At 43.6% G+C, this 125839-nt stretch overlaps 2 protein-coding genes, 1 long non-coding RNA gene and 1 pseudogene across 6 annotated transcripts; 2 read left to right on the top strand and 2 right to left on the bottom strand.

Annotated features, from left to right (window-relative positions):
* The first annotated feature begins 44004 nt into the window (after positions 1–44004).
* Positions 44005–70434, top strand: PLAT (plasminogen activator, tissue type). Its single transcript, XM_077849348.1, has 14 exons — positions 44005–44173; positions 56703–56800; positions 57878–57920; positions 61224–61361; positions 61622–61732; positions 62051–62225; positions 62880–62971; positions 64182–64356; positions 65044–65129; positions 66466–66661; positions 66761–66897; positions 67044–67184; positions 68029–68195; positions 69544–70434. The coding sequence occupies exons 2-14, from the start codon at positions 56726–56728 to the stop codon at positions 69700–69702; spliced, it is 1695 nt and encodes a 564-aa protein (XP_077705474.1). The 5' UTR covers positions 44005–44173; positions 56703–56725; the 3' UTR covers positions 69703–70434.
* LOC144284018 (ATP synthase F(0) complex subunit g, mitochondrial pseudogene) lies at positions 50630–51009 on the bottom strand (annotated as a pseudogene).
* Positions 59417–100962, bottom strand: AP3M2 (adaptor related protein complex 3 subunit mu 2). 4 transcript variants are annotated; one of them, XM_077849352.1, is made up of 11 exons: positions 100838–100962; positions 97785–97835; positions 96714–96883; positions 90472–90815; positions 87039–87210; positions 83215–83352; positions 80190–80275; positions 79211–79344; positions 77654–77861; positions 77030–77174; positions 59417–59641 (listed from the first exon to the last, which is right to left on the bottom strand). In XM_077849352.1, exons 4-11 carry the CDS (start codon positions 90742–90744, stop codon positions 59448–59450), a joined length of 1350 nt encoding a protein of 449 aa, XP_077705478.1. In that variant the 5' UTR covers positions 90745–90815; positions 96714–96883; positions 97785–97835; positions 100838–100962; the 3' UTR covers positions 59417–59447. The 4 variants fall into 4 exon arrangements, with proteins under 4 accessions (XP_077705478.1, XP_077705477.1, XP_077705476.1 ...); XM_077849351.1 differs by lacking the exon at positions 100838–100962 and adding an exon at positions 98077–98360; XM_077849350.1 differs by lacking the exons at positions 96714–96883; positions 97785–97835; positions 100838–100962 and adding an exon at positions 92166–92299.
* Positions 90206–99327, top strand: LOC144284614 (uncharacterized). Its single transcript, XR_013353079.1, has 3 exons — positions 90206–92622; positions 94474–94526; positions 96764–99327. It is a non-coding gene; the product is annotated as an uncharacterized LOC144284614 (long non-coding RNA).
* Positions 100963–125839: the final 24877 nt, after the last annotated feature.

The raw sequence follows: 125839 nt of genomic DNA, 5'->3' as shown, positions 1-125839 counted from the left end.
AGGAGGTACAGTATTGGTGATAAGGTTACATTTTCTAAAGGGTTTATTTTAGGATAAAATCTTCTGAGGATAAATCAAAGATAACTATCTCCTTACGCAGTCTTTTGTGTAATCAGTTGGGAAAACTCTGCTCTTTCACCTAATAGCAGCCAGGCAAAGCAGCACTAAGCTCTTTTGAATGAAGAAAGAATTGTTTTCTGAACAATCTGGGAGCTGAGTCATACATAGTAAGAGAGGCCAGATTAACAGATAGGAAGGCAATGAAATAGACCACTCAGAATAGGAAGGATTTGCCCAGCCCCCCAAGCCCCCAGGAAACCAGCTCTGGTTCAGTGATTTCAGCAACTCATTATCTTTCCAATTTGGTCTTATTCCAGCCCTGCAGAGAGAAGACTGCAAGTCAGGACTTGCTCCCTCAACAAACAAAAATTCTTCGGCCAGAAAAGTTGAAAAACTTGTTAGCTGCAAGACAGGAAAAAACCGCTTTTCTTCTAGGGGAGCTGGTAGGTGATGCAGGAGGGCTGGTGGAGACTGAGGGTGAGCCAGAACATCTAGGGGATCAGCGCAGAACTAGCTGTAAAAGGAGAGAAAAGACAGCTAACTTCCACCTCTGCGAATGAGGTGTGGGCCAAGAGTGAAACTTTAGAGAAGCAGAGCCTGCTAGGCCACTGTGCCTCAAATCTTGCACAAAATACTGAAAGCTGAGGATTTAGGGCACTTGAGTCACCCTTACTGGAGGAAGATAGATTGGGGGAGGAAATCTCTTGGCATGCTCCACATGCCACACATTTTTACACACACGTTTCTATTCCAGTAAATCCAATGAAAGAGGAAGAAGTAACTGAAGGACAGCTGGCCAACCCTTGGCAGTGCTGGCAGTGCTGGCAGGGAAAAATTGACTACAGGCTGGGTGTACATGTTTATACTGCCTGGCAGGTGTGTTTCTTCACTTACTTTCATTCTGAGCTTTTACTCCATGGAAGCAGAGATTTTGTTCACTGCTGCATTCCCAATTCCTGGAACATGCTAGAGATATAACTCAATGTAAATTTACTGGATGAATGAATAAGTCGCCAACGCAAAGCTACTGGGTTCCTTAGCACTTGGTTATACTGGAGTCTGAGAGACATGAATTCTAATCCTGACTTTGAGATCTCGGGCAATTTACTAAACCTCACTAAGCCTCAGTTTTCTCATCTGTAAAATGGGGGCTAATGAAAACTATCCTTAAGGTTCTAAGGTATAGATGAGGGCAGCCCGGGTGGCTCAGTGGTTTAGCGCCGCCTTCAGTCCAGGGCCTGATCCTGGAGACCTGGGATTAAGTCCCATGTCAGGCTCCCTGCATGAAGCCTACTTGTCCCTCTGCCTCCCTCTCTCTCTCTCATGAATAAGTAAATAAAATCTTAAAAAAAAAAAAAAAAAGATTTTATTTTAAGTAGTCCCTACATCCAACGTGAGGCTCGAACTCATGACCCCAAGATCGAGAGTAATATGCTCTACTTGACCGAGCCAGCCAGGTGCCCCCACAAAATTTCTAATTTCCCTTTTTATTTTTTTTTAATTTTTATTTATTTATGATAGTCACACACAGAGAGAGAGAGGCAGAGACACAGGCAGAGGGAGAAGCAGGCTCCGTGCACTGGGAGCCCGACGTGGGATTCGATCCCAGGTCTCCAGGATCGCGCCCTGGGCCAAAGGCAGGGGCCAAACCGCTGCACCACCCAGGGATCCTTCTAATCTCCCTTTTTAAATGGGTCCTCTTCTCTACCATCCCTGAGCATTTTGTCTCTACACTTCTAGTCCAGTTCTTCAGAGCACTACTCATTGTTTTTAGAGAGTTCAGCTTTTTATGGAACATGTTACAAAAGAGGTCAAGAACAAAGCCTTCATCATCATTCAGGTGCTTCTTTCTTGGCTTCCAATCTCTTCTCTTGTGTTGAGGCAGCAGTAGTGGAGGTGACAGGACCTCCTGGGCACGGCACCAGCCCCTACACTGCAGCTCTGGTTCCCGATCTTGACATGGGCCAGGGTGAGACACAGGACAAAAAGAAGATCAGATGTTTGGTAATAAGACATTTACCCTGCCATCCAGATGGGTCATTCATATAAAAGTTTTCTCTGGCAAAAGCTCTCTCTCTCTTTCTCTCTTTCCCTCTCTCTCTCTGAGCCAGACTTCCTATTCAAATTTTTTTAGGCGGTTAAGGGGGAAGTAAAAGTTTTCTTGAGTCTGCTAGGTCATGATTGCCTTCAGCTCAAAATAATCCAAAAGCCAAAGTGGCATATTTTGAGGTCACATATTCTGGTCCCATTCAAGGGTTGAGGAGATGCAGGTGAGCTCAGAGTGAGGCCACAGTGCCAAGCATGAAGGCAGGGTCTTACTCCAACCTGGCCTTCCTCAGAAGGACTGAGCACCTTGGCACAGCTGCAGAAAGGGGTGCTCACGAATTTCCACACAATATTAGTTTATTGTTTATTGCCTGCCTTCTCCAATACTGTCAGCTGCAGGCTTGCCTATTCGGTGCCCCACGTCACCCAGTACAGACCACCATATAATAATAATAATAATAATAACAAGCATTTATGACTGCAGAGCAGGTGCTCTATAATTCTTCCTGTATTGGAAGAATGTAATCTATCTCTGGATCATTTTGCCATCCTGGCCTGTGGGGCCTGTTCTTTGCCCAGGCATAGGAGTCAGTCCTTTCCTTCAAATTCATCCAAATGATTCTTGGTATTTCACAGAGATCACCAGAAGTCTGGAGAGATGGAAGAATGTGCATCACAGTGCCACAGCAATTTGAAATTAAACTCCAGACAACTTCCCTTTAGAAGTTCCCATTTCTACCACCCGGCTTTTAGTCCCACCAGCCCTTCCCCCAGCTTCTCAGACCTCCCACTCCTGAACAAAGAACAGATCACTCTTGGTTGTTCCTGCAGAGCCCAGCTCTGCTCATCTACAACCCCCAGTCTCAGCTCTGTCCTGAAGAGGAGCTTGCAACCAGGGGCTGTGAGAGGCTCCGCACAGCCTCTAACTTCTACTCTGATTCCCAGTGCCTAGCCTGTCCCGTGTCCCTGCTGATGCCACGTTGACCAGCTTCTCAGGCCGACATGACCTACTCTAGATTCTCTGCAACCCCTGGAAGGCTTCCCCTTGGCATGAGCAAGTTCTGAGCTAAATGGGCCATCTATGCTGTGTCTAATTTCTTTCTCTCTCCCTGCCCAGCCACCACTTTCTATAAGAAAAAAGCACCTATAGTGATTTGCTATGAATTATGCCTCCCCTAGAAGGTAGAAACACCAATCTGAGTCAATTCACACTGTCCGGTGGGCAAAATGGCATGACCCAGGGACGCCTGGCTGGCTCAGCGGTTGAGCATCTATGCCTTTGGCTCAGGGCATGATCCCGGGGTCCTGGGATGGAGTCCCTGCATGGAGCCTGCTTCTCCCTCTGCCTGTGTCTCTGCCTCTGTCTCTGTGTCTCTCATGAATAAATAAATACAATCTTAAAAAAAAATGGCATGACCCAGAAAGATAGTTCCTTGGAGAGAAAGAAATATAGATCCCTATTCATTGTATTATCAGAAGATACCAGATAACTTAAATATACAGATAATCTCTCTACTTTACTTTGATCCTTTTAAAAAATCAGGTTTATGGAGCTATAACTCTATAAATTCTATATAATAAAATTTACCAATTTTAAGTGTACAATTTATTTTTTTCTTGTTTTTATTTATTGGAGAGAGAGAGAGAGTGCATAAGTAGGGAGGAAGAGCAGAGGGAGGGGAGAGGGAGAAGCAGACTCTGCTGAGCAGGGAGCCCGACATGGGGCTCAATCTCAGGACCTCGAGATCATGACCTGAGCCAAAGGCAGATGCTTAACTGACTAAGCCACCCAGGTGCCCCTTAACTGTACAGTTTAATGAGTTATTTTACGATTGTATATAGCCTAGTAACTGTCACGAGAATCACTCTATAGAACATGTCTATCACCCCAAAAGATACCCCCATACTCCTTTCCTTGCCATTGACCCCTCCCCTGGCTCCTGACCCCCAGCTCCTGGCAGCCACTGATGTAGTTGGTATAGTTTTACAGCTTGGCCCATTTTCTTTTCTTTTCTTTTCTTTTCTTTTCTTTTCTTTTCTTTTCTTTTCTTTTCTTTTCTTTTCTTTCTTTTCTTTTCTTTTCTCTCTTCTCTTCTCTTCTCTTCTCTTCTCTTTTCTTTTCTTTTTTTTTTTCTTTTCCATTTCCATTTAACTTCTTAGCAGTCATTTCTAGAAAACTGCTAAGGTGTGGTCAGACTGCTGGGTTGAGCTGGATTTCTCATGCCAGAGAGTCAGAGGCCAGAGATGACCAAACAACTGACCCAGCAGGGACGGTCTCCAGAATAACACAGGGTTGAGCTAGCAGAGGCAGGGAAGGATTGCTATCACTGAGCCTGCAGAGCCTGTGCCAAGAATGAGGAACAGAGAGGAAAGGAAAAGCCAGTGCGCAGTCTGGGTTGGGGTGGGGAGGTAGGAAGGCCACACCGCCCTCCAAGATGGGAACTTTAATCACAGGCCTGGGCTGTGTGGCAATTCAACTGTCAGACCTAAATCCATCCTGAGCCAGGCTGTCCTCAGCACTTCCCCTTGTCAGGGCCCTGTCCCACCTACCTGCCAGTTCCAACTTCTCCTTTCTGCAGGAGGCTGACCATTCTCAAGGCTCCCAGACCACCAACTAGGTCAACCAGGTCTTGGTCCCTGGGCCACCCCCCTTCCTGGCTCAGGAGCCAGGGGCAGTGTGCGGGGTGGCGGGTGGGGGGGGGGTGTTCTATCTGAGTGCATCGCCCCGCCCCAACTTCTCTCTCTTCTCTCCCTTGGGTCTCCATCTCCAAGTTAAGGCCGTTTTCTCTGAGTGCTCAGGGCTCTTTCTTGGAGCATTTGAGTGGAAAGAAGGAAAGGAAGGCAATTAACATGTATTGAACATCTTTCACCAGAGGGAAGGAAAAATTCAAACAAGAAGAAAGGTGCTAAATGAAAAGTAAAAACCTCCCTCCGTGTTTTGATTCCTGGCCTGTCCCCCAAGAGCCAACACTGTCAAACATTTCTTGTAGCTCCTTTGCCCAGGGGTAGGGTTGGGAGGATATCGTGTCAAAGCAACATGATATTCACATAACTCTGCACCGCCCCTTTATCACCCCAGAATTCACCTTGGAGTGCTTTCATTCTAGCATATATATTAATTTTGATATGATTTCAAGCTTACAGAAAACCTGTGAGAATAATAGAAAGAACTCGTGACCCAGATTCACTAATTATTTGCACTTCACCCCTTTTACTTAACCGTTTTCTCTGTATCTACCTCATCTGCATATTATTTTTCCTCAGCCATTTTATTTATTTATTTTTTAAAGATTTTATTTATTTATTGAGATACAGAGAGAGAGGGGCAGAGTGTGTCACACAGGCAGAGGGAGAAGCAGGCTCCATGCAGAGAGCCTGATGTGGGACTCGATCCCAGGTCTCCAGGATCACACCCCGGGGTGCAGGCGGCGCTAAACCGCTGCGCCACGGGGGCTGCCCTCCTCAGCCATTTTAAAGTACGTTGGGGACACTATACCCCCACCCCTAATTTCCGCAGTGTGGATTTACTAAAAATAGGACCTTCTCTTACATAACCATGGTTCAATTTTTACGATCAGGACACTTAACATTGATACTATTACCTGATTCACAGTACGTGCTTAAGTTCTGTCAGTTATTCCAGTGATATTCTTTTTATCTAGTCCAAGATCACACATTGTACTTAATTTTCCTAGCCCTTTTTCTTCTCTGGAGACATTCCCCAGCTTTTCTTTGTATTCCTTGAGGTTAGCATTTTTAAGGAGCACATGCTAGTATAGAATATGGGTTTGTCTGTCATGATGATGTGTCTGTTTCACAGTAGCATCTCAGAGGGCACATGATGTCACTGTATCCCACTCACTACTGGTGCTCTTGATTTTGGTCACTTGGCTAAAGGGAGGTCTGTCAGATTTCTACCCCTGTAAAGTTGCTCTTTTCCATTTGTAATTAAGGAGATTCTTGTAAATGTCCAATTCCTCATCAAACTTTCATCCATTCAATTCAGCATCCATTGATAACTTTCCTTCTATCATTCTTATAGTTGGAATTCTATTCTAGAGAAGTTGGGTTTTTTTGTTGGTGTTCTACTATAAAAAAAGAGCTTTCCTTTCTCTGCCATTTAATTATTTGTGTGTTTGTTTATATTAGTGATCTTAGATACTTATATTATTCAATGAGTTATAATCCAATGGCCAGTGAAAGCCACTTCAAATTTAAGTGTCCTTTTGATATGTCTCCATCATCCTTTGAGCACTTCCTTACATTTTGCTGCAAAAAGATGTCTTTTAAGATCATCTCACAGTTTTTTTCTTTTTTTTTAAGGACTTAATTATTTATTTGAGAGAGAGGGAGGGAGTGTGAGAGAGAGCATGAGCTGGGGGAGAGGCAAACGGAGAGGGAGAAGCAGACCCTCGCTAAGTGGGGAACCCAATGCGATGTGGGGCTTGATCCTAGGACCCCAGGATCATGACCTGAGCAGAAGGCAGACCCTTATTCAGCACCTTATTCAGGTGCCCCCATCTCACATTTTCTATGCTGTCGCAGCCACCCTGGAATCAGCCTTTTCTCCCAGGAGTCCGGGCTCCTTTTAGTGGAGAATGATATTTGGAAACCAAGATTAAGCTGCTGGCAGCTCAGACATCTTCACCTGATTGATTTATCAGCTGAGTATTATTCTATGGTATGTATGCAACATAATTTATATAACCAGTCACTTCTAATGGACATTTGGACTGTTATTAGATTTTTGCTAATACAAAAGTGTGCTGCTATGAATATTCTTGCACATATATCTTGGCTGACGTTTGGAAATGTCTGTAGGGCAGATTTCTAGCAATGAAATGCTAGAATTATACATTCAAAAACATGATACATTTCCAATTATTCCTTGAAAAGACTAGAAAATTATACTGATTCCCATATATTCCCATCAATGAGGTACGGAAATGTCTGTTAAACCATATCTTACTAACTCTGAAGACTAACAAAATTTTAAAATTTTGTCAATTTGGGCAGCCTGGGTGGCTCAGCGGTTTAGTGCCGCCTTTGGCCCAGGATGTGATCCTGGAGACCCGGGATCGAGTTCCACATCGGGCTCCCTGCATGGAGCCTGCTTCTCCCTCTGCCTGTGTCTCTGCCTCTCTCTCTGTGTCTCTCATGAATAAATAAAGTCTTTAAGAAATTTAGCCTTTTGACAAAATTTTTCTCAACCTATTTTCTGGCACTGCTTAGTGTTATTTTTTTGTTATTGTGAAAAACTTTTAAACATTCATGATAGCCAATTTACTGATGTTTTCTGGCTTCTGGGCTTTATATTCTGTTTAGATAAGCCTTCCTTACTGCAAGATTATTTTTAAAAATCTGATTTTCTCTTTGTACATTTGTAGTTTCTTTCTTTCTTTCTTTCTTTTTTCTTTCTTTCTTTCTTTCTTTCTTTCTTTCTTTCTTTCTTTCTTTCTTTCTTTTTTTAGAGTTAGTGATCCATTTAGAATTTCTTTTTGTATGAGGAATAAAGTAGTAATTCAGCACTACGTTTCCCCCAAGGAGCTAGCTTATCATGCTAGCCACTTATTTAATAATCCATCTTATTGGGGTCCCCGGGTGGCTCAGTCGATTATGCATCTGCCTTTGGATCAGGTCATGATCCCAGAGTCCTGGGATGGAGCCCTGAGTGTGAGGGTCAGGCTCCCTGCTCAGTGGGGAGTCTGCTTCTCCCTCTGTCCCTCCCCTCCTTGTGCTCTCTCTTTCTCAGATAAATAAATAAAATCTTTTTAAAAATCCATCTTATTTCTTACTTCATTGAAACATCACCTTTCTCAGAAATGTCATTCTCATTTGATTTGAATCTATTTCTGAATTGTGTTTTGTTCAGTTTTCTCTTACTCCCTGGAGGTGGGGGGACTATTTTAATTACTGCAGCTTCATAATATGTTTTAATATCTGGAAGATAATACATGAAAAATTTTCTCCATCATTGCTAATGAAGAAAAGGAGAGGAGATAAAGCAACTTGTGCCAGACTACAGAGAAGTTAATAGAATGGGGGACCCACACCAGCCTCTTCATTTCTTTTCAGGGCTTATTTGAAAGGCAGACAATCATCATATGGTTTCACTCATACATGGAATATAAGAAATAGTGAAAGGGATTATAAGGAAAAGGAGGAGAACTGAGTGGGAAAAATTTGAGAAGAAGACAAATCATGAGAGACTCCTGACTCTGGGAAACAAAGGGTTGCTGGAGGGGAGGAGGGTGGGGAATGGGGTGACTGGGTGACAGGCATTAAGGAGGGCACTTGATGGGATGAGCACTGGGTGTTATACTATATATTGGCAAGCTAAATTTATATAAAATATCTTTAAAAATAAAATTTAAAAAAAGAAACAAAAGAAAGGTATTGCCTTACAGTGGGATCTAGCAGGTTCTGATGTCTTACTAGGATTCAGAAGAGTCATGAGCGCTGCCGCCTTCACTGCACCCTAACAATAAAGGTCTTGCAGATAATCTTAGACAGTCCTAGTTAATGGGAGTATTCTTTGCTTTATGTAATAGATACTTCTGAAAGGTTGTATTAACCAACTTTTATAAAGTGAATCCTTTTTCATCAGAATTAGAAAGAGTCCCTGTTTAAAAGAATGCTTTAAAGATCTTCTAGGAAAACAGTCTTTTTGCTATTGTAAAATTTCCTCCTTCATGTGGGGGTCTCCCAATAGGATGGGGGCCACCAAATGCAGGGTGACCAGATCGGGTGGAGGTCTGCAGTGTAGTGTGGGTGCTGAGAGAACTCACCGGAGGCAGAACAAAAGGATAGAAGTTTATTGAATGCACTGCAAGGGAGCAGTGGGCAGGACAGCAAGGGGGACTGTCTGCCAGGAGGTGTGGGATGGGGGCGGTGGGGGTGGTAGTTAAAGGGGGAAGGGGAGGAGGTATGGGAATGTAGGGAATTCTCCTTTTTTTGGGACCTGTGTCTAGGGGTAAGTAACCCATTGGTCAGCTAGAGCCTATGGCGATTTTGAGGTAAGTGGTCTGGTGGGCCTGTCCATACTCAGCCAGGGGCTTGTGGGTCCCTGTGGGCCTTTTACCTTACTCAGCTTTCCATGGTTCAATTTGGTTGCCTCAAAGCGGCCTCTACAGTTCACTTATCTGTTTTGTGATTCATATTTGGAGAGGATATCGGAGTCTCTTAAAAAGAGGCAAACCCACCCTATTAGAGTCCAATCACGTTATGCCCAGTGTACAATGAAACCAAAGATATCTGTGAAAGAAGCAATAAGGTAGAGATCAGAGCCTCCTGGGGAGCATCCTTCTTACTTCACCAGCATCTGCTATTCACTTAGCACTTGTCTGGCAAAAATGACCAGCCAGGGCAGCCCCAGTGGCTCAGCGGTTTAGTGCCGCCTTCAGCCTAGGGCGTGATCCTGGAGACCTGGGACGGAGTCCCTTGTCAGGCTTCCTGCATGGAGCCTGTTTCTCCCTCTGCCTGTGTCTCTGCCTCTCTCTCTCTGTGTCTCTCATGAATAAATAAAAAAAATCTTAAAAAAAAAATGACCAGCCAGACAAATGATGGTATCAACAGTCTAAAGAATCAGTTCATCTTCCTTACTCAGGAAGCTTAAAATTGCAGCATAGGGACAGTACAAAGGCTGGAAAACTGCTGGAGAAACTGACTCTCCTCACTAGGAGGCTGTGGTTTTCTGCAACAAGATCAAGAGAGTATCTCTTGCACCTAGATGTTTACTGATACAGCAGACCTCGGATTTAGTGAGCATCACTCTGTGGCTGATCTGTGCTAGGGGCTTCATATAAATCTATAAATTTATAAACTGGATCCTCATACATAAGTCTTATGACATACACTTTTCCTATTTAAATGCATTTCAAGGGATGTCTGGGTGGCTCAGTGGCTGAGTGTCTGCCTTTGGCTCAGGTCGTGATACCAGGGTGTGCTGAGATTGAGTCCCCACATTGGGTTCCCTGCAAGGAGTCTGCTTCTCCCCTGCCTGTGTCTCTGACTCTCTCTGTGTATCTCTTGTGAATAAATAAATAAAATCTTAAGAAAAAAGAAAGAAAGTACTGAGTGGATCAGGTGTCTTTATCTGTTTTGCTGCTTTCCTCAGATCAGGAGTGTCATCCGATCACAATGCTTTCAGTTCTTTGGGGAGCCCAAGCAGAAAACAGAAAGTTATTCCTCACATGCAGAGAATTGTACAAAGTATGATTTCTAAACAAAGGCTTAACAGCCCCTTTAGGCTTGGGCTTTCCTGATGTCCTTTGCTCTCCCCCCTTGGTTGCAGATTACCCTCTGTCTAGGAAAAGGCACACAGATCTTGGTGCAATTGCATTAGGAAAACAGACAAAGCACAGCCTATGTATACCACTGACTCCCATTCAGATGGCAAGTTCATTTGTAGGAGATTTTCTTGAGGATTTCCTATATATTGCTGGAGCAGTCAGTATGGCAGTCAGTATCTGAACCCAGGTTTTACGGATTCAAAAGCCTGTGCTAAGGAACAGATTTGAAAAATCGGATGTCCACACAAAAAAGAATGAAATTGGACCTTACTGTATATCATGCAAAAAATTAACTGAAAGTGGATCACATACAACTGGATGGTGGAAAACCCAAATAATCAAATTTAAAAATGGGCAAAAGGGGGTGTCTGGCTAGCTCATTCGGTGGAACACACAACTCTTGATCTCTGGGTGATGAGTTCAAGTTCCACATTGGGTAGAGATTAACTCAAAAATAAAAATCTTTTAGGAGCGCCTGAGTGGCTCAGTTGGTTAAGTGTCTGCCTTCGGCTCAGGTCATGATTTCAGGGTCCTTGGATCAAGCCCTCACGTTGGGCTCCTTGCTCAGTGGGGGGTCTGCTTCTCCCTCTTCCTCTGGCCCTCTCTCTGCTCCTGCTCTCTTTTTTTCTCTCTCAAATAAATAAATAACATCTATTAAAAAAATAAAAATCTTTATTTTAAAAAATGGACAATGGACCTGAACAGACATTTTTTTAAAGAAAACATGCAAATGACCAATAGGTACTTTAAAAGGTGCCCAACATCACTCATCATCAGGAAATGCAAATCAAAACCACAATCAGATATCATCTTACATCCATCAGGATGGCTATAAAAAAAAAAGCAAAAACAGGAAATAAATGTTGGTGAGGATGTGGAGAAATTAGAACGTTGTACACGGTTGGTGAGAATGTAAAACAGTAGAGCATCTGTGGAGAACAGTATGGCAGTTCCTCAAAAATTTAAAAATAGAATTACCATGCAGTCAAGCAATCCTACTTCCGGATACATACCCCAAATAACTGAAAGCAGAGACTTGAAGAATATTTATACAACTTTGTTCATAATAGCATTGTTGCAATATGCAAAAAGTGGAAGCAACCCATGTGTCCATTGATAAATGAATGGATGAACAAAAGTGGTACATAAACACAACAGAAAATTATTCACCCTTGGGCAGCCCCGGTGGCCCAGTGGTTTAACCCCACCTTGCCCCTTAACCCCATTTTGGCAATAGCACACTCTCAGATCAGTCTCTTGAATGCAACAGAAGACCTTCCTATATAGGGTATAGGGTATAGGGTATATAGGGAGTCCCACGTCGGGATCCCTGCATGGAGCCTGCTTCTTCCTCTGCCTATGTCTCTGCCTCTCTCTTTCTCTCTGTGTCTGTCATGAATAAATAAATAAAATCTTAAAAAAAAAGAAAATTATTCACCCTTAAAAAAGGAAGGACAGTATGACACATGCTATGACATGGATGAAGCTTGAGGACATTATGCTAAGTGAAATAAACCAGTCACAAAAAGACAAAGATTACATGATTCCACTTCTATGAGGTACCTAGAGTGATTAAACGCATAGAAACAGAGTAGAATGGTGGTTGCCCGGGGCAGTGGAGAGTCACTTAATTAGTACAGAGTTTTCATTTTGCAAGATGAAGAGTCCTGGAGATGTGTGTTGGTGATGGTCGCCCAGCAACGTGAATATACATAATGCCACTGAATGGTACACTTAGAAATGGCTGAGATAGCAAATTTTACATTATGTATATTTCTTTTTTTCCTTTTTTCATTATGTGTATTTCAACACAATTAAAAAAATTTTTTGAATAGTCCATGCTAGTTCTCCAATGTAGAACCTACATTGTTTCTCCAAAGTGTGCCCCACAGACCATTAATTTCTTAAAAGTTCAGATTCTTGGGCTTCACCCCCACACTGTGAGATAGTACCCTAGAAGGAAAAGCCCAGGAATCTGCCTCTTGCCAAGTTCAGATGATTCCTAACCCCACCAGTTTGAGAACCATTGTGTCACAACCAAGTGGCCAACTTGGGGAACATAGGCAGCTTTCTTACACATACATAGCTCTCTGCCTGGGAACAGTGAAGACAGACTTTGAAAATCAAAATGAACCACAAGGGGCACCTGGCTGGCTTAGGGGAGCATGCCTCTCTGGATCTCCGGGTTGTGAATTCAACTAGCCCCACGTTGGATATAGAGATTACTTAAAAATAAAAAATCTTTTAAAAAGTGAGGAGAGGGGGATGCCTGGGTGGCTCAGCAATTGAGCATCTGCCTTCAGCCCAGGGCATAGGATCTAGTCCCACATCGGACTCCCTGCTTGGAGCCTGCTTCTCCCTCTGCCTGTGTCTCTGCCTCTCTCTGTGTCTCTCATGAGTAAACAAATAAAATCTTTAAAAAAAAAAAAAGTGGGGAGAGGGTGCTGGATGGCTTGGTCGGTTGAGCAACCAACTCATGGTTTTGGCTGGGTCATGGTGTTGGGGTCCTGAGATTAAGCCCTGCACCAGGTTCCACACAGTGCAGTCTGCTTCTCCCCCTCCCTCTCACTCTGCTATTCCCCCTGCTCCTCTTTCTCTCTCTCCCTAAAATAAATAAATAAAAATGTTTTTAAAAACCAAAAAGAACCACAAAGTCATCTTGTTTTTGCAGCATGGGCATAGTCAGCATCTCACTCCCGGTCCTCACCACCCTCACCTGGAGGTTCAGGGATGCTGCCTTACAGCTGGGCCTCGTGCATGGCTGACCTGAGTCAGGTCTGGTTCAGACATGAGGTTGACCTCCCTAACCTCATAAAGTGGGAAAATAATAACTGTCCCACTACATTGGCATGAAGATGAAATGAGAAATACATACAAACTGATTTAAAGTAGTAAGTAAATATAAATCATTATTATCGTAAAACTCTGAAAACAAATCATTTTGGCAATAGCACACTCAGATCAGTCTCTTGAATGCAACAGAAGACCTTCCTCTATAGGGTATAAAATAGAGTACAGGGTTAGAGCTGATGTGCAGTTGTCCTTGTACAGTTTAGGAAATAGTCCTCACTGTCTTCCCATCTCTGGCTTGATTACAGAGCAGCTCCATGTGGCTGGATAATCCATTCATAGGTCACAATTTAATATATATAATTAATTATAAATTCCTTTTTTTGAATAATTATTCCAATGCAGGAGTACAGTAAAAAAGATTAAAAGAAGCAAAAGGGGGGCACCTGGCTGGCTCAGTTAGTGGCGCATGTTACTCTTGGTCTTGGTGTTGCAAGTTTGAGAACCACATTTGAGTATAGAGATTACTTAAAAATAAGATCTTAAAAAAATAAAAGTAAAAATAGATAAAAGAAGTAAAAGAAACTTGGCACACTTAAATCATGTCTGTTTGCTCAAAACATAATTTGTAGCACCATATGTGTCCAGTCAAGTATCCAACTGCCCCAATCCTAGGGCAATAGGTATTCTCTCTCATTCTCCAGGTGGGAAACCCAGAATGGACTGTTTTACTATCTTATTCTCCCAATCAGGGTAATTAATCACTTCATGTTTAGTGAAGATCAGATGAGAAAACTGTGAGGCTTTAAGTAATCATAAAATCACCCACCCATGTGACAAATGGATGGGCCTGGATTTCCACATTGTATTTGGGTGACCTCAAAGCATGACAAAACTCCCAAATAAAATCACTAATATTATTTAACGAAAAGTGTTCATATATCATCCATGAAACCAAAACCTGATTACTAGAAGTAGTTAACCCCCCATATAATAAGAAACCTGTTTTGGAGTTTACATAAGACAACATAGCCTTGAAGTCAGATCAGAATACCCTCATGGGGTAACTGCTAATAAACCAAGGTATGCTCAATGATTAAAGTCCTATATCATCTGAGTTCAGCCCAGTTTATATATATATATATATATATATATCTCCTAATTTTTCCAATATAAACAAAATTCTAGGCCATGCTATTCTAAAAGTTCAAATATTATGCAACTACAGGTGCTCTTAAAATTATTTACTGCAGCAGCTGGGCAGTTTATTCTTATTTTAATGTTCTGAACACCAGTCCCTCACTGTAGTCCCTTGCACTTACAAACTTTGGGTTCTTTTTTTTTTTTTAAGATTTTATTTATTTATTCATGAGAGACACAGGGAGAGAGGCAGAGACATAGGGAGAGAGAAGCAGGCTCCATGCAGGGAGACCGACGCGGGACCCAATCCCAGGTCTCCAGGATCATGCCATGAGCTGAAGGCAGCACTAAACCGCTGAGCCACCCGGGCTGCCCCAAACTTTGGGTTCTCATCACTATTGTCTCACTTACACACAATCCTCTGACCAAACTGCCTCACACCAAAGTGGCCTCAGGCAGCACGACAGCAGTAGCGCAGGAGAATCCGTGTGGAGTTCTGCTAGTTGACATTCTGATGTTCTGCTGTCTATCATGTTGATTAAGTTATTATTGTTATTAATCCTCATCACAACCTCTGAGTTGTGGTTAGGATTAGAAAGGCCTTTGGGCTCCAAGAACAGAGAAGACACAGACCTGTGTCCTGAGTGACCTACCTGTCGTCAGCAAGCCGGTTCCACAGCAGGCACATGGAAGTGGTGATGTGGCGTCTCCAGTCCCCGGTGTCCCCTAGCCCTCCTGGAGAGGATCAGACATATCAGAAGTAGCCGGGAGAGCCTCTGAGGACCAGCGAGGAGAGGGGGACACCATTAGCAGATGTGGCGCTCATTGGCTGTATAGAGCAGAGGCCGTGGAAGGACTGTGGTCAGCAGTGGCAGACCCGGCGGAATGAGGGCAGTGACCGAGGACCAGTCGACACCTTTGTGGGGGGCAGCAGAGAATAGCATGGGCTTCAGAGTGCCCCCACCTCTACAAATCCAACCACTATTCAAAAAAATTCTTTTATTAAAGATCGTATTTCTTTATTGGAGAGAGAGAGCACGAGAGAGGGAGCAGAGGGAGAGGGAGAAGCAGACTCCCCGCTGATCAGGGACCTCCCCCCCAAAACGTGGGGCTGGATCCCAGGACCCGGGGGTCAACCTGAGCTGAAGACAGATGCCTGACAGAGCCCTCAGGTACCCTCAAACTCAACCACTATTAATTAACCAACCACATGTAGCGAGTTTTTATCTTATGTTTGTTATTGCTTATAGGGGCCCTACCTCCCTTATATACTCTTCTGGCAACATCTATCTTAATATTTCTAATTTTCCTATTACTTTCAGTGCCCAGTGCTACTGTGAGGGGAGGCTGTCTAATCAGAGCACCTGACACCTGCAACATTGGGCCTGTCCAAAACCTTAACCATTTTCCAACAGAAGAATTTTTCTCCCAACCATAGGGTTGATTCTCTTAACTGTCCTTACTTTGAATTGAGGCTCTTTATTTTGCCGTATTAGAGAGCCTCTCTCCCTAAGTAAATCAGCTATCAGAACTAAGCCTGAGTCCCACCCATTCTTTCTCTTCCGCCAGATTTAACAACACGGCTCTTACCACCACTACTCATAAGGAGATGACCTTACTTTTCCATGTTAACTCCACCACATTCTACTACAAATGGCTAAAACTCTCCGTATTTTTTGTTTCTGGTGTGTTTCCACCTGCTCACTGAAGCCGCTTTAAAATCTTTGACAGACAGGGCTCTCTGCTCAGCCAGGAGCCTGCTTCTCCCTCTGCTTGATGCTCAGCCTACTTGTGCTCTCTGTCTCTCTCTCAAATAAATAAATAAAATCAGGGAAAAAAAAATAAAATCTTTGACAGATAATTTAACCATCTCTATCATCTCAATCTTTGCATTTATTCATGATAGTCATTTTTCATTGAGTTTAAGGTTTTCCTGATACTTGATTTGATGAGTGATTTTTTTTAAAGTTTTATTTATTTATTCATGATAGCCAGAGAGAGAGAGAGACAGAGAGAGAGAGAGAGGCAGAATCAGAAACAGGGTCCATGCTGGGAGCCCGATGCGGGACTCGATCCTGGGACTCCAGGATCGCGCCCTGGGCCAAAGTCAGGCACCAAACCACTGAGCAACCCAGAGATCACCCGATTTTTTTTTTTTTTTTTTTTTTTATTGAAACTTGGAAGGGCAGCCGGTTGGCTCAGCGGTTTAGTGCTGCCTTCAACCCAGGGTGTGATCCTGGAGACCCGGGATCGAATCCCACGGCAGGCTCCCTGCATGGAGCCTGCTTCTCCCTCTGCCTGTGTCTCTGCCTCTCTCTCTCTCTCTCTCATGAATAAATAAATAAAATCTTTTTAAAAAGAGAGAAAGAAAGTAACTTGGGCATTTGGGGTGTTACATTAAGAGCTCTGGATCTTTTTAATCTTGTATTTTAGAGTAGCATCTGACTCTACTCCCACAGGGGAACTTGGAGTCTGCATGTGTGGGGGTACTACCTCATTATAAGCAGGAAGGGGTTGAAGTCCAGGTTTCCTATTCAGTAGACTTGTTGGTTTTGTTTCTGTTTTTTGTAAAACAAACAAACAAAAACAAGAGTACTTTATGGTAATTTTCAAACATACACAGAGGCAGAGAAAATGATGTAATATGCATACATCCATCACCCAGCTTTAGCGCTATGAACACCTGGCCATTCTTCGTTCATCTGCTCCCCACCCCTCTCCTTTTTTTTTTTTTTTTATTTTATTTGTTTATTCATGAGAGACAGAGAGAGAGAGGCAGAGACACAGGCCGAGAGAGAAGTAGGCTCCATGCAGGGAGCCCGACGTGGGACTAGATCCTGGATCTCCAGGATCACGCCCTAGGCTGCAAGCGGCGCTAAACCGCTGAGCCATCCGGGCTGCCCCCCTCTCTCTACCCCCTCTCCTTTTTTTTAGAAAAAAAAAAAAACTTGGGGCAAGTGAGTGGCTCCATTGGTTGAGCATCTGACTCTTGATTTCAGTTCTGGTCATGATCTCAGGGTCCTGAGATTGAGCCATGAGTGGGGCTCTGCACTCAATGTGGAGTCTGCTTGTCCCTCTCCCTCCCTCCAATTCTCATACTCTCCTTCTCTCTCTCTTTCAAATAAATAAATCTTTAAAAATTAATTAAAAACTTAAAAAGCTGGATTATTTTAAAACAACTCCAAAATATCATTTAATTTTACCCATAAGTATGTCAGAATGTATCTATATAGATAAAGCCTTAAAAAATAAAATCACAAAAAAATAAATAAAATCACAATACCATTATAACACATATAACAAAATTAACAATAATTCCTTAATATCCCCTAAAGCTTAACCTGTGTTTAATATTGCTCAATTTCCCTTGAAATTATTTTTTACAGTTGGTTTGTTTAAATCCAGATCCAAAAAAAAAAAAAAAAAATCCAGATCCAAACAAGGTTCACAGATTGCATCTGGTTGATAGGTCTCTTAAGTTTTTTTAAAAATTGATAACATGTTCCTATTTCCTTCTTTTCCCACAGGCCATGAATTTATTGAATACAACAGGTTATTAGATACAGATTTTCTTATTTTACAGATTTGACTGATTGACTCCTTGGGTCATTTAGCATGTTCCTCTGTCTTATTTTTCTTTAATTGAAATATATTTGACATGTAACATGCTAGTTTCAGGTATTCAACATAATGGTTGCATATATGTATATACTGTGAAATGATCACCACGGTAAGTGTATGGTTGATCCTTGAACAACATGCATTTGAACGGCATGGGTTCATTTATATGTAGATTTTTAAAAACAAATACAGTACAGTACCGCAAATGTATTTTCTCTTATGGTTTTCTTAGTAACATTTTCTTTTTTCTAGCTTACTTTCTAGCTTACAGGCTTTTCTAGCTTACTGTAAGAATATAGCATGTAATACATATGACATACAGAACATGTGTTAATTGACTATGTTATTAGTAAGGCTTCTGGTCAACAGTAGGCTGTTATGTTTGGGGGGAGTCAAAAGTTATACATGGATTTTCGACTACGTGGGGCTCAGCGTCCATAACCTAATGTTGTTCAAGGGCCAGTTGTAGTTAACATTCATCATCATACATAGTTACAAACTTTTCCAACTGAGCCAATGCCAATCTGGGAGGGTGGGGCTCCTCTTTACTGCTGGGAACTGTCAGAGTCCCAGCTCCCCATGTGGTCTCCGCTGACCCCTGGTTGGGGGTGGGAGGAGTGACCTTGTTAACCACTGAGTAGTGGAGAAAGTCCTTGTTCTTCATGAGGCTCCAGGAGGGAGAGTAGTAGGAACACATCATTCCAGGTAGGGGAGAGAGGAGATCTGGGCTCCCTGCTCAGCCTTTCCAGTATGGATGAGTGTGGTCTATCTCCTCTCCACCTTTCTGAGTCATCTTAAGTTTGTTTTATATACAATGTCCAGGGTTTCTAGTTGTACTTAGCAGGAGGAATAGGGAAAAGGGTATCTACATCATCTTCCTGGAAGCAGAAGAACCTGTTTTTTTTTTTTAAGTCTTATTTATTTGAGTGAGAGAGAAAGAGAGTGCACAGAGAGAGAGTCAGAGGGAGAAGCAGACCCTCTGCTGAGCAGGGAGCCTAATGTAGGACTCAATCCCAGGACCCTGGGATCGTGACCTGAGCTGGAGGCAGACACTTAACTGACTGAGCCACCCAGTTGCCCCAAACTTATCCATTTTCACTATTGACTCTAAGGGATATATCTGTAACAAGACTTAAAATCACAAATGACTTTTCCATCAGCAATAATAGCTACAGCACTAATTCAAGCATATGAAAGTTTATAGAAGCAAAAACCCTTATAATCTCTAATGGTTAAACTTTTGTATTACTTATTTAATAATTCAAATCATGAAACAATTCAATGGAGTACTATTTGTTTGAGGACTATGAACATTACTATCAGTGGAGTTAACAAGCTAGCTTTTTTCCTCCTGTTAGTCTAATTGGGGCAAACCTGGGGGCACCTGGCTGGCTTAGTTAGAAGATCATATGACTTTTGATCTCAGGGTTGTGAGTTCGAGCTCCACATTGGGTATGGAGATTACTTAAATATTTTTATTTTTATTTTTTTAAATATTTTATTTCTTTATTCATGAGAGACACAGAGAGAGAAAGAGGCAGAGACACAGGCAGAGGGAGAAGCAGGCTCCATGCAGGGAGCCCGACATGGGACTCCATGCCAGGTCTCCAGGATCACACCCCAGGCTGCAGGCATCACTAAACCACTGTGCCACCAGGGCTGCCCTACTTAAATATTTTTAAAAATAATAATAATTGGGGCAAACTTGTAATTAATGCTTCTTTTTAAAAAATCTAGCATTCCTCACTTATTAATAGGTCCAAATTTAGTTATTAATGCTCTTTGTAATTATACAGTCATTATAATGGAATATAGCACATATATACACCATTTCAATTATACTAACCCATCTTTTGTATAAACATACATAAACTTATGTGTAATCTCTCTTGTACTCTTATAACCTAACCCTAAAATTATTCTTGGATTCAAGTACTATAAATACAATTTAAATTAGACCTTGGATTGTGATGTTACCTTAGTAGAAGTTTATTACTTCTTAATTTCTAAGAAAGATTTTAATAATTTCTAGTTCCTGTTACTTATATAACAGTGGTTTTTTTTTCAGGTTTTAGATACTGGTAGTTATTTTTTGGTTTTAGGTGATACTCCAAGTTTAAAAGCATTATTATATTTAATATTTTAATAGTAATAACCTGATGACGGCTCTTGCTACCTTATCCACACGTTTGAACAAGTTATATCAATAGTCACATTACCTTAAAATAGCTATTCCCAGCACCTAGGTGGCTCAGTCAGTTGGGCATCTGACTCTTGATTTCAGCTTGGGTTGAGATCTTGAGGTTGTAGATCGAGCCCTGAGTTGGGCTCCATGCTCAGCAGGGAGCCCGTTTGAGATTCTCTTTCTTTCTCCCTCTGCCTATCCTCCTCTGCTCTCTTTCTCTCTGTCTCTTTCAAACAAATAATAAATAAATAAATCTTTAAAGAAATAGTTATTCCTAATGCCTTTATAACCAGTCTTGTCCCTATAGGACAGATGATTACTATTTTAAACCTGCATTGATCAATAATCCAAGTATTTAGACTAGTCAAAAGTGTTAAATTTATATTATATAAATATAAATGTTATATTTCAACAATCTTTATTTCCTACATGCCCTTTTAATGACATGGTACATTCTGAAATTTTCAAAAATGAGTACATACTTACTTAAATATTAATCAATTACTTTAAACATTTACCCTCATTTATAAACACTATAATTAATTACTCTTAACAATATTATCAAACTTTTTCTGAAGTAAGAAGACATAGAAATCATGTCATGTTATTAATTAGTTAATGATATGTTTAAATAGATGCAAACACAGCCTCTCCTCCAAGTAGTTCCCTCTAAACATGTTGAAAAAGTCAGCTTTGAATCATGTTTTGAAAAATTTATAATTAGTTCTATTCCATAAGCTTTTTTTTAGGGGGGAGGGGGCAGAGAGAGAGAATCTTAAGCAGACTCCATACCCTATGCAGAGCCCAACATAGGGCTTAATCTCACAACCCTAAGATCACAACCTGAGCTGAAATCAAGAGCTAGACACTTAACTGATTAAGCCAACCAGGCACCCCTGCTTCATATGCTTTTAGCTAATTTTTATATTCAATTGTACTTGGCTACGCGTTTAGATACTTGAAGCACCTAAGAAATCTCCCCAGCGTGGCCTCTGGTCATGACTGCCATATCCTGTAGAAGTCTTCCACCACTAACAGCCTTACCTCATACCAGAAAGAGCAGGACTAGGGTCTGTTTACACTACCTAAATCTAATATCCCCTAGAGAAAATAAAATAAAAGGAAAAAAGTCAAAACAAAACGTTTGAATCATAAACCTCTGTTTATGAGCCTAGACAACACTGCTTATAACTATCCATGAAAAAATTACATTTTAAAAATAGTTTCTTTTCCAACAAAAGTTGAAAAGGTCAAAAGACCTACTAGGAGTAATAATAATGCCAACTGAAATTAATCAAGCCTACTAAAAAGAAGATATATAGGGGCACCTGGGTGACTCCCTTTCCCTGTGTTCCTCCTCCTGCTCTCTCTCAAATAAATAAATAAAATCTTTTTTAAAAATGCAGAGATGGCAAATAAGCATATGAAAAGATGCTCCTCATCATATGTCATTAAGGAATTACAAATAAAAACAACAGGATACCACTAGACACTTATTAGAATGGCCAAAATCCAAAACACTGGCAATACCAAATGCTGGCAAAGATGTGGGGCAACAGGAAATCTCTCCTTCATTGCTGGGGGGAATGCAAAGGTACAGCCATTTTAGAAGACAGTCTGTCAGTTTATTACAAAACTAAACATACTCTCCTGCTCCTTGATATTTACCCAAATGAGTTGTAAACTTATGTCCACACAAAAATCCACACCCGGATGTTTATAGCAGCTTTATTTATAATTGCCAAAGCTTTGAAGCAACCAAGATGTCCTTCAGTAGGTGAAGGGACTGAGGTACATCCAAACAATGGAAATTTATTTAACTGTTAGTTTGCAACCATCCTGGAAGCATCCTGGCTATTATCTGAAACTGGCCCCTGGAGGCAAAGGGCAGGGAGAGGACAAAGAAAGAAGCAGGCCACTCCTGGTTGGTAGGTGACAGTTTTTATAAGAGAGGGACTTACATATGAGACTTATCTTGGGTGGCAGCAAGATAGATGGATCCCCACCCCCACCACATCATAAAAGTTCATGTCTTTATGTAACTGGGTTCAGTCATGTACACTGTGCAGATGTTTTCAACATCACATCACTATCCCAATGTTATGTCTTTGGAGCAGCTTCTGAGAGCAAGAAAGGCAAGAGGAGCCCACATTTCAAGGACAGGGAAGCGGGTGAGGAACTTCTGATAACCCACCTCCAGCTCACAGGTCAATTGGCAGTCGTGTCTTTTTGATGGCCTTCCCCAATGCCAGCACCAAAAAGCTATGAGCTATCAAGCCATGATATGACATGGAGAAACTTAAAATGTCTATTATGAAGTGAAAGAAGGCAATCTGAAAATGCTATATACTGTATGATCCCAACTATATGACATTCTGGAAAAGGCAAAACTATGGAGAGAATAAAAAGATCTGGGGATCCCTGGGTGGCTCAGCAGTTCAGCGCCTGCCTTTGGCTCAGGTCGTGATCCTGGGGTCCTAGGATCGAGTCCCGTGTGCCTGTGTCTCTGCCTCTGTGTGTGTGTGTGTGTGTGTGTGTGTGTATGTGTCTATCATGAATAAAAAAAAATCTAAAAAGATCAGCGGCTGCCAGGAGTTAGGGGGCAAGGAGGCATGAACAGGTGGAGCACATAGGATTTTATAGAGTAGTGAAACTATTCTGTGTATTATAATGATGGGCACATTTGTACAACATCAGGAGTGAGGCCTAATGAAAACAATGGACTTTGGGCAATAATGATGTGTCAATGTACTTTCATCAGCTACATCAGTTATAACAAACAAACTACTCCAGTAGTGGGATGTTGATGGAGGGAGGCTGTACCAATGGGGGGAGCCAGGGGTTTATAGGACTTTCCTATACCTTCCTTTCAATTTTACTATGAACCTAAAACTTCTCTAAAAATAAAGTCTATTTTTAAAGATTTATTTATTTATTTTAGAGAGAGAGAGCTCACAAGGGGAGAGGCAGAGGGAGAGGAAGAGAGAAACTGAAGTAGACTCCACACTGAGTATAGATCCCAACACTGGGATCCCCATGACTCTGAGATCATAACCTGAGCCAAAACCAAGAGTCATACATTCACCCACTTCACCACCAAGTGCCCCTGAAGTCTATTTTTAAAAAAATTGTTGCTTTTTTCACTTTCTGTCTACTGGAAGTAATAATACCAACTGGAATTAAGCTGGTGTACTTAAAAATCCTTTACATCTTAAACATGTTTTTGATAAAGCAATTTTATTCACTCATTGGAGCTTAATTAATCACAGTTTTAATGATTATTGAGACATTTGCAAGGTAGGAGGCCTAGTCACATCTTTCCTTTTTACTGTGTTATCTTTAGGACCTCACTTTAATGGAATGCTTTTTCCAATATAGTTTTTAAACTATAGATTGTAAAATATATCAACCTTTAGAAAGTAGAGAAAATAATATGACAGGCATATACCCACTACTGATTTAAAAATAAATGTTAACATTTTGCCATATTTACTTCTTTAGCATTTTTAATTATTTTTTTTATATTTTTTAAAGATTTTATTTATTTGAGAGAGAGGGAGGGGGGTGGGGGGAGAGGGACAGGCAGATTTCATGCTGAACACAAAGCCTGATGTGGGGCTTCCACAACCCTGGGATCATGACCTAAGCAGAAATCAAGAGTCAGATGCTTACCCAACTGAGCCACCCAGGTGCCCCTTCATTAGCATTTTTTAAAGACAAAGTATGTTACTCTTCCAATGGGTCTTATCACATAGGATTTGGAAGCTTTATTACCATGTATATCATCTCTACTTTCTTTCTTTGACCAATAAACTTATAAAAAAGCCAGCAACCCTGTTAGAGAAGATCTTTCTTCTTGGTTCCAGCCCCTTATTCAAAGCAATTTCTTTCTTTTTTTTTTTTTTTTTTCTTTTTTTAAAGTAATCTCTACACTCAATGTGGGGCTGGAACTTCTAACCCTGAGATCAAGTGTTATATGCTCCATCAACTGAGCCAGCCAGGCACCTCTCAACACCATGGATTTTTCTGAAGTTATATCAAATATAGTTAATTTCTTTCTTCCTCTTCTTTTTTTTAAAGTGAGCTCTCTGCCCAACATGGGCAATGGAAATGCCCAGATAGGCTTTTATAGGCTTATAAACATAGAGGCCAGGCCTACCCTCATTGGTAGTTGTTAACTGTCATGTGCAAGCCCTAGCACACCAATGAGAAGTGTGTCTACTTCACTGGACCCTGAAAGGCCCTAGCACCAAGAACACCATGGACAGCTCATCATATTTCTTTTGACCAAGGCCCCCGAGGAATCAGCAGTGATTTTTTTTTTTAATCAAACCATAGGGTACCTGGGTGGCTCTGTGGTTGAGCATCTGCCTTCGGCTTAGGTTATGATCCCAGAGTCCTGGGGTCAAGCCTCACTGCTCAGTGGAGGATCAGCTTCTCCCGCTCCCTCTGTTCCCTCCCCCACCCTTGTGCGCTCTCTCTCTCTCTCTCAAATAAATAAATAAATAAAATCTTTTAAAAAATTAAAAATCAAACAACAAATGAAGGTCTGAGAGGTGCCTGGGTGGCACAGTCAGTTAAATGTCTGACTCTTGGTTTCAGCTGGGATCATGATCTTGGGGTTGTGGGATAGAGCCCAGCATTGGGCTCAGTGCTCAGTGTAGAGTCTGCAGGAGGGTTCTCTCTCCCTCTGCCCCTCTTGCTCATGCTCTCTCTGTGTAAAAAACAAATTAATAAATATTATTTAAAAAAATTTTATTCCCCAGGCTCCCCATTTACCTCAGAGACGTCTATTTTTCTGTCTTTTTAATCGGGGAGGGGGGAGGTGGTGGTTGTAGCTCCCATTATTTTTTTTATTAAGAAGTACCCCTCCACCCGGAGGCTCCCCGGTCTCCCAGCCCCATGTACAGAGCCCCCCGGGCCCTGCCCGTGTAGCCCCCAGGCCCTCCGCAATCTCACTTTTTGTGAATAAATTTATTAAGAAAAAATAAATAAATAAAATAAAAGATTTTATTTATTTATTCATGAGAGACACAGAAAGGGAGAGGCAGCGACACAGGCAGAGGGAGAAGCAGGTTCTGCAGGAACCCAATGACTCCAGGACTCCAGGATCATGCCCTGAGCCAAGGGCAGACACTCAACCTCTGAGCCACCCAGGCATCCCTCAAGAATGTCTTGATAGCTTTTGTTGCCTTGTACTTGTTATGCTCTTCAGTCTTTCTCAATCCAGCAGTTCTCCCATCCCTTTTCGTTCTCACTGACCTTGACCTTTTGATGAGTCCAGGACAATTGTCTTGTGGAATGTTCCATAGTCTGGATTTGCCTAGAGTTATCTAACTGGCTTCTTGATATATATATATATATACACACATATATATATATATATATGTATATATATATTTTTTTGCTTCTTGATTTTTTTTAACTTTTCCCCTCCCCCCCTGGACTTCTTATTCCAGGGAATATTTTGTGGGTGATTTTGCATGCTTTTTGCATTACAGTAGGAGGTCCATACCGAGATTGTCACACAATGTGTGAGGCTGATGTTGATCATTCTTAAAGTGGTGATCACCAGGGATGTCAGTCTGGCTCAGTCTGTAGAGCATGTGATCTCGGTTGATCTCGGTGTTGTACATTTGAGCCTCATGTTGGTATAGAGATTACTTAAAATAAAATCTTTAAAAATCTTTAAAAGTGGTGACTCCAAAGCTCTCCATTATAAAAGTACATTTTCTCTTTGAGATTCACAATTATTCTATGGCTGGGACTTTGGTGCCACAAAAATATTCTGTTCACTAATCATCTTTCACCTAATGGTTTTAGCATCTATTGATGATCATAGTTTGAATAAATAATTACACCTGGGGGTACAAATTGTGACCTTAGGAAAATGACTTTATTTTTTTTCTTTTTTTTTTTAATTTTTATTTATTTATGATAGTCACAGAGAGAGAGAGAGAGGCAGAGACACAGGCAGAGGGAGAAGCAGGCTCCATGCACCAGGACCCCAATGTGGGATTCGATCCCGGGTCTCCAGGATCGCGCCCTGGGCCAAAGGCAGGTGCCAAACCACTGCGCCACCCAGGGATCCGGAAAATGACTTTAATATTAGAGAATACATAAGTCAAGACCCTGATTAGAATTAGATATTTTACCATGCTTTATCCTAAACTAACACAGACACAGCATTTTTTGCTGAAGAACTGCTAGCAATGGCTTAAAACTCAAACGTGTGCTTCTTGTATCTCTCTGAGAGTCTGTTCTGTAACGTATAGTCTCCTACACCTCAGCTTCCTTACCCCTATGTCAGCAAAGTTTTCATTCAGCAGAAGAGTAAGCACGAGTACAACCATAAAACCACCAGGAAAAGGTGCAGCTTTTGGATTAAGAATAAATGACTATGTTCTCTAGAGCATGTACTTAGGAAAGTCTCTGTGGTTCCATAGTCCAAAGGAAGATTTAATCATTAAGAAAAACTGTAAAAAGTGCTCATACACCACTTCACTCTCTCCTCAATGAAAAATATGTACAAATCTGATTGTCTTATTTCTAATGTGTCCAATTGTTTGTTAAAGAGTACTGGTCGATTATCAGAATTAAGCCACTTAATTGATGCCTGCTGTTATGTCTTCTAGGAATTTTTGGCAATACAAATACAAATCATGTTGGGGAGCCTGGGTTGAGGTAGCCTGGGGAGCCTCAGTTGGTTAAGCGTCTGCCTTCAGCTCTTCAGTTCGGGTCATGATCCCAGGGTCTTGGGATTGAGCCCCACATCAGGCTCCCTGCTGAGCAAGGAGTCTGCTTCTCCCTCTCTCTCTGCCCCTCCCCCTGCTCACGTACCTGTCTGCTCTCTCTCTCAAATAAATAAAATCTTTTAAAAACTAAACAAAACAAAACAAACAAATACAAATCATGTATTCGATTGGGACTTGTAGTAGAGATGCATCAGAGCATGGTAACTAGTACACTCGAATGAGCCCAGTTATAGCTTATTTATTTGGGGGAACTCTATTGACTCTGGACTCACCCCAATCCTTTCCTAAGTCTCATTAAAGTGTGCTTCACATTCATCTTCAATTATAGAAGTGAAAAAAACATTGAGGATTTTAAGAAAGTACTATAAGAAAATGACAAAGGAATTGTGAAAGTTAGCAAAGGCTAAAACTTGCATCTCTGGCATAAAAAATTAACCAGAACCATACACCCCAAATCTTACCATTTTGAAATCCCGTAACTAAATGAACAACTCATGAACAGTTAATACCGTGAAGTCATCTATGTCGCAATATAGTGAGAGGGGTTATTAGTAAGGGGGAGAGGCCAGCTCCGCCTAGAGATAGTCAACTGTCTAAAATGGGATTCAGGTTAAACTTTGAATGCACTTTCAGCAATAATAACCTCAAGTCTCATTTAACAGGAAAAGAAAGTACAGTTCTTTTGAAATAGGAAATATTCTTTTTTAATAAAAAAACTGCCAAAAATTCCTGGTAGACTTAACAGCAGGCATCAATTAAGTGGCTTAGTTCTGATAATCAACAAGTAATCTTTAACAAGCAATTGGACACATTTGTAGAAGAAATAATACTTATGTAGGTTATAAAGAAGAAAATCAGATTTGTAAGTATACCTTCATTTAAAGGAAAGTAGGATAGGAGGCTGGAAAGGCGAGCTGGAAAAAAATAAAATAAAAATAAAAATAAAAAAAAAAAAAAAAAAAGGAAAGGCGAGCTGGGGACCAGGTGGCAGGTTGGGGAGGGGTGGGGGGGGCTTGAGCACATTCTCCCAGAGGTAGCAGGGAGCTGACGAATGTTCTGGGGCAAGGTGACAATCTGAAGAAGGCATTGTTGGGAGATGAGCAGGAACAACGCTCTGGGAATGATAACAACTAATCTGGGGCATCCTGGGTGTGCTAGACTCTGTGCAGGCCTGGTGGATATTCTTTCTCTGAGCCTCACAGCCATTCTGCAAAGTGAATATTGTCCCTGTTTTACAAACAAGGAACAGGCTCAGAGAGCATGTATCTCACTAAAGGCAACACTGCTGGCAAATTGTGAGACTTAGGTTCAGACAAGTGTGTTGACTCTAAAGATGGCCTTCTTTCCTCTACCCCAGGCAGTGGCCATGAGGAAACCCTGCCTTCTGTTCTTAGGTCCCTGAGATGAGGACCAAGGGCCATAGGATTTCTGCTGTCTTTCCAGGGATAGTGGTGCACCTAGAGAACTGTCTTCCCCCTGCCCAGCCTTTGCCACTTTACTAGCTGTGTGAACTCAGAAGAGTCACCTCCCCTTCACTCTGAACCTCTCAAGGCTTGGCAAAGGAATGAAGAAACAGGACACAGGATATACATAACCTATGTAAGATGGGAATTTCAGGGGTGACGTATTTGGCTGTGATCCTCAAATGTGTCACTTAAAAATTTTTCTACTCTCACTTCCTTCTTACCTAGCCACCTATCATTGCCACTTGAAGCAGGAGGAGACAGATGCATGCAAGGGAAAACATCGTGAAGAGGGAGGAATTATTGGGGGCTGGTAATGTCTTCTGGACTTAGACTAGAGTTGGATTCAGAATAGCTAAAGAATATTGGTTTCCAGGTTGAAGTATGGGGCTAGGAACTTTTTTTTTTTTTTGAGGATTTTATTTATTTATTCAACAGAAAGAGAGAGAGAGAGAGAGCACAAGCAGGGGGAGTAGCAGAGGGAAAGGGAGAAGCAGGTTCCCTGCGGAGCAGGGAGCCTAATGGGGGCTGGACCCTGGGATCATGACCTGAGCCGAAGGCAGACACTTAACCCACTGAGCCACCCAGGTGCCCCAAGACCATTTTTAAGTACAGTTGCAAAATCATGTACTGTTGTTTCTCACACTCACATGTGCATACAAATCACACAAGGATCTTATTAGAATAAAGATTCTGATTTACTAGGTCTGCAGAGAGGCCTGAGATCCTCCCAGTTGGTGTGGATGCCTCTTGGAATAGCAAGAAGCCAGGCTTCTAGAAAGGACAAACCCCGGTGAAGGGCTTTAGAAGGTCTTGGAGTGGAGCGAGCGTGGAACACCTAAATAAAAGACATTTGTATAAATGATATACTTTAATATTCATTACGTAATTCAACAAATATTAATTGAACACCTACTGGTTAAATGCCTGGCATATATGGCAGAGGAAAAAAGAGACATGTTCTGGTGAACTACCCTCACTTTCAGAGGGTAGAATTAAAGAACCAAAATGTTCAGGAACTAAGCAACCAAAGTCAGCACAGGATGATGAGCCAGGGGTGATGCCTCAGCAGGAATCTCTGGAATGCTTCTCACTTCGTGACCTCAGGCAATAGAGAGCACAGCTGCGCCCCTTTAGGGCTCAAAGGCTGCATTGAGGGGCTCCTTTCTCCCCCCAGGGACCCGGGCTCTGGCTCCCCCCAGGGAGCTACTGGGGCTGCCCGCCCCCCACCTGATTTTGAAAATAAAGTTTTATCAGCTGACAGTTTTAGTGCAGCTAACTCAGGTGCCCCCTTAGTGTCTGGGGCACTTTCACACTGCAATGATCAGAGGGCCTGTCAAGCCGAGAATTTTTGTCATCTGTCCCTTTACAACAAAACTCTGTGGAATTCTCTAGTATATTGTATAACTATACTGGTATAGTGAGTATAGTTAGGGCTCTCCTATAGTTAGTGGTGTTCACCTCTTGTGCAATTGAAAATCTGAGTATAGAGGCGCCTGGTGGCTCAGTGGTTGAACATCTGCCTTTGGCTCAGGTCATGATCCTGGGGTCCTGGGATTGAGTCCCGCATAGGGCTCCCTGCAGGGAGCCTGCTTCTCCCTCTGCCTGTGTCTCTGCCTCTCTGTGTGTCTCTCACAAATAAATAAATAAAATCTTAAAAAAAAACAACTGAGTATAATGTTTTGACTCTCCAAAAACTTAATTACTAATAGTCTACAATTGACTAGAAGCTTTACCTATAACATTTGATTAATACATATTTTGTATATTATTATATCTTGTGTTCCTACAATAAAGTTTGGTAGAAAAAAGAAAACATTATTAAGAAAATCATAAGAAATAGAAAGTACATTTACAGTACTGTATGTATTTATAAAAAGAAACAACCCTGAGTCTAAATGGACTCACACAGTTGAGCAAGGTCAACTGTACAACCTTATCTCCCCTTACTAGACTGCTAGTTACCTGACGGCAGAGTGAGTGTAACTTGCCTCTATGATCCCAGTGTGTAGCACACTGCCCAACACATAGCAAAGGATCCAGTAAATGTCTGCTAAGTGAGACACTGAGCACATAAATCAATGAATGCCTGTGTCTTCTTCTGTCTCCCTGATCCCTAGGTGGAGTGAGGACCCACCCTATGGCTTGAATTTAGAGACATGGGATTTGTTTGATGGAGATGAAGCTTCCTGGATCTCAGTTCAGGTATCAGAATGAAATGGTGGAATAAAGCAGCTTTATTTATCTAGATCATGAAAAGATCAATCACATAAAAAGTCTCACTCTCTCTGCAAAGTGCTCCTGAGGATGGCTCCCAGGATACCCCAGAAGTATAAAGACAGAACAATGGAAAACCAGGACCTGGAGCTGTGTGCACCTATCTCTTCTGTCTGAGGAAGAGTTATACAGTCAGGTTTTATAAAGAAGGAAAGCGACTAATCAAATCAGCTGGTCATGAAGTGATAATGACTTTGTGCATTAAACTGGCTGGGACTTTTTAGACCTTTTTTTGTGGAGGGTCATAACTGGGCCTTTTCTCAGATAGACAGCATCTCTTACCCTGTAGCCATATTTAACTTTGTTTAATTTCATTTCTTTGTGGCAGGAAGGTTTATTTCATGATGTTTTGGGGAGAGATAGAGAGAGAGAGAGAGAGACCCTGGCATCCTGATTCTAATACCAGTGTTTGGGGGGGCGGGGCGCTTGGGGGGAGGGAAGGGGAAGGCAGAGGGAGAGGGAGAAGCAGACTCCCTGCTGAGCTGGGAGCCGATTCCAGGGCTTCCAGGACCCCAGGATCATGACCCAAGCCCCAAAAGCAGACCCTCAATCATCTGAGCCACCCAGGCACCCCCCCTCCTTTGTCTTCTTGCCCCCCTTTCTGCTTTGTTTGCTAACACGCCATGCCCCAAGCCACAGAGCTAGACATAGGCCCCAGGCCGTGCCAGCCCCCAGAATCTTTCTTGGGTGGTGGCTGTAAGAATTTGAGCCGGAGCTACGGTGTCTGTCCCCCCAGGCCTGAAGCCCGGCCTGAGAGGACAGGAGAGGTGGTGAGCAGAGGCCCGGGCCGCAGGTGACGGCTTACTGGTTGCCCCCGCCAGGGGGCTCGGTGCTCAGGGCGGCTCAAGGGGCCATTCGCAGCAGCACGGGTGCCAGGCAGCTGGCCCCCGCAGGCCCCAAGGGTCGCCTTCCTAACGGCCCTTCCGCGTCTCAGGGACAGTGTTGGGGAGCACTTGTCCCTCCTGGGCGGTGTTGCCTGTGCTGCACAGCGAACTCTGGAGTCAGGCTGCATTAAATCCTGTCACTCATGAGTTGTAGGACATTGGGCGAGTGACTGTCACTCTCTCCGTGCTTTGGTTTTCTCATCTGCAAATGGGACGGTCACAGCACCAGCCCCCCAGGATTAACTCCGTAGGGGGAGCAGCGGCCAACAGCCTGCATGGGAACCTGGGCCTCCTTTGAATAAACCTATAGAAAGCAGTGCTTTGAAATCACAGCCAGATCAAGGGAGCCAGAGCGGCCAAGCGTCTGACTCCTTGGCGACAGGAGTGCGGGTGGTGACTCTGTTGGTTCCAGCACGAGGCTGGCCAGCGGGGCAGCCATCCACCCCCACCCCCACCCCCAGCCCCCACAGCCCCCCACAGCCCCCCACAGCCCCCCACAGCCCCCGCCGGCAACGCGGGAGGGCGGAGACCAGGCCACTGAATGCGTGGGGACCTTCGGGAAGATGATCGATGAGGTGTGGGTGCCCCGCTGGACAGAACCACTTCAGATGTATTTTTGTTGAGTGCTTCGCCTCTAGTTATTTATAGGAATCCAGCCTTCAGGCAGCACTTCCAGTTTAGGACAAGCAGAGTGCCTAAAGGAAATGATGCTGCTTCGCCCTCCTGGCCCTTTGCTTCCGGCCCTGTTGGCCCCCCCAGGCCCTCAACCGCACCTGCGGGGCTGCCTGACACCAGGGTGGCCCCAACAGAGTCCCTCGCAGCCCGGTTGCCAGGCCGAGTGTACAAGGGTAGGTGCACGTCCTTCCCCACCTCGCCTGCCCCTTAACCCCTCGGTTTTGGCCTGTACCCTTCATGAAGATTCTTCATAGCGAATAATGATTTGATTTCTCTGGGTACCTGGCTGACTCAGTCGGTAGAGCATAGGACTCCTGATCCCGGAGTCCTGAGTTCAAGCCCCATATTGGGCATAGAGTTTACTTAAGAAAAAGGAATTGACTAATTTTTACGTAGCCATGTCTTGCCAATGATCAATTTACCCTCTCCAAAACTCCTCTGAAGGTTGGCAGTGTTGGGTTTCATTCCCATTTTACAGATGAGGCTTCAGGAGCTCAGGATGCTTGACCTCTGGACCGCATCTGTGCTATTACAGGCAGTCAGCCTCTGGGTGGATGTGTTCCAGATGTGAGCCTGTTTGTCCCACTTGTTTCCTGTTGCGTCTCTCAGCTGGAAAGTGGCTTCCCCAGTCTGGCCCCAGGGCAGCAGGCAGGGCTGCTCCTCCAGACAGAACACAGCATCCTCTGGCTTCCCCAGTCTGGCTGCTCGCTGAGCACAGGCCAAAAGGACGTGCCACCATGGTGAGGCTTATGTCCAGTGGGAGTTCACGACTACAGGGACAACTTTACTTACTCTGGAAAGGACATGCCTTTGGCATCTCTAGGGATGGAAAAAGAGTGATCTGTTCCAGGCTCGACAGGGTGGAGGCAGGTGGGAAGGGCCAAGCACCACTGCAGCTGCAGCTTCTGGGTGTTGATGCTCTCCCCCTGTCCTGGAGGCTACAGCGAGGTAAGATCAGTGGTTCTGGGGTGCTCACATAGGGGGTGCGAGCTGAGATGCCCAGGAGGAGATGTGGGACTAGTCACAGGACTAGTCCCATTAGTGAGGGAGACAAGCAGGAGAAAATGTCATATGCAGCCTCAGGAACATTCCATGGGAGACCAAGAGCCTGCTACACGGCTCTGCCTTGAGGGAAAAGTTCAGGGGTGGCATGTACCACAGGAAGCCACTTGGCATGTGAGCCTACCACAACAGGATCCCTCTGGCCAAAATGCCATGAGAGTCTGTTTCTGATGTGGTGTGGATTCTCCTGGTTGCAGGACAGACAAAAACATAACGAACTCCATCATCATTTGAGTTGCCTCCTATGGGAGGCCGACGTTGGGTTCTCTGGCCGCTGACAGGTGGCCGAAAGGAGGACAGAAGCTCTGCTGCATGGCATCAGGGCTGGAGTCCAGATTTTATTTTGGTTGGCCTTATTGGGCTCCCTCATTATAAGAGAGCAGTTCTGTGGCCAAAGGCAAGACCTCTCTGGGCCTTAGTTTCTTGTCCTGTAAATTGGGTACGACACCTTCTCTGTCCCCCTCATAGGGTATCGTGTGTATGAAGAATAGATGTGAGAGTGTATATGAAAGAGCTTTGTAAAAGACAAAGCACTTTGCAAAATCAGTTATTAGTCATGACCACATGGTGGTTCAATTCAGGTTCCCAAGGGAGATTTTGGCTTCTCCTTATTTAAAGTCTCCTTCCTCTCTCTATCTTCTCTCCAAATAGGTACCTCCGTGGGTATCAGAGCTGTGGTATGGTGACATGGAGGGCCACAAATTACCGCCACCTGTTGGAAATAATTTCTACTTTCCTTTATGACTCAGATTACCTTCCACTTCCCCAAAGACTACTTTCCTTCTCTTTGTGTTACCTGCCCCCATAGCCACAAGGTTCCCCACCTCCTGGTCCTTGGATCCTCTGCCCTTTAGCACCTGCCCTCCCGATCTCTGACCCCTTTGCCTTTTTCCAGCCTGGACACAGAGACCCATTGTCCAGGGTCCACAACATGCTAGAAATTCTCACACTAGAAAATCATATTCTAAATTCACAGTGTGGACCCTGGCCCTCTCAACACTCTCTACCGAGAGGCTTACTCACTCCCTTAGTTTCCAACACTATTTCAGAAGAGTTGCTCTTCAGATCTTTAGCTATAACCTCTCTTGTGCTGTTAACTCTCTGGGGAGTGTGTTTTTTTTTTATAAGTGGGCACCTGGGTGACTCAGTCAGGTAAGCGTCCGACTCCTGATTTCAGCTCAAATTATGACCTTGGAGTTATGAGATGGAGCCCCGAGTCAGGCTCCTTGCTCAGTGCTGGAGTCTGCTTAGGATTTCCTCCCTTGTCCTCTGTCCCTCCCTCCACCCACTTGCCCACGCATGCGCACTCTCTCTAAAATCAATCTTAGAAAAAAAAATTGGCCTCATAGTGTTTTGTAACCTGATGTAGTTCTTGTACCAACGTCATCTCTACAGTAGCCCAAACACATCAAATAGTAACCTAGGAATGGGTGGGTCTGTGACCTTGACCTGTTAAAACTGATGGTCATGACAGGTAGGTAAGTAGTCACAAAGTTGTTTTTTTTTTTTAAGACTTATCTATTTATTTTGGAGAGAGAGAGAGAGAGAGCAAGCGCACAAGCAGGAGGGGCAGAAAGAGATGGAGACAGAGCCCAAAGCAGACTCTGTGTTGAGCACAGAGCCCAATGCGGGGTAATTCCACAATCTTGAGATCATGACCTGAGCCAAAACCAAGAGTTGGAGGCTCAACTGACTATGCCACCCAGACACCCCCACACAGTCTTTCTTTTAAATAGGAGGTCAGGTCAGAATATTCAGATCAACAAGAACTCATTCAGTGCTCTGAGTTCTGGCAACTTCTCTCAGTTTCTAATAAAAGCTGGACTGAGCCACCCCACCCCTGAACCAACACAATGAGATAGGACAAGTGACATTTGGAATGTGATTAAAGTCATCAATCTAAAATCAAGCAGGAAACTTTGTGCCTCATAGATAAAGGAAGGCTAGGGGAAAATTTTGATCTCAGGTTCACTCAGATTGGTGCAAACTGCTCACAGGGGAAAAAATGTACATTTCAGTCAGGATGAGTTATAAAGAATCTTGTAAGATATGCATCATTTCCCTGAGGTGGAGTTTGGAGAAACAGGGAGCTGTGGAAAGCTACACCAGAACTTTATTCACTGGGCAAAAATGCTTGACTCAGGAAGAAGGCCACGGGAGCAGAGTCCTGTGATGCCTGCCACAGGAGGAAGGTGGGTCCAGTGTAAACAGTATGTTCCTGTCACCCTGAACATGTGCTGTTCCCCAGCTGGTGACCAGAACTGATGCAGAGCCTACCCTGCGTAAGTCATCATGCCTCCCCTATCAGGGATGATCTCATCACAGAGGTGAGGAGGGCTTGGCGACTCTCTCCAAAGAGCCTGTCCCCGACACACAGCAAGGACTAGCACTGTGGGGTCAGACTGAGTGATCTGTGCCCATTTGGGTTATCACTGCTGTCATTCTAAAACAAAAAGAAATTACCAGAAAGGCTGAAAGGAGACAAATCAAAGACTGCAAGGAGACAACCTACCAGGTTTGGTGGCACTAGGTACCTTAGGGCGTACAGCAGCAGAGGAGACCAGCATTCCAGCACTGGCCCAGCAGCACACACCTGTGACCTCGGAAGTCACTTCTCAGGGTCGTCAAGTATAAAGTAAGGGATTAAGGGATCCCTGGGTGGCTCAGCAGTTTAGCGCCTGCCTTTGGCCCAGGGCGCTGTCCTGGGGTCCTTGGATCAGGTCCCGTGTCGGGCTCCCAGTATGGAGCCTGCTTCTCCCTCTGCCTGTGTCTCTGCCTCTCTCTCTCTCTGTATGACTATCATAAATACATTTTTTAAAAAAATTAAAAAAAAATAAGATGTTGATAGAATACTTATAGCTACTGATTAAATAAGATATGCCTAGATATAAGCAGGTGGCAGTGGTTGATTTCATGGACCAATGAATCTCTGCAAAAAAAGCCCCCAAAAACTAGATTCTTGGGTATAAATAAGTATAAGATTAAATATAATTTTAAAATATCAGGAAGGGCTGTATTTTGCATTTTCAAATAAATATTTTATTTTATTTTAAAGATTTATTTATTTATTCATGATAGACACATAGAGAGAGAGGTGGAGACTCAGGCAGAGGGAGAAGCAGGCTCCACGCAGAGAGCCCGACGTGGGACTCCATCCCGGGACTCCAGGATCGTGCCCTGGGCCGAAGGCAGGCGCTAAACCGCTGAGCCACCCAGGGATCCCCCTCAAATAAATATTTTAATTAATAGACTTTTTTTTTTTAGAGAAGTTTTAGATTTACAGAAAAATTGAACAGGAAGTACATAGTTGTCCTATATACCCCTCTCTTCCCTGACATCCCTGACACAGTTTCCTTCATCATTAATTTGTGTTGAGTGTGGTTAATTTTGGCGGAGGGGGTGGGGCGAGACAAGAGGGAGCAAAGGGAGAGGGAGAGAGAAGCTTAGACAGGCTCCACACTGGGCATGGAGCCTGAGGCAGGGGCTGATCTTACAACCCTGAGTCAAAATCAAGAGTCGGGCACTCGGGGCAGCCCGGGAGGCTCAGCGTTTTAGCGCCTGCCATCGGCCCAGGGTCTGATCCTGGAGACTGGGGATCGAGTCCCACGTCAGGCTCCCAGCATGGAGCCTGCTTCTCCCTCTGCCTGTGTCTCTGCCTCTCTCTCTCCTCTCTGTGTATTCTCAGAAATAAATAAATAAAATCTTAAAAAAAAAAAGGTCCCTCTAGGCATGGCCAAAAAGAGTGAGAGGTTTTCCCTACAAAGTGCTTTCCCTTTGAAGAAAGACCTAGGAAAGGTACAGAGCTGCAAAATATGTTTACGAAACAGCTTATTAGGGGCACCTGGTGGCTCGATTGGACGTCTACCTTCAGCTCAGGTCCTGATCCCAGAGTCCTGGGATGGAGCCTCAAGTCCAGCTTCCTGCTTCTCTCTCTCTCTCTCCCTCTGCCCCTCCCCACCGCTCATTTTCTCTCCCCCTCTCTTCCTCTCTCTCAAATAAATAAATGAAATCTTTAATTTAAAAAACCCAGCTTATTAAATCACCAATTGCATGTCACTTGCCTCAGAGTGTTTTCTTTCCTGTGTTATCCTACTTGAGCCAAATAATAATGCTGTGAGTTTATTGCTCTCAAGGAAGCTACAGCGCAAGGCAAACTGGGCCAGAGTTATCCAACTAATTTCAGAGAAAAAAAGACAAACTTCCTGATTTAGAGCCCCAGGCTCTCTCCAGCAGCCAGCCCTCTCACCAGGGAGCAAGCACAGGTAGACAGGTGCCTGTTTACTCATTCTAGAAATTTGAAACTGGAGGTCACGTCTCAGAGGCCAAAGGGGTCATCTAGAACTAAGGACAGAGTCATTTTAGAGAATCGGAGGTGAGTGTGGGGGGGGGACTCAGTTCCCTTAAAGAAGGAATTGATGGAAAGTGAGATGTATTCGAGAAGGGTTTGAATAGATGCATGGATAACTTTATAACAGGTTAAAGAAAATTCCTAATCTTTCAACGCATTGTCGTAGACAAGACTGTCCTTCCGGTGCCTTGTCAGAGACTGCTGGACATGTTCATACTAGTCTGGATCCACGGTGGAGTCGGTACGTCTCTTTTTACTAAAACAATTTAAAAGTATCATGAAAGGAATTGCAAAACACGATCATCAAAAAATCTGACACTTGATTTTTCTCTCCCAATCTTTTTTAGTGCATATATATGATGTTTACATGGCTTATATTACAGCACATATACATATTGGGGTTTTGCCTCTTTTGGGTGAGGTGATTTATGATCAGTTTTGACTTTCTGTATAATTATATTATCAATCATTATAATGGCTATGTAATATTGCATTATACTAACATACTATTCCCCCATTTTTGGACATAAGTTATTCTCAATTTTTAGATAGCCAAAATAATGTTTTATACCTACATTTTCTTGTATAGGAATTTTAAAAATTGTTTTCATTGATCTACATACAGTTGACCCTTAGACAACATGGATTTGAACTGCCTGCATCCACCTATAGGTGGATTTTTTAAAAAATCTAGTACAGAGCTGTAAATGTTTTTTCTCTTCCTTATGATTTTCTTAATAACATTTCTTTTCTCTGGCCTACTTTTTTGTAAGAACGCAGTATATAATACACAGAACACACAAAATACGTGTTAATCAACTGTTTATGTTATCGGTAAGGCTTACAGTCAACAGTGAGCTATTAGTTATATTTGGGGGGAGTCAAAGGTATACAAGGATTTTCAACAGTGGGGGGGGGGTTGGCACCCCTATGCAGGAGTAGAATTACTTCTTCAAGAGGATAATCCAATTTTTTGCCTTTTTATTTTGAAATAATTTCAAACTTATAGAAGAGTTGCAAGAAGAGTACAGAGAACTCCAGTACCGTCTCGTGAATGATTTTCTCTCTTTTTAAAAATATTTTATTTATTTATTTATTCATGAGAGACACACAGAGAGAGAGGACGAGACACAGGCAGAGGGAGAAGTAGGCTCCATGCCGGGAGCCCCATGCGGGACTCAATCCCGGGAGCCCAGGATCAAGCCCTGGGCCGAAGGTGGCGCCAAACTGCTGAGCCACCCGGGCTGCCCTCATGAATGACTCTTAACAAAACAACCACCTTTAAAGGCACTTCTCAAGAGTTTAGCTTATTTGATGTTTCTTGGTGTTTATGTGGAATTCAGGTCACTGATACAGCTGAGCAATTTGAGGGGCTGTAGTTGGGATGAAGGCGTAGGCAGTGCAGGCCATATACCACATCACTTTTGTTATGATATCTACTTGATTCCTTAAAAACCCTGATGGCCTGGATGTCTGAGTGGCTCAGTCAATTAAGTGTCCACCTTTGGCTCAGGTCATGATCCCGGGGTCCTGGGCTGGAGCCCCGTGTCGGGTTCCCTGCTCAGCCGGGAGTCTGCTTCTCCTTTTCCCTCTGCCTCTGCTTTGTGCTCTCTCTCAAATACATTTTTAAAATAAAATATTAAAAAAAAAACTACCCTGATGGCTAACAATTAGGTTGTACACAAAATTTCTGTCTTTTGGCCCAAACCATCTTATCCTAAGGTTCTTGTCCATTTCTCTTTTCTTGGAGTTTCCACAGACATCACGTCATTTCTTAGTCAGCTGACTGGGGTCTTAGTGCAGTTTTCGCTTTCATGCACCATCCCTGCGCCCACTCCAGTGAAAAGGGGTCCCCGCTGCTGGTGACTCACACATTCTGCAAGGGACAGTCATCCCCACAGAGTGCCAGGCTGAGCAAGCTCTGTGGGAATACTTCCTTGCGGTTTCTCTGAGCCCATTTTGTTTTCATGTTATCTGGGCCTGGGGGGTTTTATTTCTCTTCCTTGAAAGCAAAGGGTTTTGATACAATTTTCCCCAGGAGATGACTTCACCAGGACTTCTTTTTTCTCTTTCCCTCCTCCGCAGCAATGCCTTGACTAGAATCAAGGTCCCCATTGTCACTGTATCAGCTTCTCTGCACCTACCTCCTCCTTCTCAGGCTTCCCTGAAGAAAAACAATCTCATATTTAATAGGAACACAAAGGCCCCAGTTCCCATGTTCCTAACAGGGTATAATCTGGTCTGAGTCATTTGGGTGTATTTCAGCAAAGCTCAGGGGTACCTGTTGGTGACCGGAAACTCCTCCTCTCAATCTCCTGCTCTTGGCCCAGCCCTCTCTCCCTCAAGACCCCAGGCCTACAGTTGGCTAGGGGCCCACAGGCAGCTTCTCCTCACTGGAGACTACTTTGAAGGTTGTGATTGAATTTGCATTTTAACTGGTGGCTAAAACCTAAGGGGTTGCATTTCTAAAGGTGGAATTGTAGGAATCCCAACAAGTAGTGGGAAGGGCTCTCCCTCCCCACTCCCAGATCACACCTGGTATATAGACCCTGGCATCCAGATCCTACCCCCCTGCTCAGGCTTTAGGAGCCTTACCCAGACTCCAATGTCTGTGTGATCTAAGGATTAAACATAATTGTTTGGGACAAATCATCCTCTACAGGAGTTCAGATTAAAGACTCTTCATATTTTTAACTCTTTGAAGAACCTCCACACAGTTTTCCAGAGTGGCTGTACCAGTTCACATTTCCACCAACAGTGCAAGAGGGTTCCCCTTTCTCCACATCCTCTCCAACATTTGTTGTTTCCTGTCTTTTAATTTTCCCCATTCTCACTGGTGTGAGGTGGTATCTCATTGTGGTTTTGATTTATATTTCCCTGATGGCCAGTGATGCGGGGCATTTTCTCATGTGCTTGTTGGCCATGTCTGTGTCTTCCTCTGTGAAATTTCTGTTCATGTCTTTGCCCATTTCAGGATTGGATTGTTTCTTTTCTTTCTTTTCTTTTTTTTTTTAGAAAGTTCTTTTTTTTTAATTTTTTAAAAATTTTTATTTATTTATGATAGTCACACACACAGAGAGAGAGAGAGAGAGGCAGAGACATAGGCAGAGGGAGAAGCAGTCTCCATGCACCGGGAGCCCGACTGTGGGATTCGATCCCGAGTCTCCAGGATCACGCCCTGGGCCAAAGGCAGGCGCTAAACCGCAGCGCCACCCAGGGTTCCCTGTTTGTTTCTTTGCTGTTGAGTTTAATAAGTTCTTTATAGATCTTGGATACTAGCCCTTTATCTGATAGGTCATTTGCAAATATCTTCTCCCATTCTCTAGGTTTTCTTTGAGTTTTGGTGACTGTTTCTTTGGCTGTGCAGAAGCTCTTTATCTTGATGAAGTCCCAATAATTCATTTTTGCTTTTGTTTCTCTTGCCTTCATGGATGTATCTTGCAAGAAGTTGCTGTGGCCAAGTTCAAAAAGGGTGTTGCCTGTGTTCTTCTCTAGGATTTTGATGGATTCTTGTCTCACATTTAGATTTTTCATCCATTTTGAGTTTATCTTTGTGTATGGTGTAAGAGAGTGGTCTAGTTTCATTCTTCTGCATGTGGATGTCCAATTTTCCCAGCACCATTTATTGAAGAGACTGTCCTTTTTCCAGTGGGGATAGTCTTTCCTGCTTTGTCAAATATTAGTTGACCATAGAGTTGAGGGTCCACTTCTGGATTCTCTCTTCTGTTCCATTGATCTATGTGTCTGGTTTTGTGCCAGTACCACACTGTCTTGATGACCACAGCTTTGTAGTAGAACCTGAAATCTGGCATTGTGATGCCTCCAGATATGGTTTTCTTTTTTAATATTCCCCTTGCTATTTGGGGTCTTTTCTGATTCCACACAAATCCTTTTTTTAAAAAATTTATTTGTTCATGATAGACATAGAGAGAGAGAGAGAGAGAGAGGCAGAGACACAGGCAGAGGGAGAAGCAGGCTCTATGCAGGAAGCCTGACATGGGACTTGATCCCAGGACTCCAGGATAGCGCCCTGGGCCAAAGGCAGGCGCCAAACCACTCAGCCACCCAGGGATCCCCTGATTCCACACAAATCTTAAGATGATTTGTTCCAACTCTCTGAAGAAAGTCCATGGTATTTTGATAAGGATTGCATTAAACGTATAAATTGCCCGGGGTAACATTGACATTTTAACAATATTAATTCTGCCAATCCATGAGCATGGAATGTTTTTCCATCTCTTTGTGTCGTCCTCAATTTCTTTCAGAAGTGTTCTGTAGTTTTTCAGCTATAGATACTTTACCTCTTCGGTTAGGTTTATTCCTAGGTATCTTATGCTTTTGGGTGCAATTGTAAATGGGATTGACTCCTTAATTTCTCTTTCTTCAGTCTCATTGTTAGTGTATAGAAATGCCACTGATTTCTGGGCATTGATTTTGTATCCTGCCACACTGCCAAATTGCTGTATCTGTTCTAGCAATCTTGGGGTGGAGTCTCTGCCCTATGACCCAGCAATTGCACTGCTGGGGATTTACCCAAAGATACAGATGCAGTGAAATGCTGGAACACTTGTACCCTAATGTTTATAGCAGCAATGTCTACAATAGCCAAACTGTGGAAGGAGCCTCGATTGTCCACCAAAAGATGAATGGATAAAGAAGATGTGATCTATATATACAATGGAATATTACTCCGCCATTAGAAACGACAAATACCCACCATTTGCTTCGACGTGGATGGAACTGGAGGGTATTATGCTGAGTGAAATAAGTCAATCAGAGAAGGACAAACATTATATGGTCTCATTCATTTGGGGAGTATAAAAAATAGTGAAAGGGAATAAAGAGGAAAGGAGAGAAAATGAGTGAAAATATTAGTGAGGGTGATAAACCATGAGAGACATCTAACTCTGGGAAACGAACAAGGGGTGGTGGAAAGGGAGGTGGGTGGGGGGTTGGGGTGACTGGGTGACGGGCATTAAGGGGGGCACTCGGCGGGATGAGTACTGGGTGTTATGCTATATGTTGGCAAATTGAACTCCAATAAAAAAAAATATATATATATATTAAAGAAAGAAAGAAAGAAAGATTTCAATAAAAATAAATAAATAAAAAATAAAGACTTTTTATACCACCTCTCCATCCCCGCTGAACCAAATTGCCATGAAAAGCATGTCCTGGCTCCATGCTCTGTACCTAACTTGGCCCTGCACTTCTCCTTTTTTATAATAGCCATTGGCAGAGCTACTGTTCCAAAAAAAAATAGAAACACCCTTTGACTTTGGGCCCAACTACCTGATTTTCCCACCTCAAAATCAGCCCTCATTGCTTGAGTACATTCAGGATCAGAATATACGGAATCTGGCCTCCCCTAGAAGAGCCCTCTCTTGTTCTCTCTTTTCCCACTGCCTTGTCTCAGCCACACACCGACCAATGATACAGATGCCATGTATGGAGCCCTGCGATTAGACATCGTTGCTCTAATCCATGCCCGTGACCTCAGCAGTGGGAGCTCAGCACGACTACAAACCCTGGCTGAGGTCACATCCCTCATTACTGGTACGGCTGGCTCAAGCCTAAGCCTCTCCCTATACTTGCAGCTTATCAGTCATTGGTAGGTGTTAACAGGTCAAACAGGTTGCCCCGTTTCCAGGAGCGGTTACATTTAAGAGCAGACTCCAGAACGGGGGGAAAGCTTCCCTCAGTTTAAGGGATGGATAGCCAAGGAGAGGATTCAGGTGAGGCGGTGCAGAAAAAAGGTTTAGACAGAGCGTTGGCTCAACAGCCCCATCCCCACCTTTATTCCATATCCCACACGGGGAATGCTGGAGCTGAAGACCTCAGTCATCACTTTGCAGAGAAGTGCAATGATTATCTCCATGATCGTGGGGCTGAGGAGTGGCAGGGCAGGTGCCTGGTGCAGATTCCAGGCTGGGGTACTTTCCACTGCCCTGCCTGCCTTTGCTTACCGCTGCCCGCCAAGCCCGCACCCCAGGTGCTCCAACCCTGGCACTTCTGCTCCTGGAGGGAACCAGTCAACCTGTCCAGTTCTTCCAACCTCTTGTGCCCAGAGGCTCAGAATTCCTGGGGGAGATTCCTTCCGGAAGAACCCCTGGGGCCTCCTCCGTGTGTATTTGTTTCAAATCGTAAATTCTTGCTTCCAAGATAGGCTTACAGCCAGCTGATCCAGAGGGTCCCATTTAGGTCATAGTCTAGGGCTTTGAAGGAAAATGATTGTTAAGGTTCCGTCTAACTCCCAAATTCCTGTGATTCGATGACATCAGGATTGTGAATAATCCCGCTGGCCCTGAGCCAGGTTAGGCTGTGCTGCTTCCATCACAAACTTCCTCCCCCTCTTTAGGAAAACAGGCCGGCCCCATCGGGCACCCTGCTGGCCCTGTCCACTGGGCATCCTCCAGCCGCAGAGAAACCCGCCCACCCAGGGCCCCTGACCCCACCCCCTGCCTTGAAATGTAGGCAGCCCGGAGCTGCGCGGGGGCACTGGAGCCGAGGCCTGCGGGAGCCGCGGAGGAGGCTGCCAGGGGCGAGGAAGGACGGCGAGGAAGGCGAGCGGCGGCGGTAAGCTGAGTTCTCTGCCTCTCTGCCCGCCCGGCTCCTCTTGTCTCTCTCAAAAGTCTTTCTGGCAAACGGAGCCAAATAGAGGAATGCCTTCACGAGGGACTGACTTTGTAATTCAGGCAAAAAGCGGATTAGCTGGAATCCGAGCCCATAGGGATCCTTCTTTTTGCATCTGCATTTCATTGGGTTAGGCTGAAGCGTTTTGGAGGAGCGAGGGCGGTCAGGGGAGAGACAGGGGGAGGGTTCATTTCTTTGAAGAAGAAATCTCTGCTTGCAGGGTCAAAGGAAAAGTGAAAAGAATCAGAGAAATGCTCTGAAGAGACAATGGGAGCCCTTCATGACTAAGGGGCAAGAAAGTGGAGTCAGCTGCCCTGGCTACTGGTGGCTCTGCGAGCCCGGAGGGTCCAAGGGGGGTGTCGGGCTGCCTCCCTCCCCCAGTGAGCCCAGTAAGAAGCCCAGGCTGGGGATGGTGGGGGTTGCGCGGCGGGTCACTTGCCTTGGAGCTTGGTTACCTAGGTGGGAAGTGCTGGTGATCAAAGGACAAAAGACAGATGGGACTGTCAGAGAAAGGCCCCCAATCCCCAACCCTCCTCCCCCCTTCCCCACGTCCCCCTCATTTCAACTGGTCAGCTTGTTCCCAGGCGTTTTGCGCAGTGTGCAAGTGTGAGGTCCTCTGTAAGGACTTTTCAATTACAAGGAGGAACAGAACATCAATGCTCTTCTTCCTAAGGCACTCTGCAGGGAGCATATTAGGGCTTTCCAAATTTTCAGTTATTATCTGTATTTTCTTAACCTCCCTGGGAGGGAGGGCTGGAGGGAGCCAGGAAAGGAGGAAAACCCACTGAGCTCCCAGGTAACTAGCGAGAAACTTAAATGCAAAGAAGTGTGGAAATGATGATTTTTCTGGAGCTGAAGTTGGATTAATAATAGTGATCTCCGGTGGTGGATTGATGATGGAAAAAAATTAGATTGTGTGTGTGTGTGTGTGTGTGTGCATTTGCAACTCCATGAAGAGATCCTGCAAATACAACTCTGAAGTGGAGTCCCCTCAAAGGTGACTTCCTAGCAGTTCTTGCCCATGGGCAGGAAGACTCATCCTGGGATCTAGACACTGACTTGTCCAGAATCAATATATGACAGCGTGAGCCAGACTAGGTACCTGCAGAGATTTGTGAATATTGAAATAGAAATAGCTCCACACAACCCATCAATTTATTCTACCTGAAGTGTTCTCAGAGACACCAACCTCAAAGCTCTGCATCTCCTCAAGAATAAGTGGTAGCTTCTCTCCGACCAGTGGCTCAGTCTCTGTCCAGACTCCCTTAGACCAACCTAATTTATTTTGTGATGCCTCCTATCAGATACTCCTGGTGTCTGTGCTACTGTCAGTGGCTTCCTCACACGCTGGCACAGTTCATGCAGCCAGGGAGGAGCTGAGGGACAGCAGTGCTTTGTGCTCACTGAGGAGGAGCTCTGGGACTCGGCTTCATTTCCCTGGGTCATAACATGTTGAGCAGAACCGTGCTCAGTACATTTCAAATTACTGTAACCAGCAGCCCAGCCATACCCAGTGACCATATTGATCTAAGGTTTTTGTAAGTGACTGGCTGGGACTGCAGAACATTTGGGGAAACTTACTGTCCAGGGGAGGCCTGTTACTAATCTGCAAATGGCAGCTTTTCTGGTTATGGGGTTTTATACCAACTGAAGGGCCCCTTTGATGAAGATCATCATTTGGAAGGAGCAGCACCAGCTTCAGGACTTCTGAAGCTTCTAAAATGTGGGCAGGTTATTTTCTATCAGAGAGCCAAGGGGGCAATATTGTTCACAGCAGTGGTGGTGAACTTAGCTCCAGTCGAAATTCAAAGTCCATACACTTCTCAGAGATACTGAGTGCCTGATGGTGAGGAAGGATTTAGGTTTTGAGTTGAAATGTTCAATTTTACTTGGTTATTTGGCATTGTGCATCTGCAGTCTCAGAATAAAATTTCTACTACTGTGAGTGAATTTCAGCTCTGCTCTGATAAGATGGCTAGGATGGACAATGAGTGACCAGAATATTCTATTCATTCATTTTTTTGGTTATTTACTTTGCATGGAAAAATTCTTTTTTTGTTGTTTTTTTTGTTTAAAGATTTTATTTATTTGAGAGAGAGAGAGAGAGAGAATGAGTGGGGAGGAGAGGAAGAAGCAGGCTCCCCATTGAGCAGGGACCCCAATGCAGGGCTCAATCCTAGGACCCCAGGATCATGACCTGAGCCAAAGGCAGATGCTCAAGTGACTGAGCCACCCAGGTGCCCTGAAAATTTCTGTCCATACTTTCAGGCTATAAGCCTCATCTTAGCCAGCCAGCTCACAAAACTGCACGGTAGTCTCAAATCAAACCGGATAAAGGAATGAAGACAAATTTAGACTCATAGAAAGTCAGAATTAGAACCTTAGAGATCATTTGCTCTGGTCCAACCCCAAGTTCAGCCACACGGCCTCCGAATACTGGCTTAGTAGTCTACTTCCATATATAAGAATAGCATATATTCTTGGTGATCTTTTGTTACATTCTCCTGCCCGAGAAATAGATTTTTGGAGAAGAGGGTAAAGCAACAGACAAGCCTCTTGATACCTGAAAAATAACATGTACGACAGAAGGGAAAAGGAAACACATGCAGGCATGCAGCAGGCATTTCATAAACATTTTTTAAAAGATTTTATTCATTTCTTCATGAGAGACACAGAAAGAGGCAGAGACACAGGCAGAGGGAGACACAGGCTCCTCACAGGGAGCCCCATGTGGGACTTGATCCCTGGACTGGGATCATGCCCTGAGCCGAAGGCATCCCTCATAAACATTTTTTAAAGAGATGACTTGGGCAAGTTCTGGTGCCTAGTATGGTTACCCAGACAATACTAACTAACTGTTCTTCCTATAAAACTAATACAATTGTGTGTCTTTAGCAGCTGCCTAACACCATCTGTACCAACAGCCATGATTCTGAGGGTGACTCTCGGCCAGCAGGCCCAGTTTGGCTACATGATCCTCCTGACAACATGTATCAGTGGTTTGGAGAGGTTGGTTGGACTGATCTATAAAACCTGATTCCACCCTGAACCTTGGAAGTAACCCACTTCAAGGTCAGGCTGAACCTAGATATGAGGCTATCTTTGTATTCAAAGCCTTTTCTGTTTATTATATGGTCACAAATATTCCATTTATAACCAGACATTAGGGAATCAAAACTGAACTCGTGCCCCAGAGGCTCTTATATCCCTTGGAACTCTTGGGCTTTCCAAACCATACTTCCTCCTAGAGATGCCCTGGGAGGGAGGGCCTGGGATGTGTGAATCATATTCCTTTAGCCAATGGACGGTGTTTGTGCTGAAGAGTAAGGGGCTCTGGCTGCTTGCTGCTATCACCCTGCACCCCAAGCAACGGTCACCTCTTGGCAATATGCTCTGTCAGGAGCACCTCTTCATTTTGTTCAACAAGCAACTTATATAACATCAGTTCCAGGAAGCCTACATTGACCAGCACCTTACCTCAACAAGAGGGAGCTAGATCTCTGTCCTCCACATTCTACTAAACCCCTTCTTCTGCTGCATTTCACCTTCTATCCCTACCTCCCTGCATACCACAGCACTGATTACATTGTACTGTGATTGCCTAATTACTTGTCTGTCTTGTTCCTAAACTATGAGTTTTTGAGGGTAGAGCATATTTGTCTTTATACCATAGGGCCTGTGCCTAGTACAGGGTTGGCGCTCAATGAATGTCTGATATTGAATACATAGAGTTGTTAAATATTCACCCATGAATTCAAGAAAGGAGGAAATTAGATTGAGGTGGGGCTTGAGGGAGAGGTGGGTGCGGGGAGGATCTGATAGGTGGCATCCAAGGAGGACACTCAAAGAGGCCCTCAAGCCCCTTTGTTAGAGACCTTTGCATGAACACCTTGATGTCAGCTGAGGTCTTTGCAGGTAGGGAACAGGACACTCAGTAGGGAAGGGAAGCTAAGCCCAGTAACCTGCACTGAGTGATCTAAAAGAGAAAGACTACCAGTCTACTGGATCTCTTCTGGCTATTTACATTTTGTAAATGGAAAAGAGAAACTTGTCTTATTTTGCCTTGCCATAGCAAAGAGCCAGTGTCTGCCACCTGGGCTGCAGAGAAAAAAGGAAGTTGTTTTTTTTTTTCTTTTTCTGGGAAGCTCCAGTTTCCTAATTTTTCTCACACAATGTCTCTGGTTTTTAAACATCCATGTGGTCTGCATCAGACAGGTCTTATCAGTAGCAACGGTCTGATCTTCCAGCTGTCTTGGGTGCTAATTCCAGTTTCCTCTGAGAGTTCAGAGTAGCCTTGATATAAGTAGGTCCAGGAAAGGCAAATTAAAAAAAAAAAAAAAGATTAAAAATAGGATAAAAGGGATACCTGGGTGGCCCAGTGGTTGAGCGTTAGCCTTTGGCTCAGGGCATGACCTCGGGGTCCTAAGATCAAGTCCCACATCAAGCTCCCCATGGGGAGCCTGCTTCTGCCTCTTTCTGTGTCTCTGCCTCTCTCTGTGTGTCTCTCATGAATAAATAAATAAAATCTTTTTTAAAAAATAGGATAAAAGACATGACCTAATATCCAGGAAAGAATGGCTCCTATTAATACCGTTCTGTGCATGTAGATAAAAGGTGAGAACTTTTATATCAGTTGTGAAGAATCTGGTTGCAGGTTATCACAACATGTCGACAGGATTTAGGGAACAGTATTTGGTTACTAATGCATGACCACAATGGGGACCCCATAGAGATTAGCATCTTTCTGTCTTGGTAGCTTTTGGTTATTTTTCCAGGGAGAAGCTGTGGACTTTGGTGCTCCCATTGTTGAAGGACACTCATGACAGTCAGTACAGTTGACCTTGCTGTGCACTGGCCATTGCGTAGGGCTTTTGCCTGCTTCTTCTCTAATTGCTATAAAAATTCAGCAAGGTGGGAATGATTGGCCCATTAGAAAATCCAGAAAACCACACATAACTTGTGTGTCATGGAATTTGAAGTTGAGACTCCAGAGGTTACACTCCTTGCACTGTGACGTGCTCCCCTTTTCAAATAGCAACTCTGAGCTCACTGAAAACATTGCAGTCCCACATCAGGACACAGGAAGTAGTGGTGGAAAGAGCATCAGGTTTGAGTCCTGACACTACCTCTCACTAAGTGTCCTGCCTAAGGGCCAAGGCCCTTATGCTTTTTTGAAGTTCAGTTCTCTCATCTGTAAAAACAAGGTAATAACATTGCCTTAAATGATTCAATGGTTGTAAAAGGGTTTCATAAACTAGGCCTGGTACTCAAAGCCCATTGAGCGAGTGGCATTAATCCACAGACAGTTCTCAAAAATACACTGCAACATTGCTTTCCTGTGAGCCCAGGAAAACGTGGACAGATTCAGTCATGATACAGTGAGAGCTGCTGATCAGTTTTCTGATTCATGTGTGTTGCAATCTGGAGGTAAACTGATGAATTATCAAAGTATTTCGTATTTAATTGCCTCACGGTGATGTTTGCTCTAGGGAGTGGGAGGAACATGAGAAACTACCTTTATGCTTAAGTGAGACACTGTTTTAGATTAACATCAGATTGCAGGGTTTGTTTAGATTCAGGCTTTGGGGTTAACATTTTATTGCATTGACTAATTGAGTTAGCTTTTGCCAGCTGAACCTTGTGTTTTCTTCTCAGGGTTATAAGTTCATTCGGAAAGGGCTTCTTTTGTTCTTATCCTGAAAGGAGGCAGGATGGACTTCTATTTTCTTAGACCTACAGCCAACACTCCCTTATTTCCTCCAAATAACCAGGATTACCTGGCAGAGGGTGGACATGGAGTAGATGACACTGCTCGGTGTAGATTTTTCTGAGTAGCCAGGTTAAATTCATGTAACTTAGACACAAATTACACACCTATATTCTGAAGCTGTTTTGGAGAGTGTTCGGCCCTGAGTAACTAGTGAGATGGGTGGGAGATATTCTATTCACCTCATTGGAATGGATCAATTTATATAAGAAACAGACTCTTTCACTTGGCCCCTAGTTATAAAAGCAGTTGATTAAAGAAGAGAGAAACTAAATTTTGACACACAGAAAATTAAGTATTGAAAAGTTAAGAACTGTTTACATGAGAGTTTTTGAAAATGGTTTTTATTCTGAGATCATGGCCTTTGGAAAAAGCAGAACCTGGATAGGCAAGACCAAGGCTACGGGGCTAGTGGCTCCTGTCCTGGCTCCACTGGGAGCCAGCAAAGGTGAGTTTCGGTGGGGACCAGCCACCTTTCTTTCTTTCTTTCTTCTTTCTTTCTTTCTTTCTTTCTTTCTTTCTTTCTTTCTTTCTTTCTTTCTTTCTCTTTCTTTCTTTCTTTCTTTCTTTCTTTCTTTCTTTCTTTCTTTCTTTTTTATACATTATCTTATTTTATTCAAATACCAGTCTGATCACATATGGTCCAAGAACACTCAAATAATAAGCCACATAGAAAGAGATGTTAAAGATTGGTCTTCAAACATTATAGCCAATGATGCCACGCTTGCCTATGATCTCGCCGACATAAAACCATATCCACACCTCGGTGGCCACCAAACCATTCAGCAGAGCTTCCTTAACTGTGAGCTGTTTGAAGCTACCAGTTTGAGCACTCTTGACTATTTTTTTCAAGCTCTGAATAGCTGTAGGGATCTCAGCAGGGGTTGGAGGAACCAGCTCAACCCTGGCATAGTGCCAAAATGTGACCAATCCAGACTTCGAGTAAGTCACAGGAGCGTTCACTAGCGCCGGACGGAGCCTTCTCGGTGAGGTTATGGACAAACTGGGCCATGGTTCCAGGAGGGACATTCCACCAGCCACCTTTCTAATGCCCGGGTCCTCCTGCCATCTCACCCCCTCCCTTGCCCTGACTCTAGAGACATGCCTTTGGTCTTCCAAGAAGTTATTCTTTTGACCACTTCTTTTCTAATTTGTTGGCATCCATTCTGGGCCATAGTGGTTGAGGGGTGGAAGGAGGGTGTTGTTTGTTTTAAAGCCATGAGTCACTTTAGAGTATTGGTATTCTTGGAGACTGACTCTCTCTTACTCAGATTTCCAGAGAGAAGCTTTGCAAAGTAATAATAAATGGAGGATCTCCTTTACCAAAGATTAGGGTAGCAAACCTTGCACACGGTGTAAAATTTGATCATAGTATCAACTTACTTTTGTCTTTCTCTTGCAATGTCCCTCCTCCTCTAGCTTGCTCATATTTCTGCCTTTTTCTTTCTGGCAAGAGTAAAAACTAGAGTGCTCGAGTTCTTTTTTTTTTTTTTTAAAGATTTTATTTATTTGTTCATGAGAGTCACACAGAAAGAGAGGCAGAGACACAGGCAGAGGGAGAAGCAGGCTCCATGCAGGGAGCCCGATGCGGGCCTGATCCCGGGACTCCAGGATCACACCCTGGGCCGAAGGCAGGCTCCAAACTGCTAAGCCACCTGGGGATCCCAAGTGCTTGAGTTCTATACCAGCTGGGGCAATTGCATGGTTTGTACCTAGAACCACAGAACTTGACTGAGGGACCATATGTGTATAGTTCTTTTATTGCAGATTACTTTCACATCTGTGGTTGTGTGTAAATCAAAGTACTTATATGCATTTATAAGTGTTTCACAGTTTACATCTATTATATCATTTGTTCCCACAACAGCAGAAACCACAGAATGTCAGCCCTGGAGTAAACCTCATGAATCTAGCCCACTCGGTCCTGCATTCCTGGGAACTGATTTTATGTCTCAAAATATAGATGCTTTGAGAAGAGCAGTGTATCAATTTTTATTCAGTCATTCTAACCTTATGTGAATGAGCATGTCAGTCCCTTTTCAGAGGGTAGATTTTTAAGGGGAAAGATGGAGAAGGTAGGATAGTAGAGGGAAAGGGTAATGCAGAGGGACATGGTGGGCTCCTGGAGGGGCTCAGTCAGTTAAATGTTCGTCTCTTGATTTCAACTCAGGTCATGATCTCAGGGTTGTGAGATTGAGCCCTGAGTCCAGGCTTGAGGTTCTCTCTCTCCCCCCTCACTCCCTCCCACCCCAACTTGCACATGCAGGCACATGTGCTGCACTCTCTCAAACAAATACATTTTTATTATTTTTTTAATTAATTAATTAATTTATTTATTTATTTATGATAGTCATACAGAGAGAGAGAGAGAGAGGCAGAGACACAGGCAGAGGGAGAAGCAGGCTCCATGCACCGGGAGCCCGACGTGGGATTTGATCCCGGGTCTCCAGGATCGCGCCCTGGGCCAAAGGCAGGCGCCAAACCGCTGTGCCACCCAGGGATCCCACAAATACATTTTTAAAAAGGGGGAGGGAACGTGTGAAGGCACTGGGGACAACAGTTCATCCACAGGTCCTTCCTCCAAGTGTCATGCTGCTGTCCCAGGGGCTTCCCCTAGTGCAGACTCAACAGCTATGAATGGGTGCCCATCACTCAGCTTCCCCCCAAGTTAGCACTGCAGAAATGAACACTGAGTTTCTGGCTGGCCTACCATTGCTTTCTCAGCCACATGGCACACTTCCTCTAGCAGAGTAACCCCCTCCATGGTTACCAGTCCATTGTTCTCATTTTTCCCTGGAACAGTCATCATTCAAGGTTGTTCAGAACAGCCGGGGAACAGAGTCACTCTATTGCCATAGCCAGCAGGACCTAACACAGCTTCCAGACAGGAAGGTCAGAGATGTTCTGGAAGCAGACGAGGCTTCTGCACATGGATGTGCAGGCTATATCCCGCACAAGGATTCCCACCCATGCATCCTTGAAATCCAGGCCAGGCTTTATTTGCCAGGCCATGTGTCCTGTTTTTTTTTAATTTGCACAGATTCTTTGTCAATATGCCAAGCTCTGTGTCTGTTGAACTCCAGCTACCAGAGAGGGTGCCTTTTGCAAATCTGCAGAAATCAACTTTGTGTGCTAGCATGGGCCTGCTACGCCTGGGGCCCTGGGACCTTGGGGACCACAGGCCTTATGGCCATTCCACCTCACTCTCACACAGCGATGTTTTTCAGTGACTTAGGGATTCCAGTCTAACAAAAGTGAAACAAAAGAAAACAAAAGAAAAACATGGTTTTTCTTTTTTCTTCCTTCTTTCCTCCCTTCCTCCCTTCCTTCCTCCCTCTTACTCCCTTGCTTTTTTAGTTCTCTAATTCTGAGAACTATGAAATAGAGCAAAAGGAAGGGAACACAGAAAAAAATAACAAGTTGTCTTGCATTTATAAAATGAGCCTTGAAGGACTTCTTACACTTACTCCTCTCATCTCACCTCCCCTCCTCACCTTAACCCCAAGGCATTCCCGCCTTCCGTGGCAGCCCGTGGCTCACAGCGTGGAAGCCTGGCACTGGCTGGCCCCACGGACTCAGTCTGAGTCCCTGTTTCTGGTATTCACTTTGTTTTTTGTCCAGGCACTGCCCCCAGACCTCTACACCCACCTCTTTAACGAAGGCAAAACAAGGACACATTTTTTTCCTCCTCTCCTCCTCCCTTGTCTTTGGACTGCACTGCTTGTCTGCTGGCGGGATGACTCATTTCTTTGTCATCCTCTTACCCCATTTGGCCTGTCCGGATGCTTGCATTGTCTTTGTGCAGCAGGATGGAGCTATTGCCTTGTTTGAGATTGCCACTGACCCAGCCCGTGGCCTAGCAAGGCCCCCAAAAGTGGAGGAAGATAAAGACTGCTAGGACAGAGACTATCTCAAACTCTCCCAGGAGCAGAGGACAGAAGTAGACTCCTTTGCCCCTTATGCCCCTGAGTTGCCAAGGGTTTGCACATAGTGCAGCTGTAGGAACTGCTAGGGAACCCCTAAGTCATGTTCTGCCCCCCATCTGGTCCTGCTTCCCCATTTATCAGGGGATGCAAATGTGTTAATGCTGCACATCATCTCACCTGGCAATTTTCCAAAATGTAGAATTGTGTTCCCGTCAGAAGAACCCAGAGGTCTTTTTTTTTTTTTTAAGACCTTGAATTATTAAAGTAAAACAATATCTTGGTGGGCATCCAGAGAAAAACCAACCCCCTGATCTTGGGCTGTCGAGTTGACTGAAAAATTGAAAGGCCTGGGTGGTTTGACAGGCAACAGGAATAAGGGTTAAGTTCCCTATTGATTGGTGGCTCATTGTTTCATTCAGAATTCCTTCATAATGTCCTGAGAGCTTAGAGGTCCCCCTAATCTCAAGGTTTGGCCAAGATAATAAAGGATGGGACAAGCTTTATGCGATTGTGAAACAGGATTAACATTGGAAAGGAAGGGGAGGAATGCATTCAAGAAGATGTATTTTAAAAGGTTAATTTTAAATGGGATGAAATTAAGAAGAGAAATTTAAAAGGGCTTTGGCAAATTTTGAGAAAGAGGAAATCCAGAGCAGTTTCCTGTGATCAGAAGAGACCACTAAGTGTCCTTGTTTCTGATGGCCTCAACTTCTGAAACTTCCTCCTCTGAGTGAGAAAAGGGCCCCCAAAGAGCACAGCAAATTAGAACAGAGGCCCAGGGATCCCTGGGTGGTGCAGTGGTTTGGCGCCTGCCTTTGGCCCAGGGCGCGATCCTGGAAGACCCGGGATCGAATCCCACATCGGGCTCCCGGTGCATGGAGCCTGCTTCTCCCTCTGCCTGTGTCTCTGCGCCTCTCTCTCTCTCTGTGACTATCATAAATAAAAAATAAAAATAAAAAAAAAATAGAACAGAGGCCCAGATCTTGCCCTCTTTCAGGTTGCTTCACAATGGGGGGCAAGGGCTGTGCTGATTGGCAAGACTGCCCTCTGAGCTGTGTTTTCTTGTTGGAATCCTATTGACCAGTCCCTGCTGCTCTCTCCCCACCCCCTCCTCCATTCGCCCTGTTCACCCCTCCACTGCCTGTCCCCAGCAGCCCCAGAAGAAGCAATGGGGCACAGAGTCCTCCCACTGCCCCCACTCATCCTTTCTTTTTCACCGTTGCTCTGAAGGGGGCCTGTGGCCAGTGAGGGGAAGGCCACTTCCAACAGGGACCTTCTTTGCAAAGAAACAAAGAAGGAGCCAGAGCCAGGCCAGGATGAAGGTCCTGGAAGCCTCTGATCTGAGAGGTCCCTGAGGATCCTTGCAATGGGGGGAGGGGTGGGACCAAACATTGTTGTGACTGAAGGGAAATGAGTCAAGGGAAGAAATGCCCGGATTTAATTCTTGTGGATAAAGGAGTGAGTGGGCCTGCCAGACCACAAAATAAAACCCCGACCAACTAACCTAGTTTAAGCTTCTGAGGGTAAAATCACTGGGGAAAGGCACATGGAAAGTGGGAATTCTAGGTCCAGGAAGATCTTAGTCTAACTACCAAAACCCAGATGCCTCCATTCCTTTCCGCCTTTCTGCCAGTCTGCACCCTGCCCAGCCTGTCTACAAAACAAGAGACAGACGTTCCAAGGGAGAAGTGGGGAGGGTGAGAGCTGGTGCAGAGGAGCATTCCCTGTGGTGGACAAAGAGGCATGGAAATTATAAGTGGAAGAACTGAGGTGATCTGAGGTAGGTTGGCTCTGTGATGTGCTGGCAGTAGAATCCCTATGGTGTCCCCTGAAAAAGTTTCAAAGGGGACATTTCTGTGGTTCCATCTAGTTGACCGCAGGGCGGGAATTCACTTGGAGGAAACCGAGGTAGGATCCTGGGTCTCCAGGCTGCTATTGGCACTAGAGATGGTCCCACTATTCAGCCCGCAGAGATCTCTGGGCAAGATGACCTCCTAGCCACCCGTGTCCATTGATGGATGAATGGATAAACAAAATGTGGTCTATACAGACAACAAAATATTACTCAGCTTTAAAAAAGGAGAAAAAAAATAAAAAAAAAATAAAAAAAAAATAAAAAAGGAGGAGATTCAGGGATGTCTGGGTGGCTCAGTCAGTTGAGCATCCAACTCTTGATCTCAGCCCAGGTTTGGATCTCAGGGTCGTGAGTTCAAGCCCCACATTGGGCTCCATGGTGGGTATGGAGCCTACTTTATGAAGAAAAGGTGGGGGAGGATTCTGACATATGGCTCCACATGGATGAATTTTGAGAACAGTATGCAAAGTGAAATGAGCCAGTCACAAAAGGACATGTACTACATAATTCCACCTATATGATCCCACGTCATAGTCATAAAGACAGAAAGTATTCTACTTTCTGGTGGTTGCCAGGGGAATGGGGAGTTATTGCTTAGATGGGGTACAGAGTTTCAGTTTGAGAAGATAACAAAGCTCTGGAGAGGAATGGTAGTGATGGTTGCATGACAATATGAATGCACTTAATGCCACTAAACTGGCATTTATCTGCACATAAAAATGGTTAAGATGGTAACTTTTGTGTATTTTACCACAATACAAAAATATATACAATTAAAAAAATCTTCCAGACATTTGTGGCATTTCCTTCTGTGGGACCTGATGCTAGAGGGACTGGCCATGATCAAGTCATAGGTTCTTGAACTTTGCCATGCTCCTTGATCTCTCAATCACATGATTAAGCTTTTTTCCCTTCTTCTTCCAGAATTTAAGGGACACTCTAAAGGAATGATGAATACAATGAGGAGAGAGCTAGTGTGCATGCTGCTGCTTTGTGGAGCAGCCCTCACCTTGCCCAGCCAGGTAGGTGTGCAGTTCAGGTGTGTGCCCCCACCCCTGGAGCCTGCGTGCCCTCAGTGGGCTCAGGCGCCCCAAGGTGGGGTCAGCAGTCACAGAGCATGGTGCACCCACTCCTCCCTGGGTAGGATTCTTGGGATTCAGGGTTCTGGGGGCAGAACCTTAGGCCATTCTTCTGATTTGGGTAAATAGTTCTTAATTCCACTGCACTGCCTTGGCTGCCTTCTTTGGAGCTGTTCTTAAAGAATGTGTTTGAATTCATCCAGAAAGTATTTAGAAAAGGAGGTGCACAAGCCGTGAGCCATGGAAGCTGGCGAGTTGCCCTATGCTGTTTACTATCTTTGTTTTTTTTAATTTTTATTTATTTATGATAGTCACACACACAGAGAGAGAGAGAGAGAGAGAGAGAGAGAGAGAGGCAGAGACACAGGCAGAGGGAGAAGCAGGCTCCATGCACCGGGAGCCCGACGTGGGATTCGATCCCGGGTCTCCAGGATCGCGCCCTGGACCAAAGGCAGGCGCCAAACCGCTGTGCCACCCAGGGATCCCGTGCTGTTTACTATCTAATTGGGATAGAAGCTATGCTATGGACATGCTCTCCAAATATGCCCAGCAAGCGAGGGTATCACGTCAGGCCCAATGAGCAGTACTTGCACAGTGAGACTTTAGAGAAGAGAGTTGGGGTTGGCTAAATGGAGGGGTTGGGGGAGGGCTACAACTTCACCAAACACTTGTGGCTGTTTCAGTTTAGAATAGAATTTAAAAATTTAGTTCAGTCACACTAGCCACGTTTCAAGTGCTCAGTCGCCACGTGTGACTCATGGCTGTGGTATTGGACAGCACAGGTAGGAGAGATTTTCATCACTTAGAAAGTTATTTTGGCATCACTGGTCTAGAAGGGGAGGGAGAATGAGAAAAGAAGCAGGAAGCAGATGTTGCTCCTGGGGCCAGCGACCTGAGGGGGATCCTTCGGGACAGGTGGCATCGGATTGGTGGGTGCCTGGGTGGTCTCTAGATCGACCAACTTTATTCTTAAGACACCAGCGGGTGCTGATCCTTCCTCCACCCCTGGTTGCTCTGCAGGAGATCCACATACGATTCAGAAGAGGAGCCAGATCTTACAGAGGTAAGGTGAAGCTGATGTGGAAGGGGGTCAGGGCAAGAGGCCACGGGGTCAGGGCTTAGGCGCTCAGGTGCTCTGGGCTCTGGTGGGGATTTCTCTTCCACCACACTCAGCCTACGTAAGCTGTGTAAAGGTGGAATTCTGCAGAGATGCCTGGGTCACTCGCCACTCCCACACCCATTTACTCATTCACCGAGTTAGCTAAGGCCAGCTTCTTTTTTATTTTTATTTTTTAAGATTTTATTTATTTATTCATGAGAGATACACAGAGAGGGAGGCAGAGACCCAGGCAGAGGGAGAAGCAGGCTCCTGGTGGGGAGCCTGATGCGGGACTCGATCCCAGGACCTTGGGGTCATGACCTGAGCCGAATGCAGATGCTCAACCACTGAGCCACTCAGGCGCCTCTAAGGCCAGATTCTGAGAGGATGGGAACAGGTGTGCCCTCAAGGAGTCAGACTGTTGGGGAGTCACAGAGCTGCTGGGAGCCCCTCAGCTCAATGGCCCAAAGCCCTGTTACACAGGTGAGAAAACAGAGCCAGAGACTGAGCACCTTGCCCAAGGCCACACCACAGCCAGGCTGCAGATGTGCTGGTCCTCTGTGGTCCCCATCTCACCTGAGTCCACCTGGCACCTTTGTTAACTGCCATCTCTGTGCTTCCATATGTTCTGGTTGGTGAAACCAGGCTAACAACCCGGGTTACCTCACAGAAGTTCCACAGATGTGGAAAGGCTTTCATTCCATGAAACCATGCCTACAGTGGACTCTAGAAGCCTGAGGAACATCCCCATGAGCATTAGGTAGGAGTCCAAAAATAAAACATGCTGGCAGCCAGAGTGCAGTGACTCTGGTGAAGAACTCTGGGCCCAGCTTCAAATCGCAAGCTACCTTCATCTTTGGCTTTGCAACACCTCTTTCAAAGTGGAAGTTTCCCCAGAGTGAGTTATGCTGTAACTTTTTTTTTCTTTTTCTTTTCTTTCTTTTTTTTTTTTTTTTTTGAGAAAGAGAGCTCATGCGCACACGTGTGGGGGGGAAGGGGCAGAAGGAGGGAAGAAAGAATTTTAAGCAGGCTCCACACCCAGCTTGGGCCCCAACATGGGGCTCAACCCAAGACCCTGAGATCATGACCTGAGTCAAAACCAAGAGTTGGACGCTTAACTGAGCAACCAGGGTGCCCCAATGCTATACTTTTTTTTTTTTTTTAAGATTTTATTTATTTGTGAGAGACACACAGAGAGGCAGAGACACAGGCAGAGGGAGAAGCAGCCCCCCTGCAGGGAGCCCGATGTGGGACTCAATCCCAGGACCCCAGGATCATGACCTGAGCCACAGGCAGACGCTCAACCACTGAACCACCCTGGTGCCCCAATGCTATACCCTTAGTGCCTTCACTGTTAGATAGCACAGCATTTCTGACAGGGTATCGTGGCCCCAGTGGACCCGCAAAAGAAAAAACATTATTTACAATGAGCATGTGTCACTTCTTTAGTTGATGAAAAGTTAAAGATTTTTTTTTTAAGTTTTTATTTATTTATTCATGAGAGAGAGAGAGAGAGAGAGAGAGAGAGAGGTGGAGACACGAGCAGAGGGAGAAGCAGGCTCCATGCAGGGAGCCTGACGTGGGACTCGATCCCAGGTCTCCAGGATCACGCCCTGGGCCGAAGGCAGGCACCAAACTGCTGAGCCACCCAGGGATCCCAGTTAAAGATTTCTTAAGTTGGCATTCTGCTTTGCAAACAGAGACAAAGAGGGCAAGAATATCAATGGGAGTACTTAGATCATTTTCATTATATCAAAAATCCTAGTGAGAGCAGCACATTCCTCACACAGACTAACATGTCAGTTTTCTTTCTTTTGGGCGAGCAATGCGTCATTTTGGTGTGGTAATACTCAATGTGCATCAAAAGCTCTGGTAGGCAGTTATATACATGTGCATATTTTTGATGAATTAATATGGAAAATGAGGGGTGCCTGGGTGGCTCAGTCAGTTGGGTATCTGCCTTCAGCTCAGATCATAATCCCGGGACCCAGGATGGAGCCTTGAAATGGAGCACCCTGCTCAGCAGGGAGCCTGCCTTTTGTTCCATCTGCCTCTCCCTCTGCTCCTGCTCTCCCTCCCCTCCTTTCTATCAAATAAATAAAATCTTAAAATAAAAATAAAATGAAATAAAAAATCAGAGTATTACTTAGTAAATGTATTTTGTTTTGTTAAAGATTTTATTTATTCATGAGAGAGAGAGAGAGAGAGAGAGAGGCAGAGACACAGGCAGAGGGAGAAGCAGGCTCCATGCAGGGAGCCCGATGTGGGACTCGATCCTGGGTCTCTGGGATCAGGCCCTGGGCTGAAGGCAGGTGCTAAACTGCTGAGCCACCTGGGCTGCCCCGTATTTTGTTTTTTTTGTTTTGTGGTTCGAAGTGGATGAAGCATCTTATTTTTTATTTTGGGGGTATTTTATATTTTCTTTTTAAAAAATTTTATATAAATTCAGTTAATTAACATATAATGTATTATTGGTTTCAGAGGTAGAGTCAGTGATTCATCCATCTTGTATAATACCTAGTACTCATTATATCACCTACCCTCCTTAATGTCCATCACCCAGTTACCCCATCCCCTCACCCCCCTCCCCTGTAGCGACTCTCAGTTTGTTTCCTATGATTAAAAAGGTTTCTTAAGGTTTGTCTCCCTCTCTGATTTCATCTTGTTTAACTTTTCCTTCCCTTCCCCTATGATCCTATTTTGTTTCTTAAATTCCACATATGACTGCGATCTTTTGATAATTGTCTCTCAGGCTGACTTACTTCACTTAGCATAATATCCTCTAGTTCCAGGACGCCTGGGTGGCTCAGTGATGGAGTGTGGGCCTTTTGCTCAGGGCGTGATCCCAGGGTCCTGGATCGAGTCCCTCATCTGGTTCCTGCAGGGGGCCTGCTTCTCCCTCTGCCCGTGTCTCTGCCTCTCTCTGTGTGTCGCTCATGAATAAATAAAATCTTAAAAAATCCTCTAGTTCCATCTATGTGGTTGCAAATGGCAAGGCTTCATCTTTTGAAGGCAGTGTAGCATTCCATCAGTAAATGTATTTTGATAGATAAATGCTTCCAAGATGAGGGCCCATCCAAGGAGAAACAATAAAGGGGTCTCAGGTGACAGGTTGTTAGGTGCGTGCTATCCCCCAGCTGGCAGCGAGGGGAGATGAGGGATGGGTCGTGCTACAGGTGTGCGGGGCTTCCCCTTGGCCTCGGGGGCGGGGGCGTCAGTGTGGGGAGCGGGCCCTGCAGCGTTGCGCCCGCCCGTCTGCCGTCACAGGGAGCTGCAGAGACGAGAAGACCCAGACGCAGTACGGGCCGAGCGAGTCGTGGCTGCGGCCGGGCCTGCGGGGCAACCGCGTGGAGTACTGCCGGTGCGCGGGCGGCCGCCCGCAGTGCCACTCGGTGCCCGTCAGAGGTACGTGCCCCCCCACCTTAGCCCGCCGCGGAGGTGCCCGCCGGGGAGAGAGCCTCTGGGGCCTGGCCTCAGTTTCCCCGTCTGTCAGAGGTGGGAGTGGCCGCGCCTACCTGGGTTTGCTGAGAGAAGGAAACGAGCTCATTCTGCAAACTGCCTAGGATAGCGCCCGGCCCGCCGAGCTCACCCTTAAAACTAACTCCTCTGCGGTTCCTGGAGCTACTTGGGGGGTGACTAGGGGCCTCCTGGGTTTTCCGGGACAGGTTGCAGCGAGCCGAGGTGCTTTAACGGCGGGACGTGCCGGCAGGCCCTGTATTTCGCGGATTTCGTGTGCCAGTGTCCGGAGGGGTTCCTGGGGAAACGCTGTGAAATAGGTGAGTCGGGGTCGGGGGTGGGGCGGGGGGAGGCGAGGAGAGGGGCGGAGGCCCAGACCTTCCCAGAAAGGGGAGGAAGGGCGTGTGACCCGGGCGGGGACAGGGAAGCAGCTCCGGAGGGCTGCGCCCCCGGGCAGGGCCTTGGGGGCCCCGGAGTCGCCCTGCCACGGTCCCCGGGGCCCCGGCCCCCACCTGCTCTGCGCGGGCAGCGGCTTCCCCAGCGGGCCCGCCTGGCCACAGGAGCGCGTGGGGGCCCCGCGGGAGAACCCAGTGACGGGGGCTCACGTGTGAGGTGTCCCGTGTCCCGCGTCCCGTCAGATGCCGGTGCCACCTGCTACAAGGACCAGGGCATCAGCTACAGGGGCACGTGGAGCACGGCAGAGAGCGGGGCCGAGTGTGCCAACTGGAACAGCAGCGCGCTGGCCCTGAAGCCCTACAGTGCGCGGAGGCCCCACGCCGTCCGGCTGGGCCTCGGGAGCCACAATTACTGCAGGTGCGCCCCTGCCTTCTCGCTGGCCGCCTCCCGGGAGAGCCTGGCCTCCGGGAGGAGGCCCGCAGCGGGGAGGAAGCCTAGTGCGGGTCAGCCGGGACTCCCCAGAGAAGCCCCCGACCTTTGCCCCCGATCAGCGGTCTGTGTCCCCCACCTGCTCCAAGCCGCCCGGCCGGGGCGCTGGAAGCCTGAGGTCCGCAGGGAGGACCTGCAAACCCGCTCGGACGCGGCCGACGGGAGGCGGAGTTCCTTCGCGACTCTCGCTCGCCAGGCGTTCCCCAGACCGCACGAGGCGGCCACAGGATGGAGGATGATCTCCTTTAAGTAAAGTCCGGTTGCCGATCTGAACCACAGCTATAAAAGCTCTTCACAGCAGCACCTCCATGAGTGTCCGAGGAGATACTGGGCCAAGTTAACACCTAGAACTAACCTCACAGGCCGCCCCTTGTCGACCCGGCTCCCAGACAGGCCTCCTTAAACCATACTTGGTCTCCGAATGAAGACAATAAGTCATACTTCCACCAAACACGATCCAGCTATCCCGGGCGCGCACGAAAGGGCACTGACCTCTTCCCCAAAAGAGGAGGCAAAGTCCTTGGGGCTGAGATGGAGGCTTCATTTTTCACCTCCCCTGGCCTTCCCTGGCTACTTTTTCAGAAACCCTGATGGAGACTTACGGCCCTGGTGCTACGTGTTCAAGGCAGGGAAGTACAGCACTGAGTTCTGCAGCACGCCGGCCTGCCCCAAGGGTGAGTGCAGCCTCCCACCTTCCCCCAAGCAGCCGGGGAGTAGAGTCTAAAAGGACACAGCTGACAGTGTTTCTACAACTCTGGAGGCAAAACAGTAGGCTGGGGGGTGGGGGTGTGTGTGTCATCATTTTGGCTGCAGAGGGAAGAAAGGCTGCAGACTTAGGTCCTCACCCAGGCCCGGCCTCTAACAAGCTGTTTGACCTTGAACTGGTCTCTTTACCCCTCTGCCCATCCATGTCCTCGTGTACAAAGGAGAAGAAGGTCTGCTGTGGTGGTTTCTAGTCCTTCTGAGGATGGATGGAGATTCTCCCTCTTGTGATTGACAGGCCTATTTCTCAGTCTCTCTTTCTCTGAGATGTTTAATATGAGAAAATTTCCCAAATTGAAAAATACTGAGTTATAAAAAAGCACCATGAATTCTGTGGTGGTTTTATAAATAATGATATCACAATAGTATAAAAATATGTCTTAAAGTTCTAAATATTCATATACAGTAATATACATCCTGTCTATGGGTAAGTCTGACATACCCGTGAATTTGAGGACTCCTTACAGTAATTCTAAAGCCTCTTCTCCTGTCCCCGGAGTGGTAAATTGGGACTCAGCTGGTCTAGGTGGTCTTAAAGATTGCTTTATTTATAGTGGTATATTCTGCCAATTTCAAATAGGGAGAAAGAAGGGTAAAATGGGGGCAAATCAGTGAAAATAGGCAGCATCCGTAGGTGCATATTCTCTCTTCCTGCTCAAGCCCAACAAACCATCCAGAGCGGTTTGAAAATCTGAAACATTAGGGCCTGCTGACATGTCCCCCCATTGAAGAATCTTGGTTCACCACAATGTGTCAAATATAAACAAGGAAATCCCCAATTACTTTCAAAGCAGCTCCAGCAATAATCGCTATTAACAGGGCCTAGACCCCTTCCTGCTGAACATGAGCAAACCCTTGGGATCCCTCGACACAGAAACCTAGGAAGCCACATCCAACTGGTGAAAGTTGCCCAGCAGATGAAAGCCATTTACCATCCCTACATACAGGGCTTGGAGGAGGAAAGAGGGGAGGTGGGATGGCGTCACATCCCTCTTACAGGGAAGCCTGGCTGCCTTCATCCTCTCAGGTCGGCAGCCCCACGCAGGCCCTGCTGCAAACCCTGATGTGCCTGCTGTTGTATTTAATTGGTTTTGTTTCAGTTTGAGATCCCTTTTGTTCCAGAAAAAAATGAGGACTGCTACTTTGGAAAAGGGTTAGCATACCGTGGCACCTACAGCTTCACTACATCTGGTACCCCCTGCCTCCCGTGGAATTCCAGGGTCCTCGCAGGCAAGTTCTACACAACATGGAAGACCAATGCCCAGGCACTGGGCCTGGGCAACCACAATTACTGTCGGTATGTAGCACAGGGTCTGTGGGGTTCATATCTGGGCAGAAGCAGGAATGGGTTGTGGGATGGAGGAAGATTTCATACCTAAGGTTCTATGAAAGACCTAGTGGGTGGGAAGGAACCATGAAGCTCAGTCACACCTCTTCACTTGCTAGAATAACACCTATTATGAAGAGTGAAGTTCACCAGTTTATCACTCTTATATAGCACCTTTTGTCTGTTTTCCTATGGACCTTTCTCCCAGTGAATCATGAGTGTCCTCACAGCACAGCTCACTGTTCCTTCCAACATCTCTGTGACATGAGAATGTTATGTTGCTGATAGAAAGACAAAATTAGGGGTACCTGTGTGGCTCAGTCAGTTGGGCATCTGTTTTCAACTCAGGTCATGGTCCCAGGGTCCTAGGACTCAGCCCCGCATTCAGCTCCCTGTTCAGGAGAGAGCCTGCTTCTCCCACTCCGGCTCCCCCTGCTTGTGTGTTCTCTCTCTCTCTCTGTCAAATAAGTGAATAAAATCTTAAAAAAAAAAAAAAATTAAAGTTGTTTTTCCCTGGTGAGATCTCTGACAGAGCCAAGTTCAGAACTCAGGACCCTCTTTCTGAGCTCACTGTTTTGCCACTGGTTTATTGAGCCTCCTTCCTCTCTCACATGGCTTGTTATGTGACTGAAAATCTCAAACTCTCTTATCATCTAGGAACCCAGATGGGGATGCCAAGCCATGGTGCCACGTGCTGAAGGACCGCAAGTTGACATGGGAATACTGTGACGTGCCCCAGTGCTGTAAGGGCTAGCCCTTGGCCATCTCCCGCTGCCCAGCCTCCCTTGACCATTTCCTCTGCCACTTCCTGTGTCTTCACAGCTGCCTGGTTTGGGCTGTATAGCTCCTAGATTTTCAGGAAGGCGTTGGTGGGGAGGGGCGTTTCATGACTGAAGCAATGGTAGGATGACAACACTCTGGGCAGGTGTTCACTCCCCATGCATAAGCTTGATGCAGAGGAGAAAAAAAAAAAAAGAGAGAGAGAGAGAACTTGCCAATTTCTCTTAGAATTCACTAGGCTCTAAATTTCTCTCTCCAGATGCCTTTATTAATTATTGATGATGGGTTCCTGGGGAGAATGCAGGAGGCTAGCTCACATATATGGCTCCCTAGAAAACAAAGTGCTCTCATAGCGCTCTCCTGACAATATGGTGAGAGGCAGTCTTCCTATCTTTTAGTTTACTGATGAGGAAAGCAGCTCCAAAGTCACGAGGCCTGCCCAAGCCCACTGGGCTCCGAGAGGCGGAGCTCAGTCTGATCCCACATCCTCTGACTTCACAGTCTGTACTCCTGCTGTGAACTCTTCCACCGTACTCACAGACCCCATTTAACACAAGGGAACTGGGCTGGTGGGAATGGAAGACAATGAGAAAATTCAAGTTGGCACATTTTGCTGAAAGACCTTAGTTTAGAAATTGAGAACAGATTATTACTCAATTCCTGTGAACGCACATATTTGCCAGAAGGTTTCTCAAGGGACATATTATGTACCTGGGCAGGTAAGACACAAACTACCAATGGATTCACAACGAAGGCCATGCATGGGGAGTCATCGGTGAGCAGTATTAGTAAGCTCGCTCAGGTCCTGGTGGGCTGGGCGTGTTAGGAAAGCTCCACAAGGAGGCAGGATTTCACCTAGGCCTTGAAGGATGGGCAAGGTGGAGTAGACAGAAAAGAAATGGGGTAGACGTTCTCCAGGAGGGACCTACAGGGCTGCATTATTTCTGAAGCTGGGAGGCCAGTGCAGGAAAAAACTAGGGGTAATGAAGCGTAGCAGAAAGATCCCATTTGGAGTCAGACAAATGTGGGTTCTAATCCAGATGCTGCTGGGACCTTGGGCAAAAATTTCCCAGCCTCTTGGAAGTTCAGTGTTGTGAGGGTTAGAGAGAGTGCGTGTACAGCGGTACACAGTATGTACAAGCCAGGGTTTTATTACCATGGAGACTGTTCTCTCTGCATAACCTGGAGAGGTGCCTGTAGAAACTGGGGCTTGCAAGAGAGGAAACGAGGGTAGGTGCTCAGGGAACACACCTGAGGACTGCAGGGCTGATCGCCCTTCTCTGCCCTTTCCTCTCCCAGCCACCTGTGGCCTGAGACACTACAAGCAGCCACAGTTTCGCATTAAAGGAGGGCTCTACGCAGACATCACCTCTCACCCGTGGCAGGCTGCCATCTTTGTCAAGAACAGGAGGTCACCAGGAGAGAGGTTTTTTTGTGGGGGAATACTGATCAGTTCCTGCTGGGTCCTGTCTGCCGCGCACTGTTTCCAGGAGAGGTAGGGACTTCAGAGACCCAGCAGGTCTCCCTAGACTTTGGGGCCCGTCAAAAGAAGCCTCACAGCAAGCAGAGCATCCTAAGGCTGTTTGTCCTTTAGGTATCCTCCCCACCAGCTGAAGGTGGTCTTGGGCAGAACATACCGAGAGGTCCCTGGAGAGAAGGAGCAGAAATTTGAAGTAGAAAAGTACATCACCCATAAGGAATTTGATGATGACACTTACAACAATGATATTGGTAAGGTGTCATGCTCCCCTGCTCCGGAGGTCACCACACGTGTATCTGCACCTCGTGCTTCCACACTCTCGCCCTCTCCTTCGTCTTCCTCCCCTCAAATCAGACGAGCATCACATGGAGTTATTCTCTTCTGGCTTTCCTGCCAGCACTGCTGAAATTGCAGTCGGATTCGCTACACTGTGCCCAGGAGAGCGACGCTGTCCGCACTGCCTGTCTCCCCGAAGCCGACCTGCAGCTGCCCGACTGGACAGAATGTGAGCTGTCTGGCTACGGAAAACACGAGGCGTGTAAGTGGAAGGAGGTCTCGGCCCCACCCTGTCTGTCTGCAGGACAGCAGGGACTAGTTATTGAGAGGAAAAAGTCACAAGAACGTTCTAGCCCCGGCTCAGGCACGGATGCTGTGTAAATGTAGGCAAGTTCCTTGCAGGCATCACCTGCCTTTCCCACTTCACAGAGGGTCACTGTGCAGGTCAAGACAGATGTGAATAGTACCAGTGCTTTGAAGGGCTTGAGATTTCAGGAAGGTTCTGATAAGGAGTAGAGTACAGTAATGAAGGGGTGTGGGGGGTTCTTGGACTCTCTGGTCAGGTAGGCCTCAGTCCAAGCTCTAGGTCTGCACCTTGTAGCAGTGTGACCCGGGACGTGGGTTTTTATTTTACACTGCTCCACACCTTGATCCCCTCACTGGTAACGTGGGTAGAACTACCTACCTCCTTAGATCACGAGAATTAAGTGACAGTGGGTCAAGCCAGTGGTTTTCAGCCCCCACGAAGACAATGGCAATGTCTGGAGGCATTTTTGAATATTACAACTCAGGATGGAGATTTATACTAGCAGTTAGTGAGTAGAAGCAAGGGAGGCTGCCAAACATGTACAATGCACAAGACAGCCCCCATCAAAAAATTATCTGGCCCCAAATGTCAATAGCGCTGCTACCGAGAAACCATGTGCTAACCTCTATACTAATTTTTGTTGTCAAAACAATATTGACAATATTTTGCAGGCTTCAACCTCATCTATGTGAAAGCTTGATACAAGTTAGCCATTAGTAGAAAAGTTGGCTTCTTCCTTCTAAAAGGTTTACAAATAACTTTCCCTAAACCCAAAAGATATTTTCCCTTCTTGTTTCAGCTTCTCCTTTCTATTCTGAGCGGCTGAAGGAGGCTCATGTCAGGCTGTACCCATCTAGCCGCTGCACATCACGGCATTTGTTTAACAAAACCATTACGAACAATATGCTGTGTGCCGGAGACACACGGAGTGGTGGAAACCAAGCAAACCTGCACGACGCCTGCCAGGTAAACATGAGGGCCTCGCTGTACTCTGAGCACACCCCAGGGTGGCCCATGTTCCTTGGCCAACAGGTTCAGAACTAAGAAAAAAGAGCCAGAACGGAATGATTTCATCTTGGTGAGGCGCTAGAGATTCTAGATGAGGGCTTCAAACAAGTAGCACAATCAAAGAAAGATCAAAGTTACCCAAACTTAAGAAATCTCAACTGCAGGAAATTTCCCCAGTGTCTACACCGGAAACTCCACCTGCTTCAGGGCTTCCTGTAAGCCCAGGCAATTGATCAACTATTGAGGTCATGGGTAAAGCAACACAAATTAAGCAGTTCTTGACTTCTGGAGGTACTGGGGGAAATTGGAACCAGCTGTGTAGATGGCCGGGGGGTGGGGGGGTGGGGGGGATTGCAGCTTACTGGGAAGGATGACCCAGATGATTTGTGAGAAATAAGTTTTAAAAACTCATAGCAAAAAAAATGAAAAAATAAAAAAATAAACAAAAACTCATAGCAGCCCTCATAGGAGGTTTTTCACCTGGGGAAGCAAACTAGTTCAGGTCTGTGTTGGCACCCTTATCAGTCAGTGCTTCTATTTCATAACAAGGCACCTGTAAGGGACACACACGGCCTGTGGTATTAGGACCTAAATAGTAACCACAACACCAATACTGATGAGACATTTTCAAGCCTGCAGGGGCTGGGGGTTAGAAGGAAAGCAAAAAGAAGGAAGCGGGGCTCTTGCATTGAAGACTTTGTGGGCTTTGTTCTAACAAATTAAATCGAACCCACATTTTCCATCAGTTCCTTGACAATGTTTGTCCCTCTTTGGTTTCTTCAGAAACCTCAGCTGTACTCCTCGCTAGACAGTAAAAAGGTGGTATGCAAAGTGAAACCATGATCTGCAAGCTTCAAGTTGAAAACAAAAACAAGAAATCATTTTGATTCAATGAGACAATAACAGCCAACAAGTACCAAGAGTCCTTCAAAATGTCATACATTGTTCTCAGAGCTTTTCATGCTTTCTCCCATTTATTCCCCTAACAACCTCATAGGGTAGATAGTATGATCTCTATCTCGGAGATAAGAGTACTGAAGCACAGTTAGCCTAAGGCCACATGGTTTGTAAGTGGTAGAGTTAAAAGGAGGGTTGTGGCCTGAAACATCTGAGCAATTATCTCCATTCTACTTTGCAATGTAGATACAACCAAATCCTCTACAGGATCAAGATCATTGAGATAAAAATTCCCCTCTCTGAAATAAGTACTTTGAAGAATACAATCTCAGCAATACAAATATTCACCCTAACTTCCGCTCAAGAGTCTGTGTTTTTTGCAACACCTGAAGTGTTTTCTGTATTGCAGGGTGACTCAGGTGGCCCCTTGGTGTGCATGAAGGACAACCGCATGACCTTGGTTGGCATCATCAGCTGGGGCATTGGCTGTGGACAGAAAGATGTTCCAGGTATATATACCAAGGTTACTAATTACCTAGACTGGATTCAAGACAACATGCAACTGTGACCAAGGACATTGAATTCCCTGAAATCATGGGAGACCCTGCTTCCTCCACTTCAGAAGACACATCAAACCGGAGTGCTTCTTCACAGAGCTGAGCCATCACACAGTGTAAGTGGGTGGCAGGGCAGGGAAAACCCAGAGGAGAGGGGAGAGGATAGGTTTTCATAGGTACTTCCCATTTTTAGAAGTTTTCAGGGCTTAAGATCTGATTTCAGAATGTCTGTCAGCCAAGACGACGGATAAATGCCAACCCCTCCTGGAAAACCACCCTGGAGGGCAGAAGAGAGGTAGAACAAAAGCCCCACCTCCTGATCTGTCAACATGAGAAGCTTTGGAAGTGGGATCACAAAGATAAAAGCATGTCTCAGTAAAAAAATAACTAGGTCCTTCAGGAATGAAGGATTGCTTTAGAAATGGAATGTCTATTTATAGGTCACAAGGAAGCCGACAGGGGCCTCCTAATAAGGGATGGGCTGGCTGGCCAGATCATGTTCCTCAACACCACCTTTTAAATCAAGTATTTGGCTTTTCCCTTTCTCCACTCTACAGCTCTTGGAAAGAAATATTTTTGTGTATAGTGTAAATCTTTTTCTATTAAACTTTATAATAAAATGGAAGACTTGTATCATTTTAATAACTGATAAACTAGGCTTTAGTATATTTATATCTGTTTTTACTTTGTTGCCACACCCATGTATCATACTGTGCTGAAATAAATTGATTATTTTTCACACATTTTCCCAAATCAGAGTGGGCTTTTTTTTTTAAAGATTTTATTTATTCATGAGAGACACACAGAGAGAGACAGAGACATAGGCAGAGGGATACGTCTCCGTGTAAGTAGCCCGATGCGGGACTCGATCCCAGATCTGGGGATCTCGCCCTGAGCCAAAGGCAGACGCTCAACCACTGAGCCACCCAGGTGTCCCAGAGTGGGATAATTTTGTTACACTTGCAATATCTCATGGCTTATTTATTGTTACAGTCACATTTTTAAAAGCATTTCAAATGTTTCCTCTCATTTGTTTGGCATATACAGATTATTGTATACAATGTTTGGTTGCTATAGAGTAAAAAGGGGGAAGAAGGCAGTTCTTGGTTTGGCAGGAAAATAAGGCACTAAAGAAACACTAAGGTAGAATGGAGATGGATCACAAAACGGTGAAGAGAAACTTTTACTGAGTTTCAGTTGCAGGAAGTATGAAGGGATCTTAAGGAAAAACAGAGTTAGGTAGGGGTGAGATTTGGATTGGTGGGGAGGTGTGGGCAAGGTATCCTTGAGACCAGGAATGTCACTGCATGGAAATATAAAGATCTGGAGAGCAAAATGGGGAGTGGGAGAATGGGGAAGGATTCTGTATAGGTTGTTGGAAGTGAAGTTTATGAAGAATATAGGTAGGAATTTAGATCATGCCTTGAATGCCAAACTGAATTTTGGACTTAATTCTGTAGGCAACTCTGAGCCACTGGGACTTGTAACACAAGTGATGAATTGAGCATGCCCCAGGGAAAATGAACCTCCAGGGGGATGAAAGCAGACTGGGTAGGGAGACTATGGACAGCAACCACAGTAGAAAGAAGCAAAGGGGTACGAAGACCCCAAGCATGACCTTGCTGGAGCCTAGCAACATCCCACTGCTGCTCACACTAGAAGCCTGTACTGGCCATTTTCTTCCCATTCCATTTCCTGTTCATCTGAAAGAATTAACTCCCAGACCATGGGGTGCCTGGCTGGCTCAGTCCGAAGAGCACACAACTCTTGATTTCCAGGCTATGAGTTCAAGCCCTGTGTTGGGTGTAGAGATTACTTAAGTAAATAAAACTCAAAAGAAAAACTAAAAAGAATGAACTCCCAGACCAGTCCATGCTCGTATGTTACTTAAATAAAGCTGCTTGCTGCTTCTCTTCGACTACTTGCTTAGCTAGCGATGCAACTCTTATTCCTGGCTGCAGCCTGACAGGTATTATCACTGCCACTCCAGATCCAAGAATAAATCTGAGGATGCTTACTGTTGGATATATGCCAGCAGTTTCCTGCAGAGGAGAAAAGGTGGTTGCAGTTGGCTCTACCTCTTGAAAGGCTGTGAGAACTGCTCAGAGGTTCTTAGAAAAAAAGTACATAGTTCCAGCTCACAAAAGAGACTCTCTAAAGGCCAGAAGCTTGATTTAGAGGGGAACAAAACCCAAACACCACTGAAATGCTCAAGCACCCAGAGCAGTTAGATAAATGCAGATCACAGAAACTGAAGTCAGATTTCTCTCAACCTTACACTGCTCACATACAAGTTCCCCCGTGCAAGTGGTGGTTTGTTTTTTTTTTAAACAGAAGCACACCTCAGCCATTTGAGACAAACACCGCTCCAGGATGGCAATGGCAGGAGTCCCATCTAGTTAGTGCATCTCTGGCAGGAATTCAGTGGGTTTTACCCCCTCCCCTTTCCCTTTGCCTTTCTTCAGAGAGCCGGGTGAATGAAATGAATTCAAACAGCAAGGCCCCCTGGATGGAATCGCCAAGTCACAGGCCCCAGCATTCCTCTGGGTGAAGTCCTGGCAACTATAGATGAGATGAAGACAATTGCTCACAAGAGGTCGCAGACCGAGCTACAGGGCAGAGTCCCAGCAAATGGAGCCCTTTGAATTACACTCAAATACATTCAAAGAACAACAACATATCCTTTTCTGGCATGAGTTAGGAAATTTAGGATAAAATGTCTGGAAATTAAATACTTTATTAAATTAATTGGGGAAATTAAATAGTTCCTTATCCCCAGCTTGTTAATAAAGCATATAGACACTAACAGGTCTGAAGGACAAGAAAGATTCTCGGGTAGCTATGCAATACATTTTAGTGGTAGACTGAGAGGAACTCTGACAATGGAAACTGCTGTCCTAGACCTTACATCTGGTTATCAAAAAGTGTCATAAATGTTTGGTTCCACGTTTAACTTCAAAAGTCAAAAACTCACATAATTTCCACTATTTGCAATCTTGGGGGATCGTTTAAGAGTTTCAAATTCAATTCCCCCTTTTAAAATTCTAACAATTAAAAAATTAATCCCATTGCTAACACTGAGTCACCACCTACTGGCCACAGAGGCAAGTACAAGTATTGTAAAATTCACCTGGTCAAACCACAGAACAGCCAGACCACAGGTAAAGACATGTTAATAACTAAGATAGCATGGAGTATTGATAAACACCAAACACTGTAGTTCATAATGAAAAAAGTCCTAAAGTCTTTTCATGGCCGAGGGATTTACCAAATGATGTCGGTACAAATGATGAAATAACCACCACTGACCATACTTTACAAAGACGGTCCATGACTTATCTTCCAAGAAATCTTTACTACAGTTAAGATTTCTAGGACCTTGAAGCCCTGTTTCACACCTGAACTGACCAACCCAAGATCAAGAGTGGGGAAAGCACTAGAACAGCCACTGGGAAGCTTTAATGGCTTCATTTTTTCCACACTGGGGGAAAATGACTCATCTTCACCTTTGTTCTTACCACCTTAAAAAGACATTAATACCAACATCCCCTATTTCCAGAGGTAACAAGAATCACATTATACACATGGCTTCAGGTCTACTGGTTGAAAAGACAGAAGCAGTAAGATCATCCTGAATTGTTTTATTTCTTACTGCTTCTACCTAGCACTACTGCTAGTCCTGGTAACAAAACACTTAGGACATAGAGGACTGGTAAAACTCAGCTTTATTACGATTTAAACACAGGAGATACTTCCACACATTAACCACATATGGAATTGAACAGCTGAACCAGGACACCCTGCACTACTTATGCTAACACGTGGCTGAGTGGTCATGGTGATGCTCCACTGGGCTCCAGAGGTCTGCTACACAGGTGATATATTACTTCACATGCTAAGGCTCATAGGTCCTCTACCCTAGATACTTGATTTTTCGTCAAATTCTTCCCTTGAAATTAGGATGAGCTGTCTGAGAGGTAATAGAACAGCTGGATTTATAACCTAAAAATATCCAGGGACCAAGACTGGTTGTTTCCTATCACCTAGGAAACCTTAAATCCTTCAGAGCCCACAGGAGAAGTAATTCCAAGTATTCTGGATTCCTAGGCAGAGCTGTTTCCCCTACTATGTCAGGTGTGTATATAGGACATAGTAATTCAGAACAAATTCTGGAGTGATGGGAGTATGAAACACACCTGTTTGTATACAACACAATTTATCCCAGAGGAAAACCATAAAGCAGCATTACTCTGCAGCAAAAACAAGTCCAGGAAGTAGGGAGATAAGACTAGCAAAACAAAATTGCTTAAGTATTTGGAAACAGGGCTTTAGGGAAAAATTACAGGGTTTGGAGAGTACAGGTCTTCATTTTTCTCCATGCATGAATCAGAGCATAATACCACTCCTTAAGCTATAACAATAATTTTAAAAACCTGTCTTTTATATAAATATTTAAATGGTAATAGGCATATTGAACTAGAATAAAAATTACCCATTGGGAAAGTCTGAGGTACCCCCTCAGCTACCATGTTTCTGTGTAACTGGGTTACACAGGATCAACATGTCCCATCACCTTTAATATCAGTTTTATTCAAAGGTTCAGGGTTGTTGTTTTTTTGCTTCGAAACAAAGATGGATTGGTAGATCTATGTTATTAATAGATCTATTATAGAGTCAAGCACAGGAGACTCCAAGGAAATAACTTTACTGAGCAGCTTCCAGGATTAACCACGCCCCTCTTTACATTTTACTCATAAAGTAAGCTTTCTCTTTACTCAGAGTGACTGATGGAAAGCATTAGAGAGCAAGGCTTAGACTCCAGCACTTGTCTGGCTCTGAGAAGTATAAGGAGTCGCTGGGCTACAGCTGTGATGCACTTCATGAAGAATGAATTGGCCATCTACACTCCAACACTGTGACACAAAATCTGGCTGTCCTACGATTATGGGACTGGTTTTTCTGAAACTGTCCTTGGGTAACAGGAAAAAGGCTGAATTCTGTAATGTAAAGTGGGTAAATTGTTTTGGGTTAGGGAAAGGGGCATTTCAGGCAACCTCCAACAGGAAGAGGGAAGATCACCTTCTCACTGGAGATGACAGACCAAGTGCCAACAGCCAACAGTAGTTAGTATCTGAACACTGATCGGATATCGTCACAGTCTTCAAGGGAAAATCTGACTCTACTGGGGTTTTCTGTGTCATTACTGGACTCAAATTTAAGAAGTTTCCAGTTCACTTCTAGAAATACTAATGATTTTACATATATCAAAGTAAAGGGATCAGAAAGAAACCAACTCCACTCTTTTCCTTCCAATCCTCCATGTGAGGCCTGATTGCCTTTCCTGCCCCTTTTACTTGAGCCTGTGTCCTCAAACTTCTTCAACACTGTTTCCTTTCTTCTCCCTCATATATCAGATCCTTGACTGGCCTTTCCTTGACTAGCATTCATTTTCTTCCAAGCTTTCTTTCCTTCTTTCTCATCTTTCTAATATTTCTTTCTACCTTAGAAAACAAAACGTCGTTCGTTGGCTTTAGATAATTAAAGCCAAGCAAGTAACAAAGGCCAGTCTTTTTCTATGGTGACCAGGTTAAAAACTGTTAAATATGGCATCAAGTGTCTCTGCCCTCCGCCACACATTTCTTCTCTCAGGACGGAGTTGGTGCTGTGTTCCAGTTCTGGCTGGTTCTCCCTGGCGACCCTTCTCTCCCTTGATTAGCTCCACACACTGAAAGCTAAGGAAAAAAGGGAGTGGGTGGGTCCAGAAGGGGGTACTGACCTAGGAGACAGGATGATATTTTTTACTTTTAGACAAGTAAGAAAGGGAAAAGGGTCCGTGACTGTTCTTTTTGCAAAACTCCCTTCAGGTTCGAACTTGGAACTTTCCAGCTTTTGTCATGTATTTTATGCCCTTAAAGGGTTTGTACTTTTCTCCATACATATCCAGACGATTCACCTTGAGTCCTGGAAGGAAGGAACACATAAGCATTGTTCAAAAGAAGCATGTGGGACATCTGGTTAAATTTGTTTTAATTCAGAGGGATTGGTGGGAAAGAGAGAGTAACAATGACCCAGAAAAGCAATAGTAATTGTCCCCGATTTATTTCACTTTTCTGAAGCTCACAGATTTTTTGCTCTTGGTCCATACACTAATAAAAACTGCTCCAACAAAAAGGTATCCTATTGGAAGACTTGGAAGACCTTTTTATAAGGTGGCAAGGGCAGAAAAGTCACATGGGGACTGAAATAAGGATAAAAGAAAAATAAGACTCCTCTATGTTTTTCTCAAGTTATTAGATGGAATACATGATTTAACAATAATGAAATTAATGAATAATGATATAAAATATAACTTAATGAATGAATTAATAAATGAATGCTGCCTAAGCATTCTCAATACTAAGCAAAATACATTTTATACTATATAGGGCTTTAAAATTTGTGAAGTGTTTAAAGATGAGAGTTTATAATTTATTTTTATTTTTATTTTTTTTAAGAGTTTATAATTTAAATGAATGCTAACCACTTAGACAAGTTCTGCTGGTAAAGAAAAATAGGAGCCTCATATGAAGCTGAAGTCATCTCCTACCTACTTCACACAATTGCTCTAAAGATTAAATAATAAAATAGATGCAATGAGCTTAAAACAGTCCCTGGTGCATAGTAACTGCCCCGTAGGCAGTTAACTATCATCACCATCATCCTGAGACAGGTGCAGACTGCAGCAGGCTGACGTGGGTTCCACATAGTAATAAAAGCAAATATGAAAGTCCTTCTGAATCTGGGAGAAAGGAGGGGAAACTATTCTTCTCAGTCACTAGCTGAGAACGCAGAAGGCTTCCCATCCTGAAAACCCTGGGAACTCCAAAGTGACAAGCCCGGGATGACTACACACCTGCTCATCAACACTCTGTCTACACACATTGTTTCCTTCTTTTTTTTTTTTTTTTTTTAAAGATTTTATTTATTTATTCATGAGAGGTAGAGAGAGAGAGAGGCAGAGACATAGGCAGAGGGAGAAGCAGGCTCCATGCAGGGAGCCCAATGTGGTGGGTCTCCAGGATCATGCTCTGGGCCAAAGGCAGGCACCAAACCGCTGAGCCACCCAGGGATCCCCACTGTTTCCTTCTTAACTGTGTCTTAGATATGTGCAGTCAGATCACTTTGGCCACCTTCAAAGTAAGGATGATGAACATTCCCCACAAATGCTAGAGGAGATTTTACTCAAGGTTACCTATCAGGTAATGAAACCAAACTCCATAAATAGGGAGGCAGTACAAGAGTTTCCGAGATCTGTGTCCTACTTATGTTCCCATGAACATAAGGTTGTAAGTCACTCACCGGAAATGGCCAGCTGCTGTATCTTAAAGTGCAGGTTAATTGTGGGGTTCTCATCAGGTTTGGAAGCTCCAGCCTGAAGACTCATGGTCCCCTTCAAACTTGGCAGCTTTTGGGGATTTATTTTTCCTACATCCCATGACAGCATCTTCAAAGAAAAACAAAGCAGTCACAGTGGAACCCTTCATCTGAGGTGGCTGAGTTCTAACCTCAGGGCATCTGTTCATAGTATTACCAGCTGCCTCTAAAGTGGTTTTCTTTTCTTTCTTTTTTTTTTTTTTAAAGATTTTTATTTATTTATTCATGAGAGACACAGAGAGAGCCAGAGACATAGGCAGAAGGAGAAGCAGGTTCCATTCAAGGAGACCCATATGGGACTCGATCCCAGAACCCCAGGATCACTCCCTGAGCCAAAGGCAAACGCTCAACCGCTGAGCCATCCAGGCATCCCTAAAATGGTTTTCAATAGAGAAAACTATTTGTCACCACAAATTATCTCAAGGAGAAAACGATGTCCCTTTGATTAAGCTCTTTTCAATAAGGTGTAAAGTCTACATGGAGAGCTCCCGCAGAAATAATTCTATTTAACATCGGCAATTCAAAACTTCCTGTGTGTTCTCCTCCTACCTTGGTAACTGGGTCAAATGTGTGTGTCCCCTGAGATGGTGTGAGGCTCATATTTAGGACTCCTTTGGGCATCTGGCTGGTGACGATCACTCCCTCTATGGTCTTTCCCATAGTCTGCTTCGGTCCTACTGTTATTTCAAAGCGTCCAAGTGAGCTACTGTCCCGGAAACTGATGTTATGTTTAACGTACACTGGAATTGCCACCAGGCTGGAGTAGAGAGACAGAAACACCATTTCATTACTACACTGGAAAAATGGCAACATTTCTCCTTTTATAATAAGCATCCCCCCGCCCCCGCCACTGACAGCTTTTCCTTCCTTACCTAATTTATTCCTTATGTTAAAAAATAAGCACAGGAAAAAACACCAGTAATCTTTCATTTTTTTTATAAAACTAAGATGCTGTCTAGTAAGTCAACTAACTTCTAATGACTCTGAATAATATTAACAAAAATCAAAGGTATACTAAGCCTACTACGAGAAAGGCATTAGAGATAAAAATTAGGAGTCGTTGTATTTCTGTGTTTTACTTTATGACATGTGACCAGTAATTATTTGTACTTGAGAGAGTACTATTCACACCACATGGGACTGCTTTTACTTGACTTCCTCTGATCCTCACAAAAACCCTGGGAGGTAGGGTAGGTTGTGAGACAGAACAAGAAACAGAAAAATCACAGAGTAATACCAAAGCAGTAATAGTTCTTTTTTTTTTTTTTTTTTCAGTAATAGTTCTTAACATGTAATAAACACTCTCATGTACCAGTGCTATGCTAAATATTTTATCTCCATTATCTTGTTTAATCCTCCCAATAAGTATGAAGTATGTACTGCTACTGTCCTGATTTTATACATAAATAATGATGTCCTTACACTTCACTAAGATGAAGCAATTTGCCCAAGGTCATAGATCATAAGTACTGAAGATGGGGTTCAAATGTGGGCAGTCTGAGCCCAGAGCCTTTGTTCTCAAACACACAGATATTGTCCTAAATTATTTATTACAAATCACACAGGAAAATATTGGTGGCTTGGAGCTATCATGGCTCTCTCCAGTCTGTATACCTTCTATTACACACCTTCTACCAAGGGCTTCTAAAGTCCCTGCACAAAGTATTAAAGAGAATGTTCAAGACCAAAGATGACTGGACTGCCTTTTAGAGTTTTTCATAGCATCAGAGCATAGTTTAATGCTCTTTTGAGTCAGGAGGATAGAATACAGGTATACTCAGGTTCCAATCTGAGAAAAAAAGTGTTCTTGTTTAGACATATACCAACAACAAAAACAGCAGCAAACTTAATGAGTATCAACTTTGTGTTAAGCACTATTTAGATTGTTTAATCTTCAAATAAGGTCCATTTTTTTGTTTTCCACTTACAGATAAGAAAACAGACACAGAAAGGTTAAACAACTCACCTGAGGTTACCCAATTAGTAAGTACAGAAGCTGGAATTTGAACCCAGGTAACTAGAGCCTGAGTCCTTAATCACTACGGATACTGTTTCCACATATACACATAGACACAGATTCTATTCTTAATTATAAGGGCCGCTTACTTCTGTGCACTGACATGGTAAGAGAGCAGGCGGAAGTTTCCATCAGGAGGGATGAAGGAGAGGATACGCTCAGATTCCCAGCGCTTGAAACGAACACAAGGATGGAAGCTGACATCATCCAACAGCCGAGGATTCTGTACTCATCAGGCAAGGAGAAGCAGGAAGTAGGAATTAAACACCCACATTTCTTTTGGGAAAGTCATTCAGATGCTTTTTTTTTTTTTATAATAAATTTATTTTTTATTGGTGTTCAATTTGCCAACATACAGAATAACACCCAGTGCTCATCCCGTCAAGTGCCCCCCTCAGTGCCCGTCACCCATTCACCCCCACCCCCTGCCCTCCTCCCCTTCCACCACCCCTAGTTCGTTTCCCAGAGTTAGGAGTCTTTACGTTCTATCTCCCTTTCTGATATTTCCCAAACATTTCTTCTCCCTTCCCTTATATTCCCTTTCACTATTATTTATATTCCCCAAATGAATGAGAACATATAATGTTTGTCCTTCTCCGATTGACTTACTCCACTCAGCATAATACCCTCCAGTTCCATCCACGTTGAAGCAAATGGTGGGTATTTGTTGTTTCTAATGGCTGAGTAATATTCCATTGTATACATAAACCACATCTTCTTTATCCATTCTCAGATGCTGTTTTTATTCAAACACACACACACACACAAATTCTGTAGCTACTTAGAAAATTCAAGACTGATACAAGCTTTGTGGCTGTCCTTAATTCTTTTTCTTTTTTCTTTTAAAAGGCTCCATGCCCAGCGTGGAGCCCAAAGCGGGACTGGAACTAACTACTCTTGAGATCAAGACCTGAGCTGAGATAAAGAGCTGGATGCTTAACTGAGTGAGCCATCCAGGCGTCCCTGTCCTTAATTATTTCTTACTGTTCCATTCCATTCTCACCACTGTCTATCCAGAAGCAGTTAATCTGCCATCCCGAGATTTGAACCTGTGGTTCAGGATTTTACCATGAAGGAAAGTGTAAGGTCTGGCATTCCAGTCAGCTTGACACAGGCATCAATGACCCCCTGGATCTCGGCAGTAATTGTGGAACCTGAGAGAGGAGCAAGACCAAAAGAAGGTAAGAGGTTATTCAACACATCTCTGTGCTCCACATCTCTGTGCTCCATGAACAACTTATTTGCTCCCTACTACCTTCTTTGACTTTCTTTTCCTTCTCAACTTTTCTCAGCTTTTGTCTTCCCCCTCCCACCTTCCCTCCCTTTTTTTCTTTCCTCTGTCCATCTACGCAATTCGTCTACCCCATGCCTTTGTCCATCTTTCCAAACATTTATCAACTGTATGTCAAGGATGAGATGCTATGATGAAGCAATGGGGATAAAAGATTAATAAGAGAGTTATTACCCTAAAAGTTTTCTATCTAGTACCGGAATCAAACAGGATTATCATCATAACCAGTGGTTCAGAAAACTTCAGAGTAGAAACTGCTCTCCCTAATGTGACCGATGAGCTTTGCCAATGATCGAATGGACACTTTTGGTCTTTATCTGACAGGAGCTCTCAGTGGCTTGTCATTATTGACCACTCCTTCCTTTCTCTTAACCTCACCCTGTTTTGTTTTTCTAGCTCCTCTTCCTCAGTGCTTTCTGCAGGTTTCTGTTTCTTTGCATGGCTTTTAAATGCTGTACCTTTTCACAATTCTGAACTTCTCTTTTATTTCACTCAACAGGGTCTGTTTTTTTTAAGTTTACTTAAATTCAATTAATTAACATATAGTGTATTATTGGTTTCAGAGGCAGAAGTCAGTGACTCATTCGTCTTGTATAACACCCAGTGCTCATTACATCACGTGCTCTTCTTAACACTCAACACTCAACACCTAATTACCCCATCTCCTCACCACTCCCCTCCAGTGACCCTCAATTTGTTTCCTATGATTAAGAGTCTCTTAGGTTTGTCTCTCTCTCTGATTTCATCTTGTTTTATTTTTCCTTCCCTTCCCCTATGATCCTGTTTTGTTTCTTAAATTCCACATATGACTGAGATCATATGATAATTGTCTTTTTCTGACAGACTTATTTTGCTTTGCATGATAGCTTCTAGTTCCACCCACATCATTGCAAATGGAAGGATTTCATTTTTTTTGATGGCTGAGTAGTATTCCATTGTATATATACACCACATCTTCTTTATCCATTCATCTGTCAATGGACATCTGCACTCTTTCCATAGTTTGGCTATTGTGGACATTGCTGTTATAAACATTGGGGAGTAGGTGCCCCTTTAGATCACTACCTTTGTATTTTTGCAGTAAATACCCAGTAGTGCAATTGCTGGGTCACAGAGTAGCTCTATTTTCAGCTTTTTGAGGAACCTCCATACTGTTTTCCAGAGTGGCTGCACCAGCTTGCATTCCTACCAAAAGTGTATGAGGATTCCCCTTTCTCCACATCCTTGCCAATATCTGTTGTTTCCTGAGTTATTCATTTTAGCCATTCTGACTGGTGTGAGGTGGCATCTCATTGTGGTTTTGATTTGTATTTCATTGATACCAAGTGACATGGAGCATTTTTCATGTGTCTGTTGGCCATTTGTATGTCTTCCTTGGAGAAATGTCTGCTCCTGTTTTCTGCCCATTTCTTGATTGGATTATATATTCTTTGGGTGTTGAGTTTAAGTTTTTTAAGGATTTTTGGATACTAGCCCTTTATCTGATACATCATTTGCAAGTATTTTCTCCTATTCTGTAGGATGTTTTTTAGTTTTGTTGAGTGTTTCCTTTGCTGTGCAAAAGATTTTTATCTTGATGAAGTCCCAATAGTTCATTTTTGCCTTTGTTTCCCTTGCTTTTGGAGACACATCTAATAAGAAGTTGCTGTGGCCAAGGTCAAAGAGGTTGCTGCCTGCGTTCTCTAGGATTTTGATGGATTCCTGTCTTACATTTAGGTCTTTCATCCAATTTGAGTCTATTTTTGTGTATGGTGTGAAGAAATGATCCAGTTTCATCCTTCTGCAGGTTAACATGGTCTCCTTGAGTTTTTCCCACAGGTTGCTTTTTTCACTCTGTTGACTGTTTTTGCACAGAAACTTTTTAGTTTGGGGTGCCTGGGTGGCTCAGTCAGTGAAGTGTCTGCCTTCAGCCCAGGTCTTGATCCCAAAGTCCTGGTTTCGAGCCCCACGTTGGACTCCCTTATCAGTAGGAAGCCTGCTTCTCCCTCTGCCTATGTCTCTGCCTGTGTCTCTGTGTCTCTCATGAATAAGTAAACAAAATCTTAAAAAGGAAAAAAGGAAGTTTTTTATAGTTTTCTATTTATTATTTATTTATTTTAAATATTTTATTTATACATGAGACACACAGAGAGAGAGCAAGAGAGGCAGAGATGCAGGCAGAGGGAGAAGCAGGCTCCATGCGGGGAGCCTGACGTGGGACTCGATCCTGGGACCCCAGGATCATGCCCTGGGCTGAAGGCAGTGCTAAGCCACTGAGCCACCTGGGGATCCCTTTTTATAGTTTTTTATATATTGATTGTATTTATATAGTTTTTAATATATCGATTATATATCTTGCAACTTTATGGAATTTGTTTATAGTTCTAACAGTTTTTTACTGTTACTGTCTTTAGGCATTCCTCTATATATGATCATGTCATCTGCATATTAATATTTAAGTGTATTCCCAGTACCTAGCACAGTACCTGACACAAAGTAGGTACTAAATTAAAATGATCTTGAATAAGAGATAATTCTGATACTACCAAGTATATGAAGGAGACACTTTCTTTCTAGTTCTGAAAACAGTTTAAAAGCAACTACCTGGGGATCCCTGGGTGGCTCGACAGTTTAGCGCCTGCCACTGGCTTAGGGCGTGATCCTGGAGTCCCGGGATCAAGTCCCGCATCAGGCTCCCTGCATGGAGCCTGCTTCTCCCTCTGCCTGTATCTCTGCCTCTCTCTCTCTCTCTCTCTCTCTCTCTCTCATGAATAAATAAATAAATAAAATCTTTAGGAAAAATAAATAAATAAAAGCACCTACCTGATTTATCAATGATGGCATCAATCTCTTCGATCACATCAAAATAGGCCTCATTGTTGGTGTACTTTACCCCAGTCCGTCGCCAGGGCACCACTGAGAGCTGTCCAGTAGGAAGCTGGTCACCCACATTGGTGCTTCCTACAATAATGAATTTGACTGTAATTTAATTCCAATTTAATTAAATGTAACCAATTATATAATAGTCATAGAACACTTCCCTAGAAGTTCTATGCTCCCACTACTCATGCACTCAATTGGTGGATTTAAAAAAAAAAAAAAAAAGAAAGATAAGTGTTTTCTCAACTTCTATCTGGATAACCAGTCTATTCTAAAAACTTGTCGCCATCTAGTCTGCTTATTTGAGCAAAATAAAGGTTAAAAAGTTACCTGAGAAATAGATATCATATTTTGGTTTTGAAAGAAACTTGAACTTGGGTCTCTCAAATTTCACAATAGCTTGTAGCTTAAATAATGTACTGGCTTTCAGTAGGGATAGTGAACTACATATTAATATAAAATTTTCATGGGTAAAAACGATATTCTAGTTTAAGGTAGGCTTTTAAGTGCATTTCTTCTAGGTATTAAAATGTACACATTTTACTACCACTATACTGAATCTTAGGAAAAGAATACAAATTAGGTCTTTCCCTGTAAATCAACTCCTTGTTTTTCCCTCCCACAAGCATCAAAAACTTTTTTAATCCAAAAGTTCTATGCTGAAATTCTGAAATATTACAACTAATTTAAAATCTATTTCCTTTTCTTGCAACCTGGATCTTTTTAATCTAAAGAAAGAAACGTTAAACACACACATATATTCAGCATGTTTGCAAAACCTTTCAACTTTTCAAAAGTGACTCTCAGGTACCTTTTTCTAGATTTAAGAGAGATTCAGAAAAATGACTACATAGTATTCATAAATGATTCAGGCACTAACAAAACGTTTAAGAGTTAAATGAATCCAGAATATTGAAAAACCCAACAAATGTGTTTTCTTAAAATGAGGCACCATTTTAAAAACATGTCATCAAAAAAAATAAAAAATAAAAATAAAAACATGTCATCAAGCTATAATAATTAAAGCAGATAAAACAGGAAGCCTAAAAACAAAGAATCCACAGTGATTTAGTAAAACACAAAAATATCACTTTAAAACAGGGAAAAAGGTTACTTTAGTAATCTTAAATGCCCTAGTAAATGGCACTAAGAAAACTGGTAGGTAATTTTGGAAAAATAAACATGGAGCCTTACTTCATATTGTTAACCAAGATATTCCCAAATGGATTCAAGAATTAAGTCCAAAAGTAAAACCATAAAAGAATTAGAAGAAAATACACTTTTTTAAAAAGAAGACCCTTCCTTCTCTGAGATCAAAAAGACATTCCCCTAGGTTTTCTTCTAACAATTACAAGGTTTGTATTTAACTCTTTGACCTTGCTGGAATTTATTTTGTGTACAGAATGAATAGGGGACTTCATTTTGTTCTAAATCAAAGCTGACTGTCCTAATACAATATATTTAACAATTTGCCGCTGGCCCACGCTAAGATACATGACATCTATATATACCAAATTTCTACAAAAGCAAGGGTCCGTTTCTGAACTACCTTATCCTTTATCAGAATCATCTATTTGTCTATTACTGGGTCAATACTATGTTTTTAAAATTACCAAAACTTATTAAAATGTATCTTATATGACGCATTTTCTCTTCTGCTCTTGTTCTTTTTAAAAAATATTTATTTTCAAAACTGCCTTGGCTTTTATAACTTATCTATGAGTTTTTACTTCCTATACTACATGTATAATACAGCTTTATATTTAACAAGGCAAATCTGTCCAACAGCTTTGTAACTCTTTTTCAAAATATACCCAGCTATTCTGCATATTTATACTTCTTTAAAAGTATTTTTCTTTTTTTTCTCCCTCCTCCCCCACCCTGTATTTTTCAATTACTTTGTAAAAGTATACCATGCAAATCCTTGTTCATATATTAAGCAAGACCCAAGATGTAAGAGCTCAATGAAGCAGAATGATTAATATAACTAAATCAGAATTGAATGTGGCTAAACAAACACACCATGGACAATGATTAAATGACAAGTGACTGTGAGAAAATAATTTATTTTTATTTTTTAAAAGATTTTATTTATTTATTCATGAGAGACATAGAGAGAGAGAGGCAGAGGCACGGGCAGAGGGAGAAGCAGGCTCCATGCAGGGAGCCTGGCGTGGGACTCGATCCTGGGTCCCCAGGATCATGCTCTGGGTGGAAGGCGGTGCTAAACCGCTGAGCCACCTGGACTGCCCGAGAAAATATTTATAACAGTGGATTAAAAAATATATAGAACTACAAACTACCATGTATATTTCCAATATACATACATTAGTTTAATGTTCTTAAATGAAAGGAATTCTTTTTTTTTTTCCTTTTTTTTTTTTAAGTAGGCTCCACACTCCGCATGGAGCCCAACTCGGGGCTTAAACCCACAACCCTGAGATCAAGATCAGAGCTGAGATCAGGAGCTGGACACTTAAAGGAATAAGCCACCCAAGTGCCCCAAAAGGAATTCTTTTAAATTAGTATAAAAAAAAGAAAAACATTTCAACAACAAAAGAAAAACTGGACAAAGGACACAACTAGGTAAATTCACAATAGAGGAAGAACGCTCGATAAACACTAGAATGGGTTTTAACTTCCTTAATAATAAAAAATGAGGTGTAAATAAGATATAACTAACCTATTAAATTGCCAAAGCTTTGAAAAAATTATTAATAACGATAGGGTTGGCCAGGGTGCATAGAAATTGCTACTACAGAAAGTATAAATTTTTTGGAGATCAGTTTGGCACAATGCATTAAAGTCCTTAAAATGTGCACACCCTTGGATCTAGCACTTTCATTCATAGTACTGAAAACAAATCACCTCACATGTACACAAAGACTTAAATATAAGAATGTTAATTCCTTGTTATCTGGGATGCCAGTGGTTGAGCATCTGCCTTCTGTTCAGGGCGTGATCCTGGAGTCCTAGGATCGAGTCCTGCATCTCGCGGGGAGCTTGCTTCTCCCTCTGCTATGTCTCTGCCTCTCTCTCTTGTCTCTCATAAACAAATAAATAAAATCTTAAAATGTATCATAATGGGATAATGTTCACAAAATACTGATGAAAGTTTTAAAAAATATACAAGAGTTGTTTGTAAAAAATTCCATGCATCTAATCATTATTTATCTGTCTAGAAAAGATAAAATATATGTCAAAACTGAAGTGGGATTAAGAGTTATTTTCAAGTTCTTTGTGCTTTTCTGTATCTCTGACATTTCTATAATAATCAAGTGTTTCTTCCGTAATCAGAAAAACAAACAAACAAACAAACACAAAAGCCCTCTTTTTAAAGAAGCATGCTTGGGGCACCTGGGTGGCTCAGTTAGTTAAGCATCTGCCTTCAGTTCAGGTCATGCTCTCACAGTCCTGGAATCAAGCTCCATGTTTGGCTCCCTGCTCAGTAGGGAGTCTGCCTCTCCCTCTTCCTCTGCTCCTCCCCCAGCTCCTGCTCACTCTTTCTCTCTCAAATAAATAAATAAAAATTTCTTTAAAGTTTTAAAAAAATAAATAAAGGCGCACACTTTATTCTGTCATTGAAATCAGGGCATTTTCCACATGAGAAAGACATATTTCAGGTCATAATCAAAGATTATAATGAGCAAAATTAAAACACCTGGACATCCGAGAGCCCCAAAGACAAGCACTCAAAACAACGCACACCCCGGGAGGAAGCCACACCCAAGATGGCAGCTTTCTGTGGGTTTCCCCTTTTTCCATACCTGTTATTGTGTTGACCACTGTTCGAAGGATAGTGGGAGGCTTGATCAGTTCTTTGAGGATGTTTGATTCGGTAGCCAATGGAAACCCATTGTCAAGCATCTCTTCCAGTACCTCATAAACCACAACCACATTATCTTTGATCACTGGCTCTGAACAGACTCCAAAATAATCCTGATGAAAATACAATATATATAATGTAAATCAGTCAGAGACTGTAATGAAGGGAAAGAATCTTCCTAGAGAATAAGGATCTAGTTAGTCCTGTCCTTGTGTTTACACAGTGCTTCTAGGACATTCTTCTACAATGAGGGAATATAACTGTAGTTCTCTTAAGTGGCCCAGTTTGGTAAAAAGAACACTATATTGGCTTATAGTACTAGTGTCATTACTAACTTCTTTTACAAATTAAGAGTAAGCCATTTAACTTTTGGGGGGTTAGTTTCTTCAATTAGACAAAATATATAGAATACAAAATGGAATCTGGACTATCATATGTGCTTATGAACAAGAATTTGAAAGAAGTATGCAAAATAATAATACTTGATATGATACACGTTGGACTTGAAAATCTTTTTAACCCTTTCTGCTGTGTTATTCTTTGACATTCATACAGCAAATAAGAATTGAGAGGGAAATAAAATGAAATGAGGGAGATGACTAGCACATCAGAAAATCTCTTTGGATCATTTCTACTCTAAAATGGTAGGATTCTGGGGATCCCTGGGTGGTGCAGCGGTTTGGCGCCTGCCTTTGGCCCAGGGCGCGATCCTGGAGACCCGGGATCGAGTCCCACATCGGGCTCCCGGTGCATGGAGCCTGCTTCTCCCTCTGCCTGTGTCTCTGCCTCTCTCTCTCTCACTGTGTGCCTATCATAAATAAAAAAAAAAAAAAAAATTAAAAAAAATAAAATAAAATAAAATGGTAGGATTCTAAGAATGCTTTGTGCTTTTACTAACAAAGGCTTAGATACTAAATTATCTGAGTTATGGAAAAAACACTGGATTCCAAATCAGAAGACCTAGGTGTTAACCTTAATGTCATTCACTGAAAAAGTCTTGCTAATTCAGGCCTTGATTTCTTTAATAGTACTGGACACACAGGGATGTTATAAGAACTAAGCATGATTGATTAAATGATAGTATGTGTGAAAGTACTTTGTAAACTATAAAGTGCTTTGCAAAATGTGATGCAGGATGATAAAAAGAAAGGAATGCTTGTAGTCTTTGGGTGTGCCCCTTTTAGCAGGGTCAGTCAAATCTTTTACAGGACCTCAGAGATGGTCATACAACCCTCCTTGAATTCATCCACTGAAGGGAAATTCACCCTTTTGAGAAAGCCCATTCTATTCATGGAATGCTCTGATTATTAGAAAGTTCTTTCTTTTGCTAAATTGAAATTTGCTTCCTAGATCTGCCTTACAGAACAAATTTACATAATAGCCCCACAGTTATTTGAAGACAGCTACAAGCTTTCACTTCAATGGTTTTTCTTCCAGACCAATTCTGTTTGATTCTTCCACTGTTGATGGTGTGGTATATGGTTTTTAGATAGTTCTACCACCTTGCCATTTCTTTGAACATGCTCTAGTTTTCCAATATGCTCCTAAAATTACAATATTCAAAACTGAACAGACTCCAGATGTGATCTAAATTACACAAATAATAGCAATTATCAGAGACATTCCAATATCCAAGAACACTTAAGAGGCAGGAATGTGTTCCTAAAACAAGAATTCTTTAAAAACGAGGATTTAAGGGGGAGGGGGAGCAAGACAGTTCCATCCCAAGAGTGCTTTTCTTTTGAAAAATAAACAAAACACCTCACGAGATTTTATAAATCAGACATAATGTGAACTGAGCAGTTGGAAAGTATGACAAATTACTATAGCAAAGTGTTTGCAATTCTACAGCTGGAACTCTTCCATCATATTCTAGTACTAAAAAAATAATACAGTCAGAGAGAAAAGACACTAAAATCAGGGCATATCCATTTACTTTTAACAAATTCTTCAAAAATGACAAGCTCTGAAGCCCGACTTCCAAGCTAGCGACTTTACTATTATCCCAAATTCCTCTGTGGTTTCCACCAGATTAAACAACTTTTCTCACTTCCTGTCTTGTAATAAATTACATAATATTGCTATAGCAGTATGAAGCAAATGCTGGGTTTCACCAAAGGGGCTGTTAATCTTAGAATGGGGTAAAGTATCATATGTGGAAATCATAATGAGGCCCAATGAGAGAAGTTTAAGGTCCTAACTACTGGGTTCTTCTTTTACTTCTTCCACATACTCGGGTTTATAATTCTCAAGTTTTCACTGTGGGAAGGAACTAGTATGCCACATGAGAACTGGAAACCCAGAATCGTACACCAGCTAGTATTTGTGGGAAAAAAATTATAAAATATATTTAATTTTCTTGGGATGAAAGCTGTTCTAGACATGTGATACAGATATGAGTGCAAATGAAAGGACTCTTTGACTTGTTTTTTAATTTCATCATAATATCTGAGTCATCATCTCTTGATTCCACGATTTCTGTATTCATATGACCAATTCCAGACCTCACATAACACAGAGGTTGAACTAAAGGGCCCTTGCTTTTCACTTATTGTCTGAGTTATGCAAATAACCATAGTAGTTAGCATTTGAACAATTCTTTTAGGGGGAGGGACCCCACTGTTTGAATCCACAGTCTGGACAGACTAAAATCCTGTGCTATAATATAAATGGTGCTGACATCCTGGTATAACTTACTTATACTTCCCTTATGCCCTGCTCCCCAAGATCTTCAAATCTATTCCTGAAAGAAAAACTCAAAGTGAAAACTGTGTCTTGTAAAATGTGTCACTTAAATTCTTACAGGAACGGAAGATTTCCAACCTTATCTTAGTTTGCAACAAGAGCTCATCACTAGTACTGACACACTGTGTGGATAAGCACCCAAACCTACAATGAAGTTTGGGTTCAGAGATTACGTCTGCCAAGCAGAGTGAAACAAGCATTACTGAGTTTTTGCCTAGCTCTTGAAAATATACATATTTTTACACACTCATCACTTTTTCATGCAACTCAAAGCAATGTACTTGACAATGGCTAGCATCAAGTCCACTAAGAAAACAAAACACCCCAAAACTAAATTCATCTGATTTATGAACAAAAAATAGGGCAACTCCAATCTCCATATAACTAAAATGATTGTATACAATCATACCGAGTGGCTTTCTTATGGAACACGTTCAAAGGTATTCAATTTGCCATTTCAGATATAGCCAATTCAATAAACAGAAACAAGAATCTTCTAAGATGGGAGAGGAAGTGAGCAATCGCAGTTTTGATTTTTTAAACTGTTCCTTAATTGAAGCTGAATACAAAGAAAAAAGAATCACAAAGACATACAGTTTACATGTACGAGCTTCCTCAAATTCACACACCTGAAATGTGTCCACTACTCGGTGAAGGAACTCAATAACAAAAAGAGGAGGGACCTCTGTCTGGATCACAGCCACAAAAAAGATCTTGTGACGGTAAACACTTAGGAGATAGTGGTGAGGGGTAGGGATAACTGGAGGTACGTTTTCTGCCTCAGTAGCTCTCTCTTGCGCCTCAAAAAAGTAGTCACAAACAGATCGGCTGACCACACTTTTCCAATGTTTTTCCAGGAATATATCTCCAGAGGAGTTGATCAAGAAAAGGCTATGAATCATGGTGGAGATTGTCAGTGAGAAAGGAAAGTCTTTTTCGGTCTGAAAACCTTCAGGACAGCCAATTTTCAACCCTAAAAATAAAAGAAGGTACAGTCAGTTTCACTCAGCCAAAATACCATACCTATCTTTCAAGAGCAGACTCAAGTCTTCCTCTACGTAAGAGCCTGAAGTATCCCCCTCTAGAATTCCTAAGGATAATTATCAGCCACCTTGTCTGCAAATCATTTACTGCCCGGTTATCTTTACTATTGCCTTAATTCTAACCATTTAAAATTTGACTTAATTTTTGGATGTCTGTGTTCTCAACCGGACTGGAAGTTCCTTGAGAAAAAAGACCAGGCCTTAACATTTTTTGTTGCCTCATTGCTGTGCTCCCTGCACAGAAGAGAATATTGATGAGTTTCATGTATTTAGCCACAACTCGCACATACATGAAATGCTTACGGTTGCTTAGTCTCAACCGGTAGCCATTAGCGAAAGGCCACCACTGAGCACTTGAAATATGTCTGGTCTGAACTGAAATGTGCTGTAAGTACACACCACACTGAAGGTCTTATATTTAAGAAGGAACTTTAGATACCAATAATATAATATTAACATTAACTCAACATTGATATTTTGATATATCAGGCTAAATGAAATATATTAAAATTAACTTAACCTTTTAAAAAAACGTGGTTACTAGAAAAATGTAAAACTACAGATTTAGTTCTCTTTATACTATAATCTATTGGACAGCCGGTCAACGGCTGGAGAGCCGGCACCTCGGTCTTGGTTAGGAACAAGGTTCTGCACCGGGTGCCCTACAACAGCCCCCCTGGGGGATGCTCTCTAGGCATCTAGCCCAGCTCTGGCCACGCCCCGCGCTGGCGGCGAACCGGCCCAGGTGGTCACACCGCAGAAGCCTGCAACACCAGGACCCCAGGGCGAGCTTCATCCCTCTGCCCGCTGACAGCCAGCCGGCGGGAGGGGAAGAGGGGGTAACTGGGCTGGGAGAAGGGGGGGTGGCTGCTAAAGGCGGTTCTCTCTGTGCTGGTCCACCTCAACCGCCTAAGAGCGAAGGATGATGGAGGCCATTTAGGGCGGGGGTGGCGGGGGGCGGATTTCAGGGGGGCGCAAGTCCAGGCGGTGACAAAGGTCGCCAGACTGCACACGTGCGTTACCATGGCAACAACGTCCCCTCCTCCCTCAGCCCCCGGAACGGCGTCGGCCGCCTCCCCAGCCGTGTACTCGCTCCCTCAGCTCTCCCCGCCGCATCCTGTAGCCTGGAGGGTGAATCCCACCGCATCCCCTAACTCTGGACCTGCCCGGCGCGCCCCCGGCCCGGACCCTCGCGCGTCCCCGCCCGCCTCCCTCAGCCCCCGGCCGGGTGCATGCACGCTCGGCCCGCAACCCCGACCAGGGTCGCCAGCCCTCCTCACCCAGCCTCGCTCCTCGAAGCGCCCACAGTCCCGACGCGCCGGCAGGCCCCGCCCCCTCGGCCGCCCCCCGCACGCGCGCCGGCGGCCGCTCGCCCGTTGATTGGCCGGCCCCTGGGCCTCACGCCAGCACCGCCCACGACCGTGGCTTCAAAACCTCTGATTGGACATCGATGATCCGCTCCTCTGATTGATAGCTGTCTGCCCGTCACTGTCTTCTTGGCTTCGAGCCCTCAATTGGCCCTTGTTGAGGCTTCAGTAATCTCCAATTGGTGCAGCTCTGTGGCTCCGCACCCTGATTGGCTGTCGTGACCAGTCCGAGGGCCCCTTGGCCTTGAATCACCCAGTCACAAAGGGGCGGCTGCAGCTGCCTGCGTAAAGATACCCGTGGAAGGTACCTAGATGGGGATGCTAAAAAGTGTGATTTCCAGGGCAGGATTTGTCAAATAGGAAATCATGGGTAAGAAAGCATGGGCAGTAATGACTCCTTTCCATTAGATAAATGCATTTAAAAAGAGACACGATGAAAAAAAAAAAAAAAAGAGAGAGAGACACGATGCCTTTTCGTTTATGTGCATCGGGTGAAGTAAAGGGCTGTAGAGTCTTATGGAGAGCTCTGGACCTGGATTCAGGAGGCCTCTTCCAGCCCCAACCAGGCCACCACCTGCCTGACCCTGGACAAGGCACTTAACCTTTCAAAAATCTCAGTTCTCAGATCTGAAAAGGAGGTACTTAGGCAGGTCACTCTGCAAATTGCATGGGAGTTCTAATGACTTTGATAATATATTTTAAGTGATTCAAATCATTGTGATCCAGAGAGTCATGAAGTAGACGTCAGACAACAAGGTTCACCTTTAGTTAAACAAAATTATTAAGTAAGACAAGGAATGGAAGGTGCCTGGCACATTTCATGTGTTCGATAAAACAGCATGTTGATGTTAATGGTAATAACGTTAATCTACACCACAAGGCTGTCACCCTGCTTGGGCTTTATTTTTCACTTTGGTGAAAGGAAGCAGAAGTGGCAACTCCTCCATAGAGAAGACTGTGATAATTGTATATTGAAGGTGATAATGGATTGTTCTTTGACATACTTGCTAAGGACAGATACTTGACTAATTTTTTAAGTAAGTAAAAGAGAAAATCCAAAATCAAAATGGCTGAATGATGTGTCTTCCTATAAGCTGAGGGGCTCTGGTGCCTGACTTCCTGGGTTTTAATCCTGATCCAACACTTACCAGCTCTGTGACCTTGAGAAAGTATTTTAATTTCTCTAAATTTCAAGTTCCTCCCTTCTCAAGTAAGGGCACTAATAGTACCAACTTCCCAGAGTTGTGAGGATTGAGTTAGAAAAGCGTCAGCGATTGTTATTACCTAAGAAGCAGCACAAGATGCAATTGCACATGGTTACTAAGCAATGTGTGTTGAAAGTGCAGAAATGCAATCACTGTTGTGGGCTGTTCTCATTCACTGCATTAATATTTACGGAGAGCCTCCTATGTATCAATCCTTGTGCTGGGTGCTGTAGATGCTGCAATGACTACCATCACAGGCATAGTGTCTATTGTCACCAAGGCTAGCTGGAGAAGACAATTGAGAAGGCAGTAATTACAAAGCAACGTGATGAGCAAGGAGTATATGGGGGGGTCAGAGTCGGGGGTGGTTTGCTGGTGGAGGGGGCTGGCCTAGAGTTAGGGAAATCCTATGAGAGATGAATGTAGATTCCTCCAAATAAAAGGGTAGAAGGACAGAGAGAAGATTACATGTGGAAAGCTCTAGAGATAAGAGAATTAAATATGGCTCGAACTAGGATTGGAGAAAGAATGCAGGAAGATGCAGGGGGATGGAGTCCTGCATTGAGCTCTCTGCAGGGAGCCTGCTTCTCCCTCTGCCTGTGTCTCTGCCTCTCTCTGTGTGTCTCTCATGAATAAATAAATAAAATCCTTAGGGAAAAAATTATTTTGGGCAGAGAAAGTTTGAATGAAAAAAATTAGGAGTTCAGCCTTGGTCATATTAAATTAAATATATCTGATAGCCATTGAATGGCCATGTTGAGAAGCCAGCTAGATATACATGAGTCTAGGATTCAGGAGAAAGGTCTGAACTGGAGATGTACATTTGGGAGTTATCAGGATATGGATATTAAAGCCATGAGTCCAGCTGAGATGACTAAGGGAATGAGCATGGAGAAGAGGACGAGAGTCTAGTGGCATTCCAAATTTAAAGGTTCACAGAGGAGAGGAAGATCCAGATTCATTTAGTCTTCCCAACTACCCTGAAATGAATTACTGTTATGATCCCCTTTTTATAGATGAGAAAACTACAGTGAGTGCTTAAGCAATCTGCCAAATGTCAAGCAAGTAGGTAAGTAACATGGCTGGAGTTCAAGCACACAGGAAGATCTAAGCAGTCTGGTCTGGCCTCCTGCCTCTCTCATAAGCCTGGGCCCTGAGACCTATTGAAGAAATGTTAAGTAGGACAGTGAAATGCTTTCAAATTTACATTTCATAAAGACCAGGCATGTGGGATGGATTGGAGAAAGCCAAGCTTGGGGGCAGGGAGATCATTTAGACTATTGCAGTAATCCACATCAGAGTTGCTAGTGACTTCAACCAGCATGGAGGATTGGAGAAATCAGTGGACAAATTCCAGAGGCGTTTGGGAGGTAGAATGAAGGGGATTAATTAGAAAGTGAATAATAAGGAAGAATGAGGAATCCAGGATTATTCAGTTTCTGATGTGCACGGTTGTATGGATGGAAGTGTCATTTGCTGAGATGGGGATCACTGGAAGAGAGCCACAGGGGAGGGAGAGGTGGCATGAATTCATTCATAGCAATGCCAAGGGCCATATCAAGTTCAACACTCAAATATTTTTTGAATTTAATCAAATGTATCATAGAATTTGGGAGCTCATATAGTACCTTGTCATGGTGTTAAGAAGGGCCACAGGAAACCACTGACTAAAATGGCAAGTCCATTTTATACATAAACATTTCTGGGAAAAGATTTCTAAACCTGCCACTAACGAACCATCCTAGTGTTTAACAGCAATCACTGCTGAGTTTTCTTTCTTTCTTTTTTTTTTTTTAAGATTTATTCATTTATTTGAGAGAGAGCGCGCATGTGTACATGAGTGGGGGCCGAAGGGCAGAAGAAGAGGGAGAAGCAAGGAGCCCTGACTCCTGCTGAGCAAGGAGCCCAGTGTGGGGCTGGATCCCAGGACCCTGGGATTATGACCTGAGTCAAGATCAGGAGTCGGACACTCAACTGAGCCACCCAGTCACCCCTGAGAAATTTTTCCATTGTGAGAAGCCAATCTCAGCTATCAGGATTCCCTGAAAATTACTGGATTATTATTATTAATATTTTGTTCTAAGACAAGAGAGGCCTTGCTCACTGAGAAAGACACTTTTAAGGGCTCTGCAGTGGGGGCTCCAAGCCCCTCTCTATCTTTGACACTTCTTCCTCCTATCCATGAATGTTACCCTTGCATCAAACCTCACTACTGGTCATGCAATGAAGAAACAGAATGCCTTCTCACCCTGTCTTTGTTCTTACTGATCCCTCTTCTTGGCATGTATTCATCTCTTACTCATCCTATTTGTGGAAAATCCCTCCAGCCCTCAAGGCCTAGCCATATGTTTTTTCGTCCACGAAGTCTGTCCCAAGCTGGATGCCCCACACTAGAAGTAATTTATCCCTCTTCTGTGATTAAATAGCATTTCATAGCTCCTTTATGTAACCTACAGTGCTTTTGACACTGTGCCACACATTCATGCACCCAATCTGATCACTGCAACTGGACTGTAAACTCTGAGAACCACGGTGTGCATATATCAATGCCTAATATATATTCATTCATCTATTAAACTAATATTCATGGAGTGCTGACTATCTCCTGGACACCAAGGGTACAAAGACAATTAAAACATGTCTTCGGGAGTTTATAATCCAACGTGGAGAAAAAACTCTAAAGAAAAGAAAAGATCCCTTAAAAAAATGAAGACCAGGGATCCCTGGGTGGCGCAGCGGTTTGGCCCTTTGGCCCAGGGCGCGATCCTGGAGACCCGGGATCGAATCCCACATCGGGCTCCCGGTGCATGGAGCCTGCTTCTCCCTCTGCCTGTGTCTCTGCGCCTCTCTCTCTCTCTCTGTGACTATCATAAATAAATAAAAAATTTAAAAAAAAATTGAAGACCAGCTCCTTCAAGCCTGGTCATGGAAGGAGCCTATCCTTCTGGAAAGGAGAGCCTACAGTTAACACTCCTAACTCTCAAACAAGAGTCTTACCTTCCCCTTAGGGACTCCTGCTACTGGCTGCCCTCACCATGCTGGACTTGGGAGATTAGCATTCCTTTAGCTCTTTAATATCAGTGTAGACACACAAGTTTTAGTTTAATTTCCCACAGCAGAGCAAAGACCAGATGGATACTTATACAAAGCTTGTGTAAAGGCTTGGGGATTATAAAGGGGAAACAAAAAGAGTCACATGCAAGTAATAATGTAGCTTACAAGATGTGATGTGATGAGGGTATCCTGGGATGCATACCTGCTTCCAGATGGCAGAGCTTCTGCTTCTCTGTACCTCCTCTTGCTCAGGAACCCCAAGCAAGGCCATCTCAAGTTCATCTCAAGGTCCTGCGATCCAAACCTTGCCTGACAAGAAGCAGCAGCAGCCCTCTCCCAGCAGCCTCGGGCTGGCATCCTGGTCCTAGTCTCCTGAAGGAAGAAATCATTAACCAAATGGCTCCTCCCCTAGATGCTATTATACCCAAGGCACATTATTCTGTGGCTTCTTGGATGCTCCTTCCTTCTCTCTACACTCCTTGTCTAGATGACCTCAGGAGTATAAGTACTCTTTTAATTATTTAATTTAGGTTTTGTATCTCCAACCTCAACCTCTTCATAAACATACAGGCCCACATATCTTATCATGCACTTGACATCTACACTCAGGTGCCTCACAGACATCTTAAAGGGGGAAAGAGGACCTCTTGAGTTTTCTTCCCCAATCTTTTCCTTCTTCCAGTCCTACTCTCCCCCCAGTTCTCATCTTAGTAAACAGTATCACTATCTATTCAGCTACTCAAACCAATACCCACAAGGTCCTCCATTACCCTCAACCCTGCATCTAATCCAGAAACAAACCCTACTGATTCCCTCACTGAAGTATATCAGGAATCCATTCTCTATCCAAATCAGTCACAACTCCAGTCCAGACCACCACTGCCTCTCACCTGAAAGACTATAAACCACCTACACACTGGTCTCCCAGTTCCACTCTCACCTCATTCAATTCATTTTATGTACAGCAGCAAAAGTGAGTTCAAAAAAAACTATTAATGGCTATGTGCAGCTTAGACTCTTCAACGCCTTCCCAAGGCATGAAGTTCAAATGCCTTTACCACCTTGCTATAGACTCTTTGTGTCCCCTCAAAATTCATATGTTAAGTCCTAATTGCCCAATGGGATGGTATTTGGAAGTGGAGCCTGTGGGATGTGATTAGGTCCTGAGAGTGAAGTCCTCATGAATGGGATTAGTCCTTCCCAAGGACTTAACACCACTACATAGGGAACAGAGGAAAGATGGCTTTCTATGAACCAGGAAACAGGTTCTCACCAGACAGTGCATCTGCTGGAGACTTGATCTTGCACTTCTCCATCTCCAGAACTGTGAGAAATAAATATTTGTTGATTAAGCCACTCTGACTATGGTACTTGTGTTACAGCAGCTTAAATGGACTAAGGCACGTCTCTTTTATCTACCAGTTTCCATCTCTCCAATTGAGTCTCTTGCTCCCCCTCTAATGTACCCTCCCCACTCCCCACTTCTAGGCCGTGGAATATGTTGTTCCCTCTGTTTGAAAAGTCTTTTTTCCCTGTTTTTAATATAGCTGGTTCCTTCTCCTTACCTTTAGGGGTAGGCAGTAGAAGAGGAAATTGTTTCATTGTATGACCGAGTGAATTATTATGCTGTATGTCCTGTAACATACAGGATACTATATACACAACTAATAAGTGTTCAAAAAGAAGTTCGCTCAATAAAACTGAATTCCTAGTCTACTTTGTTCTTATCCTAAATTGGAGCAAATGGGGATCATATTCAAGGGCCAGAATATCAGCTTCATGTCAAGGATTCAGGTTTCTCCTAGGCTGCCATTCCTCCATTCCTAGGGTGGAACTTTCACCTCATGCTCACATCTTTGTCATGGCTGCAGGCATCAAGCTGTATTCCAGGCAAAGAGAAGGAGGAAAGACAAAAAGCAAATGAACTAACAGGAAGTCAGTGCCTTTAATGAGCTTTTTCATGAGGTCCCTCTTTGCTCTCTTGTTCAGTATTGAGCTAAAAAGAGGTCCTGGGAATACTTTTAACTGGGCACATTTACTACTCCCCTTCCCAAATGGGACTCTGTTAATAGACAGGAGAATGGAAATTGGGTAGACATCTAACAGGCTGTCTACAGTCAATGGGAGTGACTAGAGCACCTACGGTCCATGAATAGATTGGATATTTTATTTTGTTTATTTTAAATATTTTATTTATGTATTCATGAGACATACAGAGAGAGGCAGAGACATAGGCAGAGGAAGAAGTAGGCTTCCCACAGGGAGTCTGATGCGGGACTCCACCCCAAGACCTGGGGATCATGCCCTGAGCAGAAGGCAGATGCTCAACCACTGAATCACCCAGGTGCCCCTAGATTGGATATTTTATTTTTATTTATTATTATTTTTTAAAGATTTTATTTATTTATTCATAAGAGGCACACACACACACACAGAGGCAGAGACACAGGCAGAGGGAGAAGCAGGCTCCATGCAGGGAGCTCGATGTGGGACTCAATCCCGGGTCCCCAGGATCATACCCTGGGCCAAAGGCAGGCGCTAAACCGCTGAGCCTCCGGGGCTGCCCATGATATTTTATTTTTAAAGATTTTATTTATTTATTCATGAGAGACACGCAGAGAGAGAGAGGCAGAGACACAGGCAGAGGGAGAAGCAGGCTCCATGCAAGGAGCCCAACGCGGGACTCGATCCTGGGACTCCAGGATCACGCCCTGGGCTGAAGGTAGGTGCCAAACTGCTGAGCCACCCAGGGATCCCCTAGATTGGATATTTTAAATAAAGTCTGGAATTGAAAGATTTATGGAAAGCTGACTAGAAAACAGTAAAGCTCCACCAGAGAACTTTCATGTAATCTCCACAAGATAGATAGTAACAAGAAGGGTCTGGCCAGGAGGAGGGCAATGTGGTCAGCTCTGATCTGGAAGGGCAATAGGATGGCAACTGGTCACAGGGTTGTAAATAGCCATAAACTGACCATGTGATCTTGGGCAGGTTATCTAGATAAATTGCTTGAATCAAAAGGTTACCTGTAAAATGAGACAATTGGACTACACTATCTCCAAGATCTTTCCAATTCTAAATTTCTACTAACAATGATCTTTTCTTCTTTTGCAGCAGTGAAATATCTTAAACAAATGAGAGCCTACATAGAAAACAGATAAAATAGAATGACACAGGAATCAGAACCATGGAGTTCTACTTGGCCTTGTCTTAATCCCCATGGTGGCCTCTGAACTCTCCAGAGTATATTTCTACATAGTTCCACATGTGACTGTAATAAAATGATGTGGGGCACCTGGGTGGCTCAGTGGATAAACAAGTTAAGCATCTGACTTTGGCTCAGGTCATGATCTCAGGATTCTGGGATCAGCCCTGGTCTGGCTCCCTCCTCATCAGGGAGTCTGCTTCTCCCTCTCTTCCCTCTGCCCCTCCCCCTGTTGTACATGCTTGCTCTCTCTCACTTTCTCAAATAAATAAAAAAATATTTTAAATGATGTATTTATTGGTATAAGTCAGCCTATAGATACAGCCATGAGTATTCTTTTCAGAAAAGGAAAATTGCTTTTATTTCTTAATAGCAATCTTCAACCCTTAAAAAAAAAAAACCATTAAGTTAACTAGGGTTATTTAGTTATTGCCAAATCATGGCACTCTATTGGAGTCTCATTTGAAATCACTGGGGAAATATTAATCAAATCTCACAGGACAACTGACAGAATTCTCTCCAAAATTTACTCAGTAATGTTGGGAAAGAAAGAAGTTTGGATTGTAAAAAAGAGTTTTCAGAGTAACATACTTCTTATTTTGTAGGTAGTTATTTAGATAAAAATTACTCTCAGAGGAAAAAACAAACCTTCACTTTGCAAATACTTATTTCCTGTGTGCCTGATGACGGGGCTGCTTCCTGTTTACCAAAAGTAATCGATGGTAATTCAAAGCAAAGAACAGAAAAATACACCTCTTGTCAGTCACCTGTTGAACTTCTTTCCCTTTTGCTGGTTACACTTTTAATATGCCCAAAGTTGTTTTTTTTTTTTAAATGCCCTTTGAAAACTTTAAATTATTCGAAAAAGTGAGGGTAGAAAGACCAAGAATTCTGCAGCAGGTGTCTTCCAGTTTCTTCCCTAGTATGCACCCTTTGGAGAAAAGATTTGATGAACACTGATTATTTTTCTGATCCGCACGAAAGCCTAAGCTTATCTTTATCTGCGGAATCGCCCAACATCCCTGGTTTTACTTTCTTCCCACGCTGGTGACTATTAGCTTCAGCATCTTTCTCTCCACTGCTCCTTCCGGCTCCTTCTTGATGCTGCCCTCTCCCCTTACCCAGGTAACCCGCTCCACCTGCAGGCAGGCCTGGAAAGCACCGCGTGCTCCTAGAACCCCCGGGCAGGTCACAGGGTCTGGGCGCTCTTCCGGAGCCGGGATCCCAGGCGCGTGCTCAGCCAGACTTCCCTCTCACTTTTCTTTTTCTTTTTTTCTTTTCTTTCTTGATTTTTAAATTTATCTATTCATGAGAGACACAGGCAGAGAGAGAAGCAGGCTCCCTGTGGGAGCCTATGTGGGACTCCATCCTGGGACCCCGGGGTCACGCCCTGGGCGGAGGGGAGACGCTCAACCACTGGGCCACACAGGCGTCCCCAATCCCTCTCACTTTTCAATCCTTATAAAGCTCCTCCACAGAAAAAAAAAAAAAAAAAAGAAAAAAAAAAGTCAACCGTATTACGGTATTCATGTAAGGTAATAAGAAACTTGAGAAAACATTTTGATAATACATTTTTCATTTAGAAGCTTGAGAGGTTATTTACGGTCTCCCGAGGCGTCGCCTCGCGCCCAGCCAGGTGTGCAGCCGGCGAGTCCCGCGTCCCCCAGGCCGGCGCCCCCTGCGCGGACAGCGCTGCGCTCAGCGGAGCCGGCAGAGCCCGCGCCCACCACCGGGGCCGCCCGGTCGCGCGCTCGTCGCCTCAGAAGGGGGCGCTGTCGGGTGTGAGGGGAGGAGCGCCCAGGTTTCTGAAGGGAATCCCCGGCTCCGAAGCCTGCGCGGGGCCGGGAGACTTCCGTGACTCGGGGCTGGGGCACCGGCAGCAGCGCGGCGGCAGGAGGGAGCGCGGGACCCGAGCGGAGCCGAGGCCCAGGGGCGGCGGCGCCTCGGGCTGAGCTCCGGCGTCCGGGCGGGAGGGGCCCCGGGTGCCGGGGACGCGGAGCCGCGCGCCGAGGAAGGTGGTCGGGCGGAGAAAGAGGGTGGCGGCGAGAACCCAAGGCCTTTCATCCCCCCGGAGACAAAGAGGTGCCTTCTAGTGACAACAGCTGCCAGTGCCACACGCGCCATACGGCGGGGCCGGGGGGAGGGGAGCCGGCGCCGCGCGCGTCGGAGGCGAGGACCCTCTCCGACTCCGCGTAGCCGGGTGGTTGTCATGGCGACGAGCCCCCGTCCGCAGGGCCGGCTGAAAGGCCCCATTGTTCCGGAGCGGGGCTGCCCGGCCCGCGCCTGTCTCTCAGAGACCCCTCGGAGCGCCTCCCCGCGCTCCCGCGGCGGGCGGCCGGCAGAGTCCCCGGGAGCCGAGCGCCGGGCCGCGGACCGCAGATGGCGACGCCGCCGCGGCCGCACACGCGCCGTGCGAGGAGTGAGCCGCCACCTGCCCCCGCCCCGCCGCCTCCCACGCGTGCCCCCCCAGAGGCCGGCGTGGGGCGGCGGAGCCCGACGGATGCGGGAGGAGAGACGGGGCGGCTCGGCTGGGACGGGCGGGGGGCGGGGCGACGCGCCCGCAGCATCCCTGGCGGGGGGCGGGGAGGGCCCCGCATTAGAATCCCTGGCGGGGGGCGGGGGGCGGTGGGGGGGGCGGGGCGACGCGCCCGCAGCATCCCTGGCGGGGGGCGGGGCGCGGAGTGGGGGGGGGCGGGGAGGGCCCCGCAGAATCGCTGGCCGCGCGTGCTGGAAGAAAACAGAACTACAGGGTAAAGGTGAAGTTAGAAGCACGGTTGCAGTGTTCCCTATTGGAGGAAACAACTAGAAGGAACCTGCAAGCCCTTCCCCGGGGGCGGGTTCAATCATGCGGGACGTCATCCCTCTGGGAAGATATTAAGGTGCCATTAAAAAAAGAAAAACAAAAACAAACAAAAACAAAAAAAACCAAGGCAGCTCTGTATGCAGAGAGGAGGGAATCTTCTGGTATAGTCTTAAGTAATCAAGCGAGGTGCGCACAGCGCAGCAGACACCGCTGTGTGTGCGTGTTTGCAGCCGAGCCCTTGCTGCTTAGTACAGCAGCTGGGATGAGAGTATGTAGTGGAGAGATGAAGAAGATTTCGTTCTTAGAAAACTATATTGTCTTTTGTACTTTTTGATTTCTGTCCTATGTACCACGTATTATCTCTTAAAAAAAAAAACTTTTAAGGCGAACCTCAAAGTTGTATTTGCTTAAACACTACGTGATGGGATCTGGAGCTCTCCATAAGTCATCTGAAAGCCTTTTTTTTAATGCTTTGGTAAATACTCATGTTTAAAGTGTCCTTATACAAACAACTACCACTAACTCACAGAAATGTAGTTAGAGTGGCAAGCCAAATATAAACACACACACCGAGGGCCGACTGGTATTGGAGGATCCCACTGTATCATTTGTCTATCAAATTCATCACAGGGCTTCCAAGTTAATGACATCACGTTAGGGTGATTTTCCCAACTACAAAATGATTTATAATCAGTGAAATGGGCTACTAAAATCCAATGACATTGACGGTCTTTCTATACAGATAAAAGTAAAAATTGTTACTTAGTGACTTAACAATGAAAAAAGGTAACATCTGCTGAGAATGGACTGTGTGCCTTACTGAACACTGTGTTAGGAGTTGATACAGATCTTTTAATTGTCCAATTTCACAAATGGAGAAACGTGTAGAAATGTTCTTCTGTTTACTCAATATGATGCAACTAAGAAGGCTGCAGAACCTAAATTTGAATTTACATCTGACTCTAAAGCCTATGTTGTTGCCTTCATGTTTTTTTTAAAATTATTTTTATTTTTATTTAAAGATTATTTATTCATGAGAGAGACAGAGAGGCAGAGACACAGGCACAGGGAGAAGCAGGCTCCATGCAAGGATCCCACTGTGGGACTCAGTCCCGGGTCTCCAGCATCACAGCCTGGGCCAAAGGCAGGCACCAAACCGCTGAGCCACCCAAGCGTCCCTAAAAATTATTTTTAAAATAATACAGTGGTCCAATATGACTTTCTAATCCCATGGTTTTGCAAATTGGATAAAAGGTATCTAAATAGGGCAGCCCATTAGCAATTTAGCGCTGCCTTCAGCCCAGGGTATGATCCTGGAGACCTGGGATCAACTCCCACGTTGGGCTCCCTGCACGGAGCCTGCTTCTCCCTCTGCCTGTGTCTCTGCCTCTCTCTGTCTCTCTCTTTCTGTCTCTGTCTCTGTCTCTCTCTGTGTGTGTGTGACTCATGAATAAATAAATAAAATCTTCAAAAAAAAAGGTATCTAAATATTGAGAGTTAAACTATGTTGGAGGGAACTTCAATTGTAAAGTGTTGTGGGCCTGTAAATTTTTAACTCATGCTGTAGTTGGTCCTGCAGCATTAATGTGAAGTCTTTGTTTTACGAATAACGTAGTCTTTGTGTAGGTGCCCAGAAATAAAGTTTAAATGGAATAAAGCCATCCTCATTTGTTCATGTATTGCTTATGGCTGCTTTTGCTCTTCACTATGGCACAGTTGAATACTTGTAAGATAGACAGTATGGCCCACAAAGACTAAACTACAGTTTGGCTCTCTACAGAAAATGTTTACTGATTCTTGATTGAGAGTTAAGATCATGCACTTAGAAAGGCAGAAGAACTTTTATAATTAAAAATGCCATCCCTGGGATCCCTGGGTGGCGCAGCGGTTTGGCGCCTGCCTTTGGCCCAGGGCGCGATCCTGGAGACCCGGGATCGAATCCCACGTCGGGCTCCCGGTGCATGGAGCCTGCTTCTCCCTCTGCCTGTGTCTCTGCCTCTCTCTCTCTGTGACTATCATAAATAAATAAAAATAAAAATAAAAATAAAATTATTAAAAATTAAAAAAAATAAAAATGCCATCCCTATTCTAAAAGTCCTATTTTTATGTTTGTTCAAGTATTCCTCTCCTGTTCAAAACTTTACATTCAGGGCTGTCTCAAAGGGCTTTAGCATTGAGAAATTTCAGGTCTTACAAGATATAGATGATATATGTATTGCCATAGGTTTCAGTCAGCCACGAGACCTCCCCACCCCCCTCCCCGGGTAATAGGAAGCTAACCAATGAGCACATATCGCTTTGCTTTGGAGGCTGTTCTTAACTGAAGACCTTCCAGGAAAAGAAAAAGACCAAGAATATGATACTTTGCTAAAATGATGCAATTATTGTGAGTTGAAATACATAGCTTATGATATCATGTACAGTAGTTGGAACCAGCTTAGAGAAATGATTGCCACTGTCTTCCTTAGACTTGTGGTCCCCTTTCTCTTAGCTTTAGTAATTCTGAAAAACAGGGAGAAGTTTGTATGAATTTGTAGCAGAGAGCACGTGGGAATGGAGCATTATATCATCCATGGGGACAGTTGCCACTAATTGTAAAATAGAACTTTTTTGGAATATTTATTTGGGAGCCTATGAATCCCAGTTACCCTTCCTCTCCATCACTGTTCCTATCACCTTCTAGCTTGGCAGTTTCTCCCTTGTTACACAACCAGAAAGTCCTAGGTTTATGCCTCTGGACAACACCTGCTTATAAGAGCCAAAAGCTGTAGGTGTATTTAGGCAGCAAGCTGGAGAACTTTTTAAATTTGAAATCTTGTTTCTCTAAGGAGCTCTAGAAGCTCCTCCACCCAGTTAACAACTGGCCTGTGTTGGCTTGTTTAAAACACTCATGAAGTTGGCCATAGTACAGAACTCTTATGAAGCACTGGACTTACCAGTAGGAACAAAACACTTCCTATTTAATTATGGTAGAGCTATCACTCAGAGGCAGGCAAAATACTAATTTCAACTAAAAAAAATTAAATCTGGACTGTAGAATCTAGGCTAAGGGTATATGGCTATTCACCGTACATTTCTTTTAAATTTTCTGTATGTTTGGAAGTTTTTGTACTCAGATGTTGGGGGAAAATTAGATTCTAATCTAAAAGTTCCATTTTCTCTAAGTTTCTGAGGAACAAAACCAATATTTGAAAAAATATTAGAAATTTTCATTTAAAAAACATACTCCCCATACTCCCAGAAAAAAAAAACAAAAAACACCTGAAGATCAAAAAGATACTGTGAATAATAAAAACAGTAATATTCAGAGTCTAAATAAATCCAATGGTCTTTTCTTCAGCTTGAAAACACATTGGGGAAAATATTTGCACATTTTCTAATAAAATGATTATTATTCTTAAATTATTAGCTAATACTAGTAATAACATTAGTCATGTGTATCTGGAGTGTTCTTTTTTCCTCCTTTGTATTCAATTTTAAATTACCATAGTTTCTGACTCCAATAAAACATTTGGAAGAGGAAGTCTAGAAATCTCCCAGAAAGTATTGAAAAAAGACAGAAGTAGGGAAAACAGAAGAAAAAATATAAGAAAAACAGTAGACCAATACAGAATGTCTAATACCTTACTAACAGGAATGCTATAGAGAATAGAGGAAATGGAGAGAAGAAAAAGGTTTTTTTTAATCTAATGAACTTCCCAGGGTTGAAGGGCCTGAGTACCTAAATTAGTACTTACTGAATACTGAAAAGCACTCACAGTAGGAAAAAGAAATATCTAAAACCTATATGGATTTAAAGAAAAAGGAGGAAGAGGGGGAAGGAAGAGAGGAAGAGGAAAAGGACGAGGAGGAGGAAGAAGGAGGAAGGGAGAGGGAGGAGGAGGAGGCAGAAGAAAAGAAAGAAAAAAGGAAGTGGAAGAAAAAGTGATAGGTTACCTGGTACATTTGACCAAGGGGGAAATAATGGAGAGGGACTGTATAGTTCTATTGGAGCAAAAGCCAAACAAAAGTAATCTCAGGAAAAACAGAATGCTGTGTGAGAAATGTCATCACAGTATATTACTCAGCTTATCAGTGATAAAGGATTAATGTTCAGATATATAAAGGACTTCTACAACTCAACAACAACAAAAAATAATCTAATTAAAAAATGGAGTGGCACCTGAGTGGCTCAGTTGGTTAAGCAACCAGCTCTTGATCTCAGCTCAGGTCTTGATCTCAGGGTTGTGGGTTCAAGTCCCAAGTTGGTCTACATGCTAGATGTGGACCCTATTTTTTTAAAAAAATTTTAATGGACAAAGACTTGAATAGACATTTTTCCAAAGATGACATACAACTGGCCAACAAACATATGAAAGATGCACAATATCACTGATCATGTGGGAAATGCAAATTGAAACCACAGTGAGGTGCCCCCTCACACCCTTAAGATGGCTACTATAGGGCAGCCTGGGTGGCTCAGCAGTTTGGTGCTGCCTTCGGCTTGGGTCGTGATCCTGGGGTCCTGGAATCGAGTCCTGCGTCAGGCTCCCTGCATGGAACCTGCTTCTCCCTCTGCCTGTGTCTCTGCCTCTCTCTCTGTCTCTCATGAATAAATAAATAAAATCTTTTTAAGGGATCCCTGGGTGGCTCAGTGGTTGGGCGCCTGCCTTTAGCCCAGGGCGTGATCCTTGAGTCCCAGGATCAAATCCCACATCAGGCTCCCTGCATGGAGTCTGCTTCTCCCTCTGCCTGTGTCTCTGCCTCTCTTTCCCTCTCTGTATCTCTCATAAATAAATAAATAAAGCCTTAAAAAAAGTAAAACGCTGATATTTCTAAAAAAAAATCTTTTTTTAAAAAAAGATAGCTACTATAAACAACAACAAAGTATAAAATAACAAGTGGTAGTAAGAATGTGGAGAAATTGGAATACTTTTGCACAATTGGTGGGAATGTAAATTGGTGTGGCCACTATGGAAAACAGTATAGTAGGTCCTCAGAAAAAAAAAAAAAAAAAAAAAAGAAATATTTGTGATCCAGTAATATCACTTCTTGGTTATATTGAAAAGAATTGGAGTCAGGGACTTAAAGAGATATTTGCACACCCATGCTCATAGCAATGCTACTCACACAATAGCAGAAGGATGGAAGCAAACTCAGTGTCCATGAACAAATAAATGGATGAACAAAATGTGGTATATACATATAATGGAATATTACTCATCCTTAAAAAGGAAGGATTTTTCTGACGTATCGGACAACATGAGTGAGCCTGGAGGACATTATGCTAAGTGAAATAAATCAGTCACAAAAAGACAAATACCAATTAAGTAGGTATCTAGAGTAGTCAAATTCATAGGGACAGAAAGTAGAATGGAAATTGCTAGGGGTGGAAGGAATGGGGAAAATTAAGACCTATTGTTTACGGGGTATAGAGTTTCAGTTTTGCAAAAGGACAAAGTTCTCGAGACATTACACAACAATGTAAATATACTGAACACAAACTGTACACTTAAGAATGATTAAGATGGTAAATTTCATGTTATGTGTATTTTACCACAATTTAAAAATGTTTAAATTTTGTTTCAAAGATTTTATTTATTCGTGAGAGACACACAGAGAGGCAGAGACATAGGCAGAGGGAGAAGCAGGCTCCATGCGGGGAGCCTGATGTGGGACTTGATCCGGGGACTCCAGGATCACACCCTGGAGGCAGATGCTCAACTGCTGAGCCACCCAGGCATCCCTAAAAATGTTTAAATTAATCCAAGATAGATTAAAGACTTTAAGAACTAAAACTATCAAACTCATAGAGGGAAACAGGTGTAAATCTACATGACCTTGGATCATACAATGGTTTCTTAGGTATGATACCAAAAATACAATCAAGAAAAAAATAAATAAATTGGAGTTCATCCAAATTAAAAAGACACTATCAGGAAAGTGAAAGGACAACTGAGAAAAATGGAAGAAAATATTTGCAAATCTTATATCAAATGAGGGTCTAATGTCTAGAATATATAAAGAACACAATTCAACAAGAAAAAGACAAATAACCAACTTTAAAATATGCAAAGGATTTGAATAGACATTTCTCCAAAGAGAATATACAAATGGCCAAGAAACAGATGAGAAGATGCTTAAGGTCTTTAGTCAACAGGAAAATGCCAATCAAAACCACAATGAGATATCACTGCATACTCACCAGGAAGACTATAATAGACAAATAAAGAAACAATAACCAGTGTTGAGGTGAATTTGGAGAATTCAGAAACTTCACATATTGCTGGTGACAGTGTAAAAATGGTACAACTGCTGTGGAAAACAATTGGATGTTTCCTTAACAAGTTAAACATTGAATTATCCTGTGACCCAGTCATTTCACTCCTCGGTGTATACCTAAGAGAATTGAAAACACATATTCACATAAAAACTTATAAATGAGTGTTTGTAGCAGCACTATGAGCACTTATTCATAGTTGCTAAAAAGTGATAGCACTCAAATGTCCCATCAACTGTTAGATAAACAAAATGTGGTTTATCCACACAATGGCATAAAAAGACAAGCAATGAAACATGCTATAACAGGATGAATCTTGAAAGCATCTGCTAAGTCAAAGAAGCCAGCAACCAAAATCACATATATGATCCAATTTATCCAGAATAGATAAGGTAAATCATAGAGACAAAGTAGATCAATCTGGGATTAGGGTAAGGGAGAGTGGGAATGAGGAGTGACAGCTAATATGTATGGAGTTTCTTTTTGAGGTGATGCAAAAGATTTAATATTAGATTGTGGTGGTGGAGGCAGCCCTGGGTGGCTCAGCAGTTCAGCATCGCCTTTGGCCCAGGGCACGATCCTGGAGATCCGGGATCGAGCCCCACATCAGGCTCCCTGCATGGAGCCTGCTTCTCCCTCTGCCTGTGTCTCTGCCTTTCTCTGTGTGTGTCTCATGAATAAATAAATAAATAAAAATCTTAAAAAAAAAAAAAGATTGTGGTGATGGTTGCACACTTTTGTGAATATACTAAAGCCTATTGAATGAATTTTATGATATGTGAAATATATTTCAATAAAGCTGTAAAAAAGAATCTCAAATATAAGAACAATGATCTCTCCCCATCTTTCTTTTCATTGTTATCATGATATTTGCCTTCTTTTTCATCTTCCATATCGTTGGACTGCTTTCTGTACACATTCTGTTTTCTCCAGTACAAATTAAGTGCCTTTCTGCCTTTTCACTCTCTCCCTCCAACCGCCATGTGTGAGAACTTGTTTCTTTCTCTCTTATCACCTGTGAGTGTCAGGAGGACAAGGAGGCTGAAAAGAGGCAAGTGCTAAAGCAGGAATACCAAGAAAAAACCTACCGCAATAAGTAAGATAAGAAATGACCAGGGTAGCCTCAGTAAAAATAGTGGAAGTAGTTAGATTCTCCATAAAATTAAAGATGGGGCCAATGAGATTTGCCAACAGATGTGTTATGATGTGTGAGAGAGAGAGGAGTCAAGAATGACTTTAAAGTTATTGGCCTGAGTATCTAGGAAGAATGAGATTGTGACTTTTACTAAAATGAAGAGTCTAGAGGAGCAGATTTGGGTTGAAATATCAGGACATAAGCTTGAGATGTTTAAGTCTGGAGGTGTCTCCAAGAAGAGTGGTTAGATAATGTGATATAAGTATATCTCGTTCTTATCCTGGCACAGAGCTTCAAAACCTCTGAGAAGATCCTGAATGGTAGGAGTGTCCTGTAATGCTAATGAGGTGACTCCTGGTGGGCCCCTAGGTAACTTCAGGATGGTGGCTGGTCATCAGAAAATCCAACCTGGTGACTAGAGAGAGTTGGAATTTTGGGTCAGCATGACCTCTGGGAAGGGGAGGTGGGCTGGAGATTGATTTTAGTCTACTGGCCAATGTGATTTAATCAATCATGCTCACTTAATAAATCTCTAATTAAAATTCTGGACACTGAGACTTGGAGGAGTTTCCTGGGTGGTGAACACATTGATGTACCTGCCCAACACAGGCAGGACTCGATCCCAGATCATGTCCTGAGCCAAAGGCAGGCACTCAACCGCTGAGCTCCCCAGGCATCCCAATACAGATAATTTTTAAAGGCCCAAGACTGGATGAAGTTATCTAAAGAGTGGGAGCATATAGAAAAGAGAAGTCTTCTGAAGTCACGCCAACAAGTGAGAAAGATGTGGGGGAACCAGTAAAGAAGACTGAAAAGTGGCCAGACAGGAAAACCAGACAAGTATAATCCTGAAGAAAATAAACTGTGTCTAATATTGCTGATAAGTTGAGTAAGACAGACTGAGGATTTTTTTTTTCATTAGATTTAACAATGTGGAGGTTATGGGAGACCAAGATCAGAGAAGCTTCAGTGGAGTGATGGGGTTCAAGACGGAATGGGAGGTGAGAAATTAGGGCAACTCATTTAAAGAATTTTGTTCTAAACAGGAAGAGAAATGAGGCAATATTTGGAGGAGGTGCTAGGATCAAGGAGACATTGGTTTGTTTTTTAAGTGGAAGGAGTAGCAGTAGGTTTACCTGCTGGTGGAAATGATCCAGTAGAAAGGAAAAACATTTATAGAAAAGAAGGAACAATCACTGGAGGGGGTAAGCTGGGAAACAAGTGACCTGGGAGAGGACTTAGTACACAAATGGAGAAGATCATCCATAGGAATCAAATGTGCAGTTCACTCATAGTGACAGGAGAAAAGGTACAGTGCACGATGGCAATAAGTATGTAGGTTTGGTGTTAGGAGCTTATGGAAACTTCTCTAACTGCTGTTGTCCCAGGTTGGATTCTCTAGAAAGAGACAAAGATGTTCATTAGGGATCAACACCTATGAACAGAAGTGGAGGAGTGAGGTTAGTCAGAGAAAGAACATGAACTGGGAGGCAGACCCAGTTTAACCTTAGCCGACTCAATGGGGTGCGATGCAGGAAGTATTGCCCAACACAGCTGTTCTGCACTGGGTTCTCTTCTGGACACCAACCTCCCCTAAACCACTCTACAGCCTGGTATGGTAGGATTTTCCTGGTTATCCCAGTGAAAGGTTGTTGTATGGGTCTCTGAGCCAAGTGTGCTCTGAAACTGTGCCTCTTCTGGTCCACTAGGTATTGTAACTGGCTTCAGGGAATGGTGAGTCCAAGGCAGCTTGTAATGTACATATTGATTCAGTATCCCTTATCTGTGGGAAGGGAAATGGATATGTGGTGTGCAGAGTGTGGTTGTGGCAGCCTATGTATGGGAAAAACCAAAGAAAGATTGAGAAGATAAATGGTAGGTGAACCAAACTGAGTTGATCAATTCAGATGTCAAGAAGGAGGTCAAGAATCAATACTTTGGCCAAGATTAGATCTCCATTGAAATGACCTCCTCTCATCTGAATTTGGCTTACTGTTCATAGCCATGAACTGCTCCTTAGGCCATCTGGGGGAACTTTAATGTGGGAAATAACTCCCGTGTGCTGTATCTCTTCTGTTAGGCCCTACAAATCCACTCTCCAATCCCTCTGCCCTGCTGTCTGCCCTGGGAGGCTGATCTGTGTAATTTAGCCTCTTCCTTCCCTCTTCTGGTTTGGGTAGAGTCAATAAGGAGCACCACCAAAAAACCAGAAGCAGGGAGAATTAGGTCAGAGTATTTGTTCCCCTCATTCTCAGTGATGTCACCTTGGGCTGGCTGTGTCCTTTGACAGAAGGTCACTGGTTCTCTCAAGGCAGCTTAATCTACATGACTCTCCTTCAGGTTATCATCAGAATTTTTCCTCCTCTCATCCCTTTAGGCTGCATGCTCCAGGTTCCTGTCTAGCTTCTCATGTGGGTCCCCGAGACCCTACTCACATTTAGGAAATTAATTCCTTTGTAAATAAACCCTTGAAATATTTAAGTATTAAGTGTTTCATATCCCTAGCTGACCCACCCTCTAAATCCTGACCTCCTGCTGGAGCAGCTGGGAATGGAGGATGAGCAGAACTGGGCACAGATCTACAGTCAGAGGAAAAGTATACAGTAGTGTGAACACTTTCAGGGGCAGGGGTCAGACCAGCAAAACTAAGATGGAAAGGCATACCATCAGCTTGCATAACTAGAGAGCACAGAGGCAATCTCTCTTGAGGCATGACTAACTTGACTTACACATGTCCTCAAGACTCAGTCTCTTGCTTTATCTATTGCTTTTGCTTTCCTCAGTGTTGGTTTCCATCACGGCCACACTCTTTGTGGAGGCAAAGATGGCTAAAGGCAGTACTCTGGTTAGACCTTTAACTAGGATAGACAAGAAAGCATCTCTTCTCTGATAGCACCAGCAAAAGTCCCAAGTCTCCTGCTGGCTGGGCTGGCTTGGGTCACATTCCCAAACCAATCGTAATGACCAGGAATGGTGTGATAGAATTATCCAGACCTGATTCATCTGCCCAGTTCTGTGGTGGGAGTTGGTGAAGGGCTAACCCCACTTGAAACATACAGTATGAATTCCCCCATAAGAAATAAGAGCTCTATAACCAGCAGTAGGAGAAGCGAAATGATCTGGGAAGCAAAAGTTAAAGCTACCACGCTCAGCACAAATGAATTCAGAGTGGAAGTGTGAATGGCAGCTTTTGAGAGTCTGCTGTGAGAAACCGCTGAGCCCATTTACTCTGAGGGTGGTGCTATGGCATCACAGCACTCTTTCTATACTCAACGGTCAGCCTGACAGGTAGTCAGATTGGTGGGAAGGGGATGGTGGCAGTAGAGGGTTGTGGTTTGCTTTGAAGTTTGGCCACATCTCCTGAGATGGGAAATAACTTGGAGCCTCCAAGTCTGGTTGGATAGCTCACAAGCAGTGCTATGGACGGGATTCAGAGAGCCATGATTAGGGAGAACCAAGTGCATCTTCATTTTTCAAAAAAAAGATTTTATTTATTTATTCATGAGAGACACACACACACACAGAGAGAGAGAGAGAGAGAGAGAGAGGCAGACACACAGGCAGAGGGAGAAGTAGGCTCCATGTAGGGAGCCTGACATGGGACGGCGGCGCTAAACCACTGAGCCACCCAGGCTGCCCCCAAGTGCATCTTCAGCCAAGCAAGGCAAAGCCTCAGCCCAGGAACTGTAGGAGTCAGCAGGCAGATGTGTGTGGGAGGCTATCCACTACCAGCCTCCACCAGGGTGCACTCTTTGGGGCCTAAGCAATTTCATCATGCATGTAGCTTCCTAATACATCATGCATTCGACCTTTTTGGAGCTCTGTGTCTTGACTTTTGGCTGTTCTTCAAAGACTCCTTCTCCTACATCATTGATTTAATTTTTGTTGTAGCAGTTCAAGCAAGAAATCCTGCTCAGTTAAGAAACCTCAAGTTCATCTCTCCTAACTCCCACCATGCTGGTCTCACTATGGAGTTGGGTGTCCACTTCTTGGCTGGCTCTATTGTAGCAGGTAAGCAAGACCAGCATTTGTGGTAATAACCACAGTTTGTGGTATAAGCCACCTTGTTAAGAAAAGAGGGCTTTTTATGGCTGTAAGGTAGTTCATTCTGCCAATATGTTCTTGAATTATCCTGTTAAATATGCATTCTTACAGAGCTATGAAGGGTATTGTTCTCCCAGCTGTCTTCCATTTGCTCCATCAAATTCTCAGGATCCCCTCACAGGGTAGCTATGAAGTGAAGGTATGCCAGGGTCTATAGGTCAAGAGTTAATGGGCCATCTGACCCTCTAGGAAAAAGAGTATCTAGTGCTCAGAGGCCAGGAAAAGATAGGACCTACATTCACTTGGCCTGTACATGAGGGCTGTCAGCTGGAAAATGGCCCTGGCCCAAGAAGAAGGTCATCTCTTCGGTTGGCAAGACCTGTTGAGCCAGAAGGTAATGAGCAGTAAGCCAAACACTAGTCATGAGATTGGAGATGAGAGACACTAATATAGAGAAATGAATGAGAAAAGTTGGAGTCAGTCACAGAGAAAGCAAAGATGTGATGAAGTATAGATATGGGCTAAGGTCAGGCAATTATAAATACTGTGGACACCAGGTTTTTAGAAAAGTTTATGTTTAGCTGTAATATCCCCATCAGGTAAGGGGTAGGTTTTAAAGGAGCAGTAGCCCCCACCCTCCTGCCAGACACAAGATTGTCCATAGACACCTAAGTGATGATCATAACTGACTAGCTTAGGCTAGAACCAAAAGTTCCAGGGCCATGTCAACTACCTTTGGGGCCAAATTGCAGAGCCCAAGGGGGTCACATGAATATAATCTGTTTACCTCTATCAGAAAAGTCAACAAACAATCAGGAAGTGAGTATTTGGGAAGGGGTAGTTGGTAACAAGTAGATATGGACACCAGAGAATTGGTTAAGGTGAGCTCCTGAAAGTTGTGAGGTCCCTGGCAGTACCCTAGCTATGAAGACATTGGCAGAAATTATTATCAATAGGTGGAAGAATTTGTAGTTCCCAAATAAGACATTAGTCTAGGATAGGCTATGACAGGCTTAATTGCTTGGTAATTGCCTCAGTACTTTTTCTGCCTGAGGCCTTTGAGTGCTCCCAGGGCCAAAGCATGGTATTAGAGCAGCAAGCTTTTTCCATTTGCTCAAAGACTATAAAAGTATGTGAGAATGTGGGGTAGAAATGGTAGGGAGTGAATGGGGCCCTCTAGGGAGAGAACTGAGCTTCAAACAGGACTTCAACAATTAGAAACACTGCGAATAGAGCAGTTGAATTCTGTGGGCATTAGTTCTCCTCTCTCTCTCTCAAAAAAAAAAAAAAAAAGAAAGAAAGAAAGAAAGAAAGAATAAAGAGAGAGAAGAGGAATAGCAGGTAGAGCAAATGGAGCTAACCAAGTTAATTTCTAAGACCAGGCATGAGAATCTATGCTGTGGCTAAGACAAGGATCAATTCTAGTCTTCCACTAAAGTGAGCTGCATTTGGTTTGTTGGCCATAGCTACAAATTACTCCTGGGCCAACCATGGTGATCTGGAGGCACTCTGGAATGACCCAAAAGGCCAGATTTTGGAGAGCCAGGATGGACATAGTTTCTCGGTCCTTCTCCAAACTTCCATGCCATGTAGATGTGGTCACCCACCTCTCACCAGCTCAGCTTTGCTCAGATCCTGTGTTGATTCTTTTTTCAAAAGAGAATTGCCATAATAACTCCCATTTTATTGAGATGCGATTCAATACCATATAATACACCTGTTTAAAGTATATAGCAATACTAGCATGTCTGATTCAGTGGGTTAAGCATCCAACTCTTAATTTTGGCTCAGATCATGATCTCAGGGTTGTGAGATTGAATCCCATGTTGAGCTCCACACTGGGCATGGAGCCTACTTAAGATTCTCTCTCTGCCTCTGCCTTCTCTCCCACTCTCTCTCTAAAATAATAATAATAATAATAATAATAATAATAATAATAATAATAATAATAATAAAAGTGTACAGTAATTTTAATATATCCAGAATTGTACAACCATCACTATGATCAATTTTAGAACATTTATCATCCTTCCAAAAAACTCCTGCTTATCCAGAAATCATTTCTTTTGCCCAGCCAGCCCTAAGCAATCACTAATCTAATTTCTGTCTCTATAGATTTGCCTACACTGGACATTTCATATACATGGAATCACAATACATGTTTTTTTTAGTGACTGGCTTCTTTCACTCTGCATGATATTTTTAATGTTCATCCCTATTGTGGCAAGTATCAGAACTTCATCTCTTTTTATGACCAAATAATTTTCCATTGTATGAATATACTATGTTTTATTCATCTGTTCATCAGCTGATGGACATTTTAGTTGTTTTCCATGTTTTTGCTATTTTGAATAATGCTGCTGTGAAGATTCTTTTTTTTTTTTTAAAGATTTTATTTATTTATCCATGAGACACACAGAGAGAGAGAGAGAGAGAGAGAGAGAGAGAGAGAGGCAGAGACACAGAGGGAAAAGTGGACTCCATGCAGGCAGCCTGATGTGGGACTCAATCCTGGTCTCTAGGATCACACTCGGGGTGGAAGGTGGTGCTAAACCACTGGGCCACTGGGGCTGCCCTGCTGTGAAGATTCTTGTACAAGTTTTTGTGTAAACAACTTTTTCATTTTCTTGGATATATACCAAGGAGTGGAATTGCTGAGTCATATGGTTACTCTTTAACCTTTTAAGGAGATGCCAGATTGTTTTCCAAAGCAGACGTTCCATTTGCATTCCCAACAACACTGTATTAAGGGTTCCAGTTTCTTCACATTCTCATCAACACTTTTTATTATCTGTTTTTTCTATTGTAACCATCCTACTGGGTGCAAAGCGGTATCAGACTGAGGCTTTGATTTGCATTTCTCTGATGACTAATGATGTTGAACATTCATATTGGTTATTTGTATATTTTCTTTGGAGAAATGTCTATTTAGATTCTTTGCACTTTTTAAAAAATATTTTATTTATTTGACAGAGAGAGAGAGAGAGCATGCATGCAAGTGGAGAGAGGGGCAGAGGGAGAGGGAGAGAGAATCTCAAGCAGACTGTCCTGGACGCAGGGCTCAATCTCATGACCCTGATATCATGATCTGAGCTGAAATAAAGAGTTGGACACTTAACTGAGCCACTCAGGTACCCCTCTTTGCCCATTTTTATTGGTTGTCTATTATTGAGTTATAAGTGTTCTTTATATATTATAGCTATAAATCCTTCATCAAATATATGATTTGCAAATATTTTCTCCCATTCAGCCTCTTGGTTTTTTTCCCACTTTCCTAATGGTGTCTTCTGCAGTATAAAATTTTTAATTTTGATGGAGACTATTTTTTTCTTTTGTTGTTTGTGCTTTTGAGGTTGTATTTAAGAAACCATTGCCTAATCCAAGGCCATGAAGATTTATGCTTCTAAGAGTATTATGTTTGCTTCTAAGAGTGTTATAGTTTTGGCTCTGACATTTAGGTTTTGATCCATTTTGAGTTAATTTTTACATATGGTGTGAAGTAGGGATCACTACTTTCATGTTTAGATATTCAATTTTCCTAGCATCATTTGTTGAAAATATTATTCTGCTTTCCCTCATTGAATTGTCTTGATACTCCTGTCAAAAGCCAATTGACCAAAGATGTATGGGTTTATTTTTAGACTCTCAATTCTATTCTACTGAATGTTTACTCTTATGCTAGTACCACACTCTTTTGATTACTGTACTTTATAGTATGTTTCGCAAGCAGGAAACATAAGTCTTCCAACTTTGTTCTTCCTTTTCAAGATTGTTTTGGCTTAGCTGTTGTGTTTTGGGAACCAGAGACTGACAAGAACAGTCAATTAGGCTAAAGTTCAAGGCTGGGCTTCACCCCCAGGAAGCTACCTGGACTGGAGGTTGGTGTTGAAGCTGGATTGCTTACAGAAAGTTTCTGAGAAACTTGAAATTTCATCCCCTCTCTCATCCCCAGCCCCAGCCCACTGTACTGTGGGTTCAGATCCCCAACCCCCATCTACTGATGCAAAGAATACTCTTGAATGGGCTTGATTTTGAAGGCTTGAGACCTATTCTAGTAATCTATTGTTGGGTAACAAACTGTCCCAAATTTATGGTGTAAAATAACAACCATTTTATCATGCTTGTAGATTGTGTGGGCCAAGTATTCAGACAAGACACAGGGCTCCACCACAAATGGCACCTCAGTGGGAGGATTTAAATGATTGACAGTGACTCATATGGCTGAGGGCTGGAATCATTCACTTACATGTCTGGTATCTATCCTGGGAAGACTGTTCTTGCCAGTCTCTAGCTCCCAAAACTGACACTGTTCTCCCTCAAGTTCTAGTTGATTCCTGCATTATCTTGGACTATCTTCAATTGGAACTACTGCCCAGGGCTTTGCCTGGCACTGGATCATTTTAGACATTTAATCCATCTTTTATAAATGAAGGAACCATGGCTCTGAGGCTGAAGATAGCTATATCCTTCCTATCCCAGAATCCTTATGCATCAAGGCATAAGTCTTCTGAATTAGATTTGAGTTTGCCACTCCTTGAATTTTGTGATTTGAGTAACTGTTTTTATAGAATTTCTTCCTTGGCAAACTTCAGTTTTTACTCTTAAGGCCTTCAGTTGATTGGATGAAGTTCATTGACATTATGAAGGGTAATCTCCTTTCCATAAAGCAATTGATTGTAGATGATAATCTCATCTACAAAATACTCTTAGAGCAAAACCTAAATCAGTATTTGATTAAATAAGTGGGTTCTATAGGCTAGCTAAGTTGACTCATAAAACTAACCATTACAGACATGGACATCTTTGGGGGGTGTGCATTATTCTGCCTACCACCCATGACAATAGTGAAAATGATAGAAATGGCCATGCTCTCTTCTGAGAATCTGAGGTAGGCCCTCAGGAAAGGAGGGCACTACAGTCCTGATAATACTTGATATGAGAAAACACTCGGATAATTCCAGAGATGAAAATTTCCTGTGTGGGGCAAAGCAATATGTTCAGCTTACATTTTGGGGTTGCAAAAGGGTTTCCAACAGGCACTATGGTAGTTTTCCAGAAAGGGCTGTTGATAGAAGAGGGTAGTAAGGGCTTCTGTTCATAAAGAGATCTGTGCCCAGGAATTAAGGGGTGACAGGGCTCAGAATGAGCAAATTAAAGTTATCATGAGTAGAATCCTTAAAGGTAGAAGCTGAAAAGCTTCTCTAGCTAAAAGGAAGGCCTGTGGGAAGGAAGAAGACTTTGGGTAGAATAAGAAGAATTCCCAGCAGCTTCCGAAAATAATGCATAGACTAGAATCTTGGAAATGCCTGGAGGTTTGAACATAAAAGTGAAAGCAAGTCAAGATTTTACATACTCATTTAGAAAAAGAATCAATTTTTTTTTTTTTCAAACTAGGGCTGTCTGATGTTCAAGTCTAGCCACTTAACTTCAGGTATTTGTCATAAAGTACTTTCCATTTAATTAAAACTATCTATGGCCATTTGGTCCCATAATAACATGTGGGACTTTACAAAAGATTGCGTGGATTAAGGTGCTTCATGAAGGGCTGAAATCAATGTACTTGAGGGGAAGTTCAGGGTCTTCAAAAGAGCCCTGCAGATGGGACTTCAACAGAGCTGAAGGTAAACCAGGGAGATGGTGATTAATAGATTTAAAGGCATGTGGCCAAAGTCACCATGCACCGCTCAATGGAGTTTCAATATTTCAAAATATGTGCATCCATATCTGTGAATGTTGGCTTTCTGTGCATGAGCCACACCTCTTGGAACGTTGTTGCACAGGCTGAGTTGCTTTTGTAGAGTCCCTTGAAGCTTGCTGTGTTTCACTATGAAACATCTTTTACTAAGCCCACAGAGTTTCTAGCCTGCATGTACATGTAGATCCACCCATCTTCCTGCCTCCCGCTACCACCAGCTATGAAGGAACATGACTTGATTCATGTCTGAAGGAATTCATTTTTATTTTATTATTTTAAAATATTTATTTATTTGACAGAGTGAGAGAGAGTGCAAACAGGGGGAGTGGCAAGCAGAGGGAGAGAGAAGAAGGGAACTCGACTCAGGGCTCAATCTGAGGACCCTGGGATCATCACCTGAGCTGAAAACAGACACTTAACCAACTGAGCCACTCAGGTGTCCTAGAATTCATCTTTTATGAAGATTATGAGTTGGATGAGAAATCCTAAATTTCATGAGATCCCCAACCATTACAATGGAAATCCAAGTAGGCAGAGTGGGGACATGATTAAGATGGGGAGATCATTTGTTGGGTTCTTAAGTCAGTTTAATTTTCTATTCACCTATAGGAATTATTTGCCCGTAGAATGGAAAGAGTTGTAGCAAACTCACCTGTAAACTTGCTCACAAATGGGTGCAGTTCAGCAGGACAAAATTGCATGCGGTGTCAAATGATGAATTTTGCAGCTCTGTCAGTGAGTCAAGCATATCTGGTCTCCAGAAGGTGACAGAGGGGGTGGGCAGGGAGGGCTACCAGGAGGCCAGAGAGAATGTCACACAGGGTTTGTTACTGCCTTTTTGTTGGTCTCCTGTGCCACATCACATGACCCAGGCAACCTAACTCCTAAATGTTTCTCTGTATTTCCTCTCTGTTTTTACCGGTAAGCAGCATTCATTTCTCTCCTGCTATTACAAAATGGATCTCTCGGTCTCCATTCACACCCCACTCTAATTAATCTTCCACAATCTCCTTAGCATTCATTGATCAAGTCACTCTCCTTGCTGAAATCCTTCAACAAAACCCCATTGGGTATCTACTGTGAAATCTAAACTTTTCTTTTTACCTCAGAAAACCTTTTTTTTTGAAGATTTTATTTATTTATTCATGAGAGACAGAGGGGGGTGGGGCAGAGACACAGGCAGAGGGAAAAGCAGTCTCCACACAGGGAGGCTGACGTGGGACTCAATCCCGGGACTCCAGGATCACGCCCTGGGCCGAAGGCAGAGCTAAACCGCGGAGCCACAGGGGCTGCCCTCAGAAAACTTTTAATCAAGAATTTTTGAGGTATCTGGGTGTCTCAGTCGGTTAGGCATCTGCTTTTGGCTCAGGTCATGATATCAGGGTCCTGGGATTGAGCCCCAGGATCAAGCCCCACATTGGAATCTCCGCTTGGCAGAGTCTACTTCTCCTTCTCCCTCTATGCTCTCTCTTTCTCTCTCAAGTAAATAAAAAAGTAAAAATTTTAAAAAGAAAGAAAAGAAAGAAAGAAGAAAGAAAGAAAGAAAGAAAGAAAGAAAGAAAGAAGGAAAGAAGAAAGAAAGAAAGAAAGAAAGAAAGAAAGAAAGAAAGAAAGAAAGAAAGAAAGAAAGAAAAGAAAAGAAAACAGGGGCACCTGGGTGGTTCAGTGGTTGAGCATCTGCCTTGGACTCAGGGTGCGATCCCCGGATCCTGGGATGGAGTCCTGCATGAAGTTCCTTGCGGGGAGCCGGCTTCTCCCTCTGTCTGTGTCTCTCATGGATAAATAAATAAAATCTCTAAAAGAAAGAAAAAAAGAAAAGAATTTTTTCCAGTTATATGCTTATAAAAACTAGGGAATATAGATGAGCACAAAGAAAAAGTGGAAATTCACCCACAATGACATCATCCAAAGATAGGACCTGCAAATATTTTGTTATGTAATATGAATGTTCTCTGGAAACAATTTAGATCACCTTAATATGAATGCCAAAATTACAACTGCTCTTAGACTCCATCTCACAACCATTAGAGTGTCACTCTCAATCCTTGCCTCAAGGCTCCCTCAGTTTTTTCTGAGGGGTCCTAGGTGTGTCTTGTGGGGGCTCAGGAACAGGTCAGCATGTGATTTCCTCCTTGTGGAGATTCTGCTGCATTCCAGCTCTTACGGAAGGTGCTTCAGCCAGAAGTGTTCGCCGTGGGAGTACTGCCTCCTGGTTCTCCCACAGCACAACTGCCCCCACTGCCCCGCGCACTGACACAGAGGAGAGAGAATGTCCTGCCCCCATCCCCTGGGGGGACTGGTCACTGCATCCTGAGGAGACATTGCTTGTATTCAGAGTCTCAAAGTCTATCAAGAAGGGACAGACACCACACCATTCCCTCATTTCCTTATCTCTAAGCTCCTCCTCTGCAAACAAGTAGGAGGAGAAACCCCAATAATTACAAGAATATCTTCCTCTTTTAGGGAAAAGAACCCAAAATATCCCTAGTATGAAATAGCAAGCATCTATATTATGCTTTCTGTGTGCCAGGCTCCATTGTAAGCCTTTCCTCCATACTAATACCTTTACTTTACACAATCCTTTAAGGCCGATATTACGTATGGTACCTTCAATTTACAGATGAAATAAATTGAGGCATAGAAAGGTTCAGTAACTTGTCTGAGGACTCACAGCTAATAAGTGTTAGAGTTGAGACTTGAGCCTGGGGAGGACTGTCTTGATGCCTGTGATCTTAGGGGTCATGCCTAAGTTCTGAAAACAGCAACCCAGTTTAATGCTTACTAGGGTACCATATTAGAGGTGTATATCCTTGGAGTTTTCCCTCAGTGCACATGGACACAGCCATAAATACAAACTTCTTGGCATTGCACCCAAGGCTGGCATGACCCCAACTCCCTGCACAGTCTCTTTTGTTCCATTTCCCACCATCCACCCAGGAGGTAGCCAGTCTGAACCATGGAGCCCTCCCAAAGCTCTCGCAGGCCCCTCTGCCTTTGCAGATAGCTACTTTCCTTGCTTTCTGCATTGCTGGTGGACCCTGCCTCGTTTTCCTGGTCTCATCAGGTGCTCTGTGTTCTTGAGCCTTCCCCGCCTTCTCTAGGCAGTTGGATACTCCATCCTCCAGACATCATGCCCCAAACCTCCCTCTGTCAGAGGCCCTACCCTTGGTGTTAAAGTGCTTTGTGTGCATATCTGATTTCCTGAGGAGCTGGGAGCTCCTGGAGGGCAGGTACTTTGTTTTATTGCCATATCCCTAGAGCCTAGGATGGTCTTAATTAACTCATTTAATAAACTCATTAGCTTTTACAAATGAATGTTTATTGTATTTTTCGACAGTTGCTAGGAAAGCTGATTTCATTGCATTTTCCATTTTCCAAAGTCTCTAACTTTCCACTCAGGCCTTTTTTTTCCTGTTTAAATATGTACATTCTCCTTTCTCTCTCCACAATAGTTACAGCCTCTGCTTCTTCCTTCTGTGTAGAATTTTGCAAAATGATGATCAGACATTATAAATAGCCCTAAAAACACAAGTGGCAAGACACATTGATTGGGGAACAGTGCCTAATTCCACTGCACCCTTCCAGGAGGAGGAGTAAGTTCCACCTTTTATGGAACATTAAAGATTTTTTTTTTTGATAGAGAGATAGAGGGAGAGCATGAGCAGAAGCAGAGGGAGAAGCAGGCTCCCCGCTGAGCAGGGAGCCCCACACGGATTCTGAGATCATGACCCCAGCCAAAGGCGGATGGTTAACCGACTGAGCCACCCAGGTGCTCCTAAATCTTCATTGTTTTGAGGTTGGGACTTTAGGACTTGGAATATCTTTTCAGTCATACTGCACAAGCAACATCACAGAGACACTTCTGGCTCCAGTCAATGAAGTGTTGTATCAAAATCACAAATCTCTGAGATTTTGGTCAAATGATATGCCTTCTTCTTACATTTCTTTATATGCTTCGTTGTTTGAGTGGAAGGCAGGTTATCACCTTCCATATTTTTATCATTAAGTAACTCCAGTTCATTTAACCTTTTAGAACCGTATCGTTTTTTTTTTTATTTTTTTTTATTGGAGTTCAATTTGCCAACATATAGCATAACACCCAGTGCTCATCCCGCCAAGTGCCCGCCTCGCTGCCCATCACCCAGTCACCCCAACCCCCTGCCCACTTCCCCTTCCACTACCCCTTATTCATTTCCCAGAGTTGTCTCTCATGTTTTTTCACCCTCACTGATATTTTCACTCATTTTCTCTCTTTTCTCTTTATTCCCTTTTACTAATTTTTATATTCCACAAATGAATGAGACCATATATTGTTCGTCCTTTTTCGATTGACTTATTTCACTCAGCATAATACCCTCCAGGTCCCTCCACGTCGAAGCAAATTGTGGGTATCTGTCGTTTCTAATGGCTGAGTAATATTCCATTGTATACATAGACCACATCTTCTTTATCCATTCATCTTTCGATGGACACCGAGGCTCTTTCCACAGTTTGGCTATTGTGGACATTGCTGCTATAAGCATTGGGGTGCAGGTGTCCCAGCTTTTCACTGCATCTGTATCTTTGGGGTAAATCCCCAGCAGTGCAATTGCTGGGTCATAGGGCAGATCTATTTTTAACTCTTTGAGGAACCTCCACACAGTTTTCCAGAGTGGTTGTACCAGTTCACATTCCCACCAACAGTGCAAGAGGGTTCCCCTTTCTCCACATCCTCTCCAACATTTGTTGTTTCCTGTCTTGTTAATTTTCCCCATTCTCACTGGCGTGAGGTGGAATCTCATTGTGGTTTTGATTTGTATTTCCCTGATGGCCAGTGATGCGGAGCATTTTCTCATGAGCAGGAAAGACTATCCACTGGAAAAAAGACAGTCTCTTCAATAAATGGTGCTGGGAAAATTGGACATCCACATGCAGAAGAATGAAACTAGACCACTCTCTTCCACCATACACAAAGATAAACTCAAAATGGAAGAAAAATCTAAATGTGAGACAAGATTCCATCAAAATCCTAGAGGAGAACACAGGCAACACCCTTTTTGAACTTGGCCACAGCAACTTCTTGCAAAATACATCCATGAAAGCAAGAGAAACAAAACAAAAATGAATTATTGGGACTTCATCAAGATAAAGAGCTTCTGCACAGCCAAAGAAACAGTCAACAAAACTAAAAGACAACCTACAGAATGGGAGAAGATATTTGCAAATGACCTATCAGATAAAGGGCTAGTATCCAAGATCTATTAAATTTTTTTTAAATTTTTATTTATTTATGATAGTCACACACACACACAGAGAGAGAGAGAGAGAGAGAGGCAGAGACATAGGCAGAGGGAGAAGCAGGCTCCATGCACTGGGAGCCCGACGTGGGATTCGATCCCAGGTCTCCAGGATCGTGCCCTGGGCCAAAGGCAGGCGCCAAACTGCTGCGCCACCCAGGGATCCCAAGGGCTAGTATCCAAGATCTATAAAGAACTTATTAAACTCAACAGCAAAGAAACAAACAATCCAATCCTGAAATGGGCAAAAGACATGAACAGAAATTTCACAAAGGAAGACATAGACATGGCCAACAAACACATTAGAACCGTATCTTTTTCCTCACATATGCTCTTTGTCCTGGTCTGCATTCCTCTCGGGTGTTTTAGACGTGTGTGCATCAGCTTATTGGGAAGCTGCCCAGCAGGATCTTTCCTGCTGGCGAATACAGGGGAGATGCCCCCCAGGGGTTCACAGGTGCTGAACCTTTTATTCACGATACCCCTAGCTCCTCACTCCTCAATGCTCATCAGCAAGCAACAATATAAAGCAGGGGTCACCTGTAAAACCAAGAGCAGCTGGAGGCTTCCTGGCTGGGACACAGCGAGATGTAATGAATCAGAAGGTACTCTTGATTAAGAGATATCTAGACACAGAATGGTCTAGTGGGCTATAAACCTTAAGTACAAGGTTCTTTTTTTAAAGCGCCTTTCTTGTTTTTTTTTTTTTTAATTTTATTTACTCATGAGAGACGGAGGGGGAGGGGAGCAGGGGGAGAAGCAGGCTCCATGCAGGAGCCTGATGTGGGACTCGATCCTGGGACTCGATCCTGGGACTCCAGAATCACGCCCTGGGCCGAAGGCAGGTGCTCAACCGCTGAGCCACCCAGGGATCCCCCTTAAGTACAAGATTCTATGCTATACCATAATGA

This window comes from Canis aureus, chromosome 15, assembly GCF_053574225.1.
Source record: "Canis aureus isolate CA01 chromosome 15, VMU_Caureus_v.1.0, whole genome shotgun sequence".
NCBI lineage: Eukaryota > Metazoa > Chordata > Mammalia > Carnivora > Canidae > Canis > Canis aureus.
This window is presented reverse-complemented; position numbering and strand designations above follow the sequence as displayed.

Coding starts and splice junctions, on each gene's coding strand:
- AP3M2 (XM_077849352.1), bottom strand. CDS start 90,744: ATGATTCATAGCCTTTTCTTGATCAACTCCTCTGGAGATATATTCCTG. Junction 77,862..79,210: donor TACCATGTCAGTGCACAGAA/GTAAGCGGCCCT, acceptor TCTCTACTCCAG/CCTGGTGGCAATTCCAGTGT. Junction 77,175..77,653: donor CATTTGACCCAGTTACCAAG/GTAGGAGGAGAA, acceptor TTTTCTTTGAAG/ATGCTGTCATGGGATGTAGG.
- PLAT (XM_077849348.1), top strand. CDS start 56,726: ATGATGAATACAATGAGGAGAGAGCTAGTGTGCATGCTGCTGCTTTGT. Junction 61,362..61,621: donor CCACTCGGTGCCCGTCAGAG/GTACGTGCCCCC, acceptor TTTCCGGGACAG/GTTGCAGCGAGCCGAGGTGC. Junction 68,196..69,543: donor ACCTGCACGACGCCTGCCAG/GTAAACATGAGG, acceptor TCTGTATTGCAG/GGTGACTCAGGTGGCCCCTT.